Source organism: Cnephaeus nilssonii, assembly GCF_951640355.1.
Source record: "Cnephaeus nilssonii genome assembly, chromosome: 13".
In the NCBI taxonomy this organism is placed as follows: domain Eukaryota; kingdom Metazoa; phylum Chordata; class Mammalia; order Chiroptera; family Vespertilionidae; genus Cnephaeus; species Cnephaeus nilssonii.
The window spans coordinates 44751030-44893601 of NC_137084.1; the positions used below are offsets into that span (position 1 = coordinate 44751030).

Genomic DNA, 142572 nt, shown 5'->3' on the forward strand with positions numbered 1-142572 from the left:
CAGTGTGGCCTCTGCTGACTCAGTGGAGAAAATGAATCTTGGGCCTATGGATTTTCCCGTGTCTCACAGCGGTGGGGGAAGGAGGAGTGAGAAAGGGGAACAGCAGAGCCTATGGTGGAGTTTTCCCCTCCTGCCAATGCAGAGGCTACACAAGAGGAGAGAACCTGGGGCCTCCCCAGCTGTGACCTAATGACTGAGCTCCATCATGTCAGCCCTGCCAGCTGTGCCTCCACTTGCCTCAGTGGAAGGAGGAGCAGAGGGAAAGGGAGGCCACCAGGATAAAGGCGTCCTACAAGCTGCTACAGCATCAGACTTAAGAGGACCCCCAGACCATCCTACCACCATTGTAGTTGGGGTAGAAACTTCAAGACCACACATTGAGAAGGTGGGGGCACTCAGGCAAATCACGGTGTTACTTCCTCCTCCATGATCCTCATCCCTAAAAAGGCCAAAGGGCACAGGACTCAAAAGCCTTCCAGGCCTCTCTCTCTCTTTTCTCTCTCTCTCTCACACACCTCTCTCTCTCTCTCTCTCTCTCTCTCTCTCTCTCTCTCTCTCTCTCACACACACACACACACACACACACACACACACACTCACCCCTTCTCTGCAGATAAGGAAACTTAGATCTGGGAAGGTAGACTTCCCACAGACCCCTCTAGTGGACAAAATGGAGGGGGAGGCGATGGGGAAGGGCTACCTGCTGGGTAACCTCAGGGAAGTTGCCAAACCTCTCTAGGCTTCCTACCAAGGAAGTGGAGCTTACAGAGGGCAGGGCTTTTGTGGGGTGAATAGGACCCCAGTGGAGGAGCTAGAATAGGGGAGGGAGACTCAGAGAGGGGTTTTGGGGCCTAGTGGGATAACAAATTCAAGAACTGGGATCTAGAGTGGCTGACATGGGGGATTCTCCACCCAGCACAGGGCAGACTGTAACTCTGCTTGGGTGGGGCCGGAGCTCTTTGTCCATTGGATCCCCTGGGATCTGACCCGGTCACACGCCCCAGAGAAAGCCTAGGATGGGGAGAGCTGCAGCAAAGGAGAGGCGCAGGAAACCCGAGTTCCTGTCAGACTCCCGTCCAGTCAGCTGTGCAACCTCGGGGAAAAGCACTTAACCTTTCTGGGCTGGTGTCTCCTGGTGTGAAGGGTAGATGGGGGATCCTCACCTGGCCTGCCTCACAGAATGATCAAGCCAGAGATTTTTAAATCATTATTTCATTCAATCATGTTCCCTAGTGCCTTCTCCATGCTGATCTCCAAGCTGTGTGCTGGCAATACAGGGAATCAGACCAGTCCTGAGCCCCAGTTGCTGACAATTAGGGGGTTCAGGAGAGTTCTAGCCCTCTGACTGTTAAGTGAAATTCAAAGGAGAGAAGAAAGCCATGAAGGCTTCCCGGAGGGGGTAGAACTCAAGCTGAGCCCTGCGGTGCAGTGGACTGGACTGCAGAAACAGGGTGAAGGGGAGAGAGCACTCCAGGTGGCAAACAGTCTGGGCAAAGATACTCCCCAGACTGGAATAAACACAGCCTCAAATGCAATTGGACATACACTTACTGAATACCTACGATATGCTGAGCGCTATTGTGAGCCCGAAGATGGACAGGGCTCTTCCTCCAGAGAACAGACTCGGCTCCAAGTGGCTCACAGACTCGGCTCCAGGGGGAACCATGACAGAGAAGGGGACACATGCACAAAGAGGGGGGGCGGCAGATAGAGGCAACTCACTTCTTTTATTATCTACCATGCATTTGCTGTGTTGGGAAGGGAGAAAAATGGAACAAGGCAAATGGCATGGCAGCTAATTAGTCTCAGAAAGGGGCAATGCCGCGTCTAGAGCCATAGGGTGAAAGCGTGGCAGAGTGGGTGCTAGGCCCCCACACCCTAGGTGATATGGCTTTTGTTCCAAAGCACTTTCCATTCACTTTATCACAATAGCTTTGAGAGGACTACAAAGGCTAGGAATTCAGAAGCCCACCTACTTTTCCAGAAGTAGAAGCTGACAGCCCAAAGGTAGAGAGTGCTCCAAGATCACACCAGACACCACCCGCCCCCAGCATCTGTTCCTGGCCTCAGCTCCTTGGGGTCAGGAGATTTCTCTGTGGCACTGGACCCACTAAGATGCAGCCAGTACCTTGGACAAAGCCCTGGGCAAGGACCTGGGGCCAGGTTTCCAGGCAAAGCCCTGACAACCACTAGCCTTGGGACAAGTCCCTGGCCCTCTGACCTGTTTCCCCATTTATAAAACACAATCATTGCCTTGTGCTCTGGTACCTAATGGTTCTTGGTTCTCTTCGGGTCTTCTTTCCCCAGTTGAGGTGTTTAGCACCCCCCAATCAAGGCTGCCTACTGCCCTGTGGCCCTTTCATAGGGGTGGGTGGAGGGATGGGGGAGAACATCAGCCAACCAGGAACCAATCACCGTGGGGATCTGGGGAAGGGGCTCTTACCTTGGCAGTTGCTTAGAGGCTGGAAGCAAAAGGGGCTCTAAGCAGCAGGACGGGCAGAAGACTATTTCATTCATTCATTCAGTCAGTCAGTCAGTCATCTACAAACATTTACTGTACACTACGGTCTTGTGCTAGTCCTTGCAGTAGAAACACAATAGTGAAGAAAAGCCAGTGCCTCTCACTGGGGGAGATGACAGAGTTGGAGCTTGGAGCTGACATGAGCCAGGACTGGGGAGAGTACAAGAGCTCAGGGTCCCGCCCCAGGGCAGCTATCTGAGCACTTGTGCTTATATGAGAAAAGACACCACAGCTGGCTACCTCCACAGACCAAGGGCATGGTGGAGGGCAGGACGGGGCTGAGAGTGTGTTGGCCAACCTCTGGATGCACGTGCTTGCAAGCATGGGTCTGTAAGCTTGCCCCTCCCAAAACACACCCAGGAACCTGCAAGGGCCCTGAAGCATGAATGTTCAAGTATGAATGTGCTTTTGTATACATGGACATATACCAGGATGCACTCAAGTCTATGTTCATATGTGCACATGTATGAATGAGCCCTCATGTACTTGCATGAGGCACATCTGAGCTGGCCTGGAACCCTGTACACTTTTATACAAACCTTCTTATGCACACTCAAGTGAGCATGAGTCTGTGTGTACTCACATGTGGACAACCTCACATGTACATATGTACAGACATGTCCAATCATGCATGTGTAAGTTATTGTTCTCATATGCCAATACCTGGGAGAGGGAAGCGGGAGGGAAGAGCCAGCTCCCCCACTCCTCCCAGCATCAACAGCCCTGGTCCTTAACAGTGGTCCTTGCCGGAGACTCAAGCCACCGCAGGGTCTGCCTCTTTTCCTTGAGTGGTATTGATCTGTTAAATATAACCTCAGGGAAGGAGTCAACCCAACCACCTCCCTAATTCAGGAGAAAGAGACTGCCTGATTCTTAGGTGGGGGAAGCCTCTATCCCAACCAGCTCTGCTGATACCAGAATGGCCTGCAGGATCAAGTGTCAGCCTCTCCAGCCTAAATAATTCATGCCAAGGCCAGGAGTGCTTCCTTCTCAGAAGCCTGTTTCTTTAAATCAGGTCTGGAGCGTCTCAGTTCTACCAAAAAAATAAAATTTAAAAATTCCCAGAACAAAACAAACCCATCAACAGCTCCACCCTGGCCCCCTCGGAAACACCCCCTCCCCCATTCCATGCTGCACAATCTGCTCCTGTTCTCCCAACCGCTGGAGCCTCAAACCTCCCACACATTCATCATTCACAGAAGGTGTATCCAGGAGGCAGTTCACAGTGTCCAACAACCCCAGGGTCCTGATACCCAGTGGAACAGTTTAGTGGGTGCCTGCCTGGATGCTCCAGCAGGGAGGGGACAGCAAAGAGCTGAATCACCACACCCACTGATCCCAAAGCCTGGGACAGTGCTTTGCCGAGGAGTCCAGCCTGGTGGAGGAAACCAGATGAAAGAACTCCAGGCACAGCAGCCAGTGAGTTGGGGGCCGGGGAGGAGCTAAGGGGGTGTCGCTGACTTTCAGAGGTGGGATGTGATGGGGTCCAGAAAACGCTAGTCCCAGGGACTTTCAGTGGTGGTGACCCAGCCAGGCCTAATGTAACCAGGGTCCCAGCGGAGGGAGCCGGGGGCTGGGGATTTTCCAGTCTTTGGGGGCACAGCCTTCTCCTAGATTAGGAAGAGTAACTTTCTCAGCGCATCCCTCATTCCTTCCTGCGCTGCTAGGGAGGATGATGAAGTTCTGCCACCCAATTCATGCTCCCTGGTCTGACCCACCTGCCTGCTCTCCTAGGTCCAGCCCAGCCCCGCACGTGCTGGAGAGGGAAGAGGAAGGATCCAGCTTAAACATGGGAAGTGAGGTAGACGAGGAGGCTGCAAGTGAGACCTGGGAGAGCCAAACTTCTCAGCAGATCCGGAACCCGAGAGGGGGGACGAGAAAGCACAGCAGTCAAAAGCCCAGATTCTCGGGAGGGAGCCTCCCACCCCGCCTCTCGGCGAGCAGGGCGCTGAGACTCCGCTGGGGGCGGAGGAGGAGGACGGGAGGCGGGGAGGGGGGAGGCAAACCCTGCCCACTCGGCTCCGAGCCGGAACGGCCGCGGAAGCCGGAGGCCAGCGCGCAGGGCGAGTAGGGCACCGGGGGGTGGGGGGCACCGCTCCCCGCCTGACCCCTCTCGCCCCAGCCCGGAAAGTGAGAAGGTTCCTCGGATTTTAGAGCCAACGGACGGAACAACCGCGACTGCCAGCCTCTCCAGGTCAAGGACTTGCCCCACCCGCCCCCTACCCGCCCCCAAAGCGCTCAGAACTCACTGGTGAGCACGGTGGCCCAGGCGCTGGATGCGGGGGCAGCCGCGATGGCCCCGCGCTCGGGACAGCGGGAGCCAAGGGGGCCGCTGCTACCCGGGCTGCTGCTCGTGGCGGCGGCGCTAAGCCAGCCCGCCGCGCCCTGCCCCTTCCAGTGCTACTGCTTCGGCAGCCCCCAGCTGCTGTTGCGCTGCGCGTCGGGCGCAGAGCTCCGGCAGCCACCTCGGGACGTGCCGCCCGACGCGCGCAACCTCACCATCGTGGGCGCCAACCTGACGGTGCTGCGCGCGGCCGCCTTCGCCGGCGAGGACGCGGATGGGGAGGAGGGGGCGGCGGGCGGCGTGCGCCTACCGTTCCTGACCGCGCTGCGCCTCACGCACAACAACATCGAGGTGGTGGAGGACGGCGCCTTCGACGGGCTGCCCAGCCTGGCGGCGCTCGACCTGAGCCACAACCCGCTGCGCGCCCTGGGCGCCGGCGCTTTCCGCGGACTGCGGGCGCTGAGCTCGCTGCAGCTCAACCACGCGCTGGTGCGGGGCGGCCCCGCGCTGCTGGCCGCGCTAAACGCCGCGCTCGCCCCGCTGGACGAGCTGCGCCTCCTGGGCCTGGCGGGCAACGCGCTGAGCCGCCTGCCGCCCGCCGCGCTGCTCCGGCCGCGCCTCGAGCAGCTGGACGCGCGCCTCAATGCGCTGGCCGGCCTGGGCCCCGACGACCTGCGCGCTCTGGAGCGCGATGGCGGCCTGCCCGCGCCGCGCTTGCTGCTGGCCGACAACCCCCTGCGCTGCGGCTGCGCCGCTCGCCCCCTGCTGGCCTGGCTGCGTAACGCCACGGAGCGCGTCCCCGACGCGCGGCGCCTGCGATGCGCCTCCCCAAGGCAGCTGCAAGACCGGCCTTTCCTGGACCTGGACGAGGCGCGGCTGCGCTGCGCTGACCGCGACGCCGAAGATGTAGAACTCACCGGCCCGGAGCTGGAAGCCTCCTATGTCTTCTTCGGGCTGGTGCTGGCGCTCATCGGCCTCATCTTCTTAATGGTGCTCTACCTAAACCGCCGGGGCATCCAGCGCTGGATGCGCAACTTGCGCGAGGCCTGCCGGGACCAGATGGAGGGCTACCACTACCGCTACGAACAGGACGCCGACCCGCGCCGCGTACCCGCCCCAGCCGCCCCCGCCGGCTCCCGAGCCACTTCCCCCAGCTCGGGCCTCTGAGCTTCACTTGTTGGGGGTGCCCCTGCCAACTGATGACTTTACTGGGGCTACCTGGCCTGAAGGAGTGGGTATGAGACACTCGCGAGCTTGAGGCTTTTGAGACCTGGACCTGACCTACCTGTAAACCTTTGGAATCTGGCATCACCACCCCCTTCCCTCCCACACACACACACATGGAAACCCCAAACTGTACCCCTCTTCCCAGCCTCTGAGAGCTCTTACCATCAAAGACCCAGAGACACCCCTTCCGATTCCAGAAGCCCTACCCATTCATTCCAGGCCCCAGACCCATCAACCTCCCTCCCCCTTTTAAGACTCACCCACACACCTTCTCCTAAAATCCCAAAGCCCTGAGATTGCTTCCACGACCCCCATCTTTGAGCCCCGACCTTTCGGTGGGAAACATCATCCTAGACTTCAAGGACCCCCATCTCCAGCTTGGAGCCCTCGGTTCCCTTCCCAGCGCTGGGACCCTCGCATCCTATTCTGGCCTCAGGAGCAGAGCACTCCCACGAAGAGGTTTTGGAGGACTCAGCCTTTTTTCTCATACCAGAGCTCTGAGCCCTCCATCCTGCAGAGAGACCCACACCTTCGGGCTCTAAGGGTTGGGCACCCTCCCCCAATCAGAGGCTGTATTTCATACCACCCACCACCTCAGCTCTGGCTCAGGCCCCCATTCCTCGGGGCTCGGGGCTCCGCTCCGTTGGTCTCTCCCATCCCAGGGAGGGGCACACCCAGTTATAGCCTTGGTGTGGAGCTGATCTCTAGCCTTTCCCACCAGAGCTCTGATCCCCCAGTATTCAGTGCTTGGCCCGATCTCAAACTCTCAGCTCTTTAACCTGGTCTGAGTTTCATCCCCCTGCCCAAGTCTTAGGCTCTCAATCCCCCCCACACACACCCATAGCTTGCACTCAGTACCAACTCCTGCCACTCACTAGGCCAGGGTCCAGCGAGGCATCCATCCCTGGAATGTGCCCACTGGACACATCCTAAAATGAGCTCTCCAGCACTGCAAGACAGGTGCAGGTGCCCCAACCATGCTAGCAGATCCCCACGGAGAACGGAGGGTCCTGGGGCTGTGAAGTCAGGCCTCAGAACCAGGGTCACCCACCCACCGTGGCCTCAGGGGTCAGGAAAGGGGCTCTGGAGGGCTGGGAGCTGCTGCCCATATGCTCTTTCCCGTCCATCTGGCTCTTCTCCCCTAAGGATCCCTTGCTGCCATGCACCATCCCCCATCCCTTCTGGAGGAGGAAGGGAGGTCTCACCTTCCGTCTCAGGCACAAGCCCTTCCGTTCAGGGTCAGAGCCTCGGCGCCCTGCCTTCTGCATGATCCCAAAGCACAATCGGTGAGTGGGGAGGGAGCTGCCTCTCCCTGACTCCCACCCCCTTGGTCAGGCAGAATGGCTGGCCTGTGCTGCTTCCGCACACAGGAAGTCACGCTCCTTCGGCATACTGGCTTGAGGCCTGCCTTCCCGCCCCTACCCAAGAAGTCTGGAAACCCCTTGGGCAGTTTTCTATAAAGTCTGCAATAACCTCTGATACTCTGCTCTTGTCAGTGGTGCCATATCATTCGGGCTGGCCTTGGGGCACTTGAAGGGGGTTGGGAGGGACGCTTGGAGGGCATTGTGGACCTCCCTAAGGGGCAGTGACCTTTGGTTTCTTCTCCTGGGCTGTGGGGAAAGAAATGGGATCTGACTGCACATAGCAGGATGGAAGCTAGGCACATAGCCCTCCCATGGGATGGCACTGCTTTCCAAACCAGTCTGTTGTTTACCCTCTGAGATGGGGTTGTACGCAGCCAGGGTGGGACCTTGTGCTTCCTCTACATCCTCTTCCCCTTTCATTCCTCATCACAGCGCTGGGGTGGGGGGTTGTGGGGGAGATAGAGTTGGACTGACAAATGCTGGCCTCAGATGAGGCTACCAGGGAGGAGATGCAGCCACAGAGAACTGAGGCAGTTCAGACAGGAAAGAGGATGGATCATTATTTGCTGCTTTGGCATCATCCCCTCTTGACGAATTACCTGATTCTTCCTTATATACCTTGTCACGCCACAACCTCCTGGCTAGAGGGGTAAGAACTGCTCGTTGGGTATGCTAGAGGCCGAGAGGAGAAGCAGCCTGGAGGTGGGGATGGATGAAATGACCCCCCTGAGATATGTGGAGCAAGGAGGCAGGTGGGTTCTGGGCCAGTAGGGTCAGGCCAGGAGGCCTAACTCCTGCCTCACGGTGCCCATGCTGGGTTATTTCACATTTAGGATCTCAGAGTCCTACAACCACATGGTAGAAGTGCAGCACGCTGGCATTTCAGAATTTTAGGGCCACCTCATCCTAGAAATGGTGCCTTCTAAACACTGAAAAGGACCTCAGGGGTAAGGTAGGAGCCATCTCACCAAGGAACACCCTCTTCTCATAAGGTGCTCACTCTCTCTCTTCCTGGGAACGTCCCTTTCATTGCCGGAGGAATCTGCCTGGGACTTCCCCACAGTCCAGTCGCAGCTTTGCCTGGGGGCAGGAGCGCAGCTCACCCTAGATTAGCTCTTTACAGAGTCGGAGACAGTGCGACCGTGCGTGAGACCTTATCTCCTCCCAGCAAATCCACTACCCCGCTCATCCTGCAGGAGAAGGGATTACATTCCCTTGAAGCATTCCCTTCTGTTAGTGACCTTCAAAGGGTTCTCTGCCAATCCTCCAGGACAAAGAAGTGGTGGTGTCTCTAACAGGGTTCAAGAACTGTCTTTAACAGGTCACCTCCCCAGTTCCAAAGACGTGCCCTCTGGTAATGTAGCCAAAATCTGCAGTAAGTCCTGGCACACAGAACATGCTATTCGCTGCGGGTTCATTGTCAGCAAGAATCTTGGAGAGTTTCACATGAGAGCTGCTGCTAAGCTAAGGATCAAATCAATAGTTGTCAAAACTTAACTGATTGCGTGCCAGTTGATGTTTAACCTTAGTGCCCGTGAAAGGCTATCTCTAGGCTGCCACCCTGCTTGCGGTCTGTTAGTGGCCTTTGGTCTTTTGAGACTACCAACGGGTCCCCAGGGGCCCCCACCCTGCCTCCTCTGCAAACCCAGCCATGCACTCAGCCTCTGCCAGTCCAGACACGCTAAGGACCCTGGGGAGGAGTCGTAGTTCATCAAGGTTTAGAGAAAAGAAGTCCCAGGACACTGAAAGCTCAGAGCAAGAACCCCTGACTCCACCCAGGGAGACGTCTTCTAGGAAATCACATTGGAATGGGGTGTAGAAGGATGAGCAGGAGTTTGCAGAACAGAGGACGATCGGAAGTTGTCGGCTTGTGCTAAGGCTTGTGCAAAGGCCTGCAGGCAGGAAGCTTTTGTTCGTTTGAGAACTGGGAGACCATTCATGGCTGGGAGGATATGTGAGTAAGAGGGATCTGCGTCCCCCACATTCTCCACGGGGCGGTAGTAGAGGGACCCCCACCTTCCAAAAGGGCAAGGAAGTGGAGTCGTGTGGCATGTGGGACAGGAGACGACCTGGTGCCTCTTCCTGGTTCCTTCTGCCCTGCCTTTTTGTGGCAGACCTCATGCTGGGCACTGGAAGCATCGAGAGGAATCAGAACTAAGCAGTGCCTACAGGAGGCAGATGGGCAAGGGGATAAGGAGCCCAGAAGAGACCTTATAGGGAAAGGTGAGATGGAGGGATCTGCCCTGCCCTGACACCCTGGTGCCACCCACCTGCTTCAGACCCTCTCTCATCAGTGCCAGGGCCCCCACTGAATGGCCAGCCTCCCCGTCTCATCACATGCTGGGAATGCTGCTGGCTATCTGAGGTGGGCAGGAGACTGCGGGGGACTGCAGGGGAGATTCCTTCCAGGATGTCCCCTGAGAGGGCAGGTACGGTAGAGAGCAGGAGAGGGAGAGAGAAGGGGTGTGGCTGTCGGAAATGTGGCAGACATAAATCAGCTATGCACCGTGAGGAACATGTCAGACTCCCCGGAGTTCTGTGACCCTGTAAACAATGTGACATTTCCCTTCGAAAACAAAGGGAGCCGTCTCCTTGAGGAGTTTATTTCCGTGACCCCATTCCCCTCCCTGCCCCTTAGGTCTGGGGTGGGAACCAGCAAGGGCCCCGCTGGAGTCCAGAGGATGGGGGTGCAGTCTGAAACCTGTCTCTTGGTACTTAATCAGAAATATCTCTTGAGATCTTACTGTGCGCTGGGTGCTGGGGACTCAGCAGTGAACACAGCAGAGCCGGCTCCTGCCATCCTGGGCCAGTCCAGCACTGACTTTGACATCCCTGCCCGTCTCTGGCTCCATGTTCCTTCTGTCCAGGCCGGGGCTGGGCTTGTGACCTCCAGAGGCACTGCCTGCTCTCGCTGGAGTCCATCTCCTTCTTCATTAAGTCTCTGCCTGGCAGACTCATGGCCCTAATTTATGGGCATGGCCTTTTCCGGACTGGGAGAAGTGACGGGGGCAGTTAATATTCCTGGGGTAATGCACTTGGCTCCTTCAGAATGCCCTCCTCCACCCCTCCCTCCTCCCTCACTGCCCCGCCTTCTTCTCTCAGTGATGCCTCGGGGCAATTTACTCAGGGCTGGCCAGTCCCATGCAGACCACCTCAACTAACCTGTCATTGTACTGGTGGGGAAACGGAGGCCCAGGAAGCCCAGCAGCCCTCCTCCAGGGGACACAGGACATCTGGAGCAAAGCAGAACCAGAGCCCAGGCTGCTCCCTGGGGGCATCCCGGTCCTGCTCTGGGTCTGACTATCTGACCCAGGGCGGCCCCACCTCCTGACTCTGTGTCCACACCCCTGTGGGCATTGCCTCCTGCAGCCAGACCCGAGGCTGTGGCGGCCCTGGAGAAGGATAAAGGAAGCAAACAAGGAAGGGGTGGGGAGGGCTCCTCAGCCTCCATCGCAGCTACCAGCAGGCCTCAGACACCCGTGCCAGCCTCCTGCAGGCAGAAACCCTGCTGGGGCACCCTTCCTCATGGGAGGGCATCTCCACCTCTCCCTGAGAGGAGAAAGGGGTCTGTTCTGGACCCCCAGTCTCTGAGGTCCCAGGCATAAGACTCATTCTTCCTCAGCCTCTCGTCTCACTGGGTAGCGGCTGCGGTGGACCAGAGCCTGCCCCTGCCCTCAGGAAAGATGGGGTCGCTGTGATAATGGGAGCACACCAGGGGTCCCTAACGAAGGTGACCATCCATACTAGGAAACCTTGGAGGGTGGAAGGGATCACTGTTAATAATTACATGGGGAGAAGAATAAGCTAGGACTGTGCCAGGCTGGTGGGCCCTGGATTCCAGTGACTTTTTAAAAGACCTGGAGGAGAAAAGAAAAAGTGCTAGACCAGCTAGTCTGCCAGCACTCTGTAACTAATGCACTCCCTGCCCTTCACCCTGTCCTCCAGTTACACTAAGCAGCATCTTTTTTTAAAATATATTTTATTGATTTTTTTTTACACAGAGAGAGAGAGGGATAGAGAGTTAGAAACATTGATGAGAGAGAAACATCGATCAGCTGCCTCCTGCACACCTTCTACTGGGGATGTGCCCGCAACCAAGGTACATGCCCTTGACCGGAATCAAACCTGGGACCTTTCAGTCTGCAGGCCGACACTCTATCCACTGAGCCAAACCGGTTAGGGCAACAGCATCTTTTTTAAAAATAAATTTTTATTGATTTCAGAGAGGAAGGGAGAGGGAGAGGGGGAGAGATATAGAAACATCAATGATGAGAGAGTCATTCATCGGCTGCCTCCTGCCTGCCCCACACTGGGGATCAAGCCTGCAACCTGGGCATGTGCCCTGATGGGGAATTGAACCATGACTTCCTGGTTCATGGGTCGACACTCAACCATTGAGCCATGCGGCCAGGCCAACAGCATCTTTTTAAAAATATATATTTTTATTGATTTTTAGAGAGAGAGAGAGAAAGGGAATGAGAAAGAGAAACATCAGTGCAAGAGCAAAACGTCAATCAGCTGCCTCCTGTGTATCCCCCTCCCGCCCCTACTGGGGATCGAGTCTGCAATCCGGGCATATGTCCTGACTAGGAATCAAACCCACAATCTTTTGGTGTCTGAGATGACGCCCAACCAACTGAGCCACACCAACCAGGGCCTCTAAATAGCATCTTAAACACTCTCCTCCAGCTACACCAAACTACTCCAGTTTCAGTAACTGAGCCGGGTATTCCAATCCCCGTGCTTTTGCTTACACAGTACACTCTACCTGGGATGCCTTCCTCCCACCCACCGAGAGCATCAGGGCAGCTCGAGTCCCCTCCGCTTTCCTGAACTCACCCTCTGGTTCCTGCCACTGCACTCCCAACCCACCCTTTATTCGTCCTGATTGGTTTTCTGGCCCTTTGTCCACACCAGACCCGACGCTCCTCCCAGGGGCCCCGTTCCCTCCCTTTCATGTCCCCAGTCCTGGCTCACAGACAAGATGTGTGAGCACTGTCCCTGCCCCACAGAAATCCACCGCACAGGGGAGAAGCATCGTGCAGGGCTTGTGGCCTCCCTCTGCTGCATAGCAGATGCTCATTCCCTTTGACTCCCACCGCCTCCCCCCTCATTGAACTGAGGTCTCAGTTACATAAGAAGCCTGCATGGCCAGCTCCTTGTTGCTGCTGCTCAATCGAGTGAGAACACAGAAAGAAAATGCAGCTTTAGAATATGTAATCATGCAAAACATCATTTATCCTTAGCTTCCTTGACTCTGACTTTTTAATACAATTATGGCTTTCTGGCTCCTCCATTTGGAATACTCGTCCAGAGTCCTGTCTGATCAACTTGCACCACTGGCTCAGCCTAGGTTCCTTGCCGCCAGGGAACCGCAGCGACCTCTGTTGGCCAAGTGGTGTAGAAGCCGAACCAGTTTTAATTTTTCTTTGCCTACAGGCGCTATCTGCTGGTTAAGGTGGGCAAGTTCCTTCTGTCATTTAGTCACAACCCATTCAACAAGTATTTTAAAATGCCTATGTGCCAAGCACGGTGCTAGGAAGAAGCTGAGGACACAGTATTGAAGAAAAATGACAATAAAATAATAATAGTAATAAATAACACGTACATGCTTACTATGTGCCAGGAATTGTTCTAGGCACTTAAGACGTGTTAACCCATTTTAGCCTGATGACAGTTCTATGAAGTAGGTATTATTATTTCCACTTTACAAATGAAGAAACGAACACACATAAAGATGAGTAATTTGTCAAGGCCCTCTAATAAGAGGCCACGTTAGGCTTAGAACCCAGAGCCATGTGCTTAGACGGTAAACAAGTAAATAAACAAACAATACATTTCTTAGAAGGTAAATAAACAGAGTGATGGGAGAGTGGAGGGTGTCCTTTGAATGGGGTAGTCAGGCAGAACCCCCTGAGAAGGTGGTTTACCCTAAAGAATGGGAAGGAGCCTGCTTTGTAAGGAGCCAAGAAAAGATCCATCTAGGCCAGTGGTCGGCAAACTCATTAGTCAACGGAGCCGAATATCACCAGTGCAACGATTGAAATTTCTTTTGAGAGCCAAATTTTTTACACTTAAACTTATTCTAACGCCACTTCTTCAAAATAGACTCGCCCAGGCCATGGTATTTTGTGGAAGAGCCACCCTCAAGGGGCCAAAGAGCCGCATGTGGCTCGCGAGCCGCCGTTTGCCGACCACGGATCTAGGCTGAAGAAACAGCGAGTGCCGTTTCTTCTTTGAGACTGAATGTTCAAATATCGAATGGGAAGCGAGTCCTGGCCATTCTGCCCCCAAATGCCTCTCTAATTGGCCTTCTTCTGCTTCCCCACCTGGTCCCAGGCTCTGCATCTCTCAGCTGGACTCCTGCCCCAGTTCCTCCCTGGTCCCGCTGCTTCTAGCCTCCTGCTCTAATCCATCTCCACAATGCTGCAGAGTAATCCTAAAACTGCATGAATCTGAGCCCTTTTACTGCCTTGCTTAAAACCTGGTCCAGAGATCAACCAAAGGACTTGTGTGCCTGCATATGAGCCTAACCAATGGTTAAGTTCAACAGGGGGTTGGGGCATCCGTGGGGAGGGGTGTGGGATGGGAATGGGGGTATGAGGACAAATATGTGACACCTTAATCAATAAAGAAATTAAAAAAAAAAAAAAACCTGGTCCACTGTCTTCTGGATAAAAACCAAGCTCTTTGGACTGATTATCTGTAACCACCCTCACCATGCCAATGGTCTGGTCCTATCTCCCGCCGGCTCTTCTGGTTCCCTTCATCGCACTTACACAAAAGTCCTAACAATTCCCTGAGGGCCCAAGGTCATCTCCCATGTGCCTTCCCTTCTACCTGTAATGTCCAGAGCCTCTCCTCACCTGCCCGACTCCTTTTCGTCCTTCAGAACTCAGCTGCAGCACTCCCTCCGCTAGGAAGCCTGCCTTCTTCCCAATCTCACCCGTCCCAGCTGAGCGTGAGGACCCCTCCTCGGTGCTCTCATGGCATGCCATGAGGTCATGTCAGCCCCATCTCCAACATCCCTCAACAACTCTAAACCTTTGTTGTCGTTCCTTATCCTCCTACGAATCTGTGAGCTCCTTGAAGGAAGGGATTGTCTTATTTATCTTTGTGTCTTCGAGGCCCAGCCTAATCCCCAGCAAATGGTACATGCCCAGTAAATACTGTTCGCAGTTTGTGAGCTATAAATTGTTTAGTTTCTTTTTTGCCCCCTCCCCTTTCGCTATTTTATTGAGATACATATTTGCATAGAGCAAAATCCACTCTTTTTGGCTTACTGTTGATGTGGACAATCAAGATACAGAACAGTTCCACCCTGGCCGGGTGGCTTAGTTGGTTAGAGCATCATCCTTTTGGTGTACAGACACTCCTACCAACTGAGCCACACCTGCCAGGGGCGGTATTGGCTTTTGTAGGAATGTAACTTTTCATTTATTTTGGGGGTGGAACTACTAAGTCTTATAGTATGTTTTCTTTTAATTTTTTTGTTGAATTTATTGGGGTAATATTGGTTAATAAAATTATATTGGCTTAGGTGTACAATTCTACAGTGCAAATTTATAAGAAACTGCCAAACTATTTTCCAAAGTGTCTGTACCACAGCATAATATTGTGATAATTATGTGTGGTGCCAGATGGGTGCTAGGTTCGTCACTTAATACGGTATATAAATGTCGAATCATTATGTTGTATACCTGAAACTAATATTATATGTCATCTGTAATTGAAAAATGAATTTTTAAGACAGTGTCTTACCATTTTGCGTCACCACCACAAGCATTCCGGTTCTTCCTCACCAAGCACAGTTTATTGAAAAGACAACAATTGAATTGCCTTTGTACCTTTTTGGAAAATCAATTGACAGTATATGTGTAGGTCTATTTCTGGATTTTGGATTTAGTTTCATCAATGTATGTGTCTATTCTTTCATGACTACTATACTTTATTGATTACTGTAGCTTCATAGTAAGTCTTGAGACCAAGTAGTGAAGAATTCAAACTTTGTTCTTCCTTTAAAAATTGCTTGGCCCTAGCTAGTTTGGCTCAGTGGACAGAGCATCGGCCTGCAAACTAAAGAGTTTGGGGTTCGATTCTGGTCAAGGGCACCTGCCTGGGTTTCGGGCTCTATCCCTAGTAGGGGGCGTGCAGAAGGCAGCTGATCAATGATTCTCTCTCATCATTGATGTTTTTATCTCTTTCTCCCTCTCCCTTCCTCTCTGAAATCAATTAAATAAATTCATGCACTGGAGGGGGGTCCCTCAGCCAGGCCTGCCCCCTCTCACAGTCCAGGAGCCCTCAGGGGCAGGAGGTGACCTGGTGATCAGGGGAAGGTACGCCCCCATCACACCTCTGCTGCTGCCATTGCCGGCAGCACAAGCCTCAGCCAGCCCTGGTTACCTGAGCCTTAGGTGGCCCTGGGCAGCTGGGCAGCCGCCATCGAGGCTTGCCTGCGCCTTGGGCCGGCCCTGGGCAGCTGGGGGTTTGAGAGGACTGGGGGACTCCAGAGGCAGGTGCGCCAAGCGGCCGGGCCCACCTGGGGGCAGGCCGGGCTGTGCTGAGCGCCTACCGCCCAGGCAGGGCTGAGGGGACTGGGCACCACCGTCTTGTGGCTATGGGCGCCACCATCTTTGAAGGTGTGTCAGTCAATTAGCATATTCCCTCCTTATTGGCTGTGGATGCCACCATCTTTTGTGAGGGCATGATGGTCAATTAGCATATTCCCTCTTTATTAGATAGGATATTAAAAATTGCTTGGCTAGTCTAGTTTCTTTAGCTTTTCATATAAATTTTAGAATCAGCGTGTCTATGTCTACAAAAAAAAAAAAAAATATCCCGTAGAGATCTTGATTTGGATTGCATTGAATTCATAGTCAGTTTGGAAAGAATTGGTATGTTAACAATATTGAATCTTCCAATCCATGAGCATAGTACATGTTTCAATTTGCTTAGGTCACCTTTGATTTTTTTCTCAACATATCTGTACTTTAGAGATGTGCACAGAGATTATGACCATATTTTTTATATTTATACCTAAATATTTCTATTTTAATGCTATTATCTTTTTATTGGCATTATCTTTTTTATTTCAATTTCCAGTTGTTTGATGTTACTGTAGAGAAATATAATTATTTTTGTATATTGATCATATATCCTGCAACCTATATAAACTCACTTATTCTAGTAGCTCTTTTTTATATATAAATAATCACATTGTCTATGAATAGAGATCATTTTATTTCCTCCTTTATAATCCATATCTTTTTCTTGCCTCTTTGCACTGACTAGGACCATCAGGAGGATGTTAAAATGCGTGTTGAGAACAATCATCCTTGCCTTGGAGGAGAAACATTTGGTTTTTCACCATTAAGTATGGTGTTAGCTGTGGGTGTTTTGTAGATGTCCATTATCAGATTAAGAAAGTTTAGAGTTTTTTAAATAAATGGATATTGAATTTTGTCAAATGCCGTTTCTGTGTCTATTGAAATAATTTAACTGCATCCCATAAATTTGGTTGTGTTTTCATTTTCATTTAATTTACAATATCTTCTAATTGTCCTAATTTTCTCTCTGACCCATTTAAAAATATGTTAATTTCCCAGTATATGTGAATTTTCCAGGTACTTTTCTGTTATTTTTTTCTAGTTCACTTAATTCTGTTATTGTCAGAAAACATATTTTTGTTGTTAATCCTCGCCCAGGGATATTTTTTCCATTGATACTTAGAGAGAGTGGAAGGGAAGAGTAGAAACAGAGAGAAACATCGATGTGAGAGAGACACATCAATTGGTTGTAATAGCTACTTCAAAAACTTTTCTAATAATTTCAGCATCTAAGTCATCTTAGAGTTGGCATATGTTGATTTAATTCCCCTTGAGAAGTGGTCATATTTTTCTGGCTCTTTGTATGTTGAACAATTTTAGATTATATCTTAGACATTGTGTAGACTCAGTCCTATTATAATCCTTTATAGAATGTTGATTTTGTTGTTGTTTATAGAGGCAATAAACTAATTTAGGTCAGGCCCTAAGTCTATCTCATCTTCTGTTGGTGGTGGTTCTAATTTCAGCACAAATCCACAAGAGAAAAGAGAAAAGGAAGGAAAATTTACCCCACACAAATGACTTCTCCAAATTTTGACTCCTCGACACCATCTTCCTGCTTTTGTTTAATTTTCAGTCAGTAGGTAGTTGTTTTCTATTTTTGTCCAGAGTTTTATGTAATCAATAGGAGATATAAACTATAGTGGAATTACTCTGTCTTGCCCAGAATTTGAAACTCCTACCCAGTTTATTTTGATTTGCTAGTGTCTTAAAAACCTAGATAAATGAAGTCCCAAAGCATCAAGAAGACAGTGACAGCAGGAGAAAAGCTCAAAGCTAAGAGGAAATAAATCCTTCTCCCATGTTTAGAGTCCTGGTTAGATGTGAGGGCACTCCTTCTAACTTGTGATACCCAGACCAATGGGATTATTTCTGTTTTCTGGATGAGAAGAGTAAGAAAGAGCTGGTGATTTGCCGATTTGGTCCCCAATCTAATCCCCAGACCCTCTTCTGTTCTGTACTGCATGCAGGGCACTGACCATTACAAACTACATTTCCAAAGATTCCTTGACAATTAGCTTTAATGAGATTACACCAATAGGAGGCACGCACATGACATTGGAGGGCAGGAGGAGAGGAGAAATCAGAGTATTTCTCCCACTCTCTGCTTCAGGCAGCAATAGCTGTGTTTCTTTTGCGGTCTAGATTCCCCAGATACCCTTTCCCCCAACGTCCCCGCTGAGCTGCCCTGGTTCCTCAGCTCCAGGACGCCACCTCCTCTCCCCAGCCTTCCATCCAACAAGTGGTTGTGGTTCCTCGTTTACCTGGTCTCGGGGTTGCCTCACATCCCTTTTACCCTTTCAACTCTCGCAACATTTTTGTAACCAGTTTCTTCTATTGAATTCCTGCTACTGAAATACCAGCATAGACTCGGTTTACCTGGACTCAGACGGACACAGTCCATGTGGGAGGGCAGGAAGAAAACTCTAGCTCAGGTCTCCTGATTCACAGGTCAGTATCCCTGCTGCCCTTCTCTGGCTGAAAGGGAACATCAGGAAACAGACCACCTTCTGGCCAACCCGGAGGGCAAGGCCTTGATCTAAGTTGCACATTATTTTACAGGAATGTAAGATTTCGCTGTTCATATATAATCCACTTTCTAAGAAAGTTGTCTTGTGTTCATCAGCATCTTCCTTTTGTGATAATACAGTAGATGATCATTTAGACTCTTTTGCACCTATATCCCCGCTCCTCCCAGGGGTCCTTCTGCAACAGGCAGACAAGGTGAGTCGTGGGAAACTGAAGCGACTTCATGAAGACCCAGAAGAGCAGGCGATGGGAACTGAACAAGAATCAGGGCTGGGACTGAGCAAGACCCCAGCTGGAGTGGTCAGTGGTGCCCACAAGAGGATGGGATGGCTTCACCCCAGGAGCAAACCGGGGGTTATGGGACTCAGTGGTGTCTGAGAGGGGTCAGAGTTTTGGCAACGTCCCCAAGGCCATAAGGCTGGTAAATGGCAGGGCAGGGGAGGAGAAAACTTCCTGGCTGTCCCCAGAAGTGGGTGCAGGAACCAGGTTGGAGTTGGGACCACAGCCAGGGAAGACAACGCCTGGCCCAGCCACAAGCTTTGTCAGGGCACCAGGTCAGCGTTTGATGGTCTCTGTCCTGCTTATGAGACAGAAATAAAGGCACAGCCAGCACCTGTCACAAAAGATCTTTAATGGTCTCCTATTTATGGTTCCTTTGTTCATTGTCCTGTTAGAGTTGAATAAACTTTAATAACTTATCTGACATAACAAGGAATGCCACAGGTACAACACATACACCTGGCAGGCGGCCCAGGAGTGAGGGTGTCACAAAATAATCATTCACAGAAGGGCTACAGACCTGGGGACCTGTCCCAGTCACCACCTGTCACTCCCGGCACCCAGGACCCACACAGAGTCACTGTATCAGGCTGAGCACTGGCTCCCACTGAGTAGAAGAGCTCCCCCTCCCCCGCCCCCGGGGTCTGTGGCTGGCCCTTAACACGGAGCAGACGTTCCAGTGCGACCGGGCGTCCTGCACGCGTTCCCCTGAGGGCTCCACTGATCTGCAGCACAGACCGCGATCGCACCCCGAGTTCATGAGGCTCCCACTTCTCCTGTGATACCACCTCCCACACCTCCCGTGAGTCTTCCTGTAATTCCTGTGAGGTGGGCAGAGCCTGGCACTAGCCCCATGTTACACAAGGAGAAACTGAGGTCGGTGGGTCCCAAGAGCACACTCAGCTGAACGTGGAGCACCGTCTGGCTGGCAGTGCCCTAAGCCTCACACTTCCACCTACAATGCCCTGGGCAGGGGGAGACAGGATTCTGTGCCAAGGGCTGGTCTAGGTCTCACCAAAGTGCCCACCCTCAGCCCTGATGAGGGGCCTGGGTGAAGGGACAGGCTGGCAGGGAGAGGATTTGGGAGCCTGTAGGTAGGGGACCAGCCTCTCTCCAGGCACCCTCCTGTGGCCCACACACCCGATTGCCCACCAATGTGGGTGTGGAATCCTATTAGAATTGCTCAAGGTGACTTGCTGCCTAAAAGGTCTCTGGACAGATCCTGCTCTCACAGGAGAGATTTTGCTATCAAGTCCTGCCCCAGCATTTCTTTTAGGAAACCCGGACTTGCATCTATCTGGCTAGATGTAAAGAGGACCCTGACTCTAGTTTCTCCTCCCATCACCCTGTCCCTTCTGTCATCCCACGTGCCTGGGCTAAGAGATCTGGGTATCATACTGGGGTGAGGGCTGGGCCTGTTCCCTTGCTCCACACTCCCCGATGCTGCAGGGGCCACTATCAGGGTCAGGACCCACCCTCGCTGAGCACCAGGCTCGACCCCAATGAAACTTAAGCCCCAGCCACAGGGTGGGGGGGCTACAAAATCATCAAATGGGTACGTGTGTGTGTGTGTGTGTGTGTGTGTGTGTGTGTGTGTGTGTGTGTGAATAGGCAAATGCTTGGGCCTGGGTGTGTGACCCAAGTTCCAATACAAATCTGTATGGGAATGCTAGAGCCATTCCAACATGAAAAGCAAGAATAGAACCTGTGCTTGCTGGTCGAAGATCAAACCTCCGAATGGTGGTCTGAAGAATTTTTTTTCTTCAAAAGAAAATTTGAAGGTGAAACCTCAATAGGCAAGTCAGATAAAAGCAGAGTTGTTCTGGTGGAAGTGGTAATGGCGGAGGGCTGGAGACCTATCCTACGCCTCCACCCCTCCCTTCCCACTTTAGCAGCCCCTGGCAAATCTCTGTGGAACACCAGGGGTTCCACAGCACCTGGTTTGAAAAACCCCTGTGTCAGCATGTCTACAAATCATGGGTCCTGGGGACCTGTGCTTTGACTTCCCTTTCAGGGTGAAGAGTTGGGAGAGAGCGATGGCGGGGGAGGATGCTCCCCCTTCAAGAGACCTCTCTTTGAAGCCACTGGGCAGTGACCCTGCAGGGGAGTATCAGAGGTGAAAATCCTGCCCCAACAGGTAGGCCATTTCCGTCCTGGAGGGAGGACAGAGTGATGGAACTGCCTGGGCCAAGGTGCAGGCCCAATGTAGGCTTATGCACGAGGGTGGAGGGAGTCTGTTTTGGTCCTTGTTGGCTTTAAAAAGAAACACATGAGAACAGGTTTAGGCCTATGTCCATGAGACCCTATAAGAGTTCAAGATTGGGGCCTAATGCCTCCTTCCGGGAGAGGGAGAGGATGTCCAGTCACCAGTCACTGGCAGGAGAGAAGCAGCCTTGGCTGAGACGACTGGGGACCGGACAGCTGGGGTCGGCTCTCCGTGCCCGAGGCCTGGGTTTTCCCTGAGCCCAAATACCTCCCGAGTATCGTCAAGAAGCATTGGCCGTCCTGTTTGACCCTGGAGGGGACATTGTACTTGGAGGGAAGGGGCAGGCAATTTCTATTCCGCCTCCTTCTTAGGTTCTTCAGTGGAGCACTGATTTGGAGCCTGGGGCTGGGGGTTCTCACCAACCTGGGACAAGAGCCAAGGCTTCCTGGCCTCTGTGGGGTCTGAGAGATGGAAGATGTGGGTGACACCAAGCCCGGGAGGGACAAAGGTGCCCCAGTCCCAATCACTGACAATACCCATGTCTTGTCTCTCTGTCCTGATTGCTGAGACCATGTGGGCATGGAATTCCTGAATAGTGCCTCAGTTTCCCCCCTCAGCTGGGTCCCAAAGCCGACCTGGCTACATCTCATTCTGGTTGACATCTGCCTAAGTGAGAAGGGGGCAAGAGGTGGCCAGTGGGAGGAAGGCTCAGCCCACAGCACACTTCCTGGGTGGCCTTGGGCCACGCCCCTGCGGTGGCAGGGCCATGGTCAGTGCAGCCATTTGCAATGTATAGGGTTGACTTTCATCTCTACTGACTCCCACCCATCTGGACCTCACAGTTCCTTGAGTCAAGTGGGGAAGGCACTGCTGTCCCATTTTACAGTTAGGGAAACTGAGCCCAAGAGGTCGAGTGACTTGCTCAAGGCTACTCAGCTGGCTGATGACGGTCGGAACTGAGAGGCACTGTGGACTGCCAGGCCGGCGTGCTTTTCCTGCACCCTGTGGGAGCCAGCTTGTCAGCGACCCCCCAGCTGAAGCCATACCCCAAGTGAGGCCGCTCTCACCTGTCTGGGCTCTGAGGCTGAGGAGGCCCGTGGAGTCTCACCAAATAACCCAGTCCTTAGTTTCCCTGGGACCGACTCTTCTCACAGCGGGAATGCCGAGTCCACTGACCCTCTGCCTGGGGGTTTTCACTCAGAACCATGGTCCTCCTTCCTGCCTAGACTGCAACCTAAATGCCACCCGCATGGCCTACTAGAAAGTCCCCGTGTAGGTGGTCAGCACAGGCCCCAAATGTGTGCACAGGAAGAACGGACACTGTGGGCTGGTGCCTGGGCCCAGTGGGGCTCTCCAACCCCCCAGGTTCATGACTCAGATGGAGAGGGGCCCTGCAGAGGACTCGGTCATGTTTGGGCTGCAGGGGGAGTGGAGCCGACCAGAAGCGTGGAGAGATGCCGTGGGCCCTTCTCTCAGGACGAGGCCAGAGGAAATACTGGTCTGAGAGTCCCCTGAGCTGCAGCATAGGACTCTGCAGGTGGGCACCAGCCCAGGGGCAAGGAGGGCTAAACTCCAGCCTGTGCACCATTCATAAAACTGTCCATGCTAACGTGGGCGGAGGCCACCTGGAAGGGGCACCATGTCTAATTCACATCAAGGCACTAAAAGGACTAGCAGCAGCCATGGAGCTCTGAATAAACGGCCCCGTTCCTCCCCCATGACTTTCCCCTGACCATGAGCTCCCTGAGGACAGGATCTCCAGTGCTCGGCACAGGGCAATGAAGTTATCAGCCAAGGATGGTTAAGACAACTTCCAATGAACTTGACCACTGCCCTGCTGCAGTCCTGCACCCAAAGAGTGAAAGGCTAGGTGGGCCTATGATGCTTCCTGCAGCTGGAGAAATTTCAGGTAAACACTGGGATAAACACAAAAGGGTGAGTGAGATGTTGGGGTAGGAGCTCAAGAAACCAGTGGCAGGTCTTTTGTGCGCACAGGTTAGAGATGGAGGAGAAGGGGTGTCGGGAGTGATTATCCCAAATCCTAAAGGGTCTTATGCCAGCTCCAAAGATTCCAGAGGAAGACACTGGAGACCATATGCTTGTGGTGTGTTGTTCCAGCATTTCACCAACTTTACAGCTGCCCAGGGAGGTGCACACAGCCCGGCAAGCTCTGGTAGGGGCTCGATGCCTGAGGCACCTGCAGCTAGGACCCAAGGTCTGGCCAGGGGGTGGGGGTGGGGTGACTGTCCTGAGCTGACTTGATTCTCACCTGGGTAGGGGCTGCTAGGGTTGAATCTTCATGAGATTCAGAAGTGAAGGGCTAGTACAGTGCCAAGCATGGGAACTGGGTAATCTCATCATGGTAAATGGTTGCCCAGGCCAATTGAAAAGGATTGAGATTCAATTTATATAATAAAATTTTGCTGTCTCCTTTCAGACAGGTATGGGATAGAAATAGAAGGAAGCAGGAATTGAGGAGAGAGCCTCTTGTTCCATAAATCAATATACTTGCTTGGGTTTAAGGTAAACCTCAGGTATCAGCATTCACAGGGGCTGTGAGTTACTGGAGGTCCTATCACAAGTACTCCTCCCCACCCCCACCCCCCAAGGCTCAGCAAATACAAGCTCTGTCCTTTTGTAATAATCGGGCCCCAGGGCCGAGCAGCTCATGCTAGCTATGGCCACACCTTGACATCAGGCAACCTCCAGAGGCCCAGGAAGGGGCCTTCCCAGGCCTGGGGTGGAGAAGTGGTAGCTTTCCAAGATCCTGCCACCTCGGGGCTTTAATGAGTCCCCTCGGGAGGCAGCCAGAACAGGGTCAGAGGCTCTGGCTCCACCCACTAAACCAGAAACGTCAATGTTCACACATTCTTAGGAGGCCAGGGCTGGGAGGACCCTTTGTGATCATTGGTCAAACCCCTTGGTTTTCCAGGTGAAGAACTGAGGTCCAGAAAGGGAAAGGAACTTGCCCAAGGTCACACAGTAAGTGAGCAGCAAAGGCCAGACAACAGAGACCTCTGAACACTTTCTACCTCATTTGCCTGTCCCGTTGCCCTGGAAACACCCCAGGTCTTAATCACACCAGCCAATGGGTACTGGGTCCCCATGACATTGGGGGGGAGGAGGGGGAGAGGGATCATCAATTCCCCAAGGAAACAAAAGGTTCCTTGCTATGCAGCAGCCCCACCCTTTTAGTTGAGGGCCCCCCGATGGACCCTGCCACCTTCTGGAAGGACCTCTTTTGCCTGTGGGTATGGTGGCCACAGATGCTGCCTCCCAGCCTACAGGACCAGCCCAGCCCAGCCCAGCCCTGGAGAACGGCAAGGTGGAGGCAGGAGGACACCGGTGTCCCCGGACCCTTTAGACGTCCAGGCTTGCTTCCCATGGCGTCGCCAACCACAAGTCCACAAAGAAAGGGAACAGGACAGATTCCCACCTTTCCGCCCCTGCACCCATCTCTCAGAGCCACCCTTCCGGAAACCTCCTCTGTCGCTTCGGCTCACTCTGTCTGGAGGAGGGGCAGGGGGTACTTTCTGAAGACCCCTCCTTTTCTCTCTCTATGTGCATATTTATAGGTAGGACACACACGTAAGATACAGGGTAGCTAGGAGATTATATCCTGACAATACTGAAATAGACTACAGCTTGCCTTACACTAGCTAACTGCTGGTAAGAAAGTCGGTCCAGTTGCTCTTGTCCATTCCTGGGGTCTAAACTAATGTCACTGTCAGACACAGAGGAACAGGGGTGGAAGTGGGGAGGTGTTTAGTGGGTCAGGACTGCAAAAAGGCATTGAGAATCTATCCACAGTCTGTCCTCCCAGCCAGAAGAGCGTGGCCTTCACCATGGTCATCTCTTAGCTGCCAGACTGTGTTAACCGCCTGGGACTGTGGGCATTCATTCCCTCACACATCTGGACCCCTCAACCCCACCCTTCCAAGTCCTGTACCCTATCGTCCCCCCTGCTCCCCATCCCAAGTCAAATTCCAAGGCCAGAGCCATAGTGGCCTTTCTGGGAGTCAGCAGGAAGAGGATGGAGAGGTGACTGCAGTGACAGGGTTATGGTGGTGCACGTGGCCCTGTCGGCGTGGTGATGTGGGGCCCGTCCTGAGGCCAGAGGTTCACCACCACAACCTGGAAGACCACTGGGCCCCTGTAGAGACTGGAAGAACGAAGGGGAGGGGGCACCAGAACAGGAAGAAGACGAGTAAGCAGCCTAGTGCAGGAGGGTGGACCTGGAGCTGCCCGCGGGGGCCGGCCCCGGCCTATCTGTCGTTGAGCTGTGGAGAGCCAGTACCATCCTCCTCCTCCTCCTTGTCGTCCTTCATGCCTTTCAGTCTCTGCCGGGCAAAGTCCTCAAACACAATGTCGTCGTCACTGGTGGGAAAGACAAGGGAAACGGGGAGGTGTTTGCAGGGCAGGGAGGGTAGGCATCCTCAGAGGGGTCAGAGGGCCAGCGTGCCGATGGGACTGACACTGAGTCGGTGGGCTGACCCTGGGCAAAAAGGCCTGCCAGGCTGCACACCTGGTCACATCTGGCCTCCAGCCCGTTGTGGACACAGCAGAGGAAGGCACACGTCTGCCCTTCGTGCCTACGGGCTGAAAAGTGACCCGGTTCTTGAGGCGCTGGGGGCGGGTGTAGCTGGGCTGGGGCCAGAGGACGAACCCACTCCCACGGTGAGAGGCCAGGCCACCGGCATGTCCACAGCACACCCTGGGTTCCCCAAGAACAGGCCCAAGGAACCCACCCACCCCCCTAAAGATCTCCTTCAGGAAGCATTTCGGTTTCTGCACAGGAAGGAGCGGTTGACTTACTGGGAGAGAAAACCGTGAAGGCCCTTTCTCCAGCAAAGTGCCGGCTCACGTTCTACCTGAGGAGTCTTGGAGAGGAAGGGTTCGGGGGGTACAACATCTAAATAGGGGTGCAGAGGAAGGAAGGGTGGGGAAAGGGGGTGCCTGAGTGGGTTTCAGGACTAAGCACTGCTTTCAAGAACAATGAGCTCCCTTCTACTATGAAACAGGTCCACTCAGGCCCACCCGAGTCCTCTGTCCCCCGGAATTCAGCCAGCGGTGTGGGGGTGTTCTCCTGGGGTGACTTGAAATCCCACATCCCAAATATCTCCTGGGAGACAAGGGCAGAGTGGGTTTGGAGCTGGAACGAGAAAGCTGGTTTGCCCTGGAGGTGGTTCATGATGTTGGCCCAGGTCCCCCCCTCTGGCAACTGTCCGGTGAGCCGGTGGCCTTTGGCCGCAGGGAAATCCACATCAGGCCTCAGGAGTCAGAAGCAATAAGAACCTTCCCCACTGCATAGCCTGATTTCACTGGTTGGGCCTGGGTGGGACATGAGAGCCCCAGCCCAGGGCCACGAACCAGCCCTGTGTGAGCCAAGCAGGTGCTGCGGACAGACTGATGGACGTGCAAAGGATGAGGGAAGAAGACAAACCCCTCCGAGGCAGGAGGAAGGGAAGCAGGCATGGAGGGTCCTTCAAGTCACATGCAGGCAAGCGGCTTGCTCAAGAGGCAGCAGCGGTGGCTCTCGGCAGACACGGTTAGCCCAGCTGCTCCTCAGGGGTTAATAAGCATATATGCAAATGACCCTGTTGCCCCACCCACCACCCAACCTCCGCTCCCCAGACATCTGCAGGCAAGGTTTGGCTTACTTTGTGTCAAGTTCTATGAGGTTGGTATCTACGGGCGCCTCGTTCTCTGGAACTAAACACAGGATGGGCAGGCACCCATGGGTTAGTGTGAGTGGGTATGGGGACACAGGTCCCCGCCCCAGAACAACCAAGCTAAGATGAGGAGGATAATGGAAGAAGGGACTTGGGAAGGAAGCTGGTCCCTGGTCTCAGAAATACCCCAGAACTTCCTAAAGGCAGATGAGAGGCTCCGGGAGGGTCCCCGAGGCCCCCTGCAGCCCCAGGAGAAGGAAGAGCCTCCGGACCCTGCTCCTGCGGGCTTATTTCCAATGTGACGTAGCTTCGTGTCTTCCATGCATCTCTTTCACCTACTCTAAAACAACCACTTTTTTCACATTTTCACATCCCTGAATTTGGGGTGTTTTTATAATCAACAGCATTGCATAGTCTAATTGTGGGAACATTTTTCTTTCTTTGTGGAACATACTATGCAACGTCTCTTTGACTGAAATAGTCTTCAGGAAGTATGACCAATCTGGAATCTCTTGGAAAAACTACGGGAGTGGTGTCCAGGGGCCACCTTACCCACGGAGGCCTTTCTCCTACATCTGGATGCAAGGTAAGGGTTCCAAGCATGGCCAGTGGGGCCCTCTACTCCCAGCCTCCCCCCACCCCCCATAGAGAGCAGAGCCAGACCTCTCTGTCTCCTAGGGAGTTACATGTAAATAGGAGTGTGGGCCTCGCAAGAGATCCTGGGGAGCTGGGGAAGAGGGGTGACCCTGGGCTAAAGGCTGACCCAGAGGGGAGTGGGGTGATGGGAAAACATGGCTATCTGGAAACCCCCACCCCGGTGACCCACAGATCCTGCTCACCTTCCCGTTGTGGGGGCTCCTCTTTGGGCTTGGGGTGCATTAGGGTGAAGGGCAGTTCCACGGCCACGTCACTGAAACAGAGACCCAGACCCGGTGAGCCTTGAGCCCAGTCTTTGGTTGTGAGACTCAACGCCCTGTCAGTTTGAGGACGGGGGCGGGTTTTATGGTCAGAAGAGGTAGCTCTGGGCGGAGAGGTAGGAAATCCTGCCTCAGAGCCTGGCTCTCTGAGCCTCAGTCTCTCTGGAAGTTGAACTGGGAGACCTCTTCTCCTGGCTCCAAAAAGAATGGAACCCGCCCCCCTTTCCTGAGAAGGATCCCTGGATTCCCACGAGCTGGGAGGAGCCACAGGGGTGGGAAGAGGATGGCTGAGGACGGTGTGTGCATCTTGGTCCCTGGTGGTTCCAGAGGTGGCAAGGGGTCCTGGCAACCTCCAATCACCACAGCCATCGTGACACCGCCCTTCCCAACTTCCTGGTGGGAACTCCCCTCACCCTCACTCCGTCCCATCTCCCAACATCTCCAGGAGGCTCCACTAAGAGTGCTCAGGTGGCCCTCGCCCGCTGCCATCTCGACGATGCACTGCTGAGGTCAGTTCAACCAAATTCAGGTTGGATGGACCCGGCCCGGGGCCATCGGCATTGTGCATAGAGGCTTAAAGCCGAGCGGGGATGGAGGCTGGGGCAGTGGGGAGGAACAGGGAGGTGCTGCCACCAGCCAGTGCTCCTGACAGACAGGATAATAACAAGACCAGAGACTAACATGACGCTGACTCTGCCAAGGACGACCCTAGGGCCGTGGTCGGCAAACTGCGGCTCGAGAGCCACATGCGGCTCTTTGGCCCCTTGAGTGTGGCTCTTCCACAAAATACCACGGCCTGGGCGAGTCTTTTTGGAAGAAGTGGCGTTAGAAGAAGTTTAAGTGTAAAAAATTTGGCTCTCAAAAGAAATCTCAATCGTTGCACTGTGGATATCTGGCTCTGTTGACTAATGAGTTTGCCGACCACTGCCCTAGAGCAACTCTAATCTTCACAACCACCTATTCCTGCACCCAATGGACAGGTTGGGAAACTGAGGCACCGGGAGTAAAAGTATCTTCCCCAAGGGCACGCAGCCATTACTGGGAAGTGATAGGCAGGAGTCTGACTCCCTGGTTCACAGCCTTAACCACTCAGTGAACCCAGCTCAGCACTGAGGTGATGTCCGCCCACCTTCTCCTCTCCACTCTGACAAAAGCAGCCCTGAGGCTCCTCCTCTCAGCTTGAGGGGGGTGGGGGGGTCCCCCTAGGAGGCCCTGCCAACTGTGAGTGCTGCCAGGCACAGCCTCACCTCACTGGCCTTGCTGCCCAGGGCCCTGCTAGGAGGGAGAAGGGACAGGGAGACAGAGGGGACAGACGGCCAGAAAGGTCTGTTCCGCCAGCCCCACCACTCAGTTGGCAGCGCTTCACGCCTTTAAGTCTCACGGAGCTCATCTGGAAAACGGGGACAGCAGCACCCGCGTTCTAGAACCACTAGAACTTCCGGAAGATGGTGCAGGCTCTGTTAGACAGGGAAGTGTGTGCCTGTCCAAACCATGACTTCCCCTCAGCAAGAACATGGCGGTTTCATAAGGCCGTTGAAACAATGTGGCTCTCACGCCCGGCCGGCATGGCTCAGTGGTTGAACTTCAACCTATGAACTAGAAGGTCACGGTTGATCCCCAGTCAGGGCACATGCCTGGGTGGCAGGCTCCATCCCCAGTGTGGGGCGTGCAGGAGGCAGCCAATCAATGATTCTCTCTCATCATTGATGTTTCTCTCTCTCTCTCCCTCTCCCTTCCTCTCTGAAATGAATAAAAATATCTTTTAAAAATAGAAATATAAATAACTTGGCTTTTTTTCCCCCTCTTGTTGCTTCCAAATAGGGATTGCTTTTCCAGGTGCACTGGGAAGATCTCAGAATGGAAGCTGGTGGGAGACCAAGTCGGCAGCCTTCACTCAGGCCGTACAAGACACAGATGGGAGAATCCGGACCTTACCCTTCCACCAGACCCTGAGTGATCGAGGGCAGGGGGTGTGAGGACCCCTCTCTGGAACCTCAGCACCCCGCACGAGGCGGGGCACAAGGCTGGGTTCAGGAAATCTTGACTGAAATGCGTTGAATGGAACTGAACTGAATTGAATTTCCCCTTGCCAAATGGACTGATTTCTTGGGGCGAGCAATATTGCCATCTTGTGGCAGAAGGAGGCAAAACCACTGGGTTTGGGACGTGTGCCTTTGTGGAAGGTATGTGGATCCAGCCGGTGACCAGGGAGTCTTGTCTACCAAGGCAGATCTCCACAGGGCCTCTCAGCAACCCTCGGCCAGCAGTTCATCCTCAGGAGTGCACAAGTTGGAAAGCCACGAAGCTGGCGTTTCCTCAAAACATTCTATAATGCAGACGAATTGGGGGCTGCTCCCTACATCGGCAAAGCCGGCCGTACTGTCTGCAAAGGCCCTTGTCGCTTGGGCAGCCTGAGGTTTTCAAAGGAAGAACTGCAGCCTCCCCGCACTCACGGGAGAGGGCTCCAGTCCCAATGCATGCCCGAGCCTGGCGACTGAAAGTGACCGATAAGATTCCTTCCAACCGCGTGCCCTGCAGCTCGGAAAGGTGGGTCAGTCAGGTCCAAGGGAGGGACTTTACCTGGACGCAAGATCTCCCAACAGGCTGGGTGGGTCAGAGGAGGCGGGAGGAGTGGTCAGGAGAGAGTTCAGAGGAAGAAAACAGAAAGCATGTTCATTCACCACCTCTGCTGCCCGTCCGTAGAGAAGACCCTGGGACTCACGCCCACCCTCCCCTGCGGGGCTGTGGCTGCTCTTTTCGCTGTTCCCTGGGGGCTGAGATCCAGTCAGGCTCAGCCACACCCCCTACAAGGCCTCGCTGAGCCCCAGGATCCATGTCTGCAGAGGAGACGTGAAAATTAACCACAGAGCCTCCTGGGAGGCCTCTCTGGTGAAGGAAGCATTTGGGATTCACCGAGGATTTCTCCAGGAAGCAGCTCGAGGCAGCCTGGGTCCTGCAGGAGCCACAGGACGTGGGGCCCGGGTTTGCGGTTCTGAGAGGTTCTATAATTTGTGGTCAGTGCTCCCCGCTGCCACCTGCATGAGGCATTGTTCTCGTAATAAAGGGGACTGACATCCAATGTTATTAGCTTCCCAACCTTTTTGTAGAAACGCATGAATTAGAAAAATATCCCCGTGACAACTCTCTAAATCCAAATCAGAAATCTAGGTCTATAACCCCACGTGGGTCCAACATGCGGGGGAAGGTAGTTCTTTCTGAGCGCCCCCTGCCCCAGACTGTGCTCCAGGGCAGGGAACATGTCTGGCCCACTGCCATGACCCCACCCCCTGCCACCCCCATGACCTGAGATTAGGCGGGGAGACTGCAGGACATGTTTGGGGAACTGTTTGGGCTTCTGTTTCTCCATCTGAAAGTGGGAACGTCAGAACACCCCCAATCCAGCTGTGGGAGTCTCGGCCCCTTTAGCCATTTCCCCAGCAGATCAGCATGGGCATGAGTGGGGGTGGGTGCTGCACCCTCAGGTAGGATGAGAGGCATAGAACCCCCTGGACACCCACAGCATAGACTCTGGGACGCCTCCCCCCCCTCCCCGACCCATGAGCCCGGGGATGGGGGTGATAGGGATGGGGGAGGAGAAGGAGGGATGGATGGGAGGGGCAAGGAAGGGGCTGAAGGCCTCTGAAGCAAGAGAGGGGCAGGGGGCAGGGGAGGGAGAAGGGGAGCAGGGAGGAAGAAGAGAGGGAGCAGGACGCCCTGGAGCTCGGTTCGCCCTCCAAGTGGATGCAGCTACGAAGCCCAGCCAACAGGCAGGACTGGGCAGCAGGCTGCAGGTGGGCAGGGCACGCCCCTCTGCGCCGAGGGTCCTGGCGGGACTGGAGCACTCACCCGCCCCGGGACACCACCAGCTTCACTTTCACTTTGTAGGAAACGATGATGCCCAGGATCTCTCTGTTGGCTCCTTCCCTCAACCTGCAAGGCGACAGGGAAGCCGGTTCATGGAGACCACTGGGTGGGCAAGACGGGGCAGGGTGGGGGGGGAGAAGCCACCTGTCCCTCTCCTGGGCCACTCAGCCGCCAGGAGCGAGCAGAGCAACGTGTGAGAACGGCAAGCGCTGCCTGCGGGGGTGGGAGCGGGGAAGGAATGACCCTAAGGCAGGGAATCCCTTACCTTTGAGGAGCACCCCACACCTGTCCTCCTCCCTCCAGCCCTCCCAACCCCCTCCTGATTCGTCCTCTCTTGCTGGAACCATTCCAGGAGCTCCTCCCTCCCTCACTGTGCTCCTCACTGTGCCTCAGGGACAACCCATCTGACTGAAGGCACCAGGTTAGGGTTTGCGGCCTCGCAGGAAGCCTCTCCAGGATGCTCCCCCCCAAGCAAGAGCGCAGCACTCAGGGGCCTTGGTCTGGGGCCCATCCTGTCTCTGGGTCATTCCTGGATCATGGGGGGGGGGGGGGGGTTGGACAAAGGGACAGCTTCCCTGGCCGTTTAAGCTCCTGAGGATGGTCCCTGGACCACGCTTGGGAGGAGGTTAACCCAGGCCTTGTGCTGGCTCTGGTGGGGCCAAGGCGGGTGTGGACACCCCTCCGCCCCCCCCCCCCCCCCCCCCCCCCCCGGCACAGGGTGAACATATGAGAGCCCGGAGCTAGGGAGGCGGGTCCTCACAGGGTGCTGGAGGCCAGGTTCGTGTCTTCGTGCTTGAGCTTCCCATCCAGGGCCAGGCCCCTCTTCTCTCGGTTGTTGGCCAGGAAGGGGGTCAGCGTGTAGACCTTGCAGAACGTTGAGCTGGGTGCCACCGTGTCACTGGGGAGAAGGGAGGCAGGTGTAGCAATGGCCCCCGGAGCCAACCCCAGCCCAGCCGGGACATCTCCAAGACCACAGAGTGACATTTTTAAAATGTTTTTTTAGTTACAGACACACTGATTGCTATTCCATGTAAATAGACCCACACATATAGGACAAATGAAATGAAATGCAACTACTCAAAAATGTACAGGCAGGGTCAGGAGAAAAAACAACATGTCTTCCAATAGGAGCATCTACTTCCAGGTGAGAAAGAATGTTTCACCTGCGATCTTTCTTCTTTCCTTAGCTGCTAACAAGCTTGGAACAAAGTTCCATGCTCAATCCTAAAAGCGCTCCTCAAACCTAGATTTTGTAAAAAATAACTATTCTCTACCCTCCCATACAACCCCTTCTACCCAATGAGCTGGATTGTACCTTTATCAGACTAGAAACACTGGGTACCAAGTGCCTTAACCTCTTTGCTTTGGCTGTTAGGAAACTCAGAACAAGTATCTCGCTTCAATATAAGTTTCAGGTACAATATCATTATGACCGAAGTTCCTTTATATTCATTAGCTCTTATTTTGTTATTCTATTTTATTTTATTTTTTTATTGACTTCAGAGAGGAAGGGAAAGGGAGAGAGAGATAGAAACATCAATGATGAGGGAAGATCATTGATTGGCTGCCTCCTGCACATCCCACACTGGGGACCGAGCCCACAACCCGGGCATGTGCCCTGACCGGGAATCTCCTGGTTCATAGGTCGATGCTCAGCCACTGAGCCACACCAGGTGGGCTGTCATTCTAGTGTTAGTGGGTCTTTTCCTTGATGGTAGCATACATGTTCTTGCAGCTAAATCGAGTGGATGTTGTTTAAAGGCTGCTCAGGTTCATCTACAGGAGTGGCGCGAAGTCTGAGGCCCAGCGCCCTGCCAGAGGCCTCTGGGCCTGTCAGTGGACCCAGGGTTTCTCTTCCCACCCAATCCCATGTGCCCAAGGCTGGGCTTCTGCTCACTTACTCGGCCTCTTCCATGGCCACGGGGCACTTGTACTGGGCTGTGTTGAAAAGGCAGATGTCTGCATACTGGCGCACTGGGGAGGGAGAGGGAAACGAGGCGGTGTGAGTCCGGGGGGCAGCTCCCACGCATCCTAGGCTCCCCTGAGTTGGGGATGTTTAGCCCCAGGCAATGGCCAGAGTCCCCTGGGGGCTTCCCCAGGAGACCGTCCCCCTCTGCCACCCGAAGGGCAGCCCAAACACACCCATCCCTTCCATAACCAACATCTTCCCCTCGGGGACAGCTTTGCCCCGGACCCAGGGAACCTGAGAGGAGGCGGCTTACACAGTAAACTCATTCCCTGGCCATAAGCAGCCTCAAAAGCCTTACTCTTCGGCTGAGAGCAGCCCTGGGCTTCCCTGCAGCCAGGCGTTATTCACAAGGCTGTTCGCGAGGGAGGCGAGAGCCTTCGGGTACCCCCTATCCTTGGGAGGAGTCCCTCTTGCCCGCCCCCCTGCGCTGGCCCTCTGCCTGGGGTACCCGAGATCTTGATCTTCTTCACCGTCTTGTTGGTGTTGTTGGTGACATGAACATTGACGCTGATGGGTTCTCCGTGGTAATAGATCTGGGAGGCGTAAGAAGGGAGAAGGGTTGGATGGGAGGACACCAAAGCTCTAGACGGGGGGGGGGGGGGGGGGGGGGGGGGGGAGGCAGAAGAGGCCACACACACACACATCTCCTGGGGCTCCCCAGACCTTGGCCACTCTGACACTGGCCCCTAGTTCATCAGCCCCTTCCCGCGGATGCTAAGCCACCAGGCATGTTAGACTTCAGTTCCTTTGTGGGACCTTGAAAGACAATTAAATTAGAAGGTGATATTCCTGGGCTCCAATCCTGGCTTAGCACCAGAAACAATAATGACACTCAGAACGAGAGTGGTGGACTTGGACAGGCTGCATAAGCCGCAGCTTCCCCCTCTGGACAATGGGGGGGCTGGCCTAGGTGATGGCGTACCAAGTCCCGGCCAGCTCTGGCTGCCTGGAATTTGAGACACAGGAGGGTCTAGAAGAAGCAGGAAGTGGGTGGGGAAGGGTCGGGAGAACTGAGGAACCAGCTCTGAATCCTCACTGAAGGACCTCAACTTGAATCTTGCCCCAAGAAGAGACAGGAGAAGGGATGCTCACAGCTCAAGGGTGGATGGGGGTGTGGGGAGATGACCAGGACCCAGGACCCTTTGGGAGGTACACTGATTTCTGAAGTCAATCACACCCTTCAGGCTCATGCCCTCTTCTGCCACCCCTTAGGGCCCAAGAGGTTTCCCCAAACCCCCAAAGGAAATCTCAGGTCCCCTGTGCTCCTAGAGTTGGGGGTAGAAGCTCCTACAGAGGAGCCCTGAGGCCATGAAAGAGCTGGGATCTGAGGCTCCAGTGTGGTGGAGCAGCTCTCTTCCCTCCCCCCCATGCCCCCCCACCAAGTCTGAGCCGCCTACCTCCTTATCCAGGGAGGCCTCTAGATGCAGGGGCTTGTCCGACATGAGGAACTGCCTGGTGGTCTCGGCTGTGGGCTGAGGGCCAGGCCTCTCCGGGGCATACTGGACCTTTCTGATCACCAGGCGCACAGAATTCCTAGTGGAGACGGCAGAGCGAATGATGACCAGAGTCCCCTGCCTCCACCCCCTTTCCTTGCAATCCTCACATCCTTCTCCTGCTCCAGAGACTGCCATCGCTCCCCACGGCCTCAGACTCCAGTCCAAACTGCAGAGATTGGCATGGGGGCCTGGTCGCCATCTGGCCCTCCTCCGTCTGTCCCAGCCACCCCCACCTCCTCACCATCATCCCGGATGTCCTATCTAGTCATTTCTCTGAAGCTGCTCTTGCACTGGGGCCCCACCTATAAGACCCTCTTTCCACTGCTTCTGCCCTCGTTTGCGTTCATCTTCAAGGCCCAGCTAAATGCCTCCTCTTCCAGGAAGCCTTCCTGGATCTACCCACTTGGATCCTCTTATGGTCTGAACCCCCACAACATCAGAGCCGAACCACCCCCACGGCAGCACGTCATGTGGGTTTGTCTTGGTAGCACGTCCTGCATTCCTTATGTCATCTGATAGTGTAAGCTCCTTAAAGACAGAAATTTTTGTCTGAATCGTTCACTGCTGTATTCTCAGCACCTGTGACAGTGTCTGCCGTCTAACAAATGCCTGCTAACTACCTATTAAATAAAAATATGCAGGGAACGTGGACCCTGTGAAGAAATGGGGCCGTGAAGAGGAGGCGGGGTCAGTGACGGGGCATGGACTCAGTCAGGGGGTGCAGGCCAGGGAAGAGGATAAAGACTCAGTGAGGGAGAGGAGGCCCAGAGACAAGATGGGGCTCGATGAAGGTGACTGGGGCTCAGGGTGGAACAAGGACAGGGAGGACAGGGGGCTCGGTGAGGCAGTCTCCATGACAGGTTAGCTATGCTGGCATCCCCATTTCTCAGATAAGCCACCTCCATCCCCTGGAACCAGATAGTCAGGGTTAAGATCCTCGCTCTCCCCTTACTAACTATGACCTTGAGTACACTAACCTGTGTCTCAGTTCCTCATCTGGAAAACAGTAACAGTAGCAGGACCACTCTCTTAGGGTAAGCTATGAGGATTAAATGAGTTCGTGCATGCCCATCACTTTGAATACTGTCCAGCACTTAATAAATCTTCGATAAGTGATAGCTGCGATATCACTATTAGTAGTAACTCTGGTCAGGACTTAAATGCCCCATTGATGGTGAGGTGAGGGCGGTGGCTCTCAATGCTGCTCCTCTTTCTCGCTCTGATCAGGCTCCACCCAAATCCACACACACCCCCCACCCCTTTTCTCTGGGGACAGAAAAGCAAGGAAGAAGGGTCCCATTTCTCCTCCCAACACACACACACAAGCTGCCCAGGCAGGAGATGCCTGCAATACACCTACAGCCACCAGGTGGCGCACTCAGCCCACTCCCTGAGAGATTGCAGTGCCTTCAGCCCGCCTCCTGTAGGAAATGTCCCAGTGGGATGCGTCTGAGTTGGGGCTGAGGAAGCCCACCCCACAGTCAGGGCCGGCTGTCTGGGGCTGCCAGCCTGGGCTCTCTGTGTGCCCAGGTTGTGCCTCTCCAGGAGAATACTTCCCCTCTCTGAGACGTGAGCTGACCTCCCCTGCCCTTTCCCCTGGGTGCCTTCACTTTCTCCACTTCCCTCCCTTGCTTCGAAGCCTCCATTGACACCCACCACCACCACCACCTGCTGTGGATGGCCTCCCGGGAGGAGAATTGGGAAACGGGGCCTAGGATGGCCTGGGAATCACTAAGCTCACTATTTTAAAACAGTCTGGATTTCAGGGGTTTTCCAAAACAAAGGAAAAAAAATAAAATAAAATCTGGAGGGGACGAGACTAGAGGCAGGGAGATAGAGGAAGCAGGTACAATGGTGTAAAGAAAAAAATGCCGAGGCCTGAGCCAGGGCAAGTGAGCCGCCTCCTCCAGGAAGCCCTCCATGGCCTGCCGGCCTTCCGGAGTGGCCTTCTCGGAGCTCCCAAAGCTGGAATGTGCGGGCCCCTCCCAGAACACTTCCAGGCATTGTGACTTATCTCTTCTGACGCTCCAGCCGGCCTCCCTCGCTCTGCCAGCAGGCAGCCCACACCCCCGCCGGGAGCCGCGCCCTTCTTTCTCACCGCTTGTGGATCTTCTCCTCCAGGTTCTCTGCACAGAAGGCTTTGACTTCATAGTCCACACCACAGGCCTGTGGGGAAGGGGTCACTGACCACAGGGCCTCGGAGCGAGCAGGGTCCCCAGAGCGCGGCCGGCCACCCTCTCATTTTACAAAGGAGGATGCCGGCACGGGACCCCGAGCTCCCACAGCCCAACAGCCCCTCGGTCCGGCCCCAGGGCCGTGCTGCCTCCTTCTGTGGCTGCCACCTGACCTTCTCCCAGAGCCGTTCCCCAGCTCCCCCGATACAGGGCCTCCCCAAGCACCCGCACGGGGCTCTGGTCTACCGGCTCCTGCCTCGCCTAGGTGGCCGTCCTCACCAGGGCAGCCGCCCAGACGTACAACAGGAGCCTCCGCGCCCCGTGTGGGAGCACCTCCCGGTGCAGACCGGGCACTGGGTGCATTGGCTCGGGGTCTCACTCCACCCTCCCAGCCACGCGGGGAGCACATCCTGTTATCCCCTTGTGCAGAGGAGGAAACGGCTCAGAGGTCTGGGGCCTGGGACCCTTCTGGTGCCACTTCCCTCTCAGAGAGATGCTCCCTCGGGGGTGGCCCACCTTCCCTGTGTCTTCCGGCCCCGGCTGCAACGTCACCGAGCATGGGAGGTTCGGAGGGATCTGTTAAGAGGACAGACAGAATACAGACAGAATGAGCCTCCTGTCACATTCCCCACTTCCCTCCCCATGGGCCCCACCCCCACCCACAGGCATCAGACCAGGGGCCCCCACGGACAGGCATGTCTCTTCCATCAGACCAGGGGCCCCCACGGACAGGCATGTCTCTTCCATCAGACCAGGGGCCCCCACGGACAGGCATGTCTCTTCCATCAGACCAGGGGCCCCCACGGACAGGCATGTCTCTTCCATCAGACCAGGGGCCCCCACGGACAGGCATGTCTCTTCCATCAGACCAGGGGTCCCCACGGACAGGCATGTCTCTTCCATCAGACCAGGGGCTCCAGAGCACAGACCGTGTCTCCGCCATCAGACCTCCCCAAGCCACACCCCAGTGGGGCCAAAGGCCCCTGCAGGAAAGCCAAGGACGTCAGTGCGTTGTTTGTATCTAAAGCGTTTAGCCTAGCCCAGTCTTCACAGAACAGCAGACAGAGATTTTTCCATGATGTCTACTGTGGTGGGCAGAATAATGGCCCCAACGATGTCTGCATCCTAATCCCCCAAACCCGTGACTTTGTTACCTTACGTGGCAAAAGGGACTTTAAGGATGTGGTTCAGTTAAGGATCTTGGGCCAGAGTCCTTAATGGTGAAAGCAGGAAGCAGAAGAGAGTCAGCATCCGTGATGGGATGTGAGACTGACTCCACATGGGGGGTGGGGGGGAGGCCACGAGCCAAGGAATGTGGGCGGTCTCTAGAAGCTGGAAAAGGCAAGGGAAGGACCCTGCCCCAGAGCCCCCAGAAAGCATGCAGCCCTGCTGACACCTCGGTTTTAGCCTGGGGAGGCCTGTGACCTCCAGGACGTTAAGGTGGTAATCGGCGAGTTTCACTGCCACCGGGTTTGTGGTGTTTGGTCACCGCAGCCATGGGAAACCAATAGGTGGATGATGGAGAGGAGGATCCGTACCCTCTCCCCTTCTCTAGCCCTCCAAGAGAGCAAGGAGACTTCACCCCCTTACAGAAACAGAGTCTGAGAAACAGGGCATTGGAAAACCCAGAATCTTGGAGTCCCGGAATGGAAAGATGGCCGAGCCAGGAAATCCACTACTTGCCATCCCTCGTTGGGGAGCTGGGCAAGTGGGCAGCCAGCCTGAGGCAGGAGAGGGCCTTGTAGTGACCCAGGGGTGAGAAAGGGCTCCTTCTGTCTCTGCAGCTCCCTCCACCTCCTCCCCCACCCCCCCATCCCCACCCCCGCCCGTGACCTGGAACCAGGAGGGTCTGGGGAGTGGCTCGGAGGTAAGAGACGTGACAGTGCACCACGTCCCACCCTCCCCTGGGGACTAGGTGACGTGGAGCTGCCGCCCCCGCTGCCCCCATGCCCCCGCCCAGAGGGCTTCTATAGGTGGGGCTGCTGAACAGGGCCCCGGGGGCTTGCAGTCCCTGACCTCGAAGGTGAACGGGTAGGCGTGCTCGCCCAGCTTCTTGATGAGGCGCTCCTGCAGCCGGGTCAGGGGCTTCTTGTCCTCGGGGGCCGGCGGGAAGGACTGCACGTTGGCCACAAACAGGTCCTTGCGAAAGGTCAGGCCCAGGACATCCAGGTCCTCCCGGCCGTAGCGGAAGGCGCAGGTCAGTGTCACGTAGACTGTGGGAGCAGGGGGCACTGAGGGGGCGGCCGGGGGGGCAGCAGGCAAGCCCCCCACGGCAGCAGCTGTCGCCCTGAGATGGAGACAACTGGAGGCCACGGGTCTGTCCCCAAGTTCCCATGGCGGGGAGGGCCGCACTGCCCTTGGGACAGGGGCATGGGGTGCCTGGAAGCGGGGCACCTGGAGGAGGTGGGGGCCGACTGCTGGATCGGTTCTGTCCTCCACCCCCACCGGACTCCAGCCCAGGGCATGTGGTGGGCACAGGTGGGGAGGGCGGCGGAGGGGAAACAAGTGCTGGGTGGCATCCAGAAGGCATGGCGTCGTCTCCCAGCCTGACCTCTGCCTCCTGTCTGCCTGCTCACCTTGGACACCCCCTTCACCCCCCCAGCAATCAACTCTCTCTTCTGTAAAATGACTCCAACTGCTGCCCTGTTCCCCACCCATCCTGGCGATCCTCGTGGTGAATTGAGGTGAAAGTGCTCAGGGTTCTCCCAGGTGGGCATGGGGCAGGGCACCTGCTCGGATGCGCGTGGGGGCCGTGGAGGGAAGGACGGTGGGGATGGGCGGGGAGAGGCAGTATCATTGGCTGCTGTCCCGCCTGGGAGTCAGGGAGGCCCCGACTGGAGGCTGGGGCTGGGGGGAGGAGGCCTTTGGCCAGGCGGGGTGGGGCCCTCACCTCTCCTCTCCTTGAGGTACTCGGGATCCACCAGGACCACGCCATCTGGAGGAAGGACAGCGAGTTGAGCAGACCCTCCCAATGTGACCGCTCAAACCCCTCAGCCCCAAACACCAAGCCCAAACCCAAGCCCAAACCCAAAGCAGCAGTCTGTCCGAAAGCAGCATGAGAGAAACGGGGACGCCAGCGCCGGGGGACGGCACCCCCCTCCCGCCCCCAGCCCCAGGCTGGCCCTTCAGACCCCGCGGGGGCTCGGGCAGTTTACTGGCCTCTCCCTCTCTTCATCTGCTATAACCAGCCGGTCCGGAGCCCCGTTCTAGGGTGTCACCGGGAATTTAGACGTTGTGGGTGGTAGGAAGGCCGTGGGGTACATCTTCCCTGTACTCTGAACCCCTCCCTCCGCAGCTCCGGGCAGCACCCCTGATCAGACCCCTGGCTCCCTCCGCTGGGAAGCGTGAACAGCCTCACTGAGCGGCCAAATAAGGCAAAAATGGCCTCCTCTGCGCTCGGGTCAGGCTTTGCCATGAAATGAATCCTGCATCAAACTGAGGAACAATGTGAGCTTTCGGGGCTTCTAGGGCCTGGGATTTGCAGATCGGGTTTGTGATGCGGTTGGACCTGCCCCGCGGGGCTCCGTGAGGACGGGCTGAGTTAATACATACAAAGCACTGAGCGCTGCCGGGCATGGGGGCACCGCGGAGAATGTCCCAAGGCCGGGCCCAGCCAGACACAAAGGACATCGTCTCTCCCAGAACCCCCCAGGCGGCCGGGCCACCCCCCTGCCTCCCATCCCCAGAGTCACCTCTGGCCGAACTCGACCCAGCTACAGGCACTGAACAAGCTGAAGTCTCCTTCTGCCCACCCCCTGACCTGCCCCGCCCGCACCCCCACCTCCCGCTGCCCCCACAGCGGGCCTCTCAGGGGGTCTGAGAGGGAGTGCCCACATCTGGAAGTGAGTGCCCAGAGGGCCTGGGTCCCATCCCAGTGCCGGGCAGGTCCGAGGGACAGCTGGCCCGGAAGTGCCCGCCCCTCCCCGAGCCTGCCCTGCATCTTCCCTCCTTTTACTGAGGGCGTCCCTAGGTGCCTGGGCACCAGGGCTCAGTGGCCCATCGGTGCAGAGGGCACCCCCGTGGGGGCACTCCTTCCAGCCAGGCGTCAGGGGAGGCTCTCGGGGGACCAAAGCGGTAACCAGGTCTTAAAGGGCAAGTGAGGGTCAGCCAGAGATGACCGAGGGGCACTGCGGGCAGTTCTCTGGGACCCCAGGCCCAGCGCAGGGCCGGCATGAGGCCGGCGCTCTTGCGAACACTTGCTACCCAGCTCTCAGGGTGCCGGCGTGCTGCCCCTCCTGCTGCCCCGCCCCCCCCCCCCCCCCGGCTCTGTGCCACCTCTGCTGCCCTCCCTCCGAGGCCACTGGGTCGGAAGCTGCGCCTTGAGGCAGGCCACAGGTGGACTGGGGTGCTTGCCCACGGCCTCCGAGGGACCAGCTCAGGAAGGAGATGCCAATGGCAGAGGGGACCCTGAGCTTCGCAGCACACAACACAGTGTCCCCAGACAGGGTGGGGAAGAAGAGTGGGGGCATCCTGCTCTGGGCAGGAAGCGGGGGACCTGGACTGGAGCTGACCTCTCTGCAGCCTCGAGGCTCTGCTCACCCCCTCCCGACCCAGGGCCGCCCAGGTCTCCTGCTCCAACGGCACAGGGTCTTCCTCAGAGAGCTGAAGCCTGCGCTCCCATCTGGGCTCCGTCACCACGCGGTCAGCTTGCTCCGGCCCTCCTGGCCCGGGGCAGCCTCCGGGGAGTGAAGACAGAGGCCCCGTCTCCGGATTCCCCCCCAAACAGCACATCCCAGCTTCCTCACCGGGACGTGGTCTCATGCAGTCCCAGGGCCCATCCTTCCAAGCGGCCACCTCCACCTGCCTCACTTTCGTTCGCTCATGTGTTTCTTTAAAAATATCCTTTAACCTCTCTGTCCCCGTGTGTCCAATAGGAGTAATTTGGGGCCTCCCTCCCCCCAGCAGTTATGGGAAGGCAGTGAGGTGAAAGCAATGTTAGAATCCTAACCAGGGGTCACTGTGCCTTCCCAGGGGACGCTTAGCAACATCTAGAAACACTCTATGTCCTCCCGGGCTGGGGTCCTCCTGGGGTCTCCTGGGTAGAGGCCAGGGATACTGCTAAATACCCTACAGTGCCCAGGACAGCCTCGGCAACAGAGTGTTAGCCAACCTACAATGTCACGCGTGCAGAGGTTGAGAAGCCCTGACCAAGAATAAGACGTTGGAAGGTGTCTCAGGCCCTGGGAGGACCTGAGTCCATGAGAACAGTCTCCATTTCAGAAGCCCCACGGTTTTCTGTCCGTCTCCCAGCCCTCGCCACCAGGGGGCAGCAGAGCAAAGGTTCCTCAGAGCCAGTCTGTGGGGTTTGAGTCCAGGACCCTTGACCTACAAGCTCCGTGACCTGGAGCAAGTCACTTAACCTCTCTGGGCTGTGTCTCCTTGTCTGGGATAATAACAGTAGCGACCCCTGGTGTCTGGCGGGGACCCCTGGTGCCTTACAGTAAGGGGTGGCTGCTGCCCTCCTCATCCTCATCCTGCATTATCATCAGGATGCCTTCCCACGTGGCCCTCAGCTAAGGGGAAAGTAGCTGCTCCGTCAGTGTTTCCCGACGGATGCAGGAAGCTTCTCACACCCCATTCCTGGCGCCAGAGGTCTGAGGGCTGTTACTGGGCTGCGTGAACACACACTTCTCTGGAAGGGGCCTGGCCAGGCCCACTCCCCCCAGTGCCTGCCTCCCTGGCCTCCAGAGACTCACCCACAGGGTCCACGAGGTCCACGTGGTCCACAAAGTCCCGCTTTCCCAGGTAGACGGTGAGCTGGCGAGGAGAGGCACAAGGTTACGTGAGCAGCTGTGGGCCCAGAGAACACACTCCTGAAAAGCCACTGGCCCTCGCCCTGGAGAAAACCTTGGGAGCTGCCCTTGACATGCCTAGACCCACCCCTGACCCTCACTGAAATCCTGATTGGCCTTGCGCTTGAGCCCCAGCCCCAATACCAAGAATAGCAAACCCTGGTGCAGTTTTGAAAGCACCTACTCAACCCGAACTCCTACGAAGAAGTTGCCATTGTTTCCATTTTATGGATGGGGACACTGAGCTCTGGAGAGATCTTGCCCAGCACCCCGAGGGTGGAGCCGCGGCCGCGGCAGAGGTCTGCTAAGCCGGAGTCCTGGGCGCATCTCAGAGAGGCCAGGGGAACCCGGAGCAGGGATGCCGGTGTGAAGCTCTGAACACTGAGTCCCACACAGTCTGGCAGAAACCCACTCAGGCAAGGTGTTGGAGCAGCGAGGGATCCATAGCTGGCGCCCCATGCGGTAGCCATCCTTCAGGGAAGACCCCGGGCTAGAATCCAGAGGGTCATCCTGGACACTTCCTGCTCCTCCACAACCCCTAAATCCTCACAGTGCACCCCTCCTCTCTGTTCCGACAGCCACTCCGGCCTGGACTACGCACCAGCCGCTCCATGGTCTGCTGCCTGCAGCCGCACACCCCTCCTCAGCCAGCCTGGCCCTCCTAAAACGCTAATCTGACGATGCTATTCCCATCTGAAAACCCTTTAATGGCTCCTCAGTGCCCAGAGGTAAGATGACAAATGGGTTTCATCCAAATGCCAACTCTGATCGATAGGCAGGAGCGCCTGGGGCCCTGGGCCGAGACAGAATCTGGGATGGAATCCTGGCTCAGCAGGAAAGGTGAGTGGCGGTGTCTGCTGCGCTAGCACGCGAGGTGCCATTCGCCAGCCCGGGCGGAGTCCCAGCCGCTAAGCCTGCCCCCAGACTCCGCAGGACCCAGCCCTGCAGCCTCCCCCACCTCCGCTCCTGCTCCCCTGGCCTCCTTCTGGGCTCTCAGATGCAACCGCCACGGTCCCCCCACACGCCCTGTGATGTCCGTGCGTGCCCAGATGCTCTCTGCACCCTGCCTTGCCTGGAAACCACACCCCCTGGGGGCAGCCGTCCCTGACCACGGGGCTGGGTCCTGCAGGCCCTGGACAGCCCTTTACCTCCTATCTGCCCCTTTAAATGGAAATGATCACTTGTCATGTCTGCCTACCCCGTCTGGCTGTGGGCGGCTCGGGCTGTGCCTTATTTATCTCCATCTACCCTCCCCAATCCCCACCCACTGGCTGGGGCCTGACATGAATGATGTCAGTAATGTCTATCTGCTGCGAGAGGAAAGCAGGACAGAGCCGGGGGCGTGTGAGAAGAAAGAAAGCAGGGCAGGCGCAGGGAGCTGCCCCTGTGACCGAGATGACACCACGGTTCAGCAGAGAGGCTCCGGCCGCTCACACCGGGGGAAGCAGTGCCCTGAGGCCCTTGGACTTACTCCAGTGGCTGCTCTCACGCTGAAGTCTCTCTGTGGTTGGCTGCGTCTCCCCACCCCAGAGCAGGGGCTCCTTAAAGTCCAGGGGAGTTGTACCACCATGAGGTTGGATAATACTCTGTTGCCGGGGTGCTGGGCGAGATCTCTCCAGAGCTCAGTGTCCCCAACCGCAGACAGAAAGACTCCCAAGGAGACCCCTCCCCCTGTGGCGAAGGCTCCTTAGGGCCTCCCAGGAGGGTGTGCGGGGTCCTGCATGGTCCGTAGACATGCCCAGGAGAGGGTGAGAGCTCGGGGTCAGGGAGGAGCTGGGGTGCAGCTGGTGCAGACTCACCTTTCCATTTGGGCTCGCCTTCTTGAACACCCTGTGGAGAGAAAGAGGGTTAGCATGTCCCACCCAGGGGAAGGCCCTGCCGCACCCAGGACAAGGGGCCTGGAGTGGTTTTCAGGCACCGTCTAAGCCTGGAGAGCCAGAACAGTGCCCAGCATAGTCAGACCTCACCATCGCCATCCTCACCCCCCACCCAAGCCACTGTTATCGCCATGATAGCTCTCCGGGGCTCTCCGTGAACTCCGCCCAGTTCACACAGAGGACAAGTCTGGTCTGAGTGTCTGCCCTGCCTCCTTCACCTCCCAGCATCAACTCCCACTTGTCTCCCTCCCTCCTCCAGCCACGGGGCCTCCTGGCTGTTCCTCCAACACACAGGGTGGTTCCTGCCTCAGGGCCTTCGCTCTGGCAGTCCCGTCCCCTGGGGCACGCTCCCCCACAGATCTGCAGGCCCAGCCTGAAGTGCGGGTCTTCGCCCTGTGCCCTGCCACACTCCCGCTCCTTCTCTCACTCTGCTTTTCCTTTCTCCACAGCACTCACTTCAACCTACTCCATCACTGCTGGTCACATGTGTGCCTGTCCACTCTGCTAACGTGTCAGCTCCACCAGGGCTGGCATCTCTGTCTCCCTGCTTCCCTGATGTGTCCCGAGCGCCTAGAGGAGTCACCTAGTGGGTGTTGAATAAATGTGTTGATGAATGGCAGGTAGCAAGGACCCAGTAGATATTAGTTGAGTGGGTGAACGAATGAACTAGTGAAGGAATTAGCTGAGAAACTGAGGCCCAGGAAAGGGAAGGGATGTGCCCCTGGCCACACAGCAAGAGAGGCCTGGCCCCGGACTCCGCTGAGTGCTCGCTCTGCCTTCCGGAGCACACTGCCGTCTGCGGCAGCTCCCCTGCCCTCCGCCCCGCAGCTGGGTGTGGGAGCCTGAGCCCCCCTCACCTCTCCCCCATCACTGAGCCCCAGGAATGCTCAGAGTAATGTTGGGAGGGAGAGAAGAAAAGTGAGAGATAGGGGCAGAGACCCGGGGGATAAGAGAATATGTTGGAGGAGGGAGAGGGCAGGACAGAGACGTGGCCTGGCAGGTGTGAAAATAAAAATGGAATTAGAGCCCTAGTCGGTTTGGCTCAGTGGATAAGAGCATCAGCCTATTGACTGAAGGGTCCCAGGTTCGATTCCAGTCAAGGGCACATACCTCAGTTGCAACCTCGGTCCCTGGCCCTGGCACCTGCCGGAGGCAACCAACCAATCGATGTGTCTCTCTCACATCGATGTTTCTCTCTCTCCCTCTCTCCCTTCCACTATTTATTAAAAAAAAAAAGTCAATGGAAAATTATCCTTGGATGAGAATTTCTTTTAAAGGATAGAATTAGAAATGAAAACAAACAAACAAAACACAGAAAGAGGGAGAGAGGAAGAGTCAGAAGCAGAGAGATGGGGCAGACTCGGGGCAATGGAGCCCACACACAGCCAAGGGGGATGGCACAGCCCCAATCCCTCCCCAGGAGCCGGAGACCCAGCAGGCATCCAGGGCCGGGCAGGGTGAGGCCACCGCGTCACAGCACAGTCATCCTTCCAAAAAGGGGAGTTACCTCCATAGCCCCGCCCCCCACACCTACCCCTTATTCTGGGGCTCAGGGGACCACAGATGAGTCTGAGTTTGGCTTGCAAGGAAGGGCCTGGCACATTCCTCCCCCACCTCCCCTAGGAGCTCTGAGCTTTTCTCCTCATAAATATTTATCAGTGTTTGGAGTGTGAAGATGCCACCGTCAGCTGGAGTGCAATAACTGCTAAAGTGATAAAAAAAAAAGAATTCAGATCACATGGTTTGAACTAGCAGCTCCCAAGTTGGGCTGGACCTGCAGAGGGGACCAGACATCCCTTAGAGAGGGACAGTGGCATCCTGGGCACAGAAGGGGGCTGAGGCCAGGCTGATATGGTAAAAAAGGGAGGAAGGGAGTTAGGCAGGAACTCGCATTTGCTAAGTGCCCAGTTAACTGTTTTTCCTGACAGCACTGTAAAATGAGCATTATCACCTCTATTTTATAGATGATAAACGAGGGGTTCAGAGAGATGGAGGAACTTGCCCAGGAGCACAGAGCAAGCCAGGGGCTCTGTCGGGATTCAGACCCAATTCTGCTGTCTGCCTCTAGAAGCTGGGTCCTTCCTACCAACCCTGCTGCTTTCTACAGCAGGTGCTTTTATCCCGATCAGAAACAGAAAAGAGGGGACATGAGGGCAAGAGAGGGGAGGGGAAGAAAGGAAAGGGCCAGTGAAGGTGAGGAGGAGAAAGAGGGTGCCGACAGGCAGGCAGCATGGCCAGTGGCGGGGGATGCTCGGTCACTAGCTCCGTCAGCCCCTCACGCCACCTCCTCAGGGAGCTGGGCTGCCGATGGTTTCCTCAAACAACAGCAGCAGCTGCCCGTGCCCTGAGAGCATGTTATGGGCCAGTCATGTCTCCAAGTGTTCTTCCAAACACACTGCTGATCCTTCAACCATCCCATTTCCGAGATGAAAAAAGTGAGGGTCAGGCAGGCGAACTGTGGCTACGTTTCCACCCTGTCACACCACCAAGCCCTCCCTGACGCAACTCCACCAGCTTCCTGACCCCAGTGCTGTCAGCAGAGGGCCTCTGTGGGGGTGCGTCCAGGCCACGGGACCCCCACGTGTGCAGCACCACACAGGCGGCTTCCGCCTGTCCGCTTTGAAGAGCAAACACCAACGCACAAGACTGTGATCGAAGCCAAACTTCCAGACTGTGGGATGGCTGCGTCTGGTTTACCCGCCCCCCACCCCACCCCCACCCCCACCCCGAGTCCCGTCTGTGGCCCACAAGCCTGGTTCTCAGAGTCACAGCCAGGTCCCATACAGAAAACTCTCTCTAAAAAAAAATAAAAATAAAAATAAATAAATAAATAAATAAAACTCTCTAGCTGATTAAGGCTCACTGGAGACAAGGAACAGAAACCCACCGAGGGTAGCCCTGGAAAAGGAGGAGGGGGATGATAAGGAGACAAAAATCTCACGGGAAGAATGCGCCGGCAGGATGCACTGGTGCTGGAGCCGGGATCAGGGAAGCCATCAGCGCCTCAGACGGTTGCTCTCTCTCTCCACCTCTCCCTCCGGGGCGGCCGGTTCTCCCGGCTGCACTGCTCTCTGCGCGGCTGCTCCATTGTCTCTGTGGACCAACTCTCTCTGCTTACTCGGGGCTTTTCTGCTCTTCCATCACTTTGGCTTGCATCTGGCTCTCACTCTGACCCTCTTCCTACTCTGCCTCTCACTCACTTGCCACTGTTAACTGCTGAGTGGCCCAATTCCCATTCCCAGGAGAGACATTTCATTGGCCAACTTTGGTCAGGTGTCCCATGCCCGGGCCAATCAGCTCTGCCTAGGGCAGTGATGGGCAACCTTTTGAGCTTGGTGTGTCAAGCTTCGCCAAAAAACTGAACATAACTCGGGTAGTGTGTCACTTTGAGGAAAAAACATTATTTCGCAAATGTTTCATCCTCAGGAGCAGCAAATGTTTCATCCTCAGCATGCGGCCGCCTTAGCGGCCGCATGTCATCAGAAATGGCTACGCGTGACAGTGCTGACACGCGTCATAGGTTCGCCGTCACTGGCCTAGGGTGTGCCATATGGTGTTCCGTGAGACATGGGCAGAAGAAAGTCGATAGAGCAATGTTTTTCAAACCAAGGATCTCAACCCATTAGATGATAATGAAATCAACTTAAAGAACTGCCACCAGCACTTTGCTTTTGTTGGTTTAATGGAATAGAATGTATAAGCATGAGGTACCGGTAGCATATAGATATTACTATATTTACCAATACTCCATCCCTCTCCAAATCCAGGCAAATTTCTGCCATCCTATGAAGTCAGGCATGCCCATGTGGCTTGCTCTAGCTAAAGAATCAGGAGTAGAAGTGGCACATCTCATTTCTAGGCAGAGCATTTAAGGGCTGGTGCATGTCCACTGTATTCGTTTTTCTTGGAGGCAGGTCAACTCTCCATGAACCAGGATGTTGGCTTCTCCAGATAGCCCCATCCCCACCTGTTGATCAACTTCACACTAATATTCTACTGCTGTTCCGTGAGCCACCAGTCCTCCCAGGGTTCATTTGAGCCTGTAGGAAGAGACCTGCACCACAAGGGACCCAGAACAAAGTACCTTCCATGACGGATTACCCAACAACTGAGAGTTTATAATCCCGTGTGGTACAGCCAAACAATGGAATGTTACATTGCACTGAAATTGTGCTTGCATCTTCCATAACACAGGGAAATGCCTATGATAGAATATTAAGCATAATAAATCAGGACTCAAAATAACACATTTGTCATGAGCTCAATTTGTACTCAATAAATACCAAAAAAAAAAAAAAAAGATAAGATGGCAACACTCCTCAAATTGATCTACAGAGTTAATGCAATCCCTATCAAAACCCCCACTGGCTTTTCTGCAGAAAGTGTCAGGCTGATCCTCAAATTCTTATGGAAATACAAATGACCCAGAAGAGCCAAAAAAAGAAAAGAAAATCTTGAAAAAGAAAAATAGAACAAAGTTGGAGGACTCTCACTCCTGAATTCACAATTTACTACAAGGCTATAGTAATCAAGATTTTGTGATGCTTCCATAAAGATAGACATAAATCAATGGAACAAAACTGAGAAACCAGAAATAAACCATATATTTATAGTCAATTGATTGTTGACAAGGGAGCCAAGACAATGGGGAAAAAACAGTCTCTTCAATAAGGGATGCTGAGACAACTGGATATCCACAGGCAAAAGAATGACGTTAGACTCACTAGCTCACATTGTGTACAAAAATAAATTAAAAATGGATCAAAGACCCAATGTAAGAGCTACAACTATAAAATTCTTAGAAGAAAGCATGACCTTGAATTAGGCAATGCTTTCTTAGATCTGACACCAAAATCACAGGCAATGAAAGAAAAATAGATATAAATTCGACTTCATCAAAATTAGAAACTTTTTAGCTCCAAAGGTCACTGTCAAGAAAGTGAAAAGACAACCCACAGAATGGAGAAAATCTTTTCAAATCATGTATCTGATAAGAGTCTAGTATCCAGGATATATAAAGACCTTATTTCAATTCAATAATAAACAAGCAAATAACCCAGTTAGAAATGGACAATGAATTTGAATAGACATCTCTCCAAAGAAGATATACATGTGGCCAATAAGCATCTGAAATGTTGTTCAACATCATTAGTCATTGAGGAAATACAATCAAAGCCACAGTGAGATACTGCACATCCACTAGAATAGCTGTAATTAAAAGAAGGATAGCCCTAGCTGGTTTGGATCAGTGGATAGAGTGTTGGCCTACGGACTGAAGGGTCCTGGGTTCGATTCCAGTCAAGGCTGCACACTGGACCCCCAGTCGGGGGCAGGGGCCATGCAGGAGGCAGCCAATGAATGATTCTCTCTCATCATTGATGTTTCTCTCTCTCTCTCTCTCTCTCTCTCTCTCTCTCTCTCTCTCTCTCTCTCTCCCCCCCTCCCTCCCCCTTCTCCCTTCCTCTCTGAAGTCAATAAAAATATATATTTTTAAAAAGGATAATATCAAATGTTGTCAAGGATGTGGAGAAACTGGAACCCTCATATATTGCTGGTGGTTATGTAATGTGGTGGAGTCACTTTGGAAAACAGTTTAGCATTTCCTCTAAAAGTTAAGCATAGAGTTAACCTATGACCCAGCAAGTCCATTCCTAGTATATACCCAAGAGAACTGAAAACAGATGTTCACACAAAAATGTGTACATAAATGTCCATAGCAGCATTATCCATTATAGTCATAAAAGATAAAACAAATACCAATCAATTGACGGATGTATTTTTAAATGTGATATATACACACAATCATATTCGGCCACAAAAAGATATGAAGTGCTGATTCATGCGACAACATGGATGAACCTTGAAAACTTTAAGTGAAAGAAGCTCATCACAAAAGACCATACATTGTTTGATTCCATTTATATGAAATGTCCAAAATAGGAAAGTAGATAGAGACAAAAAGCAGATTCGTGCTTGCCAGGGGCTGGCGCGAGGGGGAGATGAGAAGTGATTGCTGAAGGACAGGAGTTTCTCTCCGGGGTGATGAAAGTGTTCTGGAATTGGATAGTGGGGATGGCTGTACAACCTTGTGAATAAGCTAAAATGTGACTGTTACCGTATTTTGCACTAAAACTGTGACTATTATGGTATGTAAATTATGTCTCAATTTTATTTTATTTCTTTAATATATTTGTATTGATTTCAGAGAAGAGAGAGGGAGAGACAGATAGAAACATCAATGATGAGAGAATCATTAATCAGCTGCCTCCTGCACACCCCCTATTGGGGATCCAGTGCGCAACCTGGGCATGTGCCCTTGACGGAATCGAACCCAGGACCCTTCAGTCCGCAGGCCAATGCTCTATCCACTGAGCCAAACCAGCCAGGGCATATCTCAATTTTAAAAATAAAGCTAAAAACAATACCCCCCCCCAAAAAAAAATGAGTGAAAGGAAAGGGCATATGCCTAAGTAGTAACAGAGGTTGAGACTCCCTTCAGCCACCCACCTACTTCTTTATATCTCTTATTTTTTCCACTTTGTACAAATAAACATAAATTACTTTATAAAGTTGCTAGGACTTCCCTAACAAGATAGATCTCCAGTGTTGGAGAAAAGAGAGTCTGGAAAAAAATACTGTAAGGAAAGTAGAGACATAGGGACCCTATGACTCTGAATCCTTTGAAGTTAGACTCTCTGGTTCTGCACTTTTACAATCCGGACTCCACACCTCTCGGATCCCTCCCCAGGCCTGCCGTGCCAGGGATTAGAACTCCTGTGCTGTGTCGTTGTCTGCTCAGCGATCTCCTTTTCCAGGCAGCTTTCCCTGACTCCCCTCAAGGCTGGGTTAGAGCCCTAACTCCCACACCCAGGTGCCCCCGGGTCACAGCATTTCCCAATTTGTAATGGACTGTTCACTCACCCTCTGCTTCACTTATATCACTTCAATGAGAACAGAGATTTTATTTGTGTTATTGACACTGACCCCTGGGGTACAGCACAGTGTCTGGGGCACAGTAGGTACTCAATAAATAAATACAGGCTGAATGTTGTTGAATGAATGTTCTAAGAGAGAACCAGTCAAACGTGAGTATGGATGAAGTTTAAATGGAGGGTGGTTGGTAAGGATCCTTTTCTCTAGGTGAGCGGACACCAGGGACCTCATCTGTCTCTAGTTCTCGTTGGCTCTCAGAATCAATAAACACTGGGCTTAGAAAACGCTTCAGAGGGCCAGGGTCCCAGCCACCATCAGGCTGAGGCAGGAATAGAACTGATCCACCCAGCACAGGCGTCGGCTCAGCTGTGACCAAAGACTCTCCCACTTACTCTTTACTTATCCACAGTCACACTGGCCCTGCCACTGCCAGGCTCTGGGGGCATTAAGATCAACAATCAGGGTCCCTGCTGACAACAGGCCAAGTTAGAGACACCCACCAAGCTCAATGTCCTCCGTGCATTAAGTTCTCCCTATGAGCGAGGTGCCGTTAGGTATGCACTTCACACACGTTAGGGTATGATATTATTCCACCTAAATAGTCCCATTTTTTCAGAGGAGAAACCTGAGACTCGGTGATCCGAAATAACGTAACGAAGTCATAAAGCCCGCATCAGGAGAGCAACCCCGTGAGTGGGCCACCTATGGGAACTCATTTAGACAAAACATGTCTGAATATCAGAAAACGCATCCTGGGGCGGCTATCCGTGAATGCCGAGTCCCTATCAGCGACTTGAGAGAGCAATTCATTCCTTTGTGAGCACTGGAAAATTCATATTGGAGGAAAATGTTATATATTTTTCATCAGTGAATGTGGGAAGACCTTCAAATATTCCTCAGTCTTTCGTCAACATCAGAAAACTCACCCAGTGCCTGCTCTAAGGGTGTCATAAAGAGTAACTCGTTTGTTCTTCCAACAGCCTTATAAGGAGGTATTGCTGTCATCCCCATTTCACAGATGAGAAAACTGAGGCAAAGAGCACCAAAGTCATTTGCCTGAGGTCACACAGCTCGTGAGGAGTAGAGCTAGTTGTTAGAGCCCAGGCAGCCGGGCTCCAGAGATCACACCTTTAGCCACTCACAATATCATCTTCTGGGTGCAGTTGTGTGGTTCTGTCTCAGAAGCCAAGAACGGTTTCTAGGGAGGGCGTAGCCAAGAGGGAGAGTGTGAAGAACACTCAGCGGTGACGCGACAGCACTGCAGGCAGGGGTCTGAAGAGAGCAACTGCGTCCCCTGGGTGCGTGGGAGACAGTGCGCAGACTGACACGGCTGAAACGTGTCCCGAGTACCTGAGAGGAGCACCAGGGAGGAGGATGGGCCAGAAAAGGGTCCGCTCACTGCCAGGTAGTCCCATAGCACTCCATGCGCCCGGCTCTGGGCTGGGCGTGAAGGGTCTTGAAACCAAGCTAAGGATCTTGGACCACATAGAAGGCAATGGGGAGTCATGGGCATTTGGGGGAAGGACGAATGATTGGCCGGGACTGTATTTTGGACCCAGAGATGCTCCGGGCCCCTGAACGTCCCCCCACCGCTGCCTCTGACAGCCACCACGGCTTAGCTGGGCAGGGTGGGGAGACGCAGGGGGCATTCACTCTCAGGGACAGCCGCCCTACATTCTGACCCACTTTTCTGGGTGTGGGAACAGCCGTCAGGGAGCAGGAAGGCGTGAGGAGCAGGTGGCTGTGGCAGCAAAGAGGTTTCTAGGGCCCTTATCACACTCTCCCTGGTAGCAGAGTTATTTGTGGACGGGCTTGTCTGCTCCGCCAGAGCCGAACAGCCCGCCTGTGTCAGAACACCGCCTGCCTGTTTACCCACCGTTCGTGCACCTGCTCCTCGGGGCAGCCGGGAGGGGGAGGAAGCAGGAAGGCAGGGAATGTCACCCCCATTTCACAGATTTGTGGAGCCTGGGGAATCACAGTGCAGCCGCTGCATTTCCCAGATGGAGAGATCAAAACCCAAGGGAGGAAGGAGTCTTGCTCTGGAGCCAGGAAACTCCGGCTCAGAGCCTCGCTGGTGTGCGCAGAGCCACAGACACGGAGGTGAGCCCCCGGCTCCGGGTACTCCTGTCACGTCCTGGCTCCCAGTCCCTCGGGGCCCCCCAGGGCCTCTGCAGGCTCACAGAGCACAGGTGGTGTCTGGCAGGATGGAGGGGTCTGGCCAAGCCAAGCTTCCGGCCCCCCGGCTTCTAGGCAGACAGCAATTCCTCCAGCCTTCTGCTGCCTTCATGGCTTCACTTTTCTACCCGTGATCCATATTTGTGGAGATGTTCAGGGGGTGCAGAGTGAGGAAGGAGGGGAGCCACTGGGAGGCCATGACAAAGGGGAGAGTTTCTTAAAGGAGCATAACCTGTTTTCTGGCAGCCCAAGAAACTGGAGATCTGAAAGTCAAAGGCTAATGAAAAGGTCACCAAGTGGGCTGGCAGCTGGATCCCAAAGAGCCCACAGACGGCACCGGGAGGCTCTCCGGCCTTCTCTAGGGTCCAGAGGCAGGAAGGGGAGGCTGCTGGCAGAGGAAAGAGTGTGGCGCTGCAGCAAGGAGACTCTGCCCGAGTCCTGTGTGACCTCGGGTGAGTTTAGCAACCTCTCTGAGGAATACTTTCACTGGTGAATCCGAAGCGGGCACAGCCTTGCCACCAGGATGAGACGCGGGTCGACAGGTGGACGTGTATGGCCTCAGCAGTAGCCCGTTAGATACAAAGTGGCCCCAGACCCACAGGGTCCATGATTTCCCCAGCAGGAAGGTTGTATTCAAAGTTGTATTTGTTTTGTTTGCCAATTTGAACACATAAACTTTTAGGAATATAGAATTATCCTATATAATAAAAGGCTAATATGCAGAACAGCAGAAAGGCCAGTCGCTATGATGCGCACTGACCACCAGAGGGCAGACGCTCAACACAGGAGCTGCCCCCTGGTGGTCAGTGCGCTCCCACAGGGGGAGCACCGCTCAGCCAGAAGCCAGGCTCACAGCTGGTGAGTGCAGCGGCAGGGCTAAAAATGCAGGGAGCGGGCCTAAGCCATCAGTCGGACATCCCCCTGAGGGCTCCCAGACTGTGAGAGGGCACAGGACGGGCTGAGGGACCCCCCAAGTGCACGAATTTCATGCACTGGGCCTCTAGTATACTATATTAAAATGAGATTAATTCAGAAGCATTATATGTTTCCCATTTTCCCATTTCATAAAACATCAGAACAGATCAGTATGGTGGTGCATTTGGGACTCCACTTATCAACCACTCTGGGGCCTATGGGGGCTGAGAGCCCTCTGTGGCCTGGGGCTCTATAAGGACTGACAGCTGTGGCCTAAGGGGGCAGCTCTTTCTGAAGAAAGAATTTGGGGAGGAGGGCGGGGAATCTATGCCTTACATTTAGCCAGATAAGGTGCCTTCGATGTGCTGTAGTTGACTCATAAGAGCCAACTGTCCCATTCTTAGGAATTTGGCGAGCTAGTTGTTAATACAGCCCTTGCCAGTGGCTCTATACTGGGGGCATTTGGCAATCGTGAAGAAATTTTGGGTTGTCACAACTTGGGGGTGGTTACGAAGGGGCTACTGGCCTCTAGGAGATAGAGACCAGGGATGCTGCCTGCACAATACACAGGTTAGCCCTCTCTCCACCCCAACAAAGAATCCCCAGTTCAAATGCTAATAGTGCTGATGGTGAGAAATCCTGATCTAAACTTGTAATGAAATAAATTACATTAAAAAACAAGGAGTGAAGTCTGAGCAGCAGAGAAGATCAAACTGTAAATTCATGAATAATGGTTCTGATTATATTTCCATTATCAATGCTAATTGTTTTAAGAGATTTTGCCTTGATTATAACAATAATAAACAAAGACTTCATGTTTCAAAAAATAAAAATAATAAATAAATTTAAAAAAAGGGAATACATACTCAAAATTTATCACTAATTATTTTACTAATTTTTACTATGATGATCTTGATCTGATATACAATGACCTACTCATGTCTACTAATCTATATGGTGGGAATGCTATATGATGGTGTCCTACGGTGTACTTCTTCCCAGCTCCATGTTCAATGACATCATGTTAAAACTGAGAATTTACACAATAGAAATTGGCCAATACCACAACCCCCAGCCCCTTTTTTTCTGGAAGGCCAAATTGTTACCAATGCACAATTGGGTGTAACCCTAAGTAGAGAAGAGAAATTCACAAGCCTAGTGGATGCTTCTAAGGTCCAGCCCAGGCAGACAGCTCGGCACCAGCCTGCTCTATGCTGGCTGTGTGGAACAAGGATCTGAACATGGCCCCATGTACAAATGCTATACATCTCATCCACACACACTCCTTGTGCACCATACCCACCCCACACATACACACACAGACATGCACCCACACATACTTACAGAACCACACCCACCACACCTATGCACAACACACCACATATCACACACGACATCACAAACACATTGTGCACACTTGCCACATACACACCACACACATACCATATATACTTCACACCTCACACTAATGTACACCATACACAGATACTTATACATGGCACATACATACACAGACACCATGCACACAAATACTAAGCACACCCCACATACACACCTGCATACCCCACACTATCTCACATACAACCCCACACACCTACACCATACACATACCACATAAATGCGATAGCCCGATAGCTAGCAGAGGATTAACTCAAATAATGAGAAAATAAAAGAATGCCAGTCTGCCTGACCACATTCTTGGATGTCCGAGCAACTTTCTCTTTCCTACCTCCTCATCTATGGCCCACCCTTCCCCACACACCCACCAGCCTGCTGAGGTGAAGGCCTCCACATCCCCTGGGAGCACCATCCAGTGACCCCATCTCAGTGCCCAGTCCTCTTGGCCCCTGGAGCCCTCGCCGAGGGCCCCCACCCTGCTGTGTGCCTAGCTCTCCGTAGGCCCCGCTGCTGAGCCCGCTGGCTGTGGCCTTCAGAGCCTGGCCTCCACCCCTTCCCAGAGCCCGTGACAAGCAGATCTCTGAGTAACTCCACCCACTGGGCCACCTTACCAGATGCTGGTAAGTCCACACCTCCATCTCCAGCCAGACCCTCTCTGACCCCACACCCACCAGCCTTGGGACAGCTCTACTCGGATGCCCCCTGACTTCTCAGACAAGTCCCAAACAGGCTTCCTGCATGCCCACACCTGTTCCTACCCTACACTCTCCACCACTGACCATCCCAGAGGTCAGCACACAGGAAGCGCTCAGTGCACATCTCAGTTATGTAATCTTTTATAAAGAGAAAAACCAGCTTCCTTATGAGGCAGATAGGAAGTCTTACCCCATTTCACAGGTGACAGCCCTGCGTCTTTGCGAAGTTAACGGCAGGCAGGCAGGGGGCTGTGTGGGACGGAGGGAGACCCTGGAAGAGCCGGAGCCGGGGCTGCAGGCAGCAGCGGCCAGGCCAGGGCAGGCCCTGCAGGAGCGGCTCTCCCCAGCCCCAAGTGAGGGGTGAGTTACAAAGAAAAGGAAAAGGCGTTCCTGATACGCGTCCTGTTTCCTCTCCTCCTCTGGGCTTCTCGGGCCGCGGAGGGCGGATGTCTTTGGGCTGGCAGCCCCCGGCCTGCGCGTGGACCTGCTGAGGGTGAGGGTCTCCGGGGCCCTTCAGCCCACCGCAGCCCGGCCTGCATGGAGACAGGGCTCCCTGGAGTGAGCACTCATGTCTCCCTTCCCGGCCTGGGAGAGCTCCACCCTTTACCCCCAGCGGATCCTCGGCACAGCTAGGCGACTCCTGGCCATCAGACTGTCCCATAGAGGCACCTCCGCTGGGAATCTCCCATGTCACTCTTACTTTACAGGGGCTCCTCTACAGTCCCTCTTCTCCCCGTCCTCCCTGACCCACACATTGCTCTGCCCAGCTTTCTGTGGCCATTACCTATAGACCTGGGCTCCCCAAGAATCGGAGCGGGGTGGGGGGAGGGAGGCAACAGCAGAAGCCATCAAATAGAGCTTCTTTTTTAAGTTATTTATTTATTTATTTATTTATTTATCGTTAATCCTCAGCCAAGGAAATTTTTTCATTGATTTTTAGAGAGAGCAAAAGGGAGAGGGAGAGATAGAGAGAGAAGAACATCGATGTGGATGAGACACATTGATTGGTTGCCTTCCCCGCGTGGCCCAACTAGGGCCAGTGATCGAGCCTGCAACCAAGGTACATGCCCTTGATTTGACCCAAACCCGGGACCCTTCAGTCTTCGGGACAATGCTCTATCCACTGAGCCAAACCAGCTAGGGCAGGTGGGACTTCCTGAGTGAGAGTCTGAGAGACGAGTCTCCCCATCAGAGGGGGCCTTCCGGAGGACAGAGGTCAGATCTCCTCTATCAGATAAGGATTTCCCGGAGGGAGGTGGCCACGACTCCTCCATCAGCGAGGAGGCTTCTGAGGATAAAGGTCACACCTCCTTCCTCAGACAAGGACCATGTCCTGTCCCTTATATAGGAAAATTCCAGGGACCAGGAGCCACCTTCCCCCGTCAGACAGGAGCCTCTCTCCTGCAGGACAAGACCATGCCTCCTCCTAGGAACTCCCAGAGGGACAAGCCCCATCTGTTATCCCCTCACCAGTTCCCCATTAGACTTCTGCTCCGTCTAAGACACAGAGAAGGGCTTCCCTCTGGGGCAGAGCTGGGGGCAGACTTGCCCGTATCATCCCTTGCACAAGGCCCCATGCCAGCTTCCCATTCATGCCCTCAGCTAAACGGAAGCTTCCTTGCCATCCTTAAGGCAGCCCTGTGTCTGAGCAGGGGCCAGCAGCTGTCTGTCCTGGCCAAGGCCATCAGCTTCTCAAGAGATAGTGGAGTGGGCCACTGGGAGAGGCCTGACAAGAGGAGGCCCAGGACAGGCTGCGTGCCTCGCTCTAGCCTGGGTGTGTCCAAATATGTAGGCTGAATGCGTCTCTGCTCCCGGCTCTGCCACTAACTGGGCAAAACTCTTCCCGAGCCACTAACCCCCCACTCCCCAGTCTCCCAACTCTGAACGCCCATTTCCGGCTGAAGCGACGGGGGAGGAAAAGCACAGCCCTGCCCAGGTCCCACCTTGAGGACATCACTGGCCTTCCCCAGGGGGCTGGCCCGGAGCCTGGTCTCAGTTGCCTCCACAATCTCCTTCCCAACACACGCGCCAGCTCCAGGGAGCTGCTATTAGTTAGCATCGATCCACAAAGTGCTTTGCCTACACATTTTATGAGCTCAGCCTCGGGGGGCTGGGAGCGAGAGGTGGGAATGAGCGAGCCCAGGCCACTGGGCAGAGCAAGAGAGCAGCTGAGCCCCAAGACTGAGCCCAGACAAGCCAGTCCTGAGTGAAGGTTAGCGGAATGAGCAGTGCTGGCCTCCTCCTTGTCCACCAACCTGTCTGAAGTGACAGCTGCGGAACCAGCTCCACCTGCCCGGACCTAGACGTTATAGTTGAGGATGTAAGAGGTTCTCTAAAAGAGCAGCATCACCATGTAAAACACGTGCTCATTAAAAAAAAAAAAAAAAAAGAAAAGAAAGGAAGAAAAAGTGCTCATCAGTCAACTAAAAATCATAGTTTTCCTCCCTTTGAAACTTTTAACTGAGTCGTTTTATTAAAATTTAGAAAACAAAAAAGCACACAATTATTTTAAGATTTATCATTCATTTGTCATAGGCTAGGTACTTTATGACATGTTTAATACGGAGAATCACAGAAAACACAGGCTTTATTGTGCCTCCCGGCTGAGGGTGCCAACCTCATGGATACCTCCTTGCTGTTTGCACCCCCAGGATGGCAGCTGCTCCAGGACAGAGGCTGTGCCGGGCACAGAGAAGGTGCGTCATAAAGGAGGGAAGGGCTGGGGGCTGGGCAGGCCTGACTCTCCGTCAGCCTGCACGTCAGCGGTCTGGAGTGTTAAATGAGGCCCTGGCACACGGGGCTCTGTAAGCGGTGAAAACACGAACCACCGCCACAACCACCACAGAAACAGACGGGCTGGGTGGCCTTGGGCAGGTCCCTGTCCAGCGTGGCCTTCGCTGGCTCACCGGCTCTCAGTGGGGGTCATGTTACCGCACAGGGGCCTGGGCAGCTGAGAAGAGATAATGGGTCTGAGGAGTTCCTGGGAGGCCAGAGTGCTGGGCAGAGACAAAGGTCTGTTATCAGGACAAGGCTGGATTATCGAGCATTTTTAAGAAATGCATTCCCATTACTTCCAAGAACACACAGGCCTGCCGATGAAGTGGTCACAGTGAAGTCAGCCAAGAGCAGCTGAACGTGAGGCAGTGAGCAGGGAGGAGCGTTCTGGGGCACCTCCAAACCTCTCCCCAAACCACACCTGGGACTTAGTAATGAACACCCCCAGACCCAGCCAAACCCTGCACCTGCCCCTCACACCGGTGCCCTCTCTTTTTCCTGGGAGGTTGTGAAAAACCTGCCATGGGGGGTAATGCTGGCCTCTTCCTTGTCCACCAACCTGTGTGAAGTGACAGCTTCGGAACCAGCTATACCGGCCCCGACCTAGATGCTCATTTTTCCCTGAGCCCCACGGAGGCCACACAATGGTGACAGACATGGGAAGAGCAATTGGGAACGGGGTCTGGATCCCCATCCTGGCACTTAGCGGTCCTTCACCTCACCCGTCCTCACCTGGATAGTGGGGTAACACAACCTACCGCAGGGTGTTGAGGGGAATGAACAAGCTGACGTCGGCCTAGGCCTGGCACACAGTCCACGTTCGATATGTGGTAGGATTAGCGCACCGAGAGGCACCAGCAGCGCCAGGGTGAACAGGGCTATCCAGGGCCCCACCTTCATGTGGCTTAAGGTCTAGTGGGGAAAAGGGCTTAAGTCGTCACAGGCAAGAAGACATAGCCGGGGCGTGGAGGAGCCTTTGACCACCATGCCGCGTCTCCCAACGTTTACTTGGCACGCTCTATGTACTCAGTGGGCCACAGGCACTGGGACATGGGCCTCCTGGGAGTGCTTAGAGTGTGATGGATGAGATGATGAAATACGTTCCTTAAGGCCCGGACAGCCCCCCTCAGCTTTCACCCTCATCAGGAAACCTGACAACCAGCATTCCCCCCTCGATGTACTGATTATCCGCAGGAGGTCCCCGGCCTGGACATGAGCATTCGCTCACAGAGAGGGAAGGGCCTTGTACCTGGGTGACTTGGCCATCAGCTTTCAGCTGGGCCTCTTCTGTGTCAGTCATGGGGGCTGCTCAATTCTAAGGGCTAAACTGCCATGTGGGGACCTTGCCCAGGTCAGACCCCGGGAGGCCAGGTCCCCCTGTGCCTTCACCATCCTACCTCTGTCTTGCCGAAACTACAATGAGCTTGAGAAGCAGAGGGGTCTGTGGTGAATGCAGTGCCCACATATGGTGGATGTGATGGGTGCACCCACCAACCATCCTGCACAAGGCACCACCAGAGGGAGTTAAAAGAGAGGGACAGTAACTCCAGGGCGGGGCGGGGGGGGGGGGGGGGGAGGCGGGGAGGGCTCAGTTCTTTCCAGAAGAACAGGGGCTGGCTGCTGAGGAAGTTACCGAGAGCAGGGGACATCGGAGCCGAGACTTGAAGGTTGCCTAAGAGCTGGCCAGGTTGTCAAGGTGTGGAAGAGAGAACATCAAAGTGACACGCATATGCACAGAATTACACAGCCTTATACAGCAGAGTGTACGTTTCGAAATCACTATCTCACTTAATTCTCTCAGATCCCACAATGGAGTCATCACCTGCCTCTGCCCCCTTCACACGCACATACTCATAAGAAAAGTGAGGTGCAGTAGAGGCAGAGGATGAGCCCAAGGGCAAATGGGGACTGAGTTCTGAGCAGAGGGAGGGGTGGGGGTGGACGCTGGCCGAGATGGCCCCCCTCACAAAGGGCGCTGGGTATTTCTGCCAGGCAGCAACCCCTCACTTCCGGCCCCTGCTGGTCTCCGACTCCCTCCTCCTGTCCCAACACACATACACACTCCTCTGGTCCCAGGGCCTCTCAGAGGGGTGGCCGGCAGAGGGACAGAGCAGCGCGGCCAGGGCCAGGCCCAGGGGGTAGAGAAAGAGCTGACCATTGTTTAGGGCCAGGCTTGGAGGCCCGGCCCCACCCTCTCCCACTCATCCTGAGCACCGATAACCTCGACCTCTTCCCCTGTAAATCTCCTCTCCTGGCCTGTCCTCCCTCCTCTCAGAGGCTGCTGCCAGCCTCTCCCTCTCCTCCCTCCACCCCCTGCCCTCCCCAGGGATCGGTGAGCTCAGCCTTTCCCATCAGCCATCCCTGGGAATGATGGGAAATGCTCCGCAGGCCAGGAACTGAGAGGAGGTCTGTCCTAGTGAGAGAGAAGGAGAAGGGGGAGGGGGGGGAGGAGGAGGGCTTTTTTCCCCCATTTAATTGTTTTATATTATTTTTTCCATCCCTTTAATCCCCTCTCTGCCCTCTCCAGTCTCCACTGACCACCCATCCACCATCACCACTGTTGTCCATGTCCCTGAGTTTTCTCTCTCTTTTTCTTTTCTTTTTGGCTCGGTCAGAGGGGATGCTTTTTGAGGGCCGCTGCGGGCATCCTAGGGGCAGGGCTCAGTTCGGCTCCTTCCCAGGGATCCCCGGCCGGGCCAAGGGTACTGCATGCTCTAAATAAGGTGAGATCCACTGCTAACAATGGACAGGGCCTCATGTTGTGAATGGGGAGACAGGCCAGAGAAAGGAGGAAAGGAGAGTGTGTTGAGGGACTGAGTGCCATGCCCCAGGCACTACTTGAGCTTTTCACACGTCTTGTCCCATTTACTCCTCACAACTACCCTGCAGGCTGAATAATGAACACGCCTACGTCCTAATCCCCCGAATTGTGAAAGTTACCTCACAGAATTGTGAATGTTACCTCACACGCTAAAAGGGGCTTCGCAGATGGGATTTAGTTGAGGATCTGGAAATGGGGAGATTACCCTGCATTATCTGGGTGGGCCCAGTGTGATCGCAGGGGTCCTTATAAGAGGGAGGCAGGAGGGTCAGAGAGAGAAAAATCAAGGTGACGACAGAAGCTTTGAGAGACTGGAAGGTGCCACACTGCGGCTTTAAGATGGAGGACGGAGCCAGGAGCCAAGGAATGCAGGCAGCTAGACCCTACGAAAGGCAAAGGAATGAGTCTTCCCTAGAGCTCTGCAAGGAACACAGCCCCGGTGACCCACGTCAGGACTTCTGATCTCTGGAACTGTAAAAGCACAAATGGGTGTTGCTTTAGGCCACTACATCGGTGGTCATGTGTTACAGACCGTAGGAGACTAATATGGTGGGCAGTTCCAATCTCATTTTGCAGATGAGGAAACTGAGGCTCGGGGAAGGCACGTGACTTCCTCAGGCCCTGCACCCTCCACTCCACACCACGCTGGCCAATTGGGAATCTCCATGGCTCTTAAGGCCGGAGCCCCTGGGGCAGGGTTTCCGGGCTGAGGAGAATCCGAGGAGGAGGCAGGGGTCGGCCAGTGCAGGGCTAAGGCTGAGGACAGGAAGGGATCCGGGGAAAGTCAAGCCATGCCTGCAAGGGGTTATAGTGTGGCTGGGCCCCTCTGGAACCAGTGATTGAGTCCTGTCCTGCTCCAAATGGCAAACCAGGGAGGAAGGTGAGAAGGGCCCTGGCTACACAGCTGGGCTGGGTGGGTCAGTGTTTGCAGGATTAACGGGGATTCTACGAAATCCCTTCACGATCTCTCTTTAATCCTGATGTAATCCCTGGGAGGAAGGCTCCTTCACCTTCCCACATTGCTGGTGACGAAAATAAGGTCTCGGGGTTAGTGACTGGCCCACGGTCTCACTGCTAGTGAGAAGTGGTATCTGGGTAATCATACATGACTAAATGAAAAGCATCACAACCATGCCTAATGGCTACAAACGCTACGTACCTGACACTGTCAGTCATTCCAGATGCAAACCTGATCCAGTCCCTCCTCTGCCTAAAAGCCCTTAACTGCTCCCCATAAACCCTTTTGCAATTTGGCCCCTGCCCTCCCTCTCCACCTCCTCTCCCATGTTCCCCTGCTCCTCCCCCCACACCCTCCAGCCACACTGACCTTGGTCAGTTCCCCAGAGCCACAGACATCTTTCTAACTTTGGAATCTCCCACAGGGCTCCAGCCCCGCCCGCCCTGGGCCACATGCACTGGCGGTGTTGAAGCCATGGGTTCTGGCCACGCCTGCTCCTCCTTGTGGGTAAGGGAGAGGGAGCAGGGCCCCGGGCCAGCCCAGGATGGCAGGCGGCCTGGGAGGCTGGAGCTGAGAGGGCCGGAGTAAGCTGGCCATTTCCTGCACCGTGAAGGCAGCAGCAGCCTGGATGCAGGACAGGGTGTGTGGTATCAACACCCGGGGGGCAGGCCCACCCAGAGACGCAGGCCCCAGGACACTGGGGCTGAGGAAACCTCAGAGGACACCAGGTTCCACCCTGAGGCCCAGACCAATACAGGATGTGCCCCCACCCCACAGTGTGAGTCAGTTTGGGGTAGTGGTTAAGGCTTTGGGGTCTGCCACTCACTAGCTGGGTGACCTTGGGCAAATAGGGGGTCACTCTGATTCACCTCTAAAATGCCAGCAATGCCAGCGCCTTTCTTGACAAATGCATGGGACGTGCCTGGTGCAGGGAAGCCTGTGATAAATTAAAGCTGCTGTCACCACTGAGGGCCAGGCCTGGACTGAGGACCCCAGCTGGGGCAGCTCACCCTCTCTGTCCTATAGCTGGTGGGCTAACCCCCAAGCTGGACCCCCACGGGAAAAATGGCCACTTAGCTATCTCCAAAGCCTCTGTTTCTGGGCCCCCAAAGCTGGTTAGTCCTTAATCTCATCTGATCACCTCTAGGAAAGGGATTATCAGCCTCATTTTCCTTAGAGTTAAAAAAAAATAAATAAATAAAAGGACACCCCTCCACCACCACCAAAGAAGCAAGCCTGGGCTAGAGGGGCTTCTGACCCAAACCTGGGCTCCCCCTTCCACACGGATGAGGGTCAGGGAAGCAGACTGTGGACGGAGCCCTCCCTGCGGGCGGCGCTGTGCTGGGGCCTCCTGTGCCATCACCTCACTCCAACCTCACCACAGCTGACGGGAGGGGGTTCTGAGGCCCATCTTGCTAAAGAGGAAGCAGGGGTTTCCGGAGGATTAATAACTTGCCTGCCTGAGGCACCAGCTGGCAAAGCCACAGTCCCGCCCGGCTGCAGGAGGCATCTGGGCAAGGGCCCACTCCTACTCCAACTGCGGTCTGGAGCCTTTCTGAAGGGAAGGCACCCAGACCAGGCCGTGAGGCTCCGAGGCCACGGCTGCCTCCCAACCTGCCTTCAGTCCCTCGAGGACTACTCATCTCACCTCAGCCTGCCCCGAAGATGTGTTATGAACAACCAGGAAAATAACGCATCCTAATGCCCTTGCCTCCGTCTGCACCACCCTGTCCACTCTGACCTGAGTTCGCATCCACTTCGTTTCACTTCGTTGCAGGTTTTTACTCATGAGGCGCTTCCTCAGGGAGATCTTCAGTGACCCCCCCCCCCCAACTAGGTCAGGGCCCCCCTTGAGGCACTCTGAGAGCACTTCTCACAGTGTGCATCTCTGGCCGGCTGTCTCCCTGCTCCAGGCCGTAAGCCCCATTAAGCCATGGTTTCCCCAGAGGTGTGCCCAGGGCTGGCACACGGCCTCAGGAAGCCACTCTCCACTGCCTGGGCCAGGCACCACGCCAACTGCTGAACGGAGGCATCACGTTTAATCCTCACAATTACTCTAGAACGTGGGCACTATCACCCCGTGTAGATGCGGGCAGTGAGACTGCAAGAGACAAAGTGACTTCCCCCAGGATACCCAGCTGACCTGCACCCAGGACGGGTCACATACTTTGTGGGCCCAAAGGGCAACATGAAAAGGAAGGGTCCCTTGTTGAGACTTCCCAGAGGGAGACAGAAGAGCCTCAGACCCATCGTGAGGCCCTTCTGAGCTCAGGGCGCTGGGTGACTCACAGGACCATGAAGTCGGACCCCTGGGCACCCATGTCTTCTGACTCCAGGCCCAGAGCTAGGCTCCTCCCCCTGAGATGCCCTTGGGCACCTGTCCACAAGGCAGTGGTTCTTCCATTTGAACCTGCATCAGAATCACCTGGGAGGCTTGGGAAAGCCCAGCCTCTGGGGCCCACCAGAAGTCCCCATTCAGCAGGTATAAGGCAGGCCCGGGAGTTTGCTTTTCTCACTGTTGCATTGCTAAAGGAGATGCTGATGCTGGAGCCCTGAGACGCGGAGACCCACTGCCCTAGGAAAACATACTGACCAGAGCCGTGGTCGGCAAACTGTGGCTCGCGAGCCACATGCGGCTCTTTGGCCCTTTGAAGTGTGGCTCTTCCACAAAATACCACGGCCTGGGTGAGTCTATTTTGAAGAAGTGGAGTTAGAAGAAGCTTAAGTTTTAAAAATTTGGCTCTCAAAAGCAATTTCAATCGTTGTACTGTTGATATTTGGCTCTGTTGACTAATGAGTTTGCCGACCAATGGACCAGAGCATTGCCAATCCAGGGCCTTGTGGGAGGAGAGATTTAGGGGTAAGCTGTCAGGGCTGAGGATGCCCTGAGTCCTTAAATTACTTTCAGGCCTCAGCCTAAAGGGCCACCCTGCTAAGAGGGAGAGGAGTGTGGGGGAGGAAGGGGGAAAAGGGAAAAGGGAAAAGGAAAATGTTAAAGTTACCTTATTTAATTTATGTAACAATCTTGAGCGGTACCTCCTATTATCTTTATTGTAGAAGAAACCGCAGTATTCAGAAGTCAATAATTTGCCCAGGGTCACAGCCAGGAAATTATGGAGACCACAGCTGAACCTGAGTCTATTTTACATGTTGTCCTAAAGCCTGCTTTAACCAGCTGGCCTTGACAGGTTCTAATCCCACAACCTGCTACACAGTCCCAAGCCCTGGCCAGGCCCCAGGGCCCACCCCTGCACTGCCTGCCTACCCTCCTCGCCCAGGCCTGCAGCACAAAGCCTGGGACCCAGCTGAAGGGACTAATAGCTGGCATCACTGCAGCAGGCCAAGGTGCCCACCCCCTGATCAGAGGTTCCTTCCACATCCTTCTCTCCAGCCTCCCCTCCAGCCACTTCCCCAACATCCCTAAGGCCCTGATCACACACGCCTGTTTCAGAGCTTGTACCAGCTGTTCCTTTTGCCTGAAATGCCCTTCCCATCTGCCTATTTGTGCAACTCTTACCCACCTTTCAACACCCCGGGGTCAGCTCTGCCTCTTCTGAGAAGCGCTCCCTCAACACCTTGTCCGTCCTCACACCACTCCCCACTGCCCGGGCTGCTCCTGCCACCCCGCTCCAGGCACAGGGCATGGTGCTGGGGATCTAAGGCCCAGGCTGAAATCTGTCAGGCCCACAGGGCATGGGTCCGCTTCACCCTAAGAGAGGGGGTCAGTGAGGGTCCCCAGCGGGTGATGGGACCTCAGCTGGGGATGTGGAGAAGTGGGGGCAGGGGGAGGGGGAACGCAATGCCAATTCTACATTCTAAGCCACTGCCAAGTTGTGGGGGCGGCTCCCCAATGCCCTCGTGCCAGAAGTAAAGATCCTTGGCAAAGTAGCACAAAACTACTACCAAATGTACACTGTGCCAAGGGGCCGCACTGGCCGTGGGCTCCCCCCACCCGACCCCCGGAAACCGAGGCCCGGAGCGGGAGGTCCCATGGTCCCATGCAGAGCAGGAGGCAGCTGGGAGTGGGCCTGTAGCCTCCTCTCCCAGGAGATGTGGGTTTAAACAACGGAGGAAGGAGGAGGCGATGTGCCCCCACCCTGAGGGCCGTGCCCCGCAGCCCCCTCCTCTGGGGCAGAGGCATTCACGGGCACTCTGGAAAGCCACAGCCCACAGGAGCCCCGTGTGGGAGAGGACGGCGGCTGCCTGCCCAGGAGGGGAGAGGCTGGAGCAGAGCCAGGCTGACAGAGGAAACATCCTGAGAGGCAAGCCTGAGGAAGGGAGGAGGAATGAGAAAGGAGGAAAGAGCCAGACACGCAAACACCTCCGCCTCCTCTTTCCAACCAAAACAGAATCCCCAGCAGACTGAACTTGTGAGGAAGGAGACAGGGGTAGAAGCAGAGACCTTGCGGTGGGGCGGGGGGGGAGGGGGGGCAGCTGGGGACTGGAGGCACTGGAAGCCTTAGGGTGACCTGGGGGGAGAGTGATAGAGGTGGGGAGGCCCCATCCGTCACCAGGGCCTGCCCAGCTCTGTACCCACAGGGGCAAAGGCTCAGGAAGAAGGGGATGTGGGCTCCACCTGGTCACTCCTGCTGCTCCTTCAAGACCCGCTCAGGTACCAATTCTTCCCAAAGCCCCCAGACCCGGCCTCTGGGCTGGGCTGGACTCTACACAGGAGATGGTGCAAACTCAGAAAATATTGTGAAGCAAAATTCTCATACGTAGCAGAGCAACGCCCTCGCTGCAATCTATTGAAAATCAGAACCACAAGGGTCTGAAGAAAAATAAAACAAAATTGGCCTGATTGGGAGTCCGGGCCCAGCCCTCAGAGAGCCCACAGTCCAGTGGGAAACCCTGGAATTCAGAGGAGGGAGTGTGGGCACTGAAGCCGCTCTGGACTCCCAGACAACCAGGGACTGACAGTCCCTTCAGGCCAGTCCCCGGAGCCTTAACAGAGGCCTTTTCTCCGGCAGAACACACTGCTCGAGTGAGGACTCGGGAGCAGCTGTGGGACCACACACACACACACACACACACACACACACACACACACGGGGGAGAGTGGCCCCAAAGCAAATCCACTTCCTGTCCAGGGCCTTCTCTCTCCTTCCGCTCTCCCCCCCACATGTGTTCTTCCCGTCGTGGGAGCAGCTTTATTGTGATGCGTTGTGTCTGGGCTTTCCCTCACAACCCTCATCTGACTGGCTCTAAGCTGCTAGAATGTAGGGGTCCTTCTTTCACGCACTTTCTTATCACAGTGAACCAGTCTGCCTTGGTTGAAACCTTTGCGTGTAAGAGGCTAGCAGTCAGGTGACTCCCGCTCCCTCAGCGTGTTTCTGACTTTATGTAGAAGGGACAACCCAAAGGGTTGTTCTGAGGATTAAAGGAGCAGAGTGCCTGGCAGCTAGTAATACATATTAGCTCTATTATCTACACTAATAAAAGAGAAAGATGCAAATAGACTGTACCTTTGTAATGCCCATCAGCCAATCAGGAGTGAGTATGCAAATTAACCCAACAAAGATGGAGGGTTAATTTGCATATGCAGGTGCTGAGCAGCTGGGGGTGGGGCGGGATGCCTGCGTTCCACACCGCCCCAGCTGCTCCGGGCCTCTGGGCAGTGTGGGAAGGTGGAAAGGCGGCTCTGGGCCGAAGTGAAGGCGGTGCCGGCAGCCAGGGGAAGGAAGGCCCATTCTTGCATGAATCTTCGTGCATCGGGCCTCTAGTTATTAATAATATTCAACAAATGTTTATTGAGCACCTATTGTGTGTGTCAGATACTGCTGGCCACCAGAAACATAGAGCGACTCGGGCAGATTCGTGCAGTGGAACCTGTCTATGTGAAGTTTCCCTTCTGGCCAGGAAGACAAGAGGGCCCTGCACAACTCCAGGGGGTGCCATGGCACAGATCACAATGCCAATAGTATCCCCGGCAAGTGTGCAATACAACAGCCTGCAAGACAGGCATCAAACAAACACACAGTCCACGGTGGTTTGATTAGTGCTGTCGAGTTCAGTGCTGCGAGAGGCCAGGGTGGGGGTGGGGGTGGGAGTCAGGAAGGCTTCCCGAGGAAGTGTCAACCGAGCGAGAAGCTAAAGAAGCAGCAGCATGAACTCTGAAAGGGGAAAAGGCGGGGATGTCGCATTACGGCAAAATGGAACAAAACCTGCTGTGGGAAGGCTCTGGGGGATAGGACTCCTTGAAGGCCCTGAGGGAGGTGGGTAGCCGAAGCCAGCAGGGTAGGGCAGCGGGGCCTGGTGGCCAGGCAGCCTCGGTCAGGAGTCGGGATTTTACGGTCATTTGTGTTAAGATGTTCACAGGGCTGCAGCAGGGAAAAGACATGATGTCGTTACACTTTCACATGCTCACTTTGGCCGCTGGATGGAGAATGGAAGGGCCAAGAGGCTAGAGGGGACACAGGGAGACCCGTGAAGGAGCAGGGCCAATAACGAGACTGCTCTGGGTTCAAATTCCCGATCTGCCATTTGTTAGCTGGAATAGAGTTCCCCACAGCACCAGCTTCCCTGGGTTGTTTCGAGAATTACATGAACAATGTCATGCATGGAAAGAACTCGGAACACACAGAGAGTGCTGAGTGTTTAGCTGATGTCATTCATCCCGGTCAGAAATGAAGGGAGCCCAGATTAGAGAGGCAGCAATGAGAGAGAGAGAGAGAGAGAGAGAGAGAGAGAGAGAGAGAGAGAGAGGTGGCCAGGGTCCAGGGATAATACCACCAGGTCCTGTTGTCAGCGCCAGAGGCTCCAGCCCCTGAGCCAGCTGCGACCACGAGAGACCCTGAGCCAGAACTGCCCAGCTGAGCAGAAACCAGAGAGGAGAGATGCATGTTGTTGTTTGGGGTCACTATGCTGTTGGGTGATTGATTCTGTAGCAAAAGATAAATGGAACAACTCACAGTGAGCGTTACCTGGAGGGAGCCTGCTCGCCCCCACAGGCAAGCTCACCTTAGGAGCAAGAAAGGCCTGAGGAGGAGGGCGGAGCCAAACCTGGGCTCTCTGCAACTTCCAGGATCCCGCCCTCAGGAAGTGATTGGGTAGCTTCAAAGCTAATCATTCAAGCACGATTTACAAGAGCCAAAAACTGGAAATCATGTAAATGCCAAATAAGGGGATGGTTCAATAAACTGCGGAGCGTTCACATGAGGGACTCTGGCGTGTCATTAACAAATACGGAAATTAGATGCGTTAATGGCACGGGAAATGCTGAAGGAAAAGAAGCAGTAATCAAATGTGACGTGGATTAAGCACAATTGTGTGTGACTAGGCCAATGGGGGTGGCTACCCCCAAAGGGAGGCAGAAGCCCAGTCCCTGAAGGCTGAAGCTCAGGCAGGATGCCCCGATTACCGCCCCCACCCCTATCCTGGCTGGCCAGCCCCCAAAGATTGTCCACCTTTTATGAATTAAATCTCGGCAGACATGTCAAAACTAAGGTCTATCCCAAGCATGGGCTAGTGAACCACATGGTTCAGAGGCCTGGAGGTCTGAAAACGCCGAGAAGAACCCCAGAACTCAGCCAGCCTGACCTCTCCAGGGGCACACAGGGAACAAAGGCCCAGGATCTTCAAATACCGTGAAAGAGCCCTGCCCGATCCTGCGGGAGGGAGTCGGTGCCTGATCAGGCAGCTCTCTGGAGAAGCAGGAGGTGATGAACAATTCTCATTAACAGCTGAAGCTGCAGACGCAGCACGGGCAGGCGGTGCTGCGGGTGTGAGTCCTGTACCAGGATGGGAGGGAGCTTCTGAGAGCACGCCCTGAGTCATGCTCACAGCTGTGTCCCCAGATCGCAGCCCAGGGCCTGCCTCCGCGGGGTGCTCCGTAAATGGACAAATAAAAAAAAATGTGAATGAGTGTTAATAACAGCAGCTAACACTTACACAGTACTTGCTTTGTGCCAAGCACTGTTCTAAGCACTACACAGAGATGATTAACTCATATAATCCTCAGAAAAACGTTCAGGTTTCCATAATAAAAGATAAAGATTCCCATAATAAAAACTTCATTATCACCTTTTTATAGATGGGGAAACTGAAACAAAGAAGGGTTAAATAACCTGCTCAAGACCATGCAGCGATGAACCCAGGTAGACTTATTCTAAAACCCTCGGAGTGAACCAGCCTGCCAAGCTGCCACCCACTCGACACCTTGACCCTGTCACAGCTGGTCACGCCCACACCATCCTTTCCCCAGGAGCCTCGTGCCAACACCCATATCTCATCTCCAATATCCCTTTCTAACAGATGTTGCTTTTTCTTAATTAGCAAGTTTTAAAAATAATTGATTGGGGTGAAATCCACATGACCTAACATTTACCCATTTTAAAGTGAATAATTAGCGGCATTTAGTACGTCACAGTGCTGTGCAAAACCACAGCAGTAGTTCCAAAACATTTCTATCATCTACAGTAAAATCCCTCACCCTTGAGCAGCTTCTTCCCTCATCCTCCCTTTCCCCCAGTTCCTGGCGACCACCAATGTTGGTTTTCTGTGTCAATGGACGTACCTATCCTGGACATTTCATACAAATGGAATCATACAGCCGAAACCGGTTTGGCTCAGTGGATAGAGCGTCGGCCTGTGGACTGAAAGGTCCCGGGTTCGATTCCGGTCAGGGGCATGTACCTTGGTTGCGGGCGCATCCCCAGTGGGGGTTGTGCAAGAGGCAGCTGATCGATGTTTCTCTCTCATCGATGTTTCTAACTCTCTATCCCTCTCTCTTCCTCTCTGTAAAAAATCAATAAAATATATTTTAAAACAAACAAACAAATGGAATCATACAATATGTGGCCTTTGTGGCTGGCTTCTTTCACTTAGCACAATGTTTTCAAGGTTCATTGGTGTAGCATTGGTCATTATTTCATTCTTTTTGATGACTGAATATTATTCCATGGCATGGATCCAACCACTGATGGATTTTGGGGCCATCTGTTTCCACTTTTTGGCAACTATGAATAGTCACTGTTGCCTTTTTAAAAAATATTTTTTTATTGATTTCAGAGAGGAAGGGAGAGGGAGAGAGAGATAGAAACATCAATGATGGGAGAGAATCATTGATTGGCTGCCTCCTGCAAGCCCCACACTGGGGATTGAATCTGTAACCCGGGCAGGAATCGAACTGTGACCTCCTGGTTCATAGGTCAACACTCAACCAATGAGCCTCAGCAGCCAGGCAGCTACACTGCTGCCTTTTGATCATCTCCATGACCCTGTGAGTGAGGACTGTTACTCTGTCTTGTTTCCCAGAAGGCAGCACTGAGGTCCATTTGTGTAGAGATGGTGACTTGGACTGAAGCCCACCGCCTCCTGGACTAGAGAGTCCTTCCCTCTGTCCTTGTCTCCAACCAGCCAGTCACTCATCCCCTGAGTCACACCTTTCCTGGGCATCAGTGACTGTTACATGCCAGGCTCTGGGCCAGGTGCTGGTGGCACGGAGTGAATGGCTCGGGCTGAGCCACAATCTCCACCATGGCCTGAAGCCACAGGGATGGGCTCCAGGATCTCAGCACGTCATATCCAAAACGAGTACAGAGGCAGGAGTGCCCTGCTCCTCTTCCTCTCTGGGTCTCAGCTTTCCTCCCTGCAAAGAGGGAAGGTGGCCCCAGCAGCAGGCTCCAGAGGTCTGCACAGACTGTACCGTGGAGCAGGAATTGCTGGAATCGAAGGGCCTTCAGGAAACACGGAACTCTCAACCGTGGAGGGGAGAGGGCACATGGGATCAGGACAGCCAGTGAGGGTTTCCCCCTCTCAGACGTAAAGGCCCTGGGAAAAAAAAACCTTGCCAGGAATTCCCACGATGCCTTCCTGCTGTGTAATCTGGAGCCAAAGCTCTCCTGAGCCTTCTCTGCCCAAAGGCAGGGGCTCCAGGATTGAGAGCTCCAGATTCCAGGTTGGGAGGAACGGACTGGCCTTAGAGGGAGGGCCCTTCCTGTGGAAGACTACTCCCCGCCATCTCTTTGCGTAGGACGGTGTGACTGTGACACTAGCGACCCACAGAGGCCACCCCCGTCCTAGGCCTCCAAGAACCTGCCTTCTCCTACACGTTAGCCTGTTTCTGGGACCATCCTAAGGGAGTACCCCCCTTCACACACGACAGGGCCCAACAAATATGTGATGAATAAATAAATGCCTGAACAAACTGTGGTAGGCAGTTAGACAGACATGAGCAGAGTGAGGACAGTGGGCCAGGTACAGAAGGTCAGCAGGGTGGAAAGCCCAGATGCCTAGCAAAGGACAATTGCAGGGTGGGACCTTGCCCTCAGGGTGACCTTTCCTCCCCTAGCATATCACTGCTCACACGGTCTTTTTTGTTTTTGTTTTGTTTTTTTACATATATTTTTGCGAGAGGCCCGGTGCACAAAATTGGTGCACTCAGAAGGGCGGGGGTGGGGGGGGGTCCCTCAGCCCGGCCTGTGCCCTCTCGCAGTCCAGAAGCCCTCAGGGGATGGCATCCTTAGTGCTGCTGCAGAGGTGGGAGAGGCTCCCACCACCACCACTGTGCTCGCCAGCTGTGAGCCCGGTTTCCGGCTGAGCAGCACTCCCCCTGTGGGAGCGCACTGACCACCAGGGGGCAGCTCATGCGTTGAGCGTCTGCCCCCTGATGGTCAGTGTGTGTCATAGTGACCAGTCATTCTGCCATTCAGTCAATTTGCAAATTAGCCTTTTATTATATAGGATTGATTTCACAGAGGAAGGAAGAGGGAGAGGGAGAGAAAGAGAGAAACATCAATGATGAGAGAGCATCATTGATCGGCTACCTCCTGCATGCCCCCCACTGGGGATTGAGTCTACAACCCGGGCATGTAACCTAGACTGGAATCGAACCTGGGACCCTTCAGTCCACAGGCCAATGCTCTACCCACTGAGCAAACCAGCCAGGGCATGGTCACACAGTTGGGAGCCCCTCATCGTTCCTCCCTAGAGATAACATTTAGGCCTCGGTTATATTTCAGCTCCAGGCCCAGAAAAGCAGAAAACCAGACCAGCGACCCCATGGCAGACCTCAGGACCAGCTGCACTGGATAATGACCCCCTGCCTTGGTGCTGACCAATCCATCAGTGGAGACCTGACCCTGAAAGGACACACCTGGAAAGCTGCTGAATGTTCCATTGAGAATTTCCCCTAGGACCTCCCCTAAAACCTCCACCCTTAAAATTCTTAGGACAGAGGACCCAGCGCACTGTCCCTCTGGGAGCATGCCTGTGCTTTTTCTTCCCCCTCTCCTTCCCCCAAGTGAGGTACATCAGCTTCCTCACTCCCAAGTTACTTGAGCCCTTCCTTTACCTCCATAACTTGTTTCCTAAGCCCATTTTTCCCCTATAAATTGCTCCTTCTACCTCTGTGATTTTTCCAAATAAATGTTCTCTTGTAGTTTGAGTCTTGGCTCTGAATTTTTTCCTAGCCAGAACCCAAATGCCGAGGTTGCTGAACCCAGGTCCAGTCTGACCCCATCAGTGAGACATCGGGTGCCCTGCCCACTGCCCACAGCAAAAAGAACGGATGAATGAACAATCCCTCGGCGATTCCCCAATTTCTAGCTATCTTCTTTCGTCTGTCTTTCTACACAGCCACCACGTGAGCCTTCAGTCCTGCATCCCCTGCAAGCTGTGTGGCCTGGAGCAAATTGTTTCCTTTAGCTGATCCTTGATTTCCTCATCTGCAAACAGGACTACTTATGGGGCAATTAGGAAGATTCAAAGAGAACACATATACCAGCCCCTCCAGGGCTAAGGAGGAGTCCAGGAAAAGCATTCCCCTCCACCCCATCCAACCCTCCCCAGCCTGAACCCTCGAGTCCCAGTCTGTTCCAAGGGCTGGAGGGCAGAGCCTCGCCCCTGGGCTGGCCCCTGGCTGGATACAACTGTTTATGCCAAGCCCAGCCTCCCAGGGACAAGTTATTTGCTCTGCTTGTAATTAATTGCAGAAGGCCGGGCTGGGTAATAAACTCTGCTGGGGAAACATAAACAGTTTGCACAGAGCTCCAGATCCATTGTGAGGCCGGCAGAGAGGGTCTGAGGAAAGGAATGTTCTCCCCAGTCTCCTCCTAGCCAGAGGCAGGGAGGTCACTGAAGGTCGGAACTGGAAGGACACCTCAGAGACCATTGGGAAAACAGCAGCTGACGTGACTGGGCGCCTACCTTGCTCCAGGCACCGCTGAGCACTTGACTGCCTGGGACCACTATTTCCCTCGTTTTAAAGAAGGAGACACTGGAGCTGAAAGAGGCAGGGTGACTTTGCCTCACCTAGAAAGTGGCTGGGCTGGACGGGATGCCAGGCCTGACTTCAGAGAAGGGAAAGGACAAGAAAGGACAGCCATTCATTCAACAAAAATGTATACATGCCTCCTGTGCCAGGCGCTGGGTACCTGGAAACACAGCTCCAGAGGCCCTGGCATTCCAGTGGGGGGACAATGCTGACCAAACAACGATTCATTCAGGGGTGCTAAGGAAAAAGAAAACAGTCCCTTGTGCAGCAAGTCGCAAGTGGCCATTTGAGTTCTGCAGTGCAGAGACCACACAGTAGGCCTCAGCAGGAGCACACAGTAGGTGCACAGTGAGTTTCTGTCTTTTCTTTGGGCCAGTGCAATTTCTCACCAACCAATTCAAAGTGTTTCAAAGGTACTGTGCCAGAGCTGGGGGCATAACGATGGGAGAACACGACATAACCCCTGCCCCGCTGGAGCCCACAGTCCAAATGTGGGTAAAGGGTGAAGTGCAAGACAGGTTGATGAGGGTCATGGGACAGAAAAAAAAAGGACATCAACATTTATTGCGCAACTTTTTGTGCCAGACACTGTGCTAAGCCCTACAGCAGGCGTCCTCAAACTATGGCCCGCAGGCCACATGCGGGTGTTTTTGCCGTTTTGTTATTTTACTTCAAAATAAGATATGTGCAGTGTGCAAAGGAATTTGTTCATAGTTGTTTTTTTTTAACTATAGTCCGGCCCTCCAACGGTCTGAGGGACAGTGAACTGGCCCCCTGTTTAAAAAGTTTGATGACCCCTGCCCTACATTATCTCCTTTAGCCGGTATTACAACCCTGAGGTAGAGAGAGAATGCTCTCATCCCCATTCCAAAGATGAGAAAACTGAGTTTCAGAGAGATTACATAACTGTCTCATGTTCACAGGCATAACAAGTAATGGGTGTAGAGGGCCACCTGGGAAGGCACATGGGCATTTCCTTAAATTGTCAGCTGAGTCCGAGACCACTGGCAGAGCCGCGGCTCAGATACGCATTTCCCCAAGATGGCGGAAAGTGTAACCAGCTAGGCCTTCATATCAGCCCAGGTGTCGGCAGGCGCGGGTCTAGATATGTAAATCCAGTCAACCTCCAGGAATGCTCTGGCCTACTTAAGAATGCAAATAAGCTCCTTTGATCCTAAGTTTTGGTGTTACTTCCTGGTATTGGGGGTATAAATAAATGTGCTGCATTGGGCTGCGTCATCGTCCTGCCTCTCCATCAGAGAGAATGGCGTCCCACCCGGCTTCCAGCTTTTAAATCTATTTCTGCGTCTTGCTCTCTTTCTATTATTTCTCAATCCCTGGCCGCCTTCACTTAGAACCGGTTTGTTCATCTCTCTTTCCGTGCTGGACGCGGAAAAGGGAGATTCCCCGCCATATCTGGCCCCCTCCGCATCTGGCCCCCCGCAATGGGAGTGGGATTTGAAATTTGGCCTGACACCAAAGCCCATTTCTTTCCTCGTACCCCCACTCCAGTCTCCTCCCTCCCCACCATGAAGGGGGCACTTAGGTTGGGAGGGACAGGAGGCAACCACCACTCAGTAACCCTCCCCAACACTGCAGGGGAAAGTAGAAAAGGTCAGCTCAGTCTACCACCCACCCTCCCCACCATATCCCCCACTCCATCCACCCCTGGACTTTACTGACAGGTCAGGTTCCTCACTCACCCCCAACGCCCAACCCCAACCCAGGAGCAGGAAGGTCAGTCCAGACTTCCATCCTGCCCTTCTCCCACAAAAGGGCCTGCCCCTTCCCAGGGAGCTGGACTTCACAGCTTATCAACACTTTTACCCTCTCAGCACATCTTACCACCACCACCCACCCCCAGCTGGATCCCCATCAGCCAGCATCAGGCACCGCACAGGTGAATCCACAGGCGAGCCGGCTCCCTCCCGGTGGAAGGGGTGGGCTCCCCGGAGCCATCTCCATCGAGCTTCCACCATTTACTGAGCTCCCACGACAAGCCTGTGGCTATACCAGGCAGTTTTATCTCCGGTACGTTATCTAAACCTTCCCACAGCCCCTTGGGGTCGGTGTTATGTCCACTGAGCAGATGAGTAAGATTGAGGGCAGAGAGGCCTTTTCCGGTCGGGCTCTTATTGGCACAGCAAGCAGGAGCTGTGAGCTGGGCCTGACCCAGAACTGGCTCAGCAGGGAGGGCGCCAACCCGTGACCAGGTCCACTCGGCGGGATGAGACCTCTCTGAGGACAGGCAGCAACGTGGCACCAATGTCCTGGCACAAAGCACCACCCAGCCAGAGCAGGCACAGATCTAGGCTTGAATGGGCCTGAAGCTCATAGAGTTTGGAAGCCCCCTCTCTAAAAAAAAAAAAAAAAAAAAAAACTTTAAAAAAATATTCCTTTTGCACATTTCACAAAGTTTCAGAGAGATTACATAACTGTCTCATGTTCACAGGCATAACAAGTAATGGGAGTGGGATTTGAAACCCCTGGGCATGCAGACGCATTGCTGGGCCTTGGAAAGGGCCCTGGAGCGTGAAGGGCCTGAAGCTGCAGCCGCCAGCCTCATGGTGAACCCGCCTCTGGGCTGGAGGAAGGGCCCAGAGGCGCTCTGAGCACAACCCGCCTTCACAAAGGCCCTGCCTCCAGCCCAACAGACAGACGAGGCTCCTGAGGACATTCCTTCTTCTTGTCCTGGAGGTTCAGAAAATGTGTATGGAAGGAAAAAAGGGAGGGGTGGGGGGGGCGGATATATGCCTTATGGAATCATCTCCAGGCTAGGCATTCCCAACCCCTCATTGAAAATATAGACATTTCCCTTTAATTGAAAATATAGACATTTCCCTATAATTGAAAATATAGACATTTCCCTTTAATTGAAAATATAGACATTTCCCTTTCCACCGGTTCAGCGGTTCTCTTTCAGCACCAAGGCCAGGAAGGAAGTGAAAAGAGCGATAGAGCGCTTGCTTCTCCTTTGGGTCAGCGGCTCAGGGCTACTTCCTCCAGGGAATCTTCTCTGACTCACTTCCCCACCCAGTTCTGGCCCCCACTGATCGGAGGCCCCTATCAGTTGCTGGGGTCCAGGAGGTATCAAACACACATCTGCCCTCTAGCACAGGACACTGGCATGTGAACAGCCAGCTCCCATGCCACACACCATCACGGGAGCCTGCAAGGCGGTGAAGGAGCACGGAGGGGGGGTGCCGGCAGGGCGCGGGGAGTCAAGGGGAGGCGTCATGCCCAAGCACACAGCAGGTGCCCAGGACAACATGTTCAACTGGACGGTGTTGACATAAAGTGCAACCTTAACATACAAGGGAGGTTTCATCAGGCGGAGAGGAAGGCATTTCAGACAGACACCGGCTCAAACAAAGGCACAGACGTGTGGAAAGTGCAGAGACTGTGGAGGAACATCCAGAGAGTCAGTGCAGCCAGAGGGTTGGCTGTGTGGTTGGAAGAGTTGGGAAAGGAGTGTGGGAAGGAGTTTGGCACAGACCAGGAAGGGCCCCCGGGGCCACCTAAAGAATGTGGACGGTCCTATAGGAAGTGGGGAGCAACTAATCGGGTTTTAAGCTGGGGAAGAACAGGGTCAGATGGGAATTTCAGAACAAGAGGAGGGTTTGGAGGGTTCAGACTGAGCAGAGGGACAGCAGCCAGAATATGACTGCGATAGTCCTGGCCACAAGTGGGGCTTGGACTGAGCTGGCAGCAGTGGACTGGAGAGACGAAAAACACTTTAGTGATGGGACATGTATCCATCACATCAGGATGGGTACCCCAAGGGTTAGGATTAGGGTTCCTCTTCTGCACAGAGCTCCCTGCGCATACAGCCCTCCCCCAGCTCTACACTCCACAGGAAGCTGAGGCTGGAGGGAGCCAGGTCTGTCCGTGTTCAGGGTCAGGGCTCAGTCTGGGACTGGGTCATGGTTCTGTGTTTGAAAGTTCTTCCTAGTAAAAACTTGTACTTTTTTTTTTTTTTTCCTTTTGCAAAATCGACTCTGCAAAACGGTGCACATCAGAGATGGCTGGGTTGTTTCAAGTACCCATACTGAGTTGCTGTTGCTGAAGTCAGCACTCTAAATAATATGAGAAATGAATATATGCATATTAACCACTTGGTTATGCCATGTGATCATCTCTGTCATTTTTTGGATATTAAAAAAAAACTATTGCAAAAAAAATTATTCTTACTGAATTTTAAAATGCTTCCAGATTTCTTCCACTGCCCTGGGGCTAAATAGACCCATAATAAAATCAGCCTACTAATGTGCTGGGCGCTTTTATTAGCACAGACCGAACAGAGAAAGCATGGAAATTTATGCCCAGAGGCTGAAAAACTCACCACAGACACAAAGCTACTAATAGAGGGGAAGGGGGGGGTGCGGTGGAGAGAGCCATCTCCGCTTATCTGCACTGCCCTGGGCAGAGACAGCACCCATGTCCCCACAGCCCCAAAGCCTGGAGCTGTTTCGCATACTCATGGTTTCCCAATTATTTCATGTCATTTCTCACCTGGGAACAGTCATCAGCCCTCCGCAGGGTCTCTCGGGCCAGCGAGAAGCCTTTGCTCCCCCTGCCCTCCACCAGGGGACCTGGACGGACCCAGGTCTCCAATGGTGAGTTTGCTGAGCCCAGTGTCTCCTCACAAACCTGCACCCAGTTCCTCTGTCCAGGTCCAAACACTCACTTGGATGCCATGTGGCAGAACTTCCACTTTCACCCTAGATGTTGTGGCCTCCAGAAGTCTGCAGATCCAGGATACCGCTTACTGACAGCAGATGAAGCATGTGCCTGACGCTGCCTGGCACACAGTGGGTGTTCAAGTGTCTGATGAAGCCAGTCAGTCCTGGCTGAAAACATCGGTCACAAGCCCCACCAAGACGAGTGTCTACGCTGGCTCACCTCCAAAGCTGGCTCCCTTCTGTGGAGCTGCCTCTGACCCTCACCCACTGGGCTTGCTCTGTCCGGTATAAACTGGTTCCCATTGCCCCACTTCTCAGAGTGTGCTGTGATGATCCAGTTCTTCTCCCCCAAAAGATATGAGCAGCCGAGGGCCAAGCCTTGTCCGTTTCCTCTTCCTATCTCAGGTGCCCAACCCAGGGCCTGCAGGGTGGCAGATACTCAGAAGTATTTGTCCACGGGCACCTCCCTGGGAGGGCAGCCGGGGCTGAATAGACAGGGTATAAGCCAACCCTGAAACCCCTGGCCTGTAGGGTGGGGTGCGGGTGTTCTTTGTTATGATGTTCCCTGCCACCCCAGGACCCAGGAGGGCCAAACCCCACCCTACGAGAAAGGGCATGGTCTTAAGTGGAGACAGGAGCACGCTGCTCCTTAAATCATCTTCCCACTAAAAGGGAGGCAGGCCACTGGGGAGGGCCAGGCGGCTTCAGGGACAGGCCCGGCACCCAGCGAACACTGAGAAATATTTGTGAGCTTGAATGGAACAAACTGAAAAACGCTGGCTATTTGTTCCTCTGGTTCCAGAGAAGCGCCCCTCTGGGGGCACTCTGCAGGCAAATGATCTCAGGACTCCGCCTGTTTCCTCTACGGAGGCTTCTCCCCTCCGCGGCCCTGCTCCCAGGAGTATGGGGACCGGGGCAGTGCGTGGAGACAACCCCAGTGGCCTGCACCAAGGTAGCGCACACAGCTTTCCCCCCCCGAAATGGTATGGGCGGCACCTACCACCACCCCAAGCAGGGGGTGGTCACAGGGACCTCTCAGGCCCAGGCATTCTGAGCAAGAGCTGCACCTCCTCCGTGGCCCCTCTGGGGAGAAATGAAAGAAGGAAGCTGGGAGTCGTGCTGAGTTATGTAACCAGCTTCCTCAGAGTCAGAGGCCCTGGCTGTCACAGCCCAGAGCTTTGGGGAGAGGTTGGGGGAGGGGAAGGCGGCTTTCTTCCCGGCCTTTGCCTCTCCTCCTGACCTCGGCAGACCTGGGCAGACCTCAGACCTGGGCAGGCAGGCGAGATGCTTTCCAAGCGCCCCAGCTCCAAGGAGGCACCTCCCGCCTGGGGCTGGGAATCAGGAAAGGTTGTTGTCTGAGTGTGTGAAACGGGTCTGCTGGTTTCCCTGGCGGAAAACCAGGATCTGGGCTCCTCACTGGCACCTGGGGGCAGGAGCTAAGGGAGAGGGGCCTCGGGCCCTCCACAACGCCCACCCATGCTCCTAGCTTCCTGCGCCCCAAGTTCTCCCCACTTCCTCCTACAGACTCAGCCATGGGTGAGGGGCCGAAAGGGCGATGACCCAGGCTGCCCCAGCACCACTCTGCTCCACCCCTCCCACCCTGGGCAATCTCACTTCCCTTTCCTGCCAGTCACGTGAGTGGCTCCTCTGGCCCAGATCACCCCCCCATCCCCATCCCCACACACCCAGCTGTGTGCACAGTCCACCCAGCTGTGTGCACAGTCCACCCAGCTGTGTGCACAGTCCACCCAGCTGTGTGCACAGTCCAGGACAGGCTGGAGAGAGGGGGCAGAGACAGAAAAGCTGAGATCCACTCCAGGTCTTGAATAATAACAATGACTTTTGATCAAGTCCTTGCCCTCTCTGCTCCCAGCCACCACTGAACTGATGCCCAGACACGTAAATACCTTCACCCAAGGTCATGGATGTAGCGAGCAATATTGCTGGACAGCAAAGCCACGTCTGTCTGACTAAAATCCATACTCCAAACCTCCTGGCTCTAACTGCGGGGAGCCCCATCCCCACACACCTGGGGGTGTACTTGGGAAATTACTAGACTGATGGAAAAGACACTGCAGGCTTAAATGGTCGCTCACTGAGGACACTAATTTGCTAGGACAATCATGAGGACAGGGCAGGGATAAGGGTATGACAGAGGCCGAGGGCTTGCCTGCTGCCACCACAGTCTTGCCTTCTGATGAACCTACAGCAGCTCAATTTCAGGCTGGATCAGACCAGTATACAGTCTGCTCCTTCCAGAGGACAGGGATGCTAGAGGCCACGCCGGAGCACAGCCTGCTGTTAACGCCCTCTCCCCTTCTAGCTCTAGAATCAAGAAGAAAATTTCTGCCCAGCCAGTGTAGCTCAGTGGTTGAGCATCGACCTATGAACCAGAAGGTTATGGTTTGATTCCCTGTCAGGGCACAGGACCGAGTTGTGGGCTCGATACCCAGTGTGGGGCATGCAGGAGGCAGCCAATCAATGACTCTCTCTCTCTCTCATCATTGATGTTTCTGTTTCTCTCTCTCTCTCCCTCTCCTTCCCTCTCTGAAATCAATAAAAAATATATTGTGTTAAAAAAAAAAAAAGGAAAGTTCCTAGAGACCTTCTGGGCCAATGTCTCCCCTACTTCCAGATTGATACACGGAGAAACTGAGGCCCAAAGGAGAAAAGCATCTCTTTCATGGAATCACAGGGACAGTGGAGAAATGGGGTCCTGTCTCCCAAGTCAGAACCCCTACCCCTGAGTCATGTCACTTTGGTGATGTCTCTATATGGGGCCTTCTCTCAGCTGCCCATTTATCTCTCTCCTTGCTCCCCTACCCCCTTCCTGCTTCCCTTCCAGCTGTGCACAGCAGGCCCAGTGTCTGAACCCCCCTTGCATAGCTTCCCTCTCATTCTCACATCTGTTCTGAGCCTCACCGTCCCCCACCCCCTTTCCCTCCACTCCTCTGGCCAAGGAGCAATTCTTGGGTGGTTTAATTAGCTGATTATGATCTCAGCCTGCTGGATGCAGTGCCCAGAACTCTGTCCCCAGTAATTAGGTGGGTTCTGGGTACTTGCCCAGTGGAAGCCGGTGGGAATTCTGTGCTCTCCAGCTGCATAAAGAGCTCCTTGATCAACAGTGGGTCATCGGAAGCCATGGTCCCCGCCTCATGCCAGGTCAAACCACACTGGATAGACTGTAGCCAGATCCAGATGTCCATCCTAACGAGGAACTACCCATTCTCCCGTACCACTGCCCAGACCCAGAAAAGGCTCAGTAATGTCTGAGGATGGGGATGCTGTGGTGAATTTAGCCCACCCTCTGAGGGCCAGGAAGGATGGCTCCATGCATAGGGCACTTATTCAGGAAATAGGATTTGGACAAGCAGAGGGAAGTGAGGATGGCATTCTAGGAGGGAGTGGGGAGCAGCAGGAACAAAGGCACGGAGGCTAGAATGAGCCCACAATCCCCTTTCCAGGTAGCTCTGGCTTTCAGCAAACACCTTCTAGCAAGGTAAAGCCCTTCATAGTGACCTCCACCCTTTGGGTCACAAAGAATAACCTAATGCCTGTGGCTCGGGGCCACCTTTAGACATTTCAGAGTCATTGATGATGTCCCATTGTTTTCACCAACAATATTGTATATCTTTTCCCAGTGAAATACCTCCATTCAGCCTCCTTCATTCGCTAAACAAATATTTATGGAGCTCAGTGCCATGCCAGGTCTGCACAGGTGCTGGGGACAACAGACCCAGGCGAGGTGCCCTTGGCCTCACCGAGAGGACATCCACAAGTGTGCAAATACCCAAGACCCACACAGAGAGGGTGGGCCAGTGCCAGAAAGGGGGGGGGGCATAAAATGTGATTTAACTCATTTAATCCTCTCAGCAATCTACTGTGCAGGCACTATTACGACCCCATTTTACAGACCAGGGAGCTGCAGCAGAGAAAGAGTTAAGTAATCGGGGGCAGGTCAGCCAGTTGGTAAATGGCAGGGCTGGCATTTGAAACCAGGAAATCTGGTTTTTGCTAGAGCCTACCCAGTATTCTAATCAGCCTCTAATCTATGCTAATCAGATCACAGAGGAGCCTTCGGACACCCAGAGGAGGGTGTCCATGAGGAGCAAACAGCCTGGGCAGAGAGAATGCAGAGGCAGGAGGCTGCTGAGGTGAGGACTTGGAGAAAGCACAACCCTTATCACCAGCAACCTGGCAGTCTCTGCCCCCTGGTCTGTGACAGAGGCCTGAGCTGCCCAATCCCCCACTCCTGGTCCTCCAGAAGAAAGGTCACCCCAAAACACACTAACAGAACACAGGAGGGCCTTATGCATGCTGGCTGATTTGATTTCCAGAGGGACACCACGACCCAGAGAAGATAAATGCCGTGCCCAATGTCACACAGCAATGAGTAAGCATTAGGCCCGGCATAACTCTGGGACCTTCCTGAGATGGTGCATCCCAGCTGTCCACTCCCTCCCCTCTCCCATTGTCCTCTGCCAAAACACACGGATGCCCATTGATTGCACGGGCTAGGAGGGCGGGGGGAGGGGGGGGCTGCAAAAAGAAGCAGTGTGCCCCTTCTCTCTCCGAGCACACCTAGAGGCTAAGGGCCAGAATGGGAGGGGCCCCCTGCCTCATCCAGTTTCTGGGCCTCTGGGTGCACCCAGAGAGAGAAGCTACACCCTGCATGGCCACTGAACAGCTCAGACCTTGAGTGCAGAGTCCTGCCTCCTGCTGGCCTGACATCAGCCACAGCACCCGGCCTTACGCCACACTCTTGAGACGGACAGACAGATCCCTCTCGAGGTACAGCAGGCCCCACTAGACTGGCTGTGTTCTCAGCCAGGCCCAGCCCAGACTTAGGCCGAGGGAAAGCTGCTCGGTAGCTGTGATGACTTCAGTCACATAGAACTCCAGGGACCTATCTGGTCCAGTCCCTGGGCCTTGGCCTCCTGGGGGCCTTGTCTGGCACAGGGTCTCCTGGGATGGAACAAGCAGTTCCTCTGAAGTGGGACTAAAGGCCAGCCCCAGGAAGGAGGAGGCCTGTCTCCAGAGAGATGACCCTGCCAGAGCTCCTTGGGGGGTGCGGAGGGGGGTGGGGACAACAGAGTCCTTTGTTCCCCTCTCAAAGGCAGCCATCCTGTCCTGCCCCACCCCCCTGTTCTACATACCCTACTAGGACACGAGCCACCCCTGGGGCAGGATCTCTCTGGCACATAGGAGGGAGGGAGGATGCCTGGGAACCATCAGGGATAATGCCCGAGCTAATCCCAGGGATTGTGCTGGAGACATGGCCCACCCTCAGGAGCCCCCATTCTGATGGAGGAGACATGGCTCCCACCTGCAGAAGTCTGCCTCATGGGGGAGAAACAGGCTTCACTCGCAGGAACCCAATTCTTTTTTTAATCACTTTCCTTTTTTAAAAAAATATATATTTTATTGGCTTTCTATAGAGAGGAAGGGAGAAGGATAGAGAGCTAGAGACATCGATGAGAGAGAAACATCAATCAGCTGCCTCCTGCACACCCCACACTGGGGATGTGCCCACAACCAAGGTACATGCCCTTGACAGGAATTGAACCTGGGACCCTTAAGTCTGCAGGCCGACGCTCTATCCACTGAGCCAAACCGGTTAGGGCAGGAACCCAATTCTAATAGGAGTGGTACATCCCCTCCCCTCCCAGACTTCCCAATCTGATGGAGGAGACCCCCAGCATCCAGTCTAATGTGGAAAGCATGGCTTCCATCCTTAGGATTCCCCAATGGGAAAGACCTAATTTCAGCAATTAGGGAGTCCCTAGGCTGATAGCAGAGGCAAGGAGGGAGGAAGGAGTGCAGTCCAGTCAATAAATCCCTGCTAGACATCTCCTATGGCCCAGACCCAGCGGTGAATAATGACCAGCAAACAGGAAACAGAAATAATACTGAACCACAAGGAGCTCCCCCAGTGGAGAACAGAGCCACCTGGGTATAAATAAATAAGTGAGAAAGTGCCTTGAAACGCACCACCCCAGCACCCAAGGCCCTCCAGCCAGGGCTACCATCTCCATCGGCAACCTCAACCCTCACACTCGAGTCCCTGCGCCCACTATCTGCACCTTGGCATAGGCCCTTTGTCTGTCTAAAATACCTAAGCCTTCCTCATGCCCCAGGACCCGGTTCAGAGGGCACCTCCTCCAAGAAGCCTTCCCCAAGACTCCTAGATACTGTTCTTTCAGGAGTCAGCACAGACATGCCTTCCCTGTGACCAGCTCACACTCCCAAAATGTCCCTCCCAGCCCTCAGCTGAGCCTCACACCCTAGGTCCCCAAACTCTTCTGGGCTCTCCCCACCACCCAGTGCCTCACCCTTCCTCCAAGAGGCTCAGCCCAGCTCCAGGCACGAACAACAGGGTCCTCCCCCTCCCCTCTGCACCTGGCTTTGTCCTCGCCATTCCGCCCAGACCCCCTCACCAAGTCCACAGTCAGTGCCCTCTGGCTAAATCCAAGGCGTCTTTCCCCACCTCGTCCTCCGTTGGTCCTTCCCTATTTCTTTGGCTCCCAGGACACAGCCTGCCCTGTGTCCTCCCTCCTCTCTCCACCTTCAGCCATGGCCATCGGTGCTCTCCAAGGCCCCAGCTGTCCCTAACTATCCTCTCTTCATAAGCCACGCCTTCTCCCTGCGCCATGATACCACCCTCCCCAAGTCAACAGAAGACTTTCAAAGTCTCATCTCCCACCTCCATCCCTCCCCTCCCCAACCCCAGGTCCTGACCCTTCTATGTAGAAGAAGTATTCCTACATCTTCCTCAACTTGCAGTCTGTCTCCTTGCCAAGCTGCTGCCCCTCTTTCTCCCTCCCCGCCCCCCCCCCCGCCCCCCACGCAGGCCTCATTAGATGGTCAATATGGTCATGCTGGCAGCAGTTCCAGGAAGCCACCCAGGGCATGCTGACCCCAGCCTGGTGTTCTTCCATTGCCACCGCGCTGAGGTGTGGCCAAGCCCACAACTCAGGACCACTGAACCCAGGCTTCAATCCTGGGCAAGGAGGCCCACACTTGGAAGGAAGACAGCCATGGAGAAGGCTGAAGCCCAGAGGCCGGCCTAGAACCGGGGATCATAGACGTTGTGTCAGGCTCAACACTTCTGTTCCCAGCAGCCCCACAGTGACCCTGGCCAAAGCCACAGGATTTCCCCATGTTCTAGCCAAGATGGGTCACACAGAGCTTCACCGCCAAGAGAGACCACAGCCAAGGCAGACAACGGCCAAGGCTCACAGACAGCTGGTGGTTATGCGTCCCCATCATACCCACCCTCCTCCCCCACCGAAAAAGAAATGTTCACAAACATCTGCAGGAAAGGAAAATCCATTCCATCCCACTGCTTCTCGGGAAGTCCCTCCTGTTATCTAACTCTGATGCTTCGTGTTGCCAACAGAGTTAGCAGGAACAGCAAGAACCGGAAGGGAGGCACAACTTGAGGGTGGGGTCACCAGGGAGGTGGGGGAGGCCAATTGTGAGCCAGACAAGCCCCCTCCCTCTGAGTGAGAGCACAGAGCAGCAGAGGGACTCCGTGGGCAGACAGGCCTGGGTTCAGAAGCTTGTCGGCTCAACGGCAGTGGACAAACTATTTAACCTTTCCGGTCTGTTTTCTCATCTGGGACATGGGAACAGCCGTCCCCCTCCATTAATAGGATCGGAACGTTGGGAGAACCAAATGAGATCATACATGTAACTCCTGACACATACCAGACACCCAACCACTCAGCTAAATGGCTCCACCTCCTTACTCATGTTTCTCAGTTCCATCCGCTCCACAGACTTCCTTCAGCGCTCACCTTCTCTCAGGCTCCTCCTCCTCCACCTCCTCACAGGTGTCCTTGCTTCCAGGCCTGCTCTTCCCATCCACTCTCCTGGCCACGGCCAAAGGCCCCCCTCTGAAATTAAAATATGCCCCCATCTCGCCCCTCCTCACACTCTTCCCTGAGTCACTTTCCACTCAGGAGAAAAGCCTCGCTCCTTAGCTTGACATTCCAGGCTGCTGATGACTGGCCTGTGTTTACCTCTTAAGGCTCACCCAGCATCCCCGGCCCAACCCGCAGGCCACATGTTGCTTCACGCCTCCCAGCCTTTGCACATTCTGCACCCTCGGCCAGGAATGACGTCCCCAATCCCACCCACTTGGCCTCCTCATCCTTCCAGATGAAACTCCCTGGCCCCAATGCCACCTCCTTCCCAGGAAAGCTTTCCTCACCATGTCGCCTGCCCGGACTGTTGGGGACTCCTCCTTCGCCTCCCACAGCACATGTCACCCCTGCATTATAATCACCTACTCTGCTCTAAATCTTTTGGGGACAGAGTGGAGCCATGCATCCTGAACCCCCAGCCCTGGCATTCAGTCAACTTTTGTTGAATGGATCTATGCTTGCTCCCACAGCACCTTGTTAGAGCAGTCAGCACACTACCTGCCTAAAATGAGTCCTATCCGGGTACCTGTTTTTCCCCCTTGACCCCAAAGTTCCTAAAGGGGCGTGGCAGTTTCTGACTAATTCCCATGGTCACTTTCATATGGGGGACGCAAATCCAGGCACAGGGATGGATGTGATGACTCCTGACCCTTAGAGTATTGGATATTTGCCATTTCCCCGTCTAAGTCCCAGATAAAGCAGAGTCCCACTGCTTATGGAAACAAGGCAAGGTACAGCCCATTATTGATTTTTACCCTTCTCTTCCAAATTACTCGGGAAACCTGCCTGGAAGGAAGAGGGAGGCCAACTGGGGCCACAGGAAAGACTGACAGGGGAGCCGGGCTGTGTGGTTGGGTGGAGGGTAGCCAGGCAACACCGCCCACCCCGCCCAGTGAATTCAGTAAACACAAGAAGAGTCCTGAAGTTTTTAAGAATTAATAGCTCCAATTGACAGATGGGAAAACTAAGGTCCTGGAAGGTGAAGACAATTGCCCAACGTCTCCAAGGTCCCCCAGTGAGTTGGATGCAGAGCAGGGGGAGTCAGGGAAGAGGTCCCGCCTCCAAGCATAGCGTCTCCAATAGATGCCTGGCTGCTCCTGGTGTCCTCACCCTGCCGACAACCCATGGCCGCAGGGGACCAAGTCACAGAGAGGCACACTGAGGGGCTGAGTCACCCTGATGGCGAAGCAGCGCAGGAAGAATGAAGGCGAGGCGGCTCCTGGCTTCCTGCAGGGAGAATAGCCTCACCTCCATGGTCAGGGTGACATGGATGTGGAAAAGAGAGTCACATCCTCCTGCTGAGGACAGAGACCTGGGTCGCAGGGGATTAGCCATTAAGGTGTATGCAGACACCTCACAGTCTTCCGAAGCCTCCAGCACCAGCCTGGGCCTTCACACACAGAGCAGGGCACCCCCACCTGGCCTCACACCCAGGACCCTCCAGGGGCATGGCAGTGTCCGAGAGCCAGCCACAGAGAAACGGGATCACATGGGCTCCCGTCTAGGCCCTGCCTCTGAGCCCTGCTGAAGCAAGACAGGTAACCTCTCTTGCTCTGGTTCCTCTTAAAGAAAACAGGAAGAGGAAAATTAACCCCCTTGAAGAGCTGTCAGAAGGATGGCTAGGAAGCAGTTTCTAAATCTTAGGAGCACCAGTTACCTCTGAGCCTCAATGTCTTCTTCTGGAAAATGTTCATGGTCTCTGTAAGACCTCTCTCATGCTGCTGAGAGAGTGTGTCAGGTGGCTGTGGGTGTGAAACGGCTTTGTCCGTGGTCCCAAAACATGATGACCACTATGGGTCATTGCTCCCTAGTCTGTTAGCTCCTGCAGCACACATCTTTGATCCCCACACCATGCCTGGTACACAGCAAGGGCTCAGTAAATAATTATTGGAAGCAAAGAGAGAGAGGGAGAGGGTGGAGAGAGGGAAGAGAAGAGGAAGGAGTGAGGCACAAGGATAGGAGAGAGGAAAGAAAAAAATGCAAGAGGGGTTGCAAAAGAGATAAGAGGAGGAGATAAGGAAGAAGCTTCTATCAGAACTTAAGGAAGTGGGCAGACGGAGGGGGCAGAACTAGGGTGCAAAGCTGAGCACCTGACCAGGGCTGTGCCCAGGGGCCACCCTGCCCCAGCTCCAGCCCCTTCCCCTTTTCTGTCCCAGTTTTCCACTTCAGAGGCCTGTCCTCTCCCTTTCTGAGTCCGGGCAGGCTCCTCAGATAGGAGCCCCTGTCCCACCTCCAGCTCCAAACAGATCCTGGCCAGCCAGCCAGGTCTCAGGGAGGTCAGAGGGAAAGGAAATAGAGTGGATAGGATGCGGTTTTCCCAGGCTCCGGGGGGGCCTCCCACTGTGTGATGTGTGTGTTTCCACTTCTCTCCATGTGGGGACTGGAGGGAGTGTGTCAGCAGCCCCAGGGTCTCTTAGCTTGTGACCATGGGGTGCCCGTCTGTGCGGGCAGCAGTCTGGTTTGTGTCTGCTGGGGTCAGTGTTGGTGTGGTCTTGCGAACACCATGTTAGTGAGACAGGTGCCAGCATAAGCAGTCATGTCCGTAAGGGTGACAACCTGTGTATGCCAGTAAGAGTGTTTGTTACAGTGCCCGAAAGTGACAGTGTATGCGTGTCCAGTGTAGGCCAACATGTATGCCAGCACAAAGGTATGTTAGAGGTGATGCGTGCTGGAGTGTGGCTGTGTCTGCCAACATGACTGTCAGCAAGAATGTGTTGACAAGTGGTACCACGGAGTGTGTGACAGTGTCACTGTGTGTGATCAGTGTGCGGCAGTGAATGTCTGTGTGTGTGTGTGTGTGTGTGTGTGTGTGTGTGTGTGACAGCATGAGCATGCCCATGGATGAGTGTGTCCGTCCGTGTGTCCACATGAGCGTGTGTGCCATTGTGTGTCAGCCTGCCCCGTGGGTCTCTGTGTCTGCTGGCCAGTGCTGGGTGTCAGCGAGCGAGTGTGTCTGAGGAGCCATGAGCCAGATGGGGCAGCCGGGTCCTCTGGGTGCCCCCGCCCAGGGCCCTGCCAGCGACTACACGGGGAGACCTCAGGGATAGAGAACGGAGTGCTGCTGAGCCAGAGATTGGCGCTCCTAGCATGTCCGCGATCGCAGAGCCAGGGCGCGGACTGGAACCCCTGCCCGTGTTCAGGCCCAGGTCAGCCCCACGCGCACCGGCCCGGCCGCCTCCCGCACTCACCGGGTCCCTTTGTCACCCATGGTCCGCGGCAGCTGCAGACAGGTCCACGGCGTACGCGCCCGGGCTGGAAAATCCCCGGCCGGCAGGAAGAGCGCGGGCCAGCCGGCTCCCGGTTCCCTGCTCCGCCTCCTCCGCCCTCCGGCCTCCGCCGCCGCAGCCGCCGCCCCCGCCCCCGCCCCCGCCCCCGCCCGGATCGCCGCCCGCCGAACCGCCCGCGGGGCTGCACAGCACCCAGGCCGCGGCCAGGGGCGTGGAGCAGTGCGGGAAGTGTGCGTGTGGGTCCGTGTGTGCGCGCGTGTCTGTGTGTGCGCGCGCCGCCCAGCCAGCCGCCGGGGTAGGGCAGCTGGAGGCGTCAGGGCCCGCAGGGCCTTTGGGGGTCCAGATGTGTGTGTGTGTGTGTGTGTGTGTGTGTGTGTGGTGTAATTGGTGTGTACGTGAGGGCGCACGCTGGTGTAGATACCCGTGCGCGTGTGTGCACGCGAGAGTGTGCTGGTGCGGGTCCGTGTGCACGCCGCGTGCGCGGGCCGATTAGGAGTGTATGTGTGTGCAGATGGAGCGGTGTGCACGCCTTTGTGCAGCTGTGCCTGTGTGCAGGCGCGCTCCCCCGCGCACACAGAGGGCAGCCTTTGTGTGTGCGGGAAGGTGAAAGCTGAGGGTCTGCCCACCCCAAGGCCGAGTTCCTGGCGGCGCCCCTGGTGCGGTAGGAATGGGGGATTGAGGGGGACTCTGGGTGCCTGGCAAGGCAGTCGACCTCTGCTCCACCCTCCCCTCAACCCAACTCCCCACCCTTCTGGAGAGATAACACCCAACAACCCAACAGAGACAGGAAGCAGGGGTGGAGGGGGCAGGAGAAGACAGACAAAGCTGGGGCACTGATGAGGGTGGGAGGGGGACCGGAGGGAGCAGGGGCAGCGGTAGTGGCTGCCAGAAAAGAGGAAGCCATGAGAAGAGGAGATAAGGAAGAGGGCATAGAGCTGGCCTGCTACGCCCGGAGTCTGGCCTGGTGAGGTAGCAGGATGCAAAGTACCCCAGCTGTGGGTACTGTGGGTACAGCCCAGGACATCAGCTCTCTCAGAACCAGTCTCCAAACATGTAAAGTGGGAACTCATACCAGCTTGCAGAATTGGTCCTAGGTGTTTGCTGATCTCCCCTGAGTGCCTGGCACACAATAGGTGCCAAGGAGATGTTAACCCATCCCCCTGCGTGCCTCATGAGATGTCCTTTGAAATCCTGGCTGAAACCCTGCTTTGTCTGAGGTGACTCCTGCTTTGCTGGCAGACGAGAGTGTGAGGTCTTTCGCTGCTGGGATTTGGCTCATTGGCCCTGAAAGGTCCCTGATATTGGCATATTAATGGGAGGAAATGAAGCTATCATTTACTCTGATGTGATTGTGGGTCTGTAAACATCTCCTGTAATTATGCTCAGAAACAGATACCTATGCTGGTTATATAGTCGGGTAAGGATATCCCGATGGAATTACCATAATTACGTCCAGATGGCAAGTGATTGGGGGTTTGAGGGACCGATAGGCAGGCAGGGTGGTCCAGGGTCTGGACAATGTTCGGAGCTAGGAGAGTGTGGATTATGGTTTAGAACTCTCCTCCTGGCCTTGGTCTCTGGGCGCCACCCTCACTCCCACAGAGGAAGGAGAGGAAGCCACCTGCTGTTTCTACTCAGGGCAGAGATCTTGAGAGGAATACACCAGAGTCTTGTCTAATGAGAGGAGGCTCACTGTGTGAGCCAGAGAGGATCCTTACGAAGATGGAAACCAGGCCAGTTTCCCCACCTAGAAAACAGAAGTTCAACCAAACCACATGATCTCCATTCAGATACCCTCTGCCAGCACACAGCTCTTCCCCGCCCAGTTTGGCAAGCATGGCTCTGACCTTCTTGGGACGCGGAACAGACTGGTAGCCTGTGGAGTCAACATGCAGGATTTCACGTACACCCCTGCTAGCCCATAAACTTCCCTAGGGGGTGTATGGTGTGCCTGGCACGGCTTGATGCTCACCATTCTATGAGATAAATGTTCCTTTCCCTTTTTTATAAAAGAGCAAACTGACGCTCAGAGAAGCTAAGTAGTTTGCCGAAAGCCGTAGGTTCCTGTGGACCTTGGCCTCTGCCTTTCCCTCTCAGGCCCTCCCCCCAAGGGAAGCTAACATGTAGTAGAGCCAGAACTTGGCCCTTGATTTACTCCTCATTCAATAACGGTTTGTTCAACGTGCCACACGTGGCTCTAGGTCCTTACAAACAGTGATCAATGGGACAGAAGGAGCTGTCATTCCAGAGAGGGATGTAGGCGTGGGGAAGAGGAGGGAAGGGGGTATCTTTACTTTACCTGTCAGGAATACAATCTGTTATGTATTCCTAGTGTAATTAAAATCAATAAAAATGTAAAAGTAGTAATCTTGAGGAGACCTCTATAAATAAAAACAATCTCATTTCAGGCAACGATAAGTGTTATAAAAGGACATAAAACGATGATTAAAGCATACTGGCGGCAAGCGTTCTTAGGAAAAAGCTCTTCAAGGAGATGACCTGTGGGCTGAGACCTGCAGATGAGGAGCCAGTGCTGTGTGGGGAGAGCCAGGGGCAGAGGGAGCAGCAGGTACAGAAGCTGGGCCTTTCCGAAGCCCAGGACCAGGGTGCCTGGGTTTGGGTGACGGGAAGAAACGGTGAAGATAGTGCAGGGCCTGTGGCTGGAACTAAGGAGTTTGGGGAGCCAATGAAGGACTTAGGAGATGAGTAACAGTGACTACATTTTTAAAGGTCACTCTAGCTGTTGGAAAGAGATATCTTGGAGCAAGACAAGAACAGAAGCAGTGCACTCTATTATTGCAGCAAGCAAGAGAGAGTGGATATGGCTTGGACTAGGGTGGTGGCAGCAGAAATGGAAAGAAATAAAGAGATTCATTTATATTTGGAGGTAGAGCCAACGGCACCTGCTGAGGGACCAGCTGTGGACAGGGGAGGATCCAGGCTTACTCTAAGGGGCCTGGCAGGCCTGTTTGTTCTACCCTCATTGCAGGCCACCTCCCCCTGCATTTCTCCAAGGACACTGATGGTTGAGAGGCTCAGAAGCTCTTTCTTTCCTGTCTCAACCTGTTTGTAACACACCTTCCACCTGAAAACCAGAGTAATTTTTCTAAAAGGCAAGTAGATTCTACTACTGAGGAGATTCTCCATCTTGTAGGAGATGGTTATCTACAACCAAGTCCCAATCTGAGCCAGTCACGTGCTTGAATATTTACCACTCACAATAATTCCTTACTGAAAGATAGAGAGAAATAAAGTATTATCCCTGTTTTATAGATGAGGAAAGAAAGGCTCTATGAGGGAAAGTGCCTAAGCCAAGGGCATAGCAAATAAAAGGTAGAGCTGCAGCTCAAACCCAAAGCTTCTGCTTAGCTGGTCAGGTAGTTGAATGTCAGATTGAAGTGTGAGTGGGTAGGTGGGTGGATGAGTTTTCAGCTCCCTGCTCAACAAAGGATGTGAGGCTGACTGGCGCATACCTTGGAGATGTTAAAGGTTAATAAACTAAGGAGCTTTCCTACCTCTACCCAAACCAGAAATCGGGGTGTGCTCACTGACTCTTCCTTTAATCCCCTCAATCCTTATCAAGCCAGTCCTGGGCATCTATCTCTTACTCGTCCCCCTACCTAAGGGATCATGTTAAGGATTTGATCTTTATCCAAAGATCAGTAAAGAAGCTTTAAAACATTGTTGTTTTTATTTTTATTCAGAGAGAGGAAGGGAGAAGAGAGAGATAGAAACATCAATGATGAGAATCACTGATTGGCTGCCTCCTGCACGCCCCCCTACTGGGGATCAAGCCTGCAACCCGGGCGTGTGCCCTTGACTGGAATTGAACCTGGGACCCTCCAGTCCATAGGCCGATGCTCTGTCCATTGAGCCAAAGCAGCGAGGGTGAAGCTTTAAAAGATTTTAAGCAGAGCAGTGACACACTCAGACATGTGTTTTGCAAAGATGGCTCTGGCTGTCGTGTGAAGAATGAATTGGGCATGGGCCAGAGGGGATGCAGAGGGGAGACCAATTAGGAGGCAGTGTGCGCAGTTTAGGGGAGGAATGGTAACTGCATTCCAGGGAGAGAACATTCAACAGCTGCAAAGCCAGGGAGGAAGAAAAGGGCAAGATATTTTGGAGGAATTCAGATGGATCTGTGGCCAGAGGACAGAGAGGGAAAGGGAGGAGCTGAAAAGGAGGAGGGGCCATATCCTGAGGAAGCAGCTCACAGATGGGTCAGCTTCCAATATGTTTTACATCTATCTATCAAGATTTCTTGCCCTAGCTGGCTTGGCTCAGTGGATAGAGAGTCAGCCTGCGGACTGAAGGGTCCCGGGTTCAATTCCGGTCAAGGGCACATGCCCAGGATGTGGGCTCGATCCCCAGTGGGAGTGTGCAGGAGGCAGCCAATCAATGATTCTCATCATTGATGTTTCTATCTCTCTCTCCCTCTTCCTTCCTCTCTGAAATAAATAAATAAATAAATACACACAGACACACACACACACACACACACACACACATATATATATATATATATATATATATATATATATATATATATATATATATATATATATATATTTCTTCAGGATGGGATTACTGGTGTTTAACTATCACTAAGTGGACAATTCAAGGTTCTCATCTGTAATCAACAAACCCAATTCTGGCTGACTTTAATATACAAAGAACTTATTGGCAGGATATCCAGGTAGCTGCTACTGATGAATCAAGAACACCGCAACTCAGACCCCTCTATTGCCAGCACTAAGCCTACCCCTAGAAACTGCATGTAGCCACTGCACCAGAAAGAATTCTTTGCTGGGTTTCATCTTTGAGTCAAAGTCGCCCATGCATTTGATTGGCTGTACCTAGTCATGTGCCCTTGCCCTAGGTCATGTGACCCTGTCCTTGTTGCAAGGACCCAGAAATTGTGTTGTTGGCATTTGTGATTTCCATACTGGAAGGCAGGCTTTAACTTACTCCAAGAATCATAGGGTGAAGGATTCCCCAAACATAAGAAGAGAGTTTAGAGGCTGAGTAGCCAAAAAAATATAAATATCCATTTTACTGTGAAATGCAGCCAAGTGAGCTACAGTAATAACTCAGAGCCAGGAGATGACAGGGAAGGACAGATACCCTTGTTAACAGAAAGGCCTTTGTCAGGTTGTTTTAGTATTTCTAGCTTTCTAAACAAAACAAAACAAAACAAAAACAGAGACAATGGTTCTGATTCTAGTTATGGTAAAGTATCTTGTATCAGAAACCCTCCTGCAGATAACAATTCAAACTTTAATTGTATCAGAAACCCTCCTGCAGATAACAATACAAAATATAACAACAAGGATTTGAAGGCACTGGAGAGCAAGCAAAAAGAATCAAAACTGGGTGGAATTTCACTCCTGAAAGATGGGGATCACACAGGGTGAAATCTAATTTTATATGCATTTCCCCAGGGGGACCTCCCCATTCTGGGCAGTGTAGGGAAGCTAGAATTTAAACAGAAACCTTAAGGGAGCAGAAGGCTGCTTGAGGTATTAGAGGAAGGAATGTGGGGTTGCTAGAATGGCTAGAAATTTAAGGGAAGGATCCTGGAAATGGGGAGCCACAGCAGGGTTAAGACTCTAAATCTGCATGTAGACTAATCTCAAGTACTTGGTTGACTCATAACTCTACATACATGGTGATGGCTCTCAGTGGAAAGTAGTAGCTAGAAAGCTGAAAGAACTGAGCAGAGATTTTAGATGTTTCCCACCATGGGGGAGATAAGTTCGAGTCTCCCCAAGTTATTGCAATTTGGTAAACACCTCAGGCTTTCCACTGAACCCTCAGAAGTACTATGCCTTAACAATAAAGACAATGTCCCAAAACTAGGGTTTGGGCCCAAGATTAAAGGCAAAATAAAATAGATCCAATAGCCCGGCCCCAGTGGTTCAGTGGTTGAGTGTCGACCCAATCAGGGTACATGACCGGTTGCAGGCTCGGTCCCCAGTGAGGGGCATGCAGGAGGCAGCCAATCAAAGTTTCTCTCTCATTGATGTTTTTATCTATCTCTCCCTCTCCCTTCCTCTCTGAAATTAATAAAAATATATTTTTTAAAAAATAGATCCAATAGCCAACAATTGGAAACAATCTAAATGTCTACCAATATGGGTAGACCAAATGCAGTATGTCCATACAAAGGAATTTAAATAAAATATGAATATGTGCTATGACATGGATAATCTTCAAAAACATTACCCTTTGTGAAAAAGGCTAGATACAAAAGACCATTGTTGTATAATTTCATTGATATGAAATGCCCAGAAAAGGCAAATTTATAGAGATAGAAAGTAGATTAATAGCTGCCTGGGGCAATGGGGATTGACAGTAAATGGCAGAGGGACCTTACCAGGGTGAAGGAAATACTATAAAAACTTGATACATTTACTAAAAAGAATCATTAAATTGTAAACTTGAAATTATTAATTATGTGACATGCTTATATATAAAAAATGCCTCAATAAGATTATATTTTTTAAAAATAAGTGATAAAATTAACAGAAATTATTTAAACATTAAGCCATGAACTGTAACAATTTTTTCTCAGATCATCCCCAAAAGGTCAGTTAAGAGGAAGAGATAAATTCCAAATAGAAATGATGAATGTTTTCTTAGTTTACTGACAATTTAATTAATGAATAGGAGTTATTCAATTCCTACTAATAAATAAGAGGGATTCAACTAATGAATAGTTTTAATAATCAAACTAACACATTGAAAAAATTGTTTAATGTTTTCCAGATTTGACATAAAATATTGACATTAAAAAAGATAACATAGTCCTGGCCTGTTTGGCTCAGTGGATAGAGTGTCAGCCTGTGGATTGAAGGGTCCCAGGTTCGATTCTGGTCAAGGGCATATGCCTGGATTGTGGGCTAGATCCCCAGTAGGGGGCATGCAGGTGGCAGCCGATCAATGATTCTCTCTCATCATTGATGTTTCTATCTTTCTCTACTTATTCCTTCCTCTCTGAAATCAATAAAATAAAAAAATTTTAAAGAATAAAAGATAACATAAAACTGATAACAGGGCACTACAGGGAGGTCCTCAATGGCAAACAAGTTAAAGAATAAAAACACATTTAAGATTAGTTACCATATACAAAAAATAATGATAAAAGGGCCTTAAAGCTCATACATGAAAAAAAAACACATTAGTTTTGTACCAAATTTGACAACAACCTTAAAATTTTGTGACATTACTAATAATAGTTAAGCTAAAAGAAATTTTTCTAAATCACAAAAAAATAAAATAAATGAAATGGATCTGCCTTAATAAAGCATACAATTGAGCTTCCACAGTTCAGGATGATCAGCCAATAATTTAACTGCCTACTAGAAGAGTGGTCGGCAAACTCATTAGTCAACAGAGCCAAATATCAACAGTACAACGATTGAAATTTCTTTTGAGAGCCAAATTTTTTAAACTTAAACTATATAGGTAGGTACATTGTTATTAACTTAATTAGGGTACTCCTTCAATCGCACTGTATGTGTGTGCCCGCACGTGGTATTTTGTGGAAGAGCCACATTCAAGGGGCCAAAGAGCCGCATGTGGCTGGCGAGCCGCTGTTTGCCGACCACTGTACTAGAACAAAAGTCAACACTCTCCCTAGGAAGATGACAAAATCTAGAGTCTCCACAGCATATCACCTAAAATGTTCAGCACAAAAATAAAAATTACTAGACATGTGAAAAATAAACAAACAAAAAACCTGGAAAATGAAACCCATAGTCAAGCAAAAAAGCAGTCAATAGAAACAGACTGTTGGAATGACCAGACGAGAATTTTTTATTTTTATTTTTTTTAATCTTTATTGTTCAGATTATTACAGTTGTTCCTCTTTTTCCCCCCATAGCTCCCCTCCACCTGGTTCCCATCCCACCCTCTTCCCTTACCTCCCCCCCCACTGTCCTCATCCATAGGTGTACAATTTTTGTCCAGTCTCTTCCCGCACCCCCCACACCCCTTTACCCCTGAGAGTTGTCAGTCCACTCCCTTTCTATGCCCCTGATTCTATTATATTCACCAGTTTATTCTGTACATCAGATTTTTACTTCACTTGATTTTTAGATATACTTGTTGATAGATATGTATTTGTTGTTCATAATTTTTATCTTTACCTTTTTCTTCTTCTTCCTCTGCTTAGAGAATACCTTTCAGCATTTCATATAATACTGGTTTGGTGTTGATGAACTCCTTTAGCTTTTTCTTATCTGTGAAGCTCTTTAGCTGACCTTCAATTCTGAATGTCAGCTTGGCTGGGTAGAGTAATCTTGGTTGTAGGTTCTTGCTATTCATCACTTTGAATATTTCTTGCCACTCCCATCTGGCCTGCATAGCTTCTGTTGAGAAATCAGCTGACAATCATATGGGTGCTCCCTTGTAGGTAATTAACTGTTTTTCTCTTGCTGCTTTCAATATTCTCTCTTTGTCTTTTGCCCTTGGCATTTTAATTATGATGTGTCTTGGTGTGGTTCTCTTTGGATTCCTTTTGTTTGGGGTTCGGTGCGCTTCCTGGACTTGTAAGTCTATTTCTTTCACCAGGTGGGGGAAGTTTTCAGTCATTATTTCTTCAAATAGCTTTTCAGTATCTTGCTCTCTCTCTTCTGGCACACCCATAATTCTGATGTTGGTGCGCTTGAAGTTGTCCCAGAGGCTTCTTACACTATCTTCAATTTTTTGGATTCTTTTATCTGTTAGCTTTTCCAGTTGAGTGATTTTTGCTTCTTTGTATTTAAAATCTTTGACTTGATTCTTGCGTTCCTCTAGTTTGTTGTTGGGTGACTGTATAATATTTTTTATTTCAGTCAGTGTATGTTTAATTTCTAGTTGGTCCTTTTCCATATCCTCGAGGGTCTCTCTCATATCCTCGAGGGTCTCGCTAAATTTATCGGCCTTTTCTAGGAAATTCTTGAAAAACCTTATAACCGTGGTTTTGAACTCTATCTCCAGTCATTTGTTTTCCTCCATTTCTTTGGTTTTTGATCTGTTTCTTTGTCTCCGCATTTTTGCTGCTTCCCTGAGTTGGTAGGGTAGCTTTGTGTGCTAGTTGTCCTATATGGGCCAGTGGCTCGGCCTCCCCAATTACCTGAGATGGACACTCTTGGTGCACCACTTTGTGGACTGTGTGTACAGCCTTGTTGTAGTTAAGTCTTGATTGTTGTTGGTATCAGTGGGAGGAGTTGACCTCCAGGCCAATTGGCTGTGAGGATCAGCTGTGTCTACGCTGGGAGACAGCCTTATTCGACTAGACTTGCAAAATTGCAAAAGCCTCTGTGCTCAGCTTGGATGGGGCGGAGTTTCAGGGTGGAGCCTATAGCCTTGGCTTCCCGTCAGCCCTGCCCTATGAGGTTCCTGGGTCTCAGTGTCCCTCAGTGTCCCTCAGTACTAGCTGCCAGCACCTCTGAAAGAAAGGAGCCCTAGAGTTTTGCCCGCTGCCAAACAGTCTAGTCTCTCCCCCAATGAATCTGGATTCCCAGATTCTCGCCCGGAACTGGGGTTCAGCACAGTCCGGAGCTTTTGTCTCCTTCCCGTTAGGGCAATTCAGCGGCACAGTAAACAGTCCGTCCTCTGCGCGCATTCACGTGCTCGCTTCCGGAGCTCTGCCTTTCGCCGCTCCCCTGAGTTTCCGCCTTACAGCCCATATTCCCCCAGTATGAGCCTGGTTCCCCAGGGTCTCGCCCGGAACTGGGGTTCAGTGCAGTTGGAGCTGGGGTTCAGCGCAGTCTGGAGCTTTTATCTCCTTCCCGCTAGAGAACGCCAGCCAAGCACTCAGCCGCCCCATCCTCTCTGGCTCCATCCTCTCTGCACGCGCACGCCCGTGTCTCCGTACCTCAGGCTTTTACAGCTCCTCTGATTTTCCTTGTGGTTTTCTCTTTCCTTCTAGTTGTAGGATTTCCAGTCAGCCAGCTTTCCTGTGGTTCTGGATGATGTCCGTTTTGTCTTTTAGTTGTATTTTTGAAATTGTTGTGCGAGGCTACAGTTTAGGTGTTTAACTATGCCACCATCTTGGTTTCTCTCTCCAGACGAGAATTTTAAGTCTGCTGTTGTTGAGGAGCACATGAGATTTGGTTGGAAGGTTTGCAAGGAGGACGTTCTGATAAAAGGCAAGTGAGTGGAAGGCCATCTGCCCTATTTATCAGAATTCTGACTTAGGAGAGACTTAGGGATGAGTCAAAGGCAGTGCCCCTAATTATTCCTTGACCTTTCCAAACAAATCTGTGCATGTTCAAACCCCCGAATGTTGGTACGCTTGAAGTTGCGATTTGCATATTAGCCTTTTATTATATAGGATTTGTCCATACCCTACTGGAATCCTTATGCCTAATCCCTGGATGCCCTTGCCTAGAGGACAATGTAAACATGTGTGTCCTCCCAAGATTACTCACCCTACTGATTGTATCTAAAGATAAAAATTCCAATAAAAGCCTAACAATACAGGCAATCGAGGCTGCCTGGTCACTTCGGCCAGGCCGTCCCTTAGCCCTCTCCCCCACAGTGTAACTGTATCAGAGTTATCTGTTCATCCGTCATTCAGGGGCTGCTGGTCAGCCCCGGCAAGCTATTATAAATATGTTCAAGAATTTAAAGGAAAATAGGTTCACAATGAGTAAACAGATGGGTAAGTTTCAGCACAGAAATGGAAAAACTTTAAAAAAGAACCAAATGGGAATTTTAGAGTTCAAAATATAGTATTTGAAATGAAAAAACTCACTAGTTGGGCTTACTATCAATTGGTGGCAGCAGAAGAATGAGTGACCTTGAAGATAGATCTAAATTACCTAACTTGAAGCATAAAGAAAAAGAATTGCCTCACTGACTTATAGACAAAATAGTGTAATTTCAGTCCCAGAAAAAGAAGTGACACCTCCTGCTGTGCAAAAGCTTTTTATTTTGATGTAGTCCCATTTGTCTATTTTCTCAGCAAAAGAAACCATCAACAAAACAACAAGAAGGCCCACTGCGTGGGAGAACATATTTGCCAATGTTATCACCGATAAGGGTTTAATCTCCAACATTTACAGGGAACTCATACAACTTAACAAAAAGAAGATAAACAATCCAATCAAAAGATGGGCAATGGACCTAAATAGACACTTTTCGAAAGAAGAGATAAGGAAGGCCAAGAGACATATGAAAATATGCTCAAAGTCACTAATCATCCGATAGATGCAAATCAAAAAGACAATGAGGTGCCATCTCACACCTGTCAGAATGGCTATCATCAACAAATCAACAAACAACAAGTGCTGGCGAGGATGTGGAGAAAAAGGAACCCTCGTGCACTGCTGGTGGGAATGCAGACTGGTGCAGCCACTGTGGAGAACAGTATGGAGTTTCCTCAAAAAACTGAAAATGGAACTCCCATTTGACCCAGTGATCTCATTTCTAAGAATATATCCCAAGAAACTAGAAACACCAATCAGAAAGGATATATGCACCCCTATGTTCATAGCAGCACAATTTACCATAGTTAAGATTTGGAAGCTGCCTAAGTGCCCATCAGCAGATGAATGGATTAAAAAACTGTGGTACATCTACACAATGGAATATTACGCTGCGGTAAAAAAGAAGGAATTGTTACCATTTGCAACAGCATGGATGGACCTAGAGAGCATTATGCTAAGCGAAATAAGCCAGTCAGAGAAAGATAAATATCACATGATCTCACTCACTTGTGGAATATAATGAACAACATAAACTAATGAACAAAAACAGATCCAGAGTCAGAGAAGCATCCATCAGACCGTCAAACCTCAGAGGGAAGGTAGGGGAGGGTGGGGGTAAGGGGGAAAGATCAACCAAAGGACTTGTATGCATGCATATAAGCCTAACCAATGGACACAGACAACAGGGGGGTGAGGGCATGAATGGCGGGAGGGTTGGGGGGCAATGGGGAGATAAGGACACATATGTAATACCTTAATGAATAAAATTAAATTAAATTTAAAAACAAGAAGTGACACCTCACCAAAGAAGATATTCAGATGACAAATAAGCTTATGAAGATGCTCCACATCATATGTCATCAGGGAAACACAAATTAAAACAACAATGAGATACTATTATACAACTATTAGAATGGATAAAATCTAAAACACTGACTATACCAATTGCTGGCAAGGATGTGGAGAAAAAAGAACTCTCATTCAAGGCTGGTAGGAAAGCAAAATGGTACAGCCACTTTGGAAGACAGTTTTATGATTCTCACTAAATTAAACATATTCTTACCATATAACCTAGCAATCATGCTTCTTGGTATTTACCCAGATAAATTGAAAACTTATGTTCACACAAGAATCGACATGTAGATGTTTATAGCAGCTTTATTCATAATTGTCAAAACTTGGAAGCAACCAAAATGTCTTTCAGTAGGTGAATGAATAAACTGAGATGCATGAAAACAATGGGATGTTTATTATTCAGTACTAAAAACACATGAGCTATCAAGTCAGGAATCTTTTCTTTTTTTTTAAGTGACCTGACCGGGAATTCAACCAGTGACCTCTTGGTTCCTGGGTCAATGCTCAAACACTGAGTCACACCAGCCAGGCAGATATGGAGGAATCTTAAATGTTTCTTAACTGTGTGAAAAAAGCTGATCTGAAAGGCTACATACTGTGTGATTCCAACTACAGTACATGGCATTCTGGAAAAGGCAAAACTATGAAGACAGTAAAAAAAAGATCAGTGGTTGCCAGTCATTGAAGGGAAGGAGAGAGAAGAGGTGATCACAGATTATTCTTAGGACAGTGAAAATACTTTATATGATACTACAATAGTAGGTACATATTATAAACTAGAGGCCCGGTGCATGACATTCATGCACTCCAGGGGGTCCCTCAGCCAGGCCTGTGCCCTCTTGCAGTCCGGGAGCCCTTGGGGGATGTCTGACTGCCACTGTGCTCGCCAGCCTTGAGCCTAGCTTAGGGCTTCTGGCTGAAAAGTGCTCCCCGTGTGAGAGCACACTGACCACCATGGGGCAGCCCCTGCATTAAGCGCCTGCCCCTGGTGGTCAGTGCACGTCATAGCGACCAGTCGTTCCGCCATTCGGTCGATTTGCATATTAGCCTTTTATTATATAGGATTTGTCCAAACCCATAGAATATGCAACATCCAGAATGAACACTAATGTAAACTGTGGACTTCAGGTGATGATGATGTATCAATGTATGTTCATCAGTTGTCACAAATGTACTGCTCTGTGGAGGATATTAATGGTGGGGGAGGCTGTACTTGTGTGGAGGTAGGGGATATATGGGAGATCTCTATACCTTTCTAAATGCTTTCCCTTTAAGATAAAGAACAAGGCATAGATTTTAGTTCTCACTGCACTTCTATTTAACTTGATATGAGAGATCCTAGCCATTGTAATAAAGAATAAAAAGAAATAAGAGGCACAAAGATGGGAAAGAAAGTAGAGCTATTTGCAGGTGACATGCTTGTTAACAAAGAAAATACTAAGGAATGTACAAACAACTGCTAGAATTAATAAATTAAGTCAGCATATAAAAACCAATTGTGTTTCTATATACCAGCAGGAAGGAATTGAAAATAGAATTTAAAATTCTATTTACAAGAGCATTGAAAACATAAAATACTTAGGAATAAATTTAACAAAAGATATGCAATTAATAATTTATATTTTCACGCCGAATATTATAAAATATTGTTGAGAGAAATCAAAAGAGACCTAAATAAATAAAGAAGTATGCCAAGTTCCTGGCTTGGAAGACAATATTTGGTTGTTATTTTCCCCAAATTAGTCTATACATTCAACACAATCCCAATCAAAATCCCAATAAACTTTTTTTTCAGTAAAAATTTATATAGAAATAGCTAAATTAATCTGGGGGTGGGGTGAAGAAGGACAAAGTTGGAGGACCCATACTACATGATTTTTTAAAATTTTATGTTTGGCCGCTCCGGCTGCACCAGGCTGGCGCCGAGCTCCGTGCCCCGTGCCCCGTGCTCTGTGCTCCGTGCTCCTGCTAAGACAGCGCCTCCGGCTCCTTCCAGCGCCATCATGATCATGAGGAGATGCTCTCCGATATCTACAGGATCCGGGAGATCGCAGACGTGCTGTGCCTGGAGGAAGAGGGGAAGATTGTCAGTAGGACAGATGTTCACATTGATGACTCGCTGGTTGGTGGAAATGCCTCCGCTGAAGGCCCTGAGGGCGAAGGTACCACAGCACAGTCATCACTGGTGTTGACATGGTCCTGAGCCATCACTTGCAGGAAACCAGCTTCACAGAAGGAGCCTACAAGGAGTGCATCAAAGATGACATGAAATCAATCCAAGGGAAGCATGAAGAACAGAGACCAGAAAGAGGGAAGCCCTTTATGCCAGGGGCTGCAGAACAAATAGAGCACATCCTTGCCAACTCCAAAAACTCCCAGTTCTTTATTGGTGAGAACATGAATCCAGATGGCATGGTGGCTCTGCTGGACCACCGTGAGGATGGTGTGACCCCACATATGATTTTCTTTAAGGGTGGCTTAGAAATGGAACAATGTGAACAAATCGGGCAGTCTGGCTCTATCTCCTGTCATCGTCACTGGCTGCTGCTTTTCATCCCCACACCAAGACTAGGGCAAATGGGGCTGATGTTATCTTCAGCTCTTCATTTACTTTGACCTTGATTCATTTGGATCGAAGGCATTGTTTTTAAGAAAAAAACATGTCATGTAGGATGTCTAAAAATAAAATGTATTTAAACTAAAAAAAAAAATTATCTTTATTGTTTAAAGTACTTCAGATTCCCTTTTTCCTTGCCCGCGTCCCCCTCCACCCCGCTCCCAGACCCCGATACTACATAATTTCAAAACTTAATATCAAGCTACAATCATGAAGACAGAATGGTACTGGTGTAAGGACAAATAGATTTTAAAAATAGATAGACTCACAGGTCAATTGCCAATGAACATCCCCTTCTGGTCTGTAAACTCTCTATTCTGTATCTGAATCTGGTTCCTTGCCACATTTCCAGAGTCTAAAACAGGGCTCAATGAACGAATTATTGTAATGCAACTTAGTAATCAGAGCATAGTACATAGTAGAAACTCAATATTTATGAAATACTTGCATTTTAAGGAATGGGGTGGGTATAATAATCTGGTCTCCTCCCAAGGTCAAATTGTCTGCCCCCAGACATGCAATTTTAAAGGCAAAGAAACTGTAACCAGACAACCAAAGGGTCCGGGCTGCCTGTCACTATTTGAGCCAATTAAGCAGAGACAGGGTTGAACCATAATTGAGCATTTGGCAGGATGGGAGAGCAGCAGGTCATCCAGCTGCTTATATTGGGTAGAAGGACAAAGATTACATGAGAAAGCAGGAATTAGAGGCATGGGAAAGTATGCACGTATAGTCATTACCGGTTACAAGTCATGCAGGCTTGGTGGGGAGGGTCACCGAGGGCTGGTGCCTCCGGGAGCTGCAGGGGCTTGAGGTTGTAAAGAGCAGTGCCTCCAGGACTAAATTGTTTCAGCCACGAGGCTGTAAATCTTTCCATAATGGTAGGCAGTTCTCAGGACAGAAGGATGGACTGCATTCCGATGTTAGCTCCCATGTCCCATGTCCCAACTCCCAGCCAGGTTAGAATGTGCTTTCTTTAATCTGAATAAAACAATCCTGGTTAACAGAGCATGATTGATATTTCTTATAATTGTAGCTAGTCCCCAATATTCTATTTCTACCCCTAACAAAACCATTCTGCTTTAAGGGATCCCACCCCATTTCTCCTAGTTCCCTTCCTTAGAGTCCTCTCTTCCCTTCACCTTAGCCATCCAGAAATCAGCATCGTCAGCTCCCTGATCTGCTACCTGCCTATCCTAGGACTCCAGAACACCCCCCTGCTCCCTTCCCCCCACCCCTCAGCACACACCAAATCCAGAAAGCAGAGTATGTCATCAACTCTAGATGATACAAGCCGTGGATTCCTTGGTCTCCTCCCGCAGAACAAAGACCAGGAAGAAGTGAGAGGTAGGGCTAGCACTGCCCCCTGGGCCAGGGTGATCAAGTGCCCATGTTTGCCCAGGACAGAGGGGTTTCCTGAGAGGAAGGACTTTTAGTTTTAAAACCGGGACAGTTGCCGAAACCGGTTTGGCTCAGTGGATAGAGCGTTGGCCTGCAGACGCAAGGGTCCCAGGTTCGATTCCGGTCAAGGGCATGTACCTTGGTTGCGAGCACATCCCCAGTAGGGGGTGTGCAAGAGGCAGCTGATCGATGTTTCTAACTCTCTATCCCTCTCTCTTCCTCTCTGTAAAAAATCAATAAAATATATTAAAAATAAATAAATAAAGTTAAAAAAAAAAAACGGGACAGTAGTGGGCAATCCGGGAGGGGTGGTCACCATAACTCCCAGAATCCCCCTCCCTGCCCCCCCAACCTCCTTCATCCTGGAAGGAAAGTGCACGTGGACTATGTACCATTCCCAAGGTGGGGCCCAGTTCCAGGGTGAGCAGCCTTTTGTTAACAGTTGGTTTAAATGTCAAGAGCAAAGGTAGCTCCACAGCGTCTGCCCAAAACAGGGTCTGAAACTTGGGCAGAACTAGGTAAATTGTTGAATGAACGGACAAGCTGGAGGAGCAGAGGAAAAGGGGGCCCTGCGTCTGGGAACCCCCGACTCAAGGTGGACTGTTTTCTGCAGCCACAACCCTGTGCACACTGCACCTCATCCGGCCCGGCGTTTCCCTCCCCACCTGCCGTTCTGTCAAGCACCGGCATGTTGCTGCATTCAACAGTTACACACACTGAAATTGTTTTTATGAAATATTACTTTTATCAAACTAATACGTGTTTGTTTTTTTAAAATGCTTCAATACAGAATATTACTAAGGAAAAACTCAGTCTTGCTCCATCCTGTGTGACCCTGCTCTAGGTTGCCTCTCTAAAGGAAACCCATCATCTTTTCTGCTTTGAGAGGTGGTGGCTTTCACCACAAATCTGATTAATATGCACATACCTCTATTTCTTTATTAACTGAATTAATACTTATTGTGAATTATTATATTCACTCATGAAAAATGAAGAAATCTACTCACACTACTGCTCATCTTCCAATTCCTTCCACGTTGTGTTAGTTACAGTGTTGGTTTATTCTTCTAGTGATCATTTCTTCAATCTCAGTAATTGCTTAAAATCTTCATGTTCAGTCCCATCTGCTTTAGCTGTATCTCATGATTTCTATGTAAAATGAAATCAGCACCCATACTCTTTTGTCCCCTGTCCTCCACCCCAACCTTCAGACCCTGACAAGTATGCTATTACTTTTAAGTTGCCAAGAATAATCCTATTTACACTTATTGTAACTATAATGAAGTCTTTCGTGCTTTATCTAGAGAGTGATTCTTATCATTTAAATCCAATAAACGGCACTTACAACATGATGATCAGAAGTAAATTCTAATTTCGGGATGATATTGACTCCATAAGACAAGAAAGGACCGCTGATAAAAAGGATCCGTCAGAAAACATGAAAATGTTCTGGGAAATTAAAAATATGATTGCCAAAATAAAAGATATATATAATTTGACTAGAAGCTAGAAACTAGTGCCAGAAAGGAAGGCAGTGCTTAAATAAATCCGGATGGGATGTGTCCAAGGGACACAGACACCAACCTGAAAGAGCTCTCAATAGCCAAGCTGGGACAATTTGAGAAACAAAATAAATAGTGTAGTATTGGAGTATAACCCAAAGTCCAAAATAAATATATGAGTCCATGCCGATCTAAACAGATGATTGAATAAATAAACACATGGGAGAAGGGACAACTCTTCCTTAAAGCAGACTCCCAGTAACATATGTAGCTCCTCTCCCCTCCAGATGGGGCTCAATTGGCTGTCCCGACAGGAATCTGTGCTAGATTTAGTGATTCACTTACAGAGAATAGAGTAGGGGAAGGGAAAAAATAGTAACTTTACGTGGATAAACCTGACAAACTGCTTTAGTCAAGTAGCCAAGGGTATGGTTACCAGCTGATGTCCTGTGATGAGCAGGGCTTTTCACCGTTTGGGTATTCTCCCACAAAACCCCTCCCAGTCTAACCAGGAGGGGGAAATCCAAATTAGGGGATGTTCTACCAAACACCTGACTAGTACTCTTCAAAACTGTCTAAGTGGTTAAAAAAAAAAAAGAGACACAAAATAAGGAAAGACTGAGAAACGGTTACATTATAGACTCAGGAGTCATGATGACTAAATACTGGATTGGGTCATGGAACAGAAAATGGATGGTAATGGGAAAACTGTTGAAATTCGAATAAAATCTGGAGTTTTGGTCATAGTAACATACAAATTTTCATTTCTTAGTTTTGATGTACTATGGTTATGGAAGATGCTCAGAGAGGAAACTGAGTAAAGGGCACATGGGAACTCTCTGTATTATCTCTGCATTCCAAAATTTAAAAAAAAAATACTCAATAATGTCTAGGAGCCAAAGTCATGGAATTCTCCAAGAATATAGAGACAAAAAATTTTTTTTATTAAGGGGAAAATATTTAGCAGTAAAAGATCAATTCAAGAGCCTGATATCGGTGTAATGATAATTCCAGAGAGGAAAGGAAAAAGAGGCAAGAGGAGAATCCGATAAATAATAGAAAAAAATTCCCCAGAGCAATGAAAAAAAATATACTTTAGATTGAAAGTGCTCATTGAATGGTAATCAGAATCAAAGAAAAGTCATGCAACCTAGGATCTCATGAGGTTTCAGAAAGCCTAACGGCTCCGGAAGTTGAAAGCAAAGGAACAGGTTATCTATAAGGTAATAAAGATCAAATTAGCATCAGGCTTCTCTGAAGCTAGATGCCTATAAACAATGACCTGCAAAGTTCTGAGGAGAAATGTTTTTGAAACAGCCAAAATTAATTTTTTTTTATTTAAAAAGATAAACACTGCCCTAACTGGTTTGGCTCAGTGGATAGAGCGTCAGCCTGTGGACTGAAGGGTCCCAGGTTCGATTCCGGTCAAGGGCATGTACCTTGGTTGCGGGCACATCCCCAGTAGTAGGTGTGCAAGAGGCAGCTGATCAATGTTCCCTCTCCCTTCCTCTCTGTAAAAAAATCAATAAAATATATTTTAAAATAAATAAATAAATAAATAAAAAGATAAACACTAATAGATACCCAGACCCAGTGGCTCAGTGGTTGAGCGTCAACCTATGAACCAGGAGGCCACAGTTCAATTCTAGTCAGGACATATGCCCGGGTTGTGGGCTTGATTGCCAGTCTCTTTCATCATTGATGTTTCTATCTCTCTCTCCCTCTCCCTTCCTCTCTGAAAACAATAAAGATATATTTTTTTAAAGAAGAAAAAGAAAAGTAGAGGCAAAATAGACTTGTGAGAACAAATGAAGTTTACCTCCCATGCACTCATATATATATATATATTTCAGAGAGGAAGGGAGAGGGAGAGAGAGATAGAAACATCAATGATGAGAGAGAATCATCAATCTGTTGCCTCCTGCATGCCCTATAGTGGGGATTGAGCCCGCAACCTGGGCATGTGCCCTGACTGGGAATCGAACAGTGACCTCCTGGTTCATAGGTCAATGCTCAACTACAGAGCCACGCCAGCTGGGCCTCCCGTGCACTCTTGCTGAAAAAAAAAATTACTTGAGCTTGTGCTATAGGAAAACAAACAAGGAAGATATAATGCAGTGCTTGGATTCTCAAAGTGTAGTTCCAGGAGATGAATCTGGCAACATGTTGGAATGCACATTCTCAGGCCCCAGTCTTGATCTATTGAATCAGAAACTCTGGGGTGAGGCCCAAGTTTGAGAACCCCGGATGGGTGCTCTCATCCCCTTCACCAGTCTGGTGCACCCATTGCCCAGCTGCTGTGAGTTGCTACACAAAAATGCCCCCCTGTTTCAAGAGGGTCAAACTCCAGAGTCTCCGTAGGACCAGGCTGAACCTAGTCTCCTGCGAAGAATACTTCCTTGCTGAGCTTTCTTCCCCTGCTCTATTCAGGTGACAGTGATTATCTGAGAGAGTGATCTCACTTTCATCAGAATCCTTGTCTCAGGCTCTGCTTCTGGGGAGCCTGGCCTAAGACACATAATATACAAGAAACCATAGGACGAATCCAGACCCCACTTTGAACAGAGCCCCCAGGTTGGTAATTGTTTTCCTGCAAGTATTTGATTTAAACGTGAACAGGAAAACAGAAGGCTCTCGTTAACAGTGTCTTAAAAAAATGTCTTCAGGAATAAAATGGCCCAGGTTGGGTAGCTCTTGGTTAGAGCGTCATCCCAATATGCCAAGGTTGTGAGTTCGATCTCCAATCAGGGTACTAGTACATAAAGGAGCAACCAATAAATACATAAATAAGTGGAACAATGCCCTGACCGGTGTGGCTCAGTTGGTTGGGCATCATCCCATACACCGAAAGGTTGTTGGTTCAATTCCCAGTCCAGGCATATGCCCAGGTTGCAGGCTCGATCCCTGGTAGGGGATGTACAGGAGGCAGCCAATCAATGTTTCACTCTCACATCCATGTTTCTCTCTCTTCCTCTCCCTCTCTCTAAAAATCAATTTTAAAAAATCTTTTTAAAAAAAAAAGTAAGTGGAACAACAAATCAATATTTCTCTCTCATCAGTAAAAAAAAAAAAAAAGAAAGAAAGAAAGAATAAAGTGAATTCCAGTCAATAGTATGATTAAGATGCTAGAAGATCTTAGTCATATGGTAAAAAAAAAAAAAAGGTATATGTTTCTCCTTTCAGAAACTAATGAGAAAGGTGCTAAGAAACTCCAGGAAAAACACAAAACTGTACCAGAAAATTGTGATTCAGATATGAAGTAAACAAAAATGTGGCATGAAGCTAAGCAATTGATTATATGTAAGGAAAGAGAAGCATGGCTCACTCATCTGGGGGAAGTGGTGAACAACGTAGACTGAGGAGCAAGAGCAGCGTTGATCGGACTGTCAGGCCTGGGGGGGGGGGGGACGGGGCGGGGGACAGGGGAGATGGATCAGCCGGGGGACTTGTGTGCTTGCATATAAGCCTGGCCAGTGATCGAGGACAGCAGGGGGATGGGGGCATGAGTGTGGGGGGGTTTGGGATGGGAATGGGGGGGGGGGTTGATGACAAATGTGTGATACCTTAATCAATAAAGTAATTTTTTAAAAAAGAAAATACTGAGTTGAAAAAAAAAAGAAAAAAAGAAGTATTTGATCTTAACAATTAAAGTATTCCTTTGGGGAGGCTTATTTTATTTTACTTTTATTATGGGAAAATAATAAAGGTAAAAAGAATATCAAAATGAACCTCATGTACCCGTCACTCAGCTTCAGTGGTGATCAAGATCTCAATCTCAAATATCTAGTCAGTTTCCAAATTCCCCTAAATATCTCACATTCTTTACAGTTGGTTTGTTTTCATGTAGTTGCTATGTCTCCTAAATCCTCCCAGGCTACAGTGGATCATCCCACTTTAGACAGCACCAGTTCAAGGACTTGAAATGACGTTTCTTTCTCCCCTTATCCAGTCATCATCTCCAATCTGCCAGGGTGGTTTTGTTCCTGTTTTAAAGCCAAACCCTTTGTCTTGATCACTATCATCTCCTGAAATAACCACTGGGTAGTCTCTTCTCGTTCAGGCTGCTTCAAGCTCTCTCAAATCTTCAGTTTCTTTAGCGTCAGAAGAATCTCCAGTTGCTTTTGGTCTTGAACGACCTTTCCTTTATGGCCCCGTCCGTATAGAAATTTGGGATCCCCCCAGTCCAGTATAAACACTGAGGCAGGTGCCCAAGGTCTGGGAATCTTCTGGACCTTTCTGTGTACTGAAGTTTAGTAAGAGCGCCCCTGGCTACAGAGGCTATAGATGCTTGAGTGCCAGATGTGATGAAAGAGAACAAAACAATGCTCAGATCCAAAAAATTTAGGTTAGGAGCCAAAACATGTTTGGAACTGCAGCTGCAAAAGACCCTCAGGGTTGATTTGCAGCACCCTGAGTTTGAAGGAGAGGGCCTGGTTTGAGGCACACACAGATTGCCATCGAGGAATCTTTTGCTAATCCCTGACTCACAGGTTCTGGACTTTACCCCTTCACTCCTCTTTATCGTGGTGGCTGCTTCTAGGAGGGGCCGAAAGGACAGACGGTGCCTGGAACACAGGATGAAGGGAGCTTTGACCTTAGTTGCTCAAGACCTCCTCAGTTACTAAGTTGTCAAGCCAGGATTTGAACCCAGGTCAGTCTGGCTCCAATCCCCCCAGCCCTCTCCTTCCTCCCCACTCTGGTGAAAACGGGGAGCCAATGGCAGAAGACTTCATTCAACCTGGTGCTCCCTGAGGGGCCCAAAGGGGAACACCTGGAATGGGAATGACCACGTTTCCTACAGTTAAACAATTGACTCAGACAAGTATCAACAGACACTCCCAGCAACAGGAAGCCAAGAGTCAAGCAGGCGACCAACAAAACAGGCCCTGTGACAGGTGAGGGGGAAAAATTCAGAGAATTACTCACGTCATCCTCTTCCCTGTTGCTCTAGAGGCCTGGAGGACTCAAACATCAACCGGCTCATTTAAAAAAACACAACACAATTATTTATTTATTTAATATATTTTTATTGATTTCAGAGAGGAAGAGAGAGATAGAAACATCCGTGGTGAGAGAGAATCCTTGATCGGCTGCCTCCTGCACACCCCGCCACTGGGGATCGAGCCTGCAACCCAAACATGTGCCCGGACAGGGAATCAAACCGTGACCTCCTGGTTCACAGGTCGATGCTCAGCCACTGAGCCACGTGGGCCAGGCTCAAGCAGGCTCCTTTTTGTGGGGGGTAGGGGATGAGGTGAACACTGAGTCCCTGCCTCAAGGAACCTTCCTGAGTACGCTGTTCCTGTGAATGGTGAACCCCTTTCGTCCTGTTCTCATACTCTGTTCTCACCGCCAGCACAGGGCCAGGCACAAAATAAACCCTCACTCCATGAATGAATTTCAGTTTTGAAAATCAGCTCAGTCTCTCTGCCACCTGGTCATTATTCAAGCATTTCGTGATTTTTTTTTTGTACTTATTAAATTGTTATACTAATTTTTTTTTAATTTCTTTATTGATTAAGGTGTCACATATTTGTCCTCATCCCCCATTCCCATCCCACACCCCTCCCCACGGATGCCTCCACCCCCCTGTTGTCCTTAACCATTGGTTAGGCTCATATGCATGCACACAAGTCCTTTGGTTGATCTCACCCCCCTACCCCAACCCTCCCCTACCCTCCCTCTGAGGCCCGACAGTCCGATCGATGCCTCCTTGTTTCTGGGTCTGTTATTGTTCATCAGTCTATGTTGTTCATCATTTCCCCTAGATGAGTGAGATCATGTGTTACTAGAAATATACTTATAAGAACCGAATGTGAGACGAGCAATGATAGTTATGCTGACAGGCAAATGAATCAGTCTGTAGTGAGTTCCTTTCTGGACCAACAGTTCTTTTGAGACCCAATTTCAATGTCCACCAGTTCCTTATGTGTACATGTCAGCACTGACTTTTCAGCTCTGGATGGTGGACAAATGGTGGTAATGCAGGTCCGACTCCCTCTGGTTTGGTCTCGCCCGGACCCAGGGGCATGGCTTCACCCGGACTCAGGGGCGCGCGGCCTCACCCGGACCCAGGGGCGCGTGGCCTCTCCCGGACCCAGGGGCGCGCGGCCTCACCCGGGCCCGGGACCCAGACTCATCCGGACCCAGGGGCGCGTGGCCTCTCCCGGACCCAGGGGCATGGTCTCACCCAGACCCGGAACCCAGCCTCACCCAGATCCAGGGGGGCACGGCCTCACCCGGACCCGGGATCCAGCTACACCCGGACCCAGGGGCGCGTGGCCTCGCCCGGACCCAGGGGGGCGGCCTCACCCGGACCCGGGGCCCAGCCTCACCCTGATCCAGAGGCGCACGGCCTCACCCGGACCCGGGATCCAGCTTCACCCGGACCCAGGGGTGCGCGGCCTCGCCCGGACCCAGGACCCAGCTTCACCCGGATCCAGGGGCGCACGGCCTCACCCGGACCCAGGATCCAGCCTCACCCGGACCCAGGGGCACGCGGCCTCACCCGGACCCGGGATCCAGCTTCACCCGGACCCAGTGGTGCGTGCATTTCATGATTTTTTGCAAATTTTTTAAGAAGAGAAAACTGTAGTGAGGGAAGGGAATTGAGAGGTGGAATGAGGCATGCCACCGAGGAGACACAGTTCTTAAACACCTTCCTGGTAAAGTAAGGGGAGCGGATGGAGAGAACAACCGGCCTCGGAGCAGCACCCCTGTAGACAGAGGCTTTCGGCTCCTGGAGGGGTGGTGGGACCGGCAGGGACCGTGCGCGGCGTTCGGGCGTCTCTCGGGACCCCGAGCCCTGAGGTTGGAGAGGAGGCCGACTGCAGTGATCCTCAGGAGCATATCTTCAGGCTTCCAGGGATGGGTTCATTCACCCAACATGTTATCTATTGAGCACCTACTGTGTGCTAAGCCGTGTTTGAAGCACTGGGGATACAGCAATGAATAAAATTTTTAAAAAGTCCTGCCCTGCCAAAACCAGTTTGGCTCAGTGGATAGAGCGTCGGCCTTGGGACTCAAGGGTCCCAGGTTCGATTCCGGTCAAGGGCACGTACCTTGGTTGCGGGCACATCCCCAGTAGGGGGTGTGCAAGAGGCAGCTGATCGATGTTTCTCTCTCATTGATGTTTCTAACTCTCTATCCCTCTCCCTTCCTCTCTGTAAAAAATCAATAAAATATATTAAAAAAAAAAAAAAGTCCTGCCCTTTCCAGGAGCTTACATTCTAGTGAGGAGAGCAGGGGAAACATTAATAAGACAAAATTACAAATGCGTTTACCCTTGACCCAGCAATGCCGCTTCTGGGACTTTTAGGCAAGAGCTTCATCTGCACAGTAAAATAATGTAGGCGTAAGGTTACTGATTGCAGTACTGTTTGTAATAACAAAAGACTGGGCACAACGTTCAATCTCCAACATATCCATTCAAATCAAAACACACACACAAAAATTTAATATAGCCCAGCTGGCGTGGCTCAGTGGTTGGACGTCAACCTTTGAACCAGGAGGTCATGGTTCAATTCCCAGTCAGGGCACATGCCTGGGTTGCGGGCTTAATCCCCAGTGTGGGGCGTGCAGGAGGCAGCCAATCAATGATTCTCTCTCTCATCACTGATGTTTCTATCTCTCTCCCTCTCCCTTCCTCTCTGAAATCAATAAAAATATATTTAAAATATTTAATATAGATTTTATTAGATAATGATAAATGTATTTTGGAGAAAAACAAGGAAGGGAACTAGGTAATGCTGGGAGAGGGTTTTGCTTTTTTTTTTTTTTTAAGAGTAAGAATTAACTGTATTGGTAAGAGTCAAAATAAATAGCATGACACCTCTGAGATGCTACGGTGAGTATCCCATTGGGCCCGGAGGCTTCGGTTGTTGCTATTTTAAAGTGATTGTCAGGGAAGGCCTAATGGAGAAGGTAACATTGAGTAAGGACCTGAAGGAGATGAGGGTGTATCAGGGAAGTGTCCCAGGCAGTGGTAACAGCAGGTGGAAAGACCCTGAGGTAGGAGCCTGTCTGGCATGTCCAAGGACCAGCTGGGTTGGAACAGAGGGAGCGGGGGCAGGGGGTATGCTAGCGTGGCCACCCCAGGCCCTCGGTGTCTCCAGGGCTGCAGCTTTTGAGAGGCTCATGGCCCTGGGAAGCTTCCTTCTCATAATGGCCTCCCCAGTGCATTCGAATATTTCCCCCAAGGACGCCAGATGCTCTTCTACATCTTCTCTGCATGTTCGTCTTAAAGTGCGATGCCCAGAACTGTGCCGGCTGCTGTCCTCACTGCCATCGCCGTCCCCATCTCGCCTGCCTCTCAGCGGTGCTGGCTGCTGTCGACTGCTCCCTCCTGGGAACTCTTCTCCACTCACCTCCCGACATCCACCCTCCGACCCTGTTCCCTCTGAGTCTCCCTCACTGCCCTAAACACCAGGCTCTCAGGCTCTGTCCTCACCCTCTTTTCCTCTCGTACCTGCTCTTCCCCCATCCTCCCCAGGACCTCTGCCCACACAACTCTCCCTAGCCCAGACCCCAAGTTCTTCTGCCCCCTGCACATCTGCCCCAGATGCCTCTGGCACCTTGGACTCTGCATATGTCCAGAGCCTGTTGATCGCCCCTCTGCCCCGCAGACGGGACGGACATACGGATCCTCTGGATGCCCTCTCCTGGAGGGCACTGTTGCTCGGGGCCTGCACCTTCCATACCTGCCCACCTGAGCAAGGGTCAGCTCCCCCTGGTGGCCGATGCCTCCCCAACACCTAGCAGAGGGCCTGGCACATAGTGAGCACTCAATAAACTTGATCAAATGGCCGGGTTGCCTCCTCCACTGCTTCCAGCTTCTGAATCCGATCCCCTCTCCCAGGGACCCCTGCCAGGCCCAGCGGGTCCACCCCCAGAGCCCCTGCCTCCCCCAAACCTGAGTGGAGAAGCCCCAGGAGCCTGCCCTTCGAAACCCTCCCAGACTCTGAGGTGTGCTTCCTGGGAGATTGGAGCCCAGAAGGGTGACCCCTGGAGGGAGGTTTCAGTGACTTCTGCCTGTAGGGGACAGATTGTGAATGGATCGTGGAAACCCTGGGGGAGAGCAGTTGGAGTAGGAGGATGGGGCAGAAGCAGAACCCCGAGGTGAAGGGCCCCCGCTAGCCAGGCACCTGAAGAACCTCAGTAGCAGCACCCAGCACAACACCCTTCTATGCTTGCTTCCCAGGACAAGACTGGCAGCCCCAGATTGCAAGCCCCATGGAGGGAGGGTGCCTCTGTCTTTACCAGTATATTTGATGCCCGATGGCCGGGGCTGTCTCTCCACCCCATCTCTAGGTTGCTAGATAAAATTCAGGCCACCCAGTTAAGTTTGAGTTTCAGATAAACAAGTAAATTTTCAGTATAAGTATGTCCCCCTACCCAGTATTTTCTTTGAGGCATACTTGCCTAAAAAATTATTTGTTGTTTATCTGAAATCCCAATTCAAATTTAACTGGATTTCCTCTATTTTATTTTATTTTATTTTATTTTATTTTAGCTAAATCTGGCAGCCCTACCCCCAAGTGACTTTTAGCAATGTCTGCAGATATTTTTGGTTATCATGTTGTCACGATGTGGGGGTGAAGGGAGGTGCTGCCGGCATTTAGTGGTAAAGGCCACGGATGCTGCTAAACATCCTACAGTGCACAGGACAGCTCCACACCCAAGAATTATCCAGACCAAAATGTCAAAAGCGCCAAGGTTGAGAAACTCTCCTAAGGGTATCCAGAGCACACAGAACTCCCCACCCCACCCCACCCCCACCACGTACCAGCCTGCCTTCCCTCAGGCCATTGAGAGACAGGGAGAGAGATTCATGGACCTGTCCCAGACGTTAACCAAGGCTGTTATGAAGCTAATGGGGAAAATCGAATATGAAATTGTGTGCCTTCTCCACACTGCACAGGGGTAAACAATGCATAAAAAACCGCAGTGGAGGAAAAATGACTAAAGCGTCAATGGAAATGGTTTGTCCTCTCTCGCTTTTTCCTTGTCCCACACATTTCCTGAGAACCATGTTTGTGAAATATTTTTGAATGCTTAAACTTGTAATTACATAAGCAATGCATGAATACGTTCTCATTATATTAAAAAAAAAAATCGGAAACAGTGCAACAAGGCCAGTCTCCTCTGGCCAGTCTGGCCCCAGCCCCCCACAGAGACAGTGCTGCTGCGGGGCTGATGTTGGGCTTTGAACTGATACTGGAAAGTGGCATCACACTGTCATAAGGCAAGCATATTTTCTAAAAATATTTTTTTTGTATTGATTTCAGAGAGGAAGGGAGAGGGAGAGAGAGATTAAAAACATCAATGATGACAGAGAATCACTGATCCGGTGCCTCCGGCATGCCCCACACTAGGGATCGAGCCTGCAACCCAGGCATGTGCCCTGACCAAGAATCAAACCGTGACTTCCTAGTTCATAGGTTGATGCTCAACCACACTGAGCCACGCCGGCCAGGCTTGTTTGCTTGTCTTAGATTCCTGCATGGGGGTGCAGATAGCTCTTAGCTATATTTTGTTTTCATTTCCTTTGGATATATACCCAGAAGTGGAATTGCTGCATCGTATGATAGTTCTATTTTTAATTTTTTGAGGAACCTCCATATTATTTTCCATTGTAGCTGCACCAATCTGCATTCCCACCAACAGTGCAAAAGGGTTCCGTTTTCTCCACATCCCCGACAACACTTCTTATCTCTTGTCTCTTTGATGATAGTCATCCTAACCGATGTGAGATGCCATCTCAGCGCAGTGTGATCTGCATTTCCCTGATGATTAGGGATGTCGAGCATCTTTTCATGTATCTGTTGGCCATTTGGACACCATCTTTGGAAAAAACGTTATGACTAAGACTGAATAAATTCAGGTGTTCTTTTTAATTTTAAATTAATTAAAAATCTACTCAAGCCCTGGCTGGTTTGGCTCAGTGGATAGAGCATCAGCCTGCGGACAGAGGGGTCCCGGGTTCGATTCCAGTCAAGGGCACATGCCTGGGTTGTGGGCTTGATCCCCATTGGGGGAGGCGCAGGAGGCAGCCAATCAATGATTCTCTCTCATCGTTGATGTTTCTATCTCTCTTTCCCTCTCCCTTCCTCTCTGAAATCAATAAAGATATATTTTTAAAAAATTAAAATTTTTTTTAAAAATCTACTCAATATACATGCACACCCTACAGCAGGGGTCCTCAAACTTTTTAAACAGGGGGCCAGTTCACTGTCCCTCAGACCGTTGGAGGGCTGGACTATAGTTAAAAAAAAAAAAACTATGAACAAATTCCTATGCACACTGCACATATCTTATTTTGAAGTAAAAAAACAAAACGGCAAAAACACCCGCATGTGGCCCGCGGGACGTAGTTTGAGGACGCCTGCCCTACAGCGTTCAGAAAGGGTGTCAGTGAAAAGTCAGCTGTTTTCCCATGTCTGAAGTGCAGCTCGGCAGCACGCCCCCGCGCCCGGGCCCAGAATCCTCCTCTGAAAGCAGTTGCTGGAGTCTCCTTCCAGAGATATTCAGTGCACACATAAGTCCTCACATATATAGCCTTTTCTCTTTAGCATTTACACAAATCATAATATTTCCACACTGTTCTGCACTTTGCTCTTTTTTTTTTTTAATCTGGAAAGTGGTTCATCTCACTGTACATAGAGCCATGCTATTCTTGTTCATGACGTCATAGCATCCCATCTGATGGGTTTATTTAAATTTGTTTAAACAGTTCTGTGGTGTTGGACATTTTGGTGGTTCTCAGGCTACAATGAATTTTTTACGCACAGATCATTTCTCACATATGGGAATATGTTTGTAGGTAATTCCCTAGAAGTGGAATTGCTGGGTCAAAGGGCAAGTATATTTAAAGAGTTTCAGAGAGAAACCAAGATGGCGGCATAGGTAAACACCTAAACTGCTGCCTCGCACAACAATTTCAAAACTACAACTAAAAGACAGAACGGACATCATCCAGAACCACAGGAAAGCTGGCTGAGTGGAAATTCTACAACTAGAAGGAAAGAGAAAAGCTCACGGTGAATCAGAGGAGCTGCAAAGGACTGAGGTACGGAGACACACACGTGCAGAGAGGAAGGGTGGCTGAGTGCTGTGCCTGACTGGTTTTCTCTGGTGGGAGAGGGAAGGAAGCCCCCGACTGCACTGAACCCCAGTTCCGGACGAGCCTGGGGGAATCTGGACTGTTAGGCGGAAACTCAGGGGATCCACGGAAGGCAGAGGTCTGGAGGCGCGCGCGCAAGGGCAGGGCTGACAGGAAGCCAAGACTGTCTGCTCAGCCCTGAGACTCCGCCCCATCCAAGCTGAGCACAGAGGCTTTTGAAATTTTGCAAGTCTGGTCCTATAAGGCTGTCTCCAGCACAGGTCTCCCGGCGTAGACACAGCTGATACACATAGCCAATTGGCCTGGAGGTCAATTCCTCCCAGTGATACCAACAACAATCAAGACTTAACTACAACAAGGCTGTACGCACAGACCACAAAAGGGTGCACCAATAGTGTCCACCTCAGGTGACTGGGGAGGCCACTGGGCCATATAGGAAACCTAGCACACAAAGCTACCCTACCAACTCAGGGAAGCAGCGAAAATGTGGAGACAAAGTAACAGATCACAAACGAAAGAAATGGAGGGAAAAAAAAACGACTGGATATAGAATTCAAAACCACGGTTATAAGGTTTTTCAAGAATTTCCAGAAAAGGCTGATAAATTTAGCCAGACCCTTGAGGATATGAAAAAGGACCAACTAGAAATTAAAAATACACTGACTGAAATGAAAAATATTATACAGAGACCCAATAGCAGACTAGAGGAACGCAAGAATCAAGTCAAAGATTTGAAATACAAAGAAGCAAAAAACACTCAACCAGAAAAGCAAAAAGAAAAAAGAATCCAAAAAGTTGAAGAAAGTGTAAGCTTCTCGGACAACTTCAAGTGTACCAACATCAGAATTATGGGGGTGCCAGAAGAGAGAGAGCAAGATACTGAAAACCTACTTGAAGAAATAATGACTGAAAACTTCCCCCACTTGGTGAAAGAAATAGACTTACAAGTCCAGGAAGCGCACCGAACCCCAAACAAAAGGAATCCAAAGAGGACCACACCAAGACACATCATAATTAAAATGCCAAGAGCAAAAGACAAAGAGAGAATATTAAAAGCAGCAAGAGAAAAACAGTTGACTATCTACAAGGGAGCACCCATATGATTGTCAGCTGATTTCTCAACAGAAACTATGCAGGCCAGACGGGAGTGGCAAGAAATATTCAAAGTGATGAATAGCAAGAACCTACAACCAAGATTACTCTACCCAGCAAAGTTGTCATTCAGATTGGAAGGTCAGATAAAGAGCTTCACAGATAAGAAAAAGCTAAAGGAGTTCATCATCACCAAACCAGTATTATATGAAATGCTGAAAGGTATTCTTTAAGAAGAGGAAGAAGAAAAAAGTAAAGATAAAAATTATGAACAACAAATACATATCTATCAACAAGTGAACCTAAAAATCAAGTGAATTAAAAATCTGAGGAACAGAATAAACTGGTGAATATAATAGAATCAGGGGCATAGAAAGGGAGTGGACTGATAATTCTCAGGGGGAAAAGGGTGTGGGGGTGCGGGAAGAGACTGGACAAAAATCGTACACCTATGGATGAGGACAGTGGGGGGGAGGTGAGGGCAGAGGGTGGAGTGGGAACCGGGTGGAGGGGAGCTATGGGGGGGGGGGGAAGGAGAAACTATTGTAATAATCTGAAAAATACAGATTTATTAAATTAAAAAAATAAAAGTGGAAAAAAAATAAATAGTTTTAGATTGTACCCAAATTGCCTTCCATATCAATTCGCTGATAAATTGATATCGGGATTATAAAGAAATTATTTTTAATTCAGAGAAACCATGACTTATAAAGCACCTACTTCGTGTCAGGAACTTTACATATATTGCCAAAAACACACATGACATCTTCGAGGCACAGGGAATTAAGCCTTTTGTGTAAGGCACCCACAAAGTAGGTGGCAGAGCTAGAAACCAAACCGTGGCCTGCCAGGCTCCCTCCCCTAGGCCTGGGCCTGGGACTTGTCACCAGGCAGGAAGCTGACACCCTGGTATGAGGAACCAGATTCCAGCACATCTCAGGGCGATGTCACATGACAAGTGACGGGAGGCCTGAACCAAGCGCCTGGGAACAGGGGCCCAAAGCAGAAGGTGGGTAGGAGTGGGGTTGGTGGAGGCAAGGGCTTTACAAAGGTGAGAGCTTTGAAGGTGAGGCCCAGGGTTGAAGGAATAGATTTTGCTGGTGAAAGATAGAAAAGGGTGGCCCACGCCCAGACGCAGGAGCCAGACTGCCTGGAATTGAATCTTACTTCTGCCACTTCCTAGATGTGTGATCTGTCTCATCTAAAAGTTATAGAATCTAATTCACAAAGCTGTTATGGAAATGAAATGTGTCAAAGCATATTTTAAAAAGAAAAAAGCACCTGACACTTTGCAAGCATTCACTAGCCTTAGCCATTTGTTAGAGAATAACTAAATTGATTCCAAATTTATTTTAATTGGTAATCTTTTTAAAAAATTTTTTTTATTTCATAGAGGAAGGGAGAGGGGGAGAGAGAGAGAAACATCAACGGTGAGAGAGAATCATCAATCTGCGGCCTCCTGCATGCCCTACAGTGGGGAATGAGCCCACAATCTGGGCATGTGCCCTGACCGGGAATCGAACTGTGACCTCCTGGTTCACAGGTCGGTGCTCAACCACTGAGCCATGCCGGCCAGGCAGTAATCTTTTCCTTTATGTTGTTTAAAATTTTTAGTTGGCAGACTGTAATAATGGGATTCATTATTTGGCTGAAGGTGGCAGGCGGTGATGTCATAACAGACCAATCCAAGCACCACAGACACAAGTTTTATCAGAGCAACGCTAGGCCCAGCACAGTACCTGGCAGTTCTCGGTAGTTTATGTATTTTTATCAAATTATCATTCTTTCAAAGTGTTGAAATGCAGTTATGCAAATCTAGATTGTTTCGTGAGTTAGCATTTATTTACCTCTTACTATGTGCAAAGCACAACTTTAAGTATATCATTTAATCTTCACAACAGGCCTATTGGGTACCTGCTAATATTATCCAAAGTTTACAGGCAAGGAAACCGAGGCAGCAAGAGAGCTTCGTGCCATTTGCCCACCACAGGGGGATCCGAACCAGGCCTGTGAGATCAAAGCCTGCTCTCCGCCGCTCTCCGTGGGAAACGGGATCTATATTCAAGTTGTTGTCGTCTTCTCAATCACTGTGCTCTTTCGTCTTCTCAATCACTGTGCTCTTTCGAAGTGAAGCTATGTAAACGCCGGAACCCCCTCAAGCCTGCACAGCTCTGGTCTCAGACCGGAAGGGAGCAGAGGGAACAGGAGGGGTCATGACCGTTTCCTAACCCGGGAATTTTAGGCAGCAGCTCTGGTGTAGCAAAGAGGGGGGCTGAGAGAGGAGGAGCGAGATAGCGGCGCCCTGGCAGAAATATTTGCAGGAGGAGTTGGATGGAGGAGTGCTGTGGGTCCTTGGCCTGACTTTCCTCCCTCAGACGACAGTGGGATCTTCCTAAAGCCCCTGTCCCGCAGGAGGCACTTGCCTGCTGGAAAGTAAATGTCTATAGCCACAAGTAGCTACTGACCCCTCGAAATGTGGCTCGTCCACACTGAGAAGTGCTGTAAATAGAAAATGCACATTGGATTTCAAAGACTTAACACCAAACAAGTAAGATATCTCAATAATTGTTATGGTAATTCCATGTTAGAAAGATATTTCAGATCTATGGGGTAAATAAAAAATGATTAAAATGAATGCCACCGGTTGTGTTTTGTTTTTTTCTTTTATAAGTGGCTACTGGAACACTTAAACATATGTATGTGGCTCACATTTTATATTTCTGTTAGACAGCTCTGACCCATAACCTTCCTCCGGGTACCTGCCTCCCTTCCCCGCGGGGCGAAGCTGCAGCCCGCGGTGAAGGCTGGTGAGTTAGATGTGCTCTCTGCCTGCTTTTTCATGTGGGTTCGATGGACCCCCGTGACCAAGGCGGCGGTTCCCATGATCGGTCCGGGTCCGCTGTGCTCTGCCGCCCTCTAGCGGCCTCTCTTCCAAGCGGCCCTGCTCTTCAGTGACATCCCATCTTCCTGATGAGATGGGACTGGACTTGGTATCCTGAAACACTTCGTGGTCCCCAACCATTTATCCCACTCACCACCTTGCTTTGATTTTAGTTAATTCAAATTCTCTTTACAGAAAGAATTTAAGAAATGTCCTGGTCCCTAGTTACTGTCGTCTCACCGGGTCTCAATACAATTAAGATGGAGGCATCTTACAGTTGTCTTCACTTCTCCAACTGTGGCATCTTGTTGGTGGAAAATTATCAATAACATCCGGAAAACAATATTTAACCCTTTACATTCATGGATGTTAATAAGTAATTTTACGTAGGGGGTCAGACTTTTGGTCTTAGAAGACAGTTTCCTTTTGTTGGTAAAACGAGTTAAGAGTATGGTAAATAGGTTAAACTGTATTGCGGTTCAGACCCCTGTTGATGAGTAAACACGGGGTAATGGAAAGAAATTAAATCTCAACGGGTCACTGACCTGGGAAAACACCCAGCTGGTTCAGGATCTTCCTGGAAAACCACCCAGCTAAACCAAACCCGCATTACCTCAGCCAGCCAGGGCAAGGAGGGTGGACAGGGAAGAGGTCGTGGATCCACTCCATGGGGTTCTCGGGATTATCCAGGAGGCATGAAGACATTCCCGGGCTTGTGCGGGATGGAAATATAAGCTCAAGGAGAAACTGAAACAATGTAAAATGTGCAACTGTTCAAAAAAACTTGTTTTTGTATTTTTTTTAAATGGATAATTGTGGGTATCAAGTCACTGTGGCATTTATACTCTTACGGAGACATTTATCAGAGTGACTAACTGCTTTATTTTACAGTGCTGACATTGTGATAATGCTGGAAAATATAGTCTTTGCAAGTTTATTTAAACATGGTGAAAAGTGCCTACCGATGTTAAAGTTCTGTATAACTTAGACTGTACAAAGGGGAGCCACAGCCTACAGGTTCTTGTAAGAATCAACATTCCTCAAGGACAGCAAACCTTCCAAAGCCTCTCTGCTAATTTACATCCTCCCCCCCCCCCCAGCAGTGGGGGCCAGTTCCATTGCTCTGAATCCTCCCCCAGAGCTCAGTGACTGTGGGGACCTACACCGTCCATGAGGCAGACATGCCCGTTGTCTCTCTGCAGAAGCACGAGGCTATACGCAGAGGTTACTTAGAGCCTGTGGGATCAGGGTCTGGAGAACTGGTTAGATGGTGTAGGAAGCGGTTATAGGGTTAAGCCTCGGACTGACCTGCTGGCAAAGTCACAAACAAGTCCCAAGCTTGGAAGGGCACAGTCCTCTAAGCATAATTAACCTTGATCCTGTAACTGATCCCTAGATCTTTCCTAGGTAGCTAGTGGGCTGTGGGAGCGGCAGCAAGTGCTGCCAAAACAAGTGAAACTTACAAGAACATTGTCAATTGCCTTGTTTGTCCCTGATTAAAAAATAAAGCCTCAGCTTTGCAGTCTGGATCGGTTCTGTGGCCTCAGCCAGGCACAGAAAGATCCACCCAGGCTCCCAGCTTCATGAATCTATTTCTGCGTCTTGTTTTCTTTATTTCTATTATTTTCTCAATCCCTGGCCGCCTCCATTTAGAACCGGTTCGTTCATCTCTCTTTCTGCGCAGGACGCGGAAAAGGGAGATCCCGCCATGTCTGGCCCCCACCGCATCAGGCCCCCGCAAGATGGTTCTAATGGCTTCTCTCTACAAAAGCCCGAAGCGCTCATCTCTAAGAAAGAGCCCTCCCTGCGCAGTACCCCAGGCCTGGATCCTGCCCCTTGGGCAGCGGTGGCTGCATGCCAGCCCTGGCGCTTACCCATCCCCTTTGTCTCCAAGCTAACCAGCTGCCTGTTCACATGGCCTTGCTCTGGGCAGGAAGCCGGGCAGTTGGTAGCACTGGCTTGTTACCATCTTATTCCGGAGGCCACCTCAGTGGAATCACAGTAAATTCAGTCCTGTATGTATGGGTTTCACCGGTCAAATCCTGGGAAGCCAGCCTCCTGCTTCCTGCCTCTTGTTTCTATGGAGGACGCCCACCTCCCCAGCCATGTCTGTCCCACATTCTCAGCCTCTTGAATGGAGTCACCAAAGATGCCCACAAGGCTAGCTGACCCATTGAAGGAGAAAGGAGTGCTGGCTGGGGAGAGCAGCAGTCCCACCCCTTTCTGGGAAAGAGGAGGACCAAGGCACTGTAGCTCGCCGCCAGAGAGCGAGGCATGCCCCGTTTGGGGAGAGCCAGTTTCGGAAAGGTGGAATTTCCGCGTTCTAAAATTAAACTAGACAAACTTACTGTCTGGGTACTGCGCTGTGTTTCCACCCTCCCTCCAGATGGGCTCAGCGACACCCCAGGAATGATCCAGCTGGCGTTTCTTACCGGCACCCTCCCACACAGACTCAGCTCTCCCTACCTAATCCTCACTAGCCCTGGGCCGGGCATTGTTCCAGTTCCAGGCTCCACCTCTCCAAAGCAGACCCTGATCCCACACTCCTGGGGGATGCCTGATGGTTTGGGACTTCCTGGGCCTTTTTCTCTCCCTTGGCACATCTTTCTGCTTCAGCAGCCGGATCTCTGGCACAATTATTCCCACATCATTCCTTTAAGGAAGCTTTCTCTGCCCAACACATTATAGTAGTACTGGAGGCCCAGTGCACGGATTCGTGCACCGGTGGGGTCCCTCGCCCTGGCCTGAGAGGATCGGGAGGAAACCTGCTCTCTGACATCCTGAGGGGTCCTGGATTGTGAGAGGGCACAGGCCAGGCCGAGGGACCCCACCGATGCACGATCAGGGCCGCAGAGGGGTTGCAGGAGGGATCCAGGGCAAGTCCGGCCAGTCTCACCCAGTCCGGATTGGCCAGACCCCAGCAGCAAGCTAACTGGTTGGAGCATCTGCCCCTGGTGGTCAGTGCATGTCATAGCAACTGGTCGAACGGTTGAATGGTCAGATACTTAGCATATTAGGCTTGTATTATACAGGATGGTTCTTTTGCTTGTAGTCAAATTGTGCTGTGTGTGTGTGTGTCCATCTGTAAAGAGCAGAGGTAAGAGCCCAGGTATTAGTGTTGGGTAGTTCTTGGTGAGGTGACTCACCCTAACCAAAAACACTGAAGATTAATGTAAACCTAAATACCAGGTTGTTTATTAGCACTAAGAGCAATGATAATCTGTCCCATTTTACTAATACTTTCCCTGAGCTGGGTGCTTTAAAGATAACATTTAATTCAATCAAGGAAATCCTATGAGGTTGTCAACATAAGAAATGTCCAAACCTGTAGAGAATTTTTGTAAGAGTTTATTTAAGCCAAAATGGACAATTGCCAGGGAGCAGGATCTAAAATGCTCCAGAAGATAAGTTTTCAGTTCCTTTTATGCATTTGGAATTAAGGAGGAAATTTAAGGAAGATCACATGAAGGTGGGGAAAGCAAGGCAGGATCGGATAACAGGGCAGTTAACAGGTTTATGTGCTCTCTGGTAGGTGGTGCCTTCCAGGGGTATTATTTCTGGCATTTCAATGGTGTGTTAGCCTTGATGCTCAAGATCAAGAATGGGGCTGGCTTAAAACCTTTCACTGAAGCAGTTATAGGCCTGGGTGTGCCGACCCACCATGACTTGCCCAGTTAGAAATTTATGATTTATGATAACACCTCTTTTTGGTTAATAATTTCTCCACGTCCCGGATGAAGAATCTGAGGCTCAGAAGGTTAGGTGACTTGCTTGAGATCACGAAACTTGTCAGTGGCCGCACTGGGATAGGAGACAGACTGAGCTGGCTCCCCATTTCCCCACGGCCCCACCTCTGGCCAAGCTGCCCGCTCCTTCGGCACCCTCCTGGTGTGTCCCCAGCATCCTCCATGGCACTCCTGCATTGTGGGGACCCCCTTTGTGTGACACTGCAGGTGCACATTTGTTCATCACAGGGTTTCTTGCTGCCTAAGGAGAGTACTGGAAACATGTGGCCCAATATATCTACTTGCTTCTTTATCCTTTTCAGTATTTCTTATTAATGTATTTTATTTTTTGAATCATTTGAGTATATTTTATATTTTGAATTTTGAATTTTATTTTTAGACTAGAGTCCTGTTGCACGAAGAGATTCGTGCAATAGGCCTTCCTTCCGTTGGCTTCCAGTACCGGTTTTCATCCAGCACCCGGGACCCAGGCCTTCGCTCTGGCCAGAGTCTGCCTTCTTCATCTTCACTGCTTCGCTGCAGACTCCACGCTGCAGACTCCAGCCAGAGTCTGCTGTTTGCCATCTTCATCTTCGCTGCAGACTCCGGAGTCTGCAGTCTTGTCTTCGCTGCGGCACTCGCTCCTATAGATCCCTTCGCCTCCCCACCCCCCGCCCTCCCTCTCATAGCAGGTGTCCTGCCCTGCCTGGCCACTCCGTGCCTGGAGCAGCTGGGCAGCCACCATCTTTGGCCTTCTAATTTGCATACTCACTCTGATTGGCTGTGGGCGTGGCAGAGGTACGGTCAATTTACATGTTTGTCTATTATTAGGTAAGATTATGGGGAGGGGGCTTCTCCTAAAGTGTTCAGCCCATTCATTCTGCCTGATGCGTCAGTTGGTCTGGCAAACACTTAAGTCTCTTCTGAGCCCCAGCTCAAGGACTGGAGCTCTGTGGCATCTTTTCCAATACCCTGCCCTCCTCAGGCTCTATTTTCCCTATCACGACATGATACTTACCACACTTATTCACTTATCTGTATTCCCACTCCTCACCCTCAGATCTGAGCTCCTGAAAGTCAGGAGCTGAATCAGATTAATCCGTGTCCCTGGCACCTGGCATAGCCAGTGGACCCAAGCAATAGAGTGAATGCTGCCCTGGCCAGGTAGCTCAATTGGTTAGGGTGTCGTGCTGCTACACCAAGGTTGCAGGTTCGATCCCTGATCAGAGCACATACAAGGAACAACCAATGAATGCATAAATGAGTGCAACAACAAATCAATGTCTCTCTCTCTCTCTCTCTCCCCCCTCCTTCCTATTTTTCTCTAAAAATCAATTATAAAAAACATGGTAGTTGATTGATGTTTCTTTCTCTCTTTAAAATCAATAAAAACATATCCTTGGGTTAGGATAAAATATATATATATCTTGAATGCTAATTGAACATTTGCTATGTTCCAGATGCTTTACTATGTGCTAAGCACCCTGCCTGCATTAATTCATTTACTAGTAATCTTGTTACCAACGAGTTTTGATCCTTGTCTCCTGATATAAAAGAATTTAAACCAGGGACACTGGCAAGAGCAAAGGCAGATTTGTTGAGGCTCCGAAGAGGGCAAGAACACAGATTCTGCATGCCAGACGTGGTGCTTAGGGATTTTTATTGCTTGGGAACACTGAAGTTCCTGGGGTTAACCAGTCAGGGTGTAGGTTAACAGGTTCTTTACTTTTTTGGGAACACTGATGCCCGGGTGTACATCAGTGAAGTGAATTGGATTCACAGTGCTGGATTGTGCAGCACTTATTATGGGATGCAGGAAGGGACTTTCCCAACCAGGTATTCAGTTTGTCTCTGTGGTTTGTGGCTTTAGATCTGGAAAACAAACTTGTCAGGTTAGTTCCTGGACCATTGTTTTTGTGTTTGTTTGTTTGTTTGTTGTTGTTCAAATGAGCAAATAGAATTTTTTTTTTTTGTATGTGGTTTGGTAATTTTATTTTCAAAACAGAGAAATAAGATTTTTGGAGAAAAATGTAGGCAATTATTAGCAGTAAAAATGCACACAGATATTTCTATTATTATGTACTATATAGCAATCTTTTTTTGTAAATTTGACTCATCTTAAATCTCATCCACTTACATTGATGTACCTATTTACTGAGTATAGACTGCTTAACACATGCTGTGCTATATGCTCAGAATGTAAAAATATATAAGATGCTTAGGGTATACGAATTTTGGTGCACAAACCTGGACCATTGTTTTATAGCTACCTATTGATAACTGCCCAGTTCTGGCAGGGCTTGACTCAATGGATCAATTTTGGGGAACATTTTATTCCACCTGTTTCAATCTCACAGCCATTCATGGGGTGGGTTAATTAATATTGTCATCCCGTTGTACAAATGAGAAAATTCATGCAGCAATAACCCCACCAAGGTCACATGGCCAGTAAACAACCCAACCAGGGATGTGAACCCTGGCTCTCTGGCTCAAGTCTGCGACCTTAAACACGATGCCACACTGAACAGATGCTTGGGAAAGTTCTGCTGAATGAAAAAACCTAGAGTTTCTCGAAAGCACCTTTCTTTTTAAAAATATATATTTTATTGATTTTTTTACTGAGAGGAATAGAGAGCCAGAAACATCAATGAGAGAGAAACATCGATCAGCTGCCTCCTGCACACTCCCCACTGGGCATGTGCCCACCACACCCAAGGTACATGCCCTTGACTGGAATCAAACCTGGGACCCTTGAGTTCGCAGGCCGACGCTCTAGCCACTGAGCCAAACCAGTTAGGGCTCGAAAGTACCTTTCAATCTGGAAGACATTTTGACTGGCCCCAAAGGCCAGGATTTAAGTCCATACATCAGTCCATTGTGTGGCCACCCAGGCGATCTGTTCAGAAAAATCAGAACAAGGTTAAATGGTTGCTCTCACTGAGTTCACCTCTACTCGCCCCCTGGGCCACGTGGGCCTCAGTTTACAAAGGAGGAAGGGCCTGTGTATGTGGAAGAGGAGGCTGTGATGGTCTCACTTGCCTGGCCCCAGGGCTCCAGAAATAATTCTGAATCCACATACTAGTTCTCCTTCACCCAGGGCTAGGGGCGGTCCCAGGAACTCAGCTTTGCGTTTCCCAGGGTCCCAGGCAAACAGGGAACAAGACTGGTCCCACTCCTTGTAAACTTCCTTTTGTTTAATGATATGCCTTTAAACAGTAACTCAGTGCCCTCTGTCTGCCAGATCTCATGGAAACAGAGAGAGGTAAAGCACTTTGACTTCTGGGTGGGAAATGACAGCAGCACTGTCCAACAGAAAGATAAGCTACATAGGTAATTCTCAGTTTTCCGGTAGCCACGTGGGGAAAAAACACAGCCCTAGCCAGTTTGGCTCAGTGGATAGAGCATCAGCCTGCAATTCTGGTTAAGGGCATCTACCGTGGTTGCAGGTTCCTCCCTGGCCCAGGCCCTCTCTGGTCGGGCCTCATGCAGCAGGCAACCAATCTCACATCGATGTTTCTCTGTCTTCCCCTCTCTCTTCCATTCTCCATAAAAATCAATGGAAAAATATCCTCGGGTGAGGATTAACAAAAGGAAAAAAAAAAATACAAAGAAAAAGAATCAGGTGACATAATACCATATTTTATTTAACTCATTTTATATCTAAAATGCTATTGTTTTAACATATAATCAATACAAAAATTATTGAGATATTCCTTTTTTACACTTTGAAATCTGGTTTGTTTACACATAGAACAATTTTCCCTTTAGACCAGCCACCTTTCAGGTACTCAGTAGCCCTGTGAGGCCAGTGCCTACTGTATCAGACGGAGATTTATAGTCTGATTAAGAGAATAAACTTTTCTTTATCCTGAGCTTTCAAAAGAAAGGATTATGGGATTTGGTGTTAGAGGCTGAGCCAATTCACATTGTTTCACAAGTGGCCACATGATCAGAAATGAGGTCCTTTTTTTTTACTCATTTTCAATTTTACAAGGAATGTATGAATATATCCTCCCTAATAATAGACAAATATGCAAATTGGCCGCACCTTTGCTACGCCCAAGCCACGCCCACCAGCCAATCAGGATGGGTATGCAAATTACCCCAACAAAGATGGTGGCTAATTTGCATATCAAGACAGCGTAGAAAGAAGCCAAGAGCTGCAGAAGGGAGCAAAGCTGCGGAGAAGCAAGCAAGCCGGGGGCGGGGGGGAGGAGAAGGGAGGAGCGGAGGCGGGGCGGGGGAGAAGGGAGGAGCGGAGGCAGGGCCAGGGGAGAAGGGAAAAGCAGGTGGGCTGGCGGAGAAGGTGGGGCGGGGCGTGGGAGAAGGGAGGAGCAGAGGCGGGGCCAGGGGAGAAGGAAGAAGAGCGGGTGGGCTGGCAGAGAAGGGAGAAAAGCAGGGGGGCTGGCCGAGAAGGCGGGGTGGGGGACAAGGGAGGAGAGCAGGCAGGGCGGGGTAGAGTGCAGCAGGAAACCCTATTGCAGGATTTTTCCTGCAACGGGAACGCTAGTTTTTATTATAAAAAAAAAGTTGAGCCCTGGTGGGTTTGGTTTAGTGGATAGACCAATGGACTGAAGGGTCCCAGGTTCACTTCAGTCAAGGGCAAGTATCTTAGTTGCGGGCTGATCCCCAGTAGGGGGCATGCAGGAGGCAGCTGATTGGTGTTTCTCCCTCATCTGTGTTTCTAACTCTATCCCTTTCCCTTCCTCTCTGTTAAAAATCAATAAAAATGTATTTTTCTTTTAAGTTGAGCAATAAAATAGATTATCCCTTAACCTCCCCCCAAACTACTCCATTCCCAGAAGTAAGTATGGTTATCTGTCAGTTGGCTATTTATCCTTATATGCATTTACACGCATATATGTTTTATTTTCTTTATTTTCTTACACATTAATATTATACAGTTTATATTGTTCTAAAACTAGGTTTTGTCACATAGTGATATTTCTTTATTTCTTTTTTAAAATATATTTTTATTGATTTCAGAGAGAAAGGGAGAAGAAGAGAGAGATAGAAACATCAGTGATGAGAGAGAATCATTGATTGGCTGCCTCTTGCATGCCCCCCACTGGGGAATCAAGCCTGCAACTCAAACATGTACCCTGACTGGGAATTAAACCGTGACCTCCTGGTTCATAGGTCGATGCTCAACCACTGAGCCACGCCAGTCAGGCCACAGTGATATTTCTTTCTTTCTTTCTTTCTTTCTTTCTTTCTTTCTTTCTTTCTTTCTTTCTTTCTTAATCGTTGAGACACAAGCTTGTAAGTCTTTTACACACACACACACACACACACACATATAATTTATTGATTTCAGAGAGAAATGGAGAAGGAGAGAGAGACAGAAACATCAATGATGAGAGAGAATCATTGACTGGCTGCCTCCTGCATGCCCCCTACTGGGGATCAAGCCTGCAACCCAGGCATTTGTCCTTGACTGGAATCAAACCCAGGACCCTTCAGTCCACAGGCCGACGCTCTATCCACTGAGCCAAGCCGGCTAGGGCCATAGTGATATTTCTTGATGCTCTTTTCATGTGTGTACACACAGTCCCATCATTCTTTTTTAATCACTATGTAATATTCCATAACCACTTCTCTACTGAGGGGCTGTGGAGCTGTTCTTCATTTATTTTTTCACTATTCCTAATAGTGCTATAACGCGCATTCTTGCATTCAACTCTATGTATATTTGTGCAGGTGTTTTTCTGGAGTAGATAAAAAGGAATGCATTTGCTGGGCCAAAGGGAATGTATGTATATCTTAAATTATGGTGGTTACCATCAACTGCCCTCAAAAAAGAATTCCAGTTCGCATCCACCTACAGTGTGAGGATGCTCGTTTTCTCACACACTTCTGTACCCTGGGTCTTATTTTTATTGTAAGTAGGGATATTGGAAGTGTGAGTCCTAAAGCAGTAATACAAAAGCAGTAAAAAGAAATCGTTTAAAATTTGTTCTACAACTAGGGGCAACGAGGAGAGTCACAACCCTGGACATATTTAACAAGCGGGTTGGGGGAGGAAAGGAGGGTATCACCTGAAAGGGAGAGCTTGATTGGTCAAACAAGGTCTCAAAGGAACAGAACTAAACTTGAACCAAAACACACAGGGGAGGCCTACCTTGGGCAAGAAGAGGGTCTCTTTCTTGAGCAGGGAGGGGAAAAGAGAAGGCTGGCCGAGGAACCATACAGCTACAGGATAGGTGAGAGGCAGTTCTTGACTGTACAATCTATTTTGGGGGCAATAAGTTAGGAGGGAGGTTGACTGCCGAGAATGAGGAGGAGGTTCTGATTTGACAAAGATTATAGTAAGCACTGTGGGAAAACGAGGGGCATATCTGAATGAGGAAATACTCTGACTACAGGATGCAAAGCCAGGTTCTCTCCCACATCCCAAGTGAGGGCATAGCAAAGTCAGGTCGTCAGAGTCATCAGGGTTGAGATTTTAGCAGCCTGGTACCAGTGAATTAGCAGACCATGGCGCTTGATGAATAAGAGAGTAAAGAGCAGAGGAAGATGACACGTGAAGAAAAAAACCTGTCTCTGGGTTCCTCATCTCAGTGAGGAGTCACCAAGCATCCACCACTGGAGTCAGAAATCTGGGCATCATTCTCAATTCCCCTCCCTCCCCCCCCCCATCTTCAATCTCAATCCATCATCAAGACACATCAGGCCCACAACCTATCTATCTTTTTGGTTCACCCACTTCTCATCTTCTCTGGTCCCTCTGCTCAGCTCCCTGCCCTCCCCTCCACCCCCAGAACTCCATTAATTCCATGATTATAGGATAGATCTTTGCATCAAAATTGTATTGGTGCTGGAGAAAAGCACAAATGTCTTCCAGGATCAGACAAGAAATGAATGAAGCTGCCAGGGACTGTGCCACAGGGGAAAGCCCTTTGCCATCTAACAGGGAAGGAGAGCGTGGTTATAAGGTAATGTAGACCTGATATGTTGCTAGATCTTTCTGTATTTTATTTATTTTTTATTTAAAAAAATTTTTAAATTTCTTTATTGATTAAGGTGTCACATATTTGTCCTCATCCCCCCATTGATCTTTCTGTATTTTAAAGAGTAACCTAAAATAGTTTAGAATACCCTGATTTTAAATTCAGGCAAACTATCCAAATTTAACAAAACTGTTGAAATGTTTAGGGGTGAAGTGTACTGATGTCTGCAACTTACTTTGAAATGTATCAAAAGGTGCATTGGTGGGTGGATAGAGGGGTGGATAGATATGTGATAAATCAAATATAGCAAAAATGTTCATTGCAGCACTTAAGTAATTCGTATATGAGTGTGCACTGCAAAATTCTTCCAACTTTTCTGTGCACTTGGAAATTTTCATAGTAAAATACAGAGGGAAATATTTTTTATTGAAAAATAATTGTGAACCCATGAGTAAGGTGACCAGATGTCCCGCTTTTGGCGGGACAGTCCCGATTTTTAACAATTTGTCCCGCGTCCTGCGGCGTTTTAAAAAAGTCCCGATTTTTGGAAAGAATGCACGACAAGCTAGGGAATGGCGGGAGAACGGGAAGGGAATATACGGTTTTCGGCGGCCATGTGGCTATTTAGCCAGGATATGAGTTTTATATTATTTTTGTTAATTTTATAATGTTAAACTTTAATAATAACAAATAATTGTTGAGAACTGATTATTGAGAACTGCTTATCAAAGTTCGCATTGTTGATCAGTTGTTAGAATTCGACCACCATTGTTTGGACTTAATGAACAATGGCATTTTTTGGGATTGGCAACGACGAAAACATTTTGTAACTGTCTCTCAGACTATACACATCGTACTGCGTGCTAGTAAGCTAGTTAAACAAGTGATGTCATTACAAATCAGCTATTCAGATAATTTAGGTAAGTAATTTATTTATTTAATAAATACATAAATTTTCTTGAATTTAGCAGACAGTACTCGTATTATTTATATTTTATAGTGGCGGCAAAAAGTCTAGCGCCAGCCTTGAAAGTGACACTTACGACTTACGTTACGGCAAATTCAGAGGGAAAATAATACAAGTTAGTATTGTTATTATTTAGAAAGAAATATAGGATTAAAATAATTTTTAAAATATAGTTACTTTATAACAATCAAATTAATTTAATTTATAAACTAACAATAAAATATGTTCATGTAATTATGTACTTACTTACTGTGTTTTTAAGCAATATGTATATAATAATTTATAATATAATTTTAAATTATTTTTTTAGATTTTTAACATAATGAGTAAGAAAAGAGGATGCAAATTCAACGATGATCTAAGAAGTGAATTTCTTTTTATTAAAAAAACCAAAAGCGATTACAATATAGACCAAATTTTTAATCAAGAACCCCCCCCCCCCCCCAGGGCCGAAACCGGTTTGGCTCAGTGGATAGAGCGTTGGCCTGCGGACTCAAGGGTCTCAGGTTCAATTCCTGTCAAGGGCACGTACCTTGGTTGCGGGCACATCCCCAGTAGGGGGTGTGCAAGAGGCAGCTGATCGATGTTTCTCTCTCATGGATGTTTCTAACTCTCTATCCCTCTCTCTTCCTCTCTGTAAAAAAATCAATAAAAATATATTTTTTAAAAAAAAAGACACCCCCCCCCCCCGCCGGGTCAATGGTGTCCCGCTTTACCAATGTTAAAATCTGGTCACCGTACCCATGAGTCACTACAGTACTTTAATACTTCTTGTTACAAGTTGTAACAGACTTTAAGAAAGTGAGGGCTAGGGGTATAGCCCTCAGAATACTTAATAAATGTTAGATATCAGTTGGAACGGAGGAAATGAAAACAGTCTGAAAGAGCTGGGGTCCTAAATGAATTTCACCAAAGACTTTCAGTCTATTTTCATTCCAGTGTAGAGTGTAGGATCCAGGATTTTGCGCTTGAGTTTATACTTGTAATTTTCATCTCTGCGCCTCACGTTGTTTATTTTTAACTTTGCACTCGCTTGCTTTTTTCTCGATTCCTTTATTCTAATGCTAACCGTGTCGAGTCACACTCGACATCCGAGTGCAAAAGATTAAACTACAGTAAGCTTCCCTGCAATTCCCAAGTTCTGATTCATCTGCTTCCTTTCCTGTTTCCTTCTGTAGCTGTCTCCATTCTTCTTCTTTTTCTGAACGCCTTCCTTAACATAAAAACTACATTTCCCAGGAGCGCCCACGGGGCGTCAACGTCGCGCAGTTCTTCGTCGTCGCTCCGCGCCCTTTATACCCACTTCCGCCCGTGAGCTACTTCCTTTCTTTTCGGCGACACACGGCGGCAAGATGGCCGTACAAATTTCCAAGAAGAGGAAGGTGAGATCCTGGGCTTGGGGCCCTGGGGATTGCAGCGCCGTAGGGGTCAGGGCCTTCTCGAGGTGCCGTCGCGGGGCCCGCAGCTCCGTGCCCTGCCCCGGGGAGTGGCTTGGGCCGCGAGGCATCCCCGCGGGCTGCGGATGGCGGTGGATTGAGTGCGGGGCCCGAGCCAGGCGAGCGCAGTGTGGCGGGGAAAGGGAGACGATTTCTGCGGGTTCCGGGCGGAGAGGAGAGATGAGCACTGGGCTGCTCTCCTGGCCCGGAAAAGGCGCTTGCGAGCATTTCTTGGTCAACAAATAAGATTAGTGAACGTGATATTTTGAGAGTGTGAGCCGAGCCGGTCGCTTCAGATCTTAACACCGTGGCTTTGGGAAGGGGTTTTGGGTGCAGCCTTCTGACCCTAAAGACGTCAACTGGACAGGCTGCTGACAGTTTATTACTCCAAGGAAAAGCAATGGGCTAACGGAGGGAGGGAACCTCGGAAGAACGCTTCCTCGTGTTCCTTTTCACTTGCCCACGGGAAAGGTTATAAAGGCCCATTTGTTTTAGAAGTAGGCAGTTGGTCATTTTTTGTATGCATTATGTCCACGTTAATACGAAACCCACACGCTTTTGTGAATTGCATCCTCTGTAAGACAGCTGCACCAAGTAAGGCGAGAGAACGTGGCTGGGATGCCTCTGACGGTCCCAGTTGTCCCTGCAGTGCACTAGGCGGCTTAATCCCTCACTTGCGTGGGGTTCCTGCTGTGCTGAATGAATGAGTTGTAAACGTGCCGTTTTAGAGCAGTTTTTGTTGGGCATGTGTACGTGTAAAGGACGGTCTTGAAAACCCTTCAATGAAGAGACGATGACGAGTCTGACTGGAGGTGTTATGGTCCGGTGGCCCCTACTCCGTGCTGCGTTCTGCGGCGCAGTTTTAAGGGCCCTGGGTCAAAGTCACCACCAGAAGATGACCAAGAGGCATTTGTCTGAGAAGGGTTGCTGCCTCCCTGTTGGAACAAGGCTAATACGATTGAAGATGGGTCGTTTGTTGGACGGGTTGAGTTTGGACGAGGGTTGCATTGGCTGAAAGACCAGGCAGGGAAAAGTGAACCTGCACCCATGACCTAACTTTGAATTTTATTTTTTTTTTGGTTAGTTTGTTGCTGATGGCATCTTCAAAGCTGAACTGAACGAGTTTCTCACTCGGGAGCTGGCTGAAGATGGCTACTCCGGAGTTGAGGTCCGAGTTACACCAAACAGGACAGAAATTATTATTTTGGCCACCAGGTAAAAAACTCATTTATGTTGCATAGATTAAGATGGTTTGGTCTGGAAGCTTAAGAGGATAACCAGTAAATTTGGCCTTAGGGAATGCAATAATTGGTTTTTGTGAACTGCATTTTTTAATCTAACTAGTTCCTGTCACCCACACTTTATCCTTGCTTGTGTCTGATGAATGAGGTTTTACTACTACATGGATGTAAGATTTGAGGTTGCATGTGGAATTTTATGAGAGCTATGAATTGTCACTTTTTGCTTTCCCCAGGACTCAGAATGTTCTCGGTGAGAAGGGCCGACGAATCCGGGAATTGACTGCTGTGGTTCAGAAGAGGTTTGGCTTCCCTGAGGGCAGCGTGGAGGTGAGTGATCTGGCTTATGTCCGTGGTTACTGTGGACCTGGAAATGGCTCTTTAGGATGGTACTTCTAAAAACCCTTATCTCACTGAAGACTGTTTATTCATGATCATTGAATATTACAAATGGATTGGTATTTTGTTGAAGTTCTCATAAGTAGTAAGCTTAATTTTACAAGCCTCTTCTGCTCAATTCTGGTGGTTAAGGAATTTTACATCCACCTTGAGTGGTAATGATACATATGATGGGTTGGGTGCCCCATCGGTCTCCTTGGTGTGGCTGTAGGAAGAGCTAGGGATGAGAGGGCAATGAGGAATGGTTCAGTTCATGTCACTGAGTGTGTGCTACGTGTGGGGAGTAGAAGTACTTGAGTACTAAGGGATGCTATAGTGATATATATTGTTTGTTTCTTCCTTAAAGCTTTATGCTGAAAAAGTGGCCACAAGAGGGCTGTGTGCCATTGCCCAGGCAGAGTCTCTGCGTTACAAACTCCTTGGGGGCCTTGCTGTGCGAAGGTGAGTATCCCCTTTTTGTGGATTAGAATACGGTGTGTTTGCCATTTTGTTAATTCAGCAAATGAACCTACATGGCAGGATATTTCCCATCCATGTCCTTGTTTTGTTTTTTTAATATATTTTTATTGATCAGCTGCCTCCTCCATGCCCCCCCCCCTGCTGGGGATCAAGCCCGCAACCCAGGCATGTGCCCTTGACCGGAATTGAACCCAGAATCCGCAGGTTGTCTGTCTACCCACTGAGCCAAACCGGCTAGGGCTCCATGTCCTTGTTGAACTGGCAGTGTAGCAGGAAAGACTAGTAAAGAAGCAAGTCTTTTTGTTGTTGTTTTTTTATATATTTTTTAATTGATTTCAGAGAGGGAGAGTGAGAGCTAGAAACATCAATGATGAGAGAGAATCATTGATTGGCATGCACACCACCCACCAGGGATCAGTCCAGAATCTAGGCATATGCCCTGACCAGGAATCGAATCGTGACCTCTGGTTCATAGGTTGATGTTCAACCACTGAGCCACACTGGCTGGGCAAGAACCAGATTTTTAAAGGCGTGATCAGTGTTATAATGGAGAACTGTTCTGAATGCCTGGGGTAAAACGAAAATAGAACTCGGAGGGAAGGTTAGGCTTCCTGTTGAAGTCATTCAGTTCCATCATGTGTTAATTCTTCTGGGGACTAGGAGAGAAGACAGTGCAGGTGGAAGAGAGCTTAAAACCTAGTCATTTGCTTTGTGAGCTGTACATCGATAGCACTGTGAGGAGTGATGGACTGTAAAGGACCTGCGGTGACTGGGCTGGCCTGCAGCAGAGCCAGAGCCCCAGGAGGCTTTCCAGCGGAGGAAGGACGGGCTGCGCTGCCTGCAGGTGGCTGTTGGGGTGGGTAGGAAAGGCTATAGGCAAGGATGTGGAAGACCTCCCACCTGGTTTGAATGCCAGATCTTCCACTTAAAGGGGATTCTCAAAAGTTGGGTCCATGGGCCACCATCACCGCCATCATCTGAGGACTTGTTTGAAAAAGTTCTCAGTCTCCACCTAGACCCACTGACTTGGAAAGCGGGCGTGTAGCCCAGCTAGGCTGTCTTAACAGCCTTCCAGGTGACTTCTGCATGCATTGAAGTTTGGGAAGTTCTGAGACCAGAGCAACTTACTGAACTTCTCAGACCCTTGGGTCTCCTGTCTCTAAATGGGTATCATTATACCACCACCTTTTTTTGTGAAGATTAAATGAGATCCTATGAAAGGATCTGGGACATGGTGGTGGGTCTTGCTCTTTACTAGCTCCAATTATTATCTTCCCGGATGTAAACTAATAAGGTGGGGGAGGGGGGCATGGTATTTTTTAAGGCTTACTGTCAATTATATAGACACAGATATGCTTTTCTGGTGTGCTAATAGTGAAGGCAGCTAGGATGCTAAACTGATAGGGTACCTAATGAACATGAATTCTGGAGGTTGAGGAATGTTTCAGTAAACCATAGGGGGTCACTTAGTGATTGGGTATTTCTGGGTTCTTACTGATTGCTTAGTTGGCAGAGATGGACTGGACTGGAAAGGTTTGCTTCAGAATGATGGAGGTGGTGGGTGTCAACTTGATAATCATGAGATTGAGTGTGGGCCTCAACTTTTTTTTTTTTTAATCTTGTGGGTCTCAACTTTGGTTGTACATTAGGATCACCTGGGGTTTCTTTTATTTATTTTTAAACTAGAGGCCCTGTGCACGAAATTTATGCATGGGCAGGGCCCCTAGGCCTGGCTGGCCATCAGGGCCTCCCCGCTGCCTCCTTCCCTCACTTCCTCAGCACCCACCCACCACTGCCACTGGTTGCCTGCCATGTTCCACGCCGCCCCTGGTGGTCAGCACACGTCATAGCGAGCGGTCGAACTCCCAGTCAACCTCCTGAGGGGGACACTTTGCATATTAGCCTTTTATATATGTAGATACTTGTTACTGAGCTTTACCACTCCCAGCTCCCCAGATTGCCAACTTAATTCACCTGGCATAGGGCCTAGGCGCGGGGCCGGGGGCGGGGGGGGGGGAAGGGAGTGTGTTCCTTTAAAGGGACATTGACAACAGGGAAGGCTAGTAAGTATATGTTTTTTAAACACGGGGTGGGATTGGGTGATTCTATCTTTGGTGATAACACAAATGGATATCTGTCTCTTGTTTTCCCATAGGGCCTGCTATGGTGTGCTTCGGTTCATCATGGAGAGTGGGGCCAAAGGCTGTGAGGTTGTGGTGTCTGGGAAACTCCG

At 51.2% G+C, this 142572-nt stretch overlaps 3 protein-coding genes and 1 pseudogene across 7 annotated transcripts in view; 3 read left to right on the forward strand and 1 right to left on the reverse strand.

Annotated features, from left to right (window-relative positions):
- Positions 1-4811: 4811 nt before the first annotated feature.
- Positions 4812-5972, forward strand: TPBGL (trophoblast glycoprotein like; the record flags this gene model as incomplete). Its single annotated transcript, XM_079787470.1, has 1 exon — positions 4812-5972. Exon 1 carries the CDS (start codon positions 4815-4817, stop codon positions 5970-5972), a length of 1158 nt encoding a protein of 385 aa, XP_079643596.1. The 5' UTR covers positions 4812-4814.
- A 13173-nt stretch (positions 5973-19145) lies between these two features.
- ARRB1 (arrestin beta 1) lies at positions 19146-91596 on the reverse strand (the record flags this gene model as incomplete). 4 transcript variants are annotated; one of them, XM_079787282.1, is made up of 16 exons in its annotated part: positions 19146-25393; positions 26677-26728; positions 27528-27598; positions 30186-30209; positions 31452-31535; positions 32230-32367; positions 33371-33443; positions 33887-33971; positions 34836-34971; positions 37033-37100; positions 37625-37684; positions 39125-39321; positions 39999-40043; positions 42805-42865; positions 44700-44730; positions 91460-91596. In XM_079787282.1, 16 exons carry the CDS (start codon positions 91477-91479, stop codon positions 25282-25284), a joined length of 1257 nt encoding a protein of 418 aa, XP_079643408.1. In that variant the 3' UTR covers positions 19146-25281. The 4 variants fall into 4 exon arrangements, with proteins under 4 accessions (XP_079643408.1, XP_079643407.1, XP_079643409.1 ...); XM_079787281.1 differs by lacking the exon at positions 91460-91596 and adding an exon at positions 88143-88264; XM_079787283.1 differs by lacking the exon at positions 91460-91596 and adding an exon at positions 57084-57224.
- A 13969-nt stretch (positions 91597-105565) lies between these two features.
- Positions 105566-106167, forward strand: LOC307110142 (translationally-controlled tumor protein-like; annotated as a pseudogene). The gene has a single exon. The product of its transcript is annotated as a translationally-controlled tumor protein-like (transcript).
- A 31905-nt stretch (positions 106168-138072) lies between these two features.
- RPS3 (ribosomal protein S3) overlaps positions 138073-142572 on the forward strand; it is a 5784-nt gene continuing 1284 nt past the window's right edge. Inside the window, exons 1-5 of the mRNA XM_079787873.1 lie at positions 138073-138189; positions 139328-139458; positions 139718-139811; positions 140227-140321; positions 142495-142572. The exon at positions 142495-142572 is cut by the window's right edge and continues 110 nt beyond it. Coding sequence (XP_079643999.1) covers positions 138160-138189; positions 139328-139458; positions 139718-139811; positions 140227-140321; positions 142495-142572 — 428 coding nt within the window. The 5' untranslated portion in view covers positions 138073-138159. The remainder of the gene's footprint in view (positions 138190-139327; positions 139459-139717; positions 139812-140226; positions 140322-142494) is intronic.